Source organism: Diadema antillarum, unplaced genomic scaffold (assembly GCF_040938485.1).
Source record: "Diadema antillarum isolate AM-2024a unplaced genomic scaffold, OU_Dant_1.0 seq00000768_RagTag, whole genome shotgun sequence".
NCBI classification, from domain to species: Eukaryota; Metazoa; Echinodermata; class Echinoidea; order Diadematoida; family Diadematidae; genus Diadema; species Diadema antillarum.
The window spans coordinates 2,902,011-3,046,189 of NW_027271658.1; the positions used below are offsets into that span (position 1 = coordinate 2,902,011).

The window sequence follows — 144,179 nt, forward strand, 5'->3', positions numbered from 1 at the left end:
GGCTTTACCCTTCGTCAGGAATCTACGATGACAATATACGACGACAATGCATTATTATATGTAGGCCTGCTCAACCATGACTGACCACAATGTAAAATCAAACTTACTCAATTAGGTACGTATGGGCAGGTAGCCTTAATCATAAAAAGTCGGAGGTGTGTATACTTCAGTTTATCTTGACTCTTTTGTAAAGATCTTAACTTGAACGTGTTGTGGAGGTTCCCTTCTGTTCATCATTGGGAGCACTGGTTTAAAAAGTGTTCGAGTTATCAAATTTGAAGCATAGTGTGGGTCAGTTGTATAACAAAACATCCTATACCATATAAGAACTTCGCAATGAAGCCTAAAATATACGGAAATGTCTCAGTTTTTCTCAATAAACCATAACTGGAGACGGTTTATCTTGAAAAAAATTTATTGGTAGTATTGCATACATTCTGTATGTTTGACAATACTTAACATTGATTATACTGATGAACATTTTTATATTGGTTGTTTCTATCCCTAACTCACATTTTAGAACTATTTTGAAGCACTATATAAAAGCTTTATTTTTGTATCATCTGCAAATGGTAAATAATGCCTTTAAGGTCCGGCAGCCCGAATACAACAACTCTGTCAGAACACGTCCATTCGTAAATTGGTGGCAAAAAACAATGTAATGCTTCTTGACGTGCCAGTCACCTTGAAAAATATTTCGCGGATTTCCTTCCATTAATCAATTTCCGATACGACTAATGCTTTCACGCCCATCAGTTTTCCTGATTAATTGTTACGCTTTTTTTTCAACTCTGTAATTTCCATTGCAAACGCAAACAAATACAAGCTCCACACACATACGCACACACCCACATACAATCACTCACACAAACACACACACACACACACACACACACACACACACACACACACCAAAAAAAAAAAAAAAAAAACCAGACAGACACAGGCACATACTTGGTGCAATAGAGATGAGGAGACACAGTCAGCTGATGGAGATACGTCACAAAAATCATGTCTTTGTCGTGGTTTAAAAAAGGTAATTCATAGAATTAGACTATACCGAACTGGTGAGGTTCAAGCTATCATACTTTGTTACGCGTAATCCAGAATAAAATTCAATAAAGTTCCCACCTGTGGCCGGATGGGTTGTATGAGGTGTATCGTGACGATTTCTCCTGCATCATCCCCAATTTGAAATATTTCATTGTTTTCTTCTCATGATATTCTCCTGTATTTTTCTTTTCTATCTCAATCTGTAAGTCATGTGTAATCACACGAATGCGCTTTTACAGTACAATCTTTAACTCTGTCCCATTTAGATTGAATGTTTTTATAAGATATCCTTCAGGTATCATCTTTGCTCTAACAATATTTGCTTTACTATCTTTAGCTCGAGCAATAATTCTGTTAATTTATGTTGTTGTTTTTTGTTGTTACATGATATGATAATCAGTTATTGGTTATGAGGATACGGCCAACTACAGACCCTGCTATTTAGCATTCGCTTCCATTTTCAAGAATTTTGCCTCGGTATTTGTCGTAAAAGTCACATCTTTTGTATTTCAGTTCACGGTATTTTCCTTGATGACAATGTCGCACTGATTTGGTATAATAATAATAGTCGTTTTTATATAGCGCATTTCACACTTGTTAAGTATATATTTAATCTCAAGCGGCGCTTTACAGACTATCATTACCTGGTCACTGGGTACATGGATATACATTCTTTCCAACCACGGTGAGTAATTATGTGTTTTCGAATGTCTTATTGCGTTTGCATTTTTGTTGGAAATGGAATCTATGTATTGAATAAAATTCAATGAATGAATAACAAGACAGAAAGAGATACAAAATATTACAGAAATGAAGGAAGGGGGAAGGAGAGCAGGAATGAGGAAAGATGTGAAGAAGGAAAGAAGGAAAGAGACATATCTTCAGAGACCTGACAAAACATGGCCTATTTTAATATTTTCGTGGGATTTGTAACTAAATATTGAACTAACAAAATGATATAACAGTAACGTAATGTAATCGCTTGGCAAACACCTCAAATGATTTCCAACTTGAAAGCGGCCTTTTTAACCTTTACAAAGCTTTATTTCACCAGACAATTGTAATAGTGTGCGCAAAAGTAAAGATTGTTTTGTTTTTGTTTGTTATTTTTTATGCCTATAAACATGATGTGGTAAACACGGTTGACCACTCGGAATGGGATGTGTGCCATCGCGTGCTTCTTTCCCTCTCCACAGACGTCTTCGTGGCGATTTGTTACATTCAGTTCCCACTCGAGTCTTCCTGTGATTCAATGATATATACACCCAACTCAACGCCACAGGCGCAAATATGTGGAAGCTCTTCCCACTGCATAGGTGGGACTAAGGAGTGGGTTCTTTCTGCGAATTCCTGACGACACATGCCTAACCCTGTAAATGCGGGATATAAAACGGTTCCAAATATAGTTGTGTTTTGATGAGATTTCAGTTACGCTTCCTAGGATGTATGCCCTATACCCCATAACAAAGGTCACGTATATAGCAATAACACGGTATAGAACGAACTCTGAAAAAATGATAGAATCCTCATGAATCATAAAAACTCGACACAAATCAGAGGAAAAAGAAAAATTCAAGGTGAAGAAAGCAGAGGTATGATATAAGAAGAGTGTGTGTGTGATAATTTGAAGGATTTTGATGATGGAAAGATAGACAAAAGACACAGAAACACCATTAATGAGGGACAGTAACATTGTATGACCACGAGTGTTAATCTATATATGAACCTTTGAGGAATAGATAGACATGCAGGTGGTTTAAACAAATTAAATATATATTGATATAATGGGCAGACAGGAAATGAGTAAAAATTGACAAATAAATTGCTAATCAACGGAAAGAAAGAGAAAGGAGGGGAAAGGGAGAGCCAGACAGGGTGGGTAGAGGGAAAGGCCGATAACTCGTGATCTCGCATTGTCAAGGACTGATGTCTGACTTTTGTATGCATCCAATATAATGACGATGGAGCTATTATTAAACAACAATATCGATGACAACAAAACAAGATTAAAAACAGCACTAAACCGTGAATATCCTCAGCATTCCGATAGTCCAGTATTCTGAATAGACTGACAAAAAACACCCAAACAAACAGCTTCCTAAACTGATTTTCGAGACTGTGGTCATCACAAGAGAAAGTACTTTACATTACAGAAAGCTTAATTATTTGAATACCAATACAAGAAATATGCGCAACCCGTTTCAACTGACATTAATACATTACATTAATCATGTCGAATATATTTCTCTTCACTCTCGCAGGTTTCGTTAACGATGTGTCAGCGTGCACAAGTCCATCGTTCAAACTAAGTGTATATTCACCCAACCATGCTGACTAAGGAATTACGTGCTGCCAGGAGTATAGAAAGCTGTGAAATGGAGGTACACTTTGTTAAATGTATGGCTTCATATTTCTCTTTTCATGATTGTTTGCTGAATATCATGCCATTGTCATTCTGTGGGATTTGAATGTTCACTATCGGACACTTTTACAACCATTTAAATCTAATATCTTCTGGATAAAAATAGATACAACTCCAGAATCAAGGATAGTGCCGACAGCCTGTGATTGACTTTCTTTCGGGGAACCTACTACAAGTACTCTCACAAGCATCTGCTTCTATGTAGGTTCCCACCACGCACAATGTCATTTATCCGTCATGAATGTAATATACTTGAGAATGATCTCAATTGATTTTATGTCATGTAATTTTTTTGTTGTTGTAAATACTGAACTTATGTGTTGAATATTTCATATTATCATTATCATCATTATCATGATGAGTTACTTTACATTGTCATGGATGGATGCTGTAAATACAACACTGTATGATTTGCGTGGAAACTTAATAGATTAAATGGAATGAAAATGATGTGAAATTGTTTTATCATACAAATTTATTACGTTGGTAAACTTACTTTCTACCGTTTCACGCAAAGTTAATGCAGTTTCATTAATGATTACTGTACTTTTTTACAGTCCAGTGGCCTTGCTGTCCATACTTGTTTTTCTTATTGATCAGATGCAATCATGTTAGTTAGAATATGTTTCAGTATGTTTCAGTGATAACTTAGGTAACCTCATGTACAAGTCAACCCTGCATGTGATTTAAATAAAGACCATCATATCTATCTATCAATATGTCTGTCAAAAAGAGAGAAAAAAAAAGAATGAACGCATTCACTCAAATAATTTCATTGACTAAATTATCCACACCTTCAATCAACCTTCAGCCTTGGATAAAAGCAGCACTAATCTTGAAGTTCCCATTTTGAAGAGGATCATGACCCATCACTGACTGAATTTTAGAAAGTTATTTTAATGTCTGTTGTGCTGATTACACGACCGATGTAATTATAGTTGATATGAACTGAAGTGATTAACTTTGGGGTCCATTTCAGACTGTTTTGAAATGGTTACCGTAAAGAATGACGGTAATCAACAAATGTGTTCGATTAGTTGACATTGATCAGTAAAACACTTCAACTCGAAGTCTATCGTGTGTGTGTTTTTTTTTTTACATTAAGTTTACACGCGAACATTATGTAAACGGAGATATGTATTATCACCAGTTCCCATTGTTGTCATCTGACACACCCATCTTCGTTGAGCATCTTCTTTTATCAACGAAAATGCGTTTTGAATGTGATATTGCCGATCAAAAGGGTCAAACAACTGAAAGGAATAGTAATCATTTCTCCCGCAACACCTGAAATGTCAATTATGCCGTTACACCTGAAACTATCAAGACATGTTAGTTGTGACCCTTATTTGTCACTTTTTGCGTAGCCAACATCATTCAGGTGAAGTGCGTGGGTCTGTAGTGAGTATTTAAAGACCTTGAAATTCCAGACGGAATTCGGAAATTCGTGCACATCTCCAGCGCATGAATCATCACAGTACAATGAGGCACAACGTGTATCATCTGCAACTTTGTCAGTTTCCGTAATTCCGCTAAAAAAAAAAAAAAAAGAGTCAAGCGCATAGTATGACACCGTGGTCACAACAAATATTATACGGATGGTAGCGGGCACATCGCAGGTTGCCTTCCGTTTGATGCAGCTGGTCGCCTGATGGCGATTTGGTATTTTATCATCTGTGCTCTAGCAGAGCCAACCTCCCCAGGTCATATTGTCGAACTGCATTATATTCCGAATATAAAGTCAGCTTGAATGCAATCACATAAAGAACTACAACATATTGAATTCAATGTCAACCCTAGTTGATGATGGTGAAGTTTGCAATCAAATGTTTTTAACAATTAGATATGGCAATGGCGTTTCTAGTGTTTCCGTTTGATGGCTTGAGCGAGGTTGAGTATTGTTGTGCTGTTTAGAAGGGTTGGTAAATGGGGGACCATATAATCATAAAGGAAAAATCAACCTCAAGCTGCATGGAGTTTATATTATGCGATTATGACTACGTAGGCCTACATACAAATGATCACAAATCAACAGGCAGGTATGAAACCTTGCAGGACACTCTTGTACCAATTATGTGTGGCGTTATACGTACAGTTCTTTAGATACAGACGGATTTATATGTCGCTCTTTCGTATCTTATATAATGTTCTCCTAGTTTTTCAAGTTTTATTATGCCAGACAGGGCTGTGTACTATATGATTAACTTGGTTCGCTGAACACCCCCCCCCCACTACAAGAGTAAAAAGATAGTATGTATGTATATATATATATATATATATATATATATATATATATATAATGATATTATCATCATTATTATTATTATTATTATTATTATTATTATTATTATTATTATTATTATTATTATTATTATTATTATTATTATTATGTGTATTCTTCATAATGATCGTGCACGTCGGGAAACCCATTGGTCTGCCAGTAACTCCTCGTGAACGTCCCTAGACAATACCGCGGTCTCACACTCGCCTTCGCGCTTCGTCGTCTCTGATCCCGTTCTCGCCTGGTGTCCGAGGGCCCATACTGCACTGCAATGGCCTTACATCGACACTAGCCCCTCACTCATTAAAAGTGTATGACATTAATAAAGTATTAATTGGGAATTAATAATATCATCACACAATATCATGGCTTTTCATCTGGTCAATTTGAAACTTGATAAAAAAACACTACACTGTTTATACTATAATGAGAAATTACAGAGAATGTGTCACTTTATTCATATCACTATAATCTTCGTCATTTCAGTTTTGATTAGGATTATCATTAGATCATTGTTGTCACTGATATTATCGTTATCATTTTAATTACCATTTCACAAATTAAATTACAAGGTACTTGATTTCCATAGAAATAAAAAGAGATATATAGAAAAAAGTATACACGAAAAAAAGTAAAGACCTACAAGTTGTGAAGTATAGTAAGATGATAAATGACTGTAAATATAGCATAAGAGAAACAACGCATATTTGGTAAGAATTACATTAAGAAGCAAATAAAGCGATTGAAAAGAGTGACCCACTAACAAGCAGAGCTCGTAACACGTGGACCACTCGATAAACAATATGCAAATAATGCTTTTATCCAAAATTTACATGTATCTATATGTATAACATATATATTGTATAGCAAAAGCATTATTAGCTGTTATGATAAAAGCACATTGTCCAAACAGTACTTAAATAGTAGAGAAGAAATACAAACATAAAATAAGATGTCAATGTTGTAGCACAGGACACTATTAATTGTTATTGAACCGTTGTTATCATTATTGCAATTACTATTATCATTATTATTATTATCATTATTATTAGCAGTAGTAGTAGTAGTAGTATTATAGTATCATAAATATCATTAGTATTATTTAATTACTATTCTTATTATATTATCGTCATCATTATCACAATTGCTATTATTTTGTCCTTATTCTGTCTAATCAGTGATATTAAAATCATAATCTTTGTTATTATCTTTTTTATTATAGATTTCTCTTCTTTCATTGTGTTTGCATTTGCTGAACAGGGCTTCATGGAAGACCACCTTCATTCCGGCAGTTGGTATAGCCATATTTGAAGAATAAATATAATCAAATTGATGATTACATGAATGATTGAAAATGAATAGATAAAACTTCCAAGATTTGGTGAAATCATATTTAGTTATCGGTATGAGGTTTACGACAGAAGTTGGATGGCAGTATTCTCTTTCACCCTGCCGAAAATTCAGCAAGCCTGTATGCCGCGGTTACTTCTAGAGTCTGGAAACACGCTTGGCATTACTCAACATCCATGAATAGAGTGTCACATGACCACCTCTCATCCGCTACCCGATTAGACGACTCAAAATATCTCGTTTGGGATGGAATTTGAGAGGGTGAACTAAAAATTACAAAATTTTATTTTTTCCCTTCTTTTCATTTCTGCTCTCTGGGAGCAAGGATCTTATCAGCCTTCAAGTTTCCTCCCTGAAGGAAATCTCAGAGAGTTTCATTCACCTTGACAACCATGAAACTATTCTGAGAGAGAAAAACAAACAAACAAACAAGAAATCGGGATAAGAGGACATGCTATTGAATTCTGCATTCGTTAGACATTATAAGAATGAAAAAGGCTGAACAGACATAAAGTGTAATGAGTAATCATAGTGAGGGAAGTATGTATCGCGAAGAGTTCGCTGATGGAAATCGAAAAGAAAAGGGAGCAAGCAATAGACAGAGGGGTGATGTGGAGCTGAATTTTCGAATTCCTCATCATTCTCATACAATTATCAGACGAGGAATCAGTATTCGACTATAGCCACACTTCAATTCCGATTGGCTTATGAATAACACGTATGGAATGGTGAGGATAGAGAAGACTCGTCTTGTTTAAAGTTATTGGAGATATGGATATGTTCATCAAGGCATTTCTCAAATTAGATTATCGTGTCGCATGATGTAAACAACAACAACAACAGCAACATCAGTACAGATTGCTTGTCTTGTAAAGGCCGATAAAGAGTGAGACAGAAGTTATAAGATGAGGGAAGGAAGAAAAGCCACAGGAAACTTGTGTAATATCTTTTCATTTCGTTCATTTCATTTCCAACGAAAATGCAATAATTTCTTTTCATTTCGTTTATTTCATTTCCATCGAAAATGCAATTGCAATAAAGCATTGAATATGTTCTAATGACACAAAATCAGTACAACAACGTAATCAAGGAATATACTGTGAACTGAAATACATTTGTACGATAAATACCGAATCAAAGTTGTTGGAATGGAAGGGACAGCAAAAATGCAAGGCTTGTAGTTTGCAGTCGCCTCATTAAAAAAAAATGATATGCATAACGGAGTAGGATCTACTTGAATTCCACAGTATATTGTGTTTATAAGTAAAGCATTCAGACCGAACGAGATTAATGTGCTTGATGATATTTGGAGCAGCATTTCATGGCATTTTAGGCATATTGATAGGGCACATAAATGTGTCTTATGTTTTGTTTTACGTTGTAGTAGGCCTATATTTTTTTGAAAAATGTCCTGTGTAGATCTACAGCTTTATATCGGTCTACCAATGTTTGGTCGATTCCTGTTCATCGTGTATCCAGGTTGTTTGATTGTCTTGGCGAGGACTAGGTATTCAACTGCAACAATTACTTTAAATGTGTCACAAATAATGGCGAACCGCAAATAATGTGTGCTTGCTGTAGCCTTTGTGCACTCTACGGCAGCACTATTTATACTGAGTTGTAGCCGACTGGTCATTCATAAAAATTATTCGCTGACGACGTCATACATTGGCCGTTTCGCGGAAGAGCGGAGGGCGCGGCCTACTTTAAGCTCCGCCCACTGCGTGCTATTGCGTGCTGTGTGTGAGAGTTCATTCACATTCACGCGTGTGACTCATTTATTCAAAACAACGATCCCTCTGTCTCTCCTCCACATGTTCACGACATGCATGTATTCACTTTGATCGCAGCGCCTCGTAGCAAATCGTGTTTTCATGCTCGCGACGTACCGATAGCTATCCATCGTACTGTCTCTCTCCTAGCCCCAGCGGCAGTATATGCTGGCCAGTTTTCTGATGTCCTCGTATTTTGCTGGCTTTTATAAATCTTCGCATATCGCCTCCTACCCCTCATTCTTCGTGTAAATTTTTGGGGAAGCGCGTGAACTAGTAACCACAAATCGGTGCCTCACTTGCCACAACTAGTGAAGCCGCGTTCTCGTTGCAATTAACTGTTTTATTTTTGATCTCTCCAGTGCTCGCGAGTACATTCGAAGTGCTTTGCTCGGGCCTTTTCAACAACGTTCTCCTCTACCAAAACGTGTGGAACTTTGCCACCGCTTTGCGGTTTTGAGGTGTGGTTTCTGTACCCATTGAGCATCGCCTGGCCCAGTCGGGGCTTCCGACGAGAAGTCGCTCTCTTCTCAAATTGTTTTCCCGCCATTTTATCTTGGAACCAACCACCACTCGCGTGGTAGAAACCCCACTCCGCCTCAATGCATATTACTGAAGTTGATCATCTCCTCTCGTCTGCCGCTCCCTTGGCCAACTCGTTATCCAAGGACCAAGTACGGAGGAACAACATCCATACCAACCATTACAAGATGGCCGAAGGGGGCCAAAGGAACAAGTCCATGTTCAAAGGAGCAGAGCGGTCTCTTGTGGACGCTTTATCGGAGTATGACGGCGAACTGATCAAGACTGAGAGCCCAAATTTCGCGTGCTCTGTCCTGCCGTCGCACTGGCGGTGCAATAAGAGCCTACCCGTGGCTTTCAAAGTTGTGTCTTTGGGTGAAACGAAAGACGGGACATTGGTTACCATCGCAGCGGGAAATGACGAGAATTATTGCGCCGAATTGAAAAACAACACAGCGGTCATGAAGAACCAAGTGGCTCGATTCAATGACCTCCGTTTTGTTGGCAGGTCGGGTCGTGGTAAGTGACAAAATATTGTGTATATATTTGATCATCACACGACATACGATCAGCGTAGGTTTGTTGAACCTGTTCTACCACAGCATGTGCGGCGGCGTGAAAACTTGTGGCCGCACCGAAACCATCGCGATTGCATTCTTCTATTCCCGTACTCAGCTCATTCACCCGTCGTGGTTTGCCTACCCGGCATGTTTCCACTTCTGTTGTTTCTGTTAGTGTTATTGTTCTCCTCTCATACTCACTTTATTATTTGTGATATTTGTTTTCAATTATTTTGTTTCTTGCAGTAACAACGGTGATTACAAAGAAAGGCGTGGTATTTTAACACTGACTTAACAACAATAATAACGGGTGATAAAAAGGAATAGTTGCGATATCTAGCGTGGGCTGGCGCCTGTTCCGCCACATGAGAGGCGATAGGAGGCCGAGATCTCCGCGCACAGCTGCGCTGAAGTCTGTACGCGAACCAAATTTTTCGCCCACGCATTAAAAGTTTGCGAAAAGTTTACTCCAAATGTCATGCTCGATTAGTGACTCAAACACTATAGGTTGATAGAAGATGACATCATGCTTAGTCTGAGAAGGTACTAGATTTTCCATGAATCAAAATGTTGATTTTTAATGGAAGCAAAAGTGGAGGAGGGTGGTTTCGTCGCGTTCGTGGGCTCTTCGTTGTTTCCGCGGACCTCTACACGCCTAGAGTTCCGGGGCAGCATGCGTCGACTGTAGGCTGCCTGTTCCCACGCATGGTGCAATCCTATACACAGCCTGTCTTCATGTATCAGATCAACTTAGATACTAGCGTATTGATCAGTTTGTTGATGTTACGTATTTTCGAAAATTATATGATTTGTCAGTTTAAGTATGATCAGGGATACGCAGCTCAAATTCTATTGTAAGATATACCCAATTATTCAATAATGGTGAAAGAAAACAACTTCAGTTGCCTATTTCCACACTGATTCTATTTATGTTTCAGTTTTGTCTGTCTCTTTGTGTCTGGCTTTCTTCCTTCTGAATGTAGGCCTACATTGTATATCTTCTCACTACCTTGGTCTATCAGGACTCTATCTACCTAACCAAAAAAAAAAAAAAAAAAAAAAAATATATATATATATATATATATATGTATTATATATATATATTTATATATATATATATATATATATATATATATACATTTAATATATTATATGCATTATATATATATACATATACTGGCTTTAATATACCTTGAAATGTTTTTGATTTTCTGTAGGCCTAAATTTTCAGGATCTGTGTAGCCAGTAAGACAGTAACCTGTTTGTATTTTTATATCTGCCTGTAATGATTTGTACAAATTTTATATATGTACACTTTTGTATATCTCAAGCATTATTTTGATAGGCCTACATGTACTTCTTTGTTCTATTTGAAGACACTGTTTGAATATTGTTTTCAGCTTCTTTTGCAACAGCTGTATAAAGTCAATATGGCATAGCTTTCTCAGAAAAATGAGAAATTCAGATAATAATTAATCTAACTGCCTCACAGGGATGTTATATTACTATATATGCATAGAATATATATACAACATATATATTTTTACTTCTCTCCTTCTCTTTATTCATACTTGTAAGAGAAAATTCCTTGGAGGAAATTATTACTGTACTTCTGACTACAGTGGTAACAGGTACTATGTATTTGTTAATATTTGTAAAATTAATTTGCAAAGCATTTGCATAAGAGTAATGTTAGTTTCTATCAACTATCCTTAAGAGTTTATACAATAGATGTAGAGCTAATTGACAAGTTATGAACAGTTGGCTTTCTTGAATGTGAAAGAGCTAAGAGGGGATTGCTCTAGCAACATGAAAAAAGAAGAATAGTACAATATGATGCTTGGGTTATAGCATCAGAAGTTACAATGGTATGATGACATTATACAAATTTGAAACAGATTATACACTAGACACTTTTTATTGAAGAATAATCCGGCAAATTTAAATATTTTGAATTTTGATGAGAAATTTAATACAAAATGAATGTATACCCGAGCTGAAATTAGGAAAAACAGATGATAAAGAATTTCTTCAAAATTTTTATGTAGAATATATCTATGTACCTGGTACATGGTAATATACATTGGAGCATTATCATAAGCATAATGGCATTATCAGCGGGTTTTTGTTATTATACACTAAAGGGAAACTGGAGAAGGAATGACAATGTATTTGATATGATTTTAGGTTGAATTCTCTTCTTTTTCATAATAATCAGGATGCATGCAGCATAGTTTTTTTTATATCACCTTTCTTTCATCCCTGGAGGTTTGACTATGAGAAAGATGTGTGCATAGTGTACACTGTATGTGCTCCTGAGATAATGTAATCTTTTCTCATCATTTTGCTTGCTTTAACCAACCTGTGAATGTGCATAAGAAAACAATTTGTAAGAGGGAACTACAAATTGCAAAAATAATGTCTAGCCGGGCCTTGTCTTTTATTAAGATTATTCAGATATGCGAGTATTGTAAACCTGCACATATAAATTTGGACATCTACACTAATTGGTACTATAGTGTTGCAAAAGTTGCAGGCTTTTACTGCATGATCTCTTTTTAGTTGTTGTTGTGTTGTTGTTTTTTTGCAAAATATCGTAGACTAAATTATTCACCAGGAACATTTTTGTAATTTCCTTGACAATCTATCTGTTCACACTCATTAACCCCAGAGTGAACTCAGCAACCTTGAAAGAGAAAATGAGCAGTTCCACTAAAATTAGCCCATTTTAATGCAACTCAAAGAAACACAGGCATTAACGCCCAGACGAAGGGGATTAAGGTCCCACAATTTGTGCGCAGGTCTTGCGATGATACAATGATTATTGAACCTGACAGGTCTAAATCTCCTGGAGGGCTGAGCCTTCAACGGAGCATGGGAGCCAGGGCTGTGACAGACACTGGCTCTTGTCGACAATGCTTCAAGTAACAATAGATGCAGCTTAGTGTTAGATGAGTACAAGTAACCTTGATGGCGTGAGGGTTTGATGATACGATGTATGAACAAGAATGTCTAGTATACCTTTTGAAATGGATTACTAGTTTTTTGAGGGGATAAATCTTCCCTCTTAAAGTATTTTATAGAGGAGGTAGGTAAACTGCTGCATGTATAAGTAAGGCACTTGTTTCAAGTTGTCTGAATGCTCACATGATCAAGTCATTAACAATTTGCAAGCCCTTGACATACATGTATTTTTGGATACATAGGTACATACATCAGTTTCAAGACACATGTATAATTTCAACTCAGAGAACTGTGCAGTAGATATGCACTTCAGAAACTTGAAATGTCTGTTTAACACATCCTCATTCTTTCTCAGTGTTCATATCCTTCATGAAAGTGGAAATTCACTTCTACTTTGTACCTTCTCCATTAGTCTTTTTTTTACAGTTATACCATGCGCAAAAGAGTCACAGCATCAAAAGTCATTTCATGAACTCTCATTTCATTGAGCTGGTTCTGAACCTTACCATATCCTTCCACTTCCATTGTGGGTGTGAGATTCCGTATGATGATATATCATCCGTGGAGACATTGCGACACTGGCACATTTTAGCATCAATAAAAAAAGAATACAGTTGTTTGAATAAGGCATATGAAAGGATCGTTGAATTTGCTAACCGGACGTAAAAATTGAATAGGCTCACAAGGGCACAGTCCCGAAACGCACTGATGCCAGCAGAGTACAATGCCCTGTGTGCATTTTACGAAAGCATGACGCCATTGTTATGCAAGTAAGCGACAAAGAATGCATAAGCTGTGTGTATAGGGTTTCAAGAGAGACTGAAGTACTACAGCTGTACCAGAGAACAGTAGAATATATGAAAATATAAGATTGAAAATGCACTACTGGTAACTTTTACAATATCTTTAGGTCTGTAAATGGACAACAGTAGCAATATACACGTGTAGTGTCTCCAATTTCGTCACCCTTTGCCAATATGAACACTATTATTCTAGATGTACAACTGTGTTCTGTATGTTTTTGATGACATTAATATACATGGTAAATTCTCTCAGGAATGTTAGGTAGGAAGCACATATCTTTTCTTTGATGTACAAGAGGGAAATTGTGATTTCTCTGCAGATCATTTTCCAGATCAAAATTCAGAGTCTTGGTAGTAAATACTGATTTTAAAAAAGAACCAAAAAACTAACAGACATGTTTGTATAATGTATGTTAGCAATTTGCTTGAGACAAAGTCGGTATTTGCATTGGGTATATGTGTGTATGTCAGTTATGGGATTTAGTCATTCCAACACGTGTAATTTGGAAGAGGGAAAAGCTGATTTACGATGAATGAGTTGATTGAGAGGAAAGGTGTTAAGTAACTGTTAACAGTATCTTTTTGAAGACCTGCTCTAGAACTGCTGATGGATTATGACCTTGGCTTTCCCTCAGGAAGTTCTCGTTTCACACACTTTACATGTACGGCTTGTATGTACCAGACTGCTGAGCCCAGCATGCAACTGTTCATGTGACATGAATTGGCCAATAGAGCCAGGTTTGAGAAGCTATTGTGAGGAAATGTGTGCCACAGAAGGATGCATTAATGTTACAGATTTATGTGCATGCATGAACAGTGTGGTTTTCCATGTGAAAGCATTGTTGGGAACTTGAGACAACACATATTTTAAGCAAAGAAAGCACAGGGAAAGGACACAGGCACATTGGGTTAATGGTTGATGGACAGTTAACAGAGATTTATAAGCCTGTCAAAGTGACCACCATAAACTTGGTAGGAATGAAGACAGGCTTTGCTGTGCTGGATATTGAGAGAGTTATCAGTTAGGGACAAAAATAAAGAGAGTATGTCTCTGCTATCACATGCCTGTGAATGCTTCATATCCCCCCCCCCCCCCTTTTACACCAGTCCAATGTTGGCAACTTGGTTACCCAGTTGGCATAGGCCTGCGATTGATTACGGATGCACTAATCTCTTATTCCTGGAAAACAAAAGCATCACGAGTTCGAGAGGGGAAAAGTGCTGACTCCTGAATGCTTTTTCGTTTATAATATTGTAATGAAATAAAAAGAGATCATCAAGTTTGCAAGAGTAGCATGTACTTAAAGATGTTTTTATTTTGATATAAGTCTTAATGATTATATGGACTGGACTAATTTGGAAGTGGGAAGCATTTTCAGGCAAAGATACAAAGCATGCAAGTCTCATATTGATTCTTTATTCTAGCTGTTGGTGGTCCATCATTGAAAAAGGACACTGCTGTAGTCTTTGTCACAAAATGTTTTTTTTTACCAATTTACCTACCTCATGCACTCTGTGCTGTTTATATTGATCTTATCACTATTACAGCATATTTCTTAGTGATATAGAAGTGAGGTAATAACTATTGGGAGTAGTTGCCCTATCCAGGGTGGTATAACATGAGAAGCGGTATAATACATTTTACAGCACATCCTTATGATAGGACTGAAGAGTGCAGAACTTGAGTGATCAAGCTTGATGGGCAAAGAAACAAGCAGCTATTCATCCTGAAGAAGTTGGCCAAGGACAGACGGGACAAAAGGTGTTCTTACCAAGAAGCAGCCACCCACAAAGCTTAGCATTGGATTACGTCAGGCCCTTTCAAAGGATATTGATCATTGTCTGCCCTTGTAAAAAGGGCCTCGTTTCTGATCCCATTGTGCCTTTATTTTGATGTCTCCTTGGGCATCCTTTTGTCCCTCACCACCAGGTGACTACTCAGGTTAGGCTGTGTTCGATAGAGATGGAGAACATTGAAGTGTATATGATCTGAACTTCCAGTATCTTACTCAGGACTGTATCAATCCCTAATATCTTTTTACTGTTAATATAACCCTAAAACAATCCCTTCAGAATAAAAAAAAGGGGGATGCTGCCAAGGTGTCATGGCTGTAGGCTTACTTGTATGCACAAAGAGTGGTCATCTGCAGAACCGAAGCAGTCGTGTGACAGATATGATGATCAATTATGTATATAATTACTCAATGATGAATATTGTTTGAAAGTATGGAACACCGATAGATATTTTCTATTCTTTTCATCTTGAATTATGTAACTTTTAAAAAAGATTTACTTCTAGTTTATAGACAATATCACAGATAAGTATAAAGAGGGAGTATACAAGGTACAACTGTACATGGCATATCACATCACCAATATTGTTTGTTTGTTGTTTTTTTTTAATTTCTGATGACCAGTATAAAGGTATCCCTTTTCTATCAGGAGTTGTGGAAATGTGGAAACAACTCTGTAGACTTTCAGTGATTATCTTAGTCTAAATGGATTTAACAAGATATGTTGAATTGATAACAAAGTGATATCAGTATTTTGCCTGTTATGCAGGCTGCAATTTGAATATCAAAACAAATCAAACATTTTGTGAAACCTTTTGTGGGCCTGAATAATGGGCAGAGTGGGCTCAATTTCATTAAATATTGACACCTCCATTGATGTGAGCCACACCAAATATGGAGAAGGTTTCAAGGCCTGAAATATCTCTAGTCCTCCTGTGGTTTGTTTACAGTTTTCAACTCTAGTAACCAACCATAATGCAGTCATGGGCTACTTTTCTCTCCCACAACAACCCCAAAGCCACTACCACCACCACCAAGACCACCAACACCTCTTCAAATTGTAGTCATGACAACCACACCAACTCCTTAACAATCCTTGATTTGTGCTGCTATTATATCCAATCAATCTTTTTTTTTTTTCATATCATGAGCGGTAACACATTCTTGCTCTTGTACAATTTGACAAAAACCAGTACGTCAAATAGTCATGATTTTTGGTGAAGCTGCTTTAAACACGTTTGTTTGCTTTTTGAATAGAATTTAAATATCTAAACGTTGATTTATGAAATGCAGTATCCAAAGCGATGTTGGATGAATTTATAAACTAAACTTTGTTTTATTAACTGTAGTATCTGGGGTGATCATGTAGAACAAATGCCTGATGATGTGAATTCATTTTTAACAACTCTTCATGCATGTGATTTATGAGAGCGATTCACATTGTTCTAAGTTATGTCACAACGTCAACAAAGCTACACACCCTGAGTGCTTTTTTGCTTATTCTCAGTATCCATGCCAACAGCACTTTATTTCTCCCATTCCCCAGGAGCTGCATTTGACTAACTGATGCTTTCTCTGTATCCAACACTCCGGTGTACATTTCATGAGTCTGCACTTAGCACATTTCATGAGTCTGCACTTTGCATCAAGTGTTTCTGACCAAAGCAATGCAAACACTCAAACATCCGCTCTGTGATAACTGTTTTACTATTCTCTTTCATTTGCAGTGTCCCGAATTATATTCTCTCCACAGCATTTTTTAAAATGTTAAAACATGCCATCAACAGTGCAAAAGAAGTATTTTTGGATACCACAGAATATTTTAGGTGAAAAAAAGTCTTAAAAAAAAGAAGCTCATCATTCAGAGTTGTGTTATGCATCACATAAGTGGTAGCTATACATTGTAGGAAACACATTGATAATGCTTCATTTCATATACAAGATCAATAAAGATATACATGTAGGCCTATATCAAAGATGTGTGTACTTAAAGGGAGAGTTTCAGTGCTAAGAGGTAGGTTGACATGGACTTGGTCAGAATCAGAGTTACTGTATTAGGCAGCTTTTGTGCCTTGTCAGTTGTATTGCAACTTGTCGATTAGTAACAAACAGATATCAATGTTTATGAATGTAAAGAGCGCACACCATATACAGAAATAACTGCATTAGGCTGACACATGTTGATTCAAATTTAATTCTCATTTTGAAATGATTTGTCAGTGGTGGAGGGACCAGACTGTGGTATGAGTAATCTGGAAAGAACTGAAGAACTCCTGACAGACGGTGCACCCAAATTGCATCAGCTCATGGACTGCGGCTGTTTGCACAGACTTGCTGAACTGTTATCTTTTCCTCAGAGTGCTAATAGCGTGAAGTGATAAAGAACTGATATGAGTGTTAGTAATAACTCTCCCTACCCCAGCCCACGTCCATATCTAATAATGCAATATCCCTAGACCGTTTTGTGTTTATTGATTACTGTATGTCCCTCATGTGTATTTAATAAATGAGACAGATTTGTTTTCCCCCGAGGGAAGAGAGAAAGTGAGCCCATTTTGCTGGATACTTTTGCACTGGGACTAAAAGCCAGAGATAGTGGAGCGATTCTCTAATCATTTGAAACTGGAAGAAAAATCATTTGTCATTTTGCATGTATGATATTTTTCTTACATTTTTTTTTTCCATGGCTCAGGTGTTGTCAGGTTGTAAGTGTAGTGATCACCATGTGTTCTAAATTACAAAAGCATCATTAAATGTGACTGAGAGATGTATTTGCTACTTTTTCTCCCTAATTATCCTGCAGGAAAAAGTTTTACCCTCTCCATCTTCATCTACACAAATCCGCCTCAGATCGCCACCTACAACCGTGCAATAAAAGTGACTGTTGATGGACCTCGGGAGCCAAGGAGTAAGTATATCAAAGTAGCTTCCCACAAATATTGCAGTGGAATCAACTTTCTTGAATGTAGCATCTTTCTTAGCATGTCCGACAATATCACTGCTCTTTGTTGTAAAGTATTAATAGAGATGGTTACATTTCCACATTTCGATTCAAGAATGCAGATAACATCCTGGTGTGTTTCTGAAGGGTTGCCATAGGCTTTAATCAACAGAAGCGCTGACTTTTCTTTTAAGAGATACATGTACCAATATTGAAAGTCATCATGCGCATCCTGAAAGGAAGACAAAGTGTACACTAAAATTGCTCTTAAGCACTTCAAACTCATAACCAGTCACTTTAAATGTGAAAAGAGTCTGCAGTATTGACAGTGTGTCACATCTAACAGCAGCAGTGTAAACTTGAGAAGGCAAAAAAGTCAAACTTTTAGTGGTAACTAGGCTCAGTCGTAATGACTTTCACTTTCACAGCATTGTCTGCGTTACGTTTGTAGCTAAACAAATATACACTCTGTATCTTTTATTTTTTACAAGTCCTGCAGCTATGCTTGAGGCCATATGAAAGGGTTAACTTTCAGTTTTGGTAGCTGATAATGCCTTCTTTCTTTCTTTCTCTCTCTCCTTTCTCTGTACTCTTTTCTTTTTTCAGCCTTATTTCTCCTCTCTTTTTATCTTTTTGAGCCTGATCTCATATCTCATTACATCTTTTTATTTCTATTCTTGCCGTCTCATATTTCTTCAGTCACATATCACCAAGTGTAACAGAACTTGTAGTATCGTAGCAGTAGTGGTGTAGTCATCAGAGTGCTGGACAAGATTTCTTTGATTAGACCAGGAAGGGAAAAGTTTTTGTCCTTTAATATATAATTGGCATTTATAATCGTTATGTGTCGATAACACATTGAAGGTGTATAACAGCACAAGCAAATTATTAATGGTATCAAAATCAGCAGGGACTTATGTTTAATGGCTTTGAAATGAGCTTTATAGAAAGCTGTATGTCAGAATTCATCACTTTCTAGTTCTCTGTGTCTAATGAGCAATTTTGCTCTGTAGCATGTCCCAAAGTCTTGATGATTATCTGGTTCAAAAGGCCACTGACCATTACGGAATGCATGACTTGGAGGAGCAACCCCCCTTGCCCCCCTCCACGTTACAGTGAACCCACTGTACAGGTCCTGTTAAAACTTCAGCTGCCTATTCAGTCTTTTCATTCTGGAGTTCTCTGAATCTCTCAATTGACATGTTTCTACAATGAATCCATTGGGTTGGTAGGATTAGCCACTATTGACATGGTATGGATGAGTCAGTAGGTATGCTTGTCTGTTTTGAGGTGGTTCAAAGAGGATAACCTCGTGAGATACCAACTGGTATTGATTAAATAAAGACTGAGTTTTCTGGCAAGGTAATCTTCCGGAAAAGCTAATAATTGGTAAAGAGAAGACATCTCTTCTGAACATTTTTGTTATCTTTACTGGCTTTGTCAAACTTCACAGAACAGTATACAGTTGTAAATTCCAGGCATTCCTGACACATGGACAAATACATTGTACTATTTCAGATGTGCACGTTCCTTCCTTTGCCATTTTAGGTTTGCATGGGCGGAAGTTAGCAGCTCCATTAAAAGTCATCACTTATCTTATTCTCTTTTTGAAATTCTGTTTTCCTTTGTACATCAGCATGTTTGTGGCTGTTTTTGTCTTTTTTGTTTTTGCAATTTCAGCTACAGTTCTACCTCTTGAATTATTTTAAAGGGATGGTATAGTATTGGTAGAGATGAAAATTGGGCTTTAACTTTTTCGCGAGATACCAAGAAAACACTTATGAAATAGTACAGAGCATACCATTTTAAGAGGAATTCAAAGTTTATTTGATGAAAATCGGGTTTGGAATAGCTGAAACATCCAAAAACAAAGTAAAACAAAACGATCGTAATAAAATGCGGGTCCCACACTTTATTAGGATCACTCTGTTTTGGATATCTGGCCATTTCAAAATCAATTTTCATCAAATAAACGTTGAAATCCTCATGGAATTACATGCTCTTTCATATTTCATAAGAGGTTTCTCACTATCTCACCAAAAAATGATAAAAACCTGAAGTTAAGTCTCAACCAAAACTATACGATCCCTTTAAAAGTAACATTCTTTTGATGCCATGTGAATATTTTATCAAAATGATTCAGTGCATTGTGCAGGCTTAACTGAGCATACATGGTAGTAAGTGAAACTATAATTGTTATCTTCCCAATTTTACGAGTCAAAAAAGAGAAAATTTGCAACATTATCTTGTATTTCTTGAAACGAAAAAAAGAAAAGTTCCCATGACCAGGGTGAAAAGGTACAGGGAAGAAAGTTAGAGGATATGCATCAGACCGGCTTGCAAGAGGTGCAGAGAAACAGCATTACCGACACTCTCCCTTATTCTTCACTCAAAATTCATTGGTTTGCCGGAATTCTCCAAAGATTTCCAGATATGATCCCAAAGACGATTTGGAGCTGTCAGGGGGATTTGCAGGAATTATGGGATGCGGTGAAATGTGTCTAGCGTTACAGACAAAAGCGTCAAGAAATGGCGAGATTTGGTGCACGCTAACGCACCGCCGCGCTTTCCTCCCTGAAATAACACTCCATAAATGAATAAGTAGACGGTGGTGGTCGGATTCTGTGGTTTTCTGCAGGAGATAGTGTGGGGGTTGTCCCAGGGAGGTGTTTGTCCTGGTGTGGAATTTAGCTGGGGAGAAAATAACAAAGGAAAAAAAGAATAACCCTTCCAATGCAGACCAATACACTAGCTAAGTGAGAACTGTTGATACTTCATGCATTCATGCAAAGTATCATATGGAGGTATTGAAAATGAAAATTTTCACACAGGAACAATTATGTTAGCATCAAAATTACTTGCTGTGTTTAGCCAAATACGATGTGTTTGGGAGTTTCATACACACTTCCTCATTAATGCCTTATCTCTCAATAATGCTTTTATAGCCTTTTAATGGGGTAGCCATTTATTCAATGTCATTTGAAGTAATAAAATCAGCATCAATGTCACGCAACAGGTGAGTGAATGACTTCTTTTTAGTATTTTTCAGCACTTTAAACAGCAATATGATTACCTAGTGAAACTTGTTCTTGATTTCATGTATATCAGTGTGATATCTTCAAAGGACTCCTATTTACGTCAGTTCAGGACTAAATACTGAAGCAACTGATGAGTCTACCTGCTGAAATGTAATGACAGAATGTTAGATTTTGTTGTACTGTTGTTGACAGATTTGTTAGTGTAGCTCAATCATTTGACAGAACTTTGAATAATTTGGTGTTTTCATATAATTCTTTCAAAGAGCCATGTAATTAAGAGAAAAAAAGTTAAGGCAAGATCTGTTTGGCAATGACATCAGTATTGCATTAAATTATGTATGTAATCGTGATAAGGAATGAAAGCACTTTTTAATGATTTTATTATAAGAACAATGTGAGTCTTTAAACCATCATATTCATCATCGGTCCAATTTAATGGAAATGTCACTGCTCTGTTAAGACTTTACTCTTCGAAAAACAAGAAGTCAAAATGACTTTTAGCAGAGAGAATCAGAAATGGAAATTTAAAGACACAAACAGAAGCAGAAAATACTTACGTGGTGGAATAAGAAAGCGGTACTTAATTTTGCTCTGACCTAGAATGTATTGTAGACCTATTGAAGTAGAGATGGAGATGTGGTAACCAAGGAGACTGGCACTGGTGTCAGCATCCAGCCAGCATCCCAGAGGAGATGAGCGACTTCCTTGCTCCTGGTGGCTGGAGCTGTGCTCCGTATGACAGCCCTCCAGCTGCTCGCGCGCCATCAGGCTGCAGTCTGGCGGTTTTTCTCTAGGCGAGATGAGGATCGATGAGTCCTGCGACAAATTATCAGTAGGCCTTCTGGTCTCTCATCTGACCTCGCTTGTGGGTGTTGCAAGTTGGTACAGCATGACAAAAATGCACAGTCTTAGCTTCTCATATTCCAGATGTGTGTACATAAATATCCACATTTTTTTTTTTCAAAATATGTACCATTTGTGGATCATTATTATCATTATGCATATAGTAGTAGTAGTAGTAGTAGTAGTAGTAGTAGTAGTAGTAGTAGTAGTAGTAGTAGCAGCAGCAGTAGTAGTGATGCTATTATTAATATCATTATTATTGTTGTTGTTGTTGTCATTCTTTATTTTCAGTGGTCTTATCATTATTTTTATTATTGTTTTGTTATGGTAAAGCAGAGACAGGGAGAAATGTGAGACAATTTCTGCAAGAGAGTATAATTTGCATAAAGACCCTGATGCCCTCAACTGGACTGGCCTCAGGCAATACAAACTGTGCGTCCAACCATTCTTGTCTGTGTTTGTTTTTGGGCTTAAGTCTTACACTACCTCTTGTACTGTACCCACCCCAGTCAGTCTGGTCCAGTAGTGTGGAATATCTTAAATCTTAGCCCTTTAAATCCTGGCCTTTGTGAGATCCTACTGCTGGGGGGCAAAGAGGGATGAGCTGAGGAGTGAATTACTTGGTCATTATCAAATTAATGGCTTTCTTCACTCAGAGGTGGCGAGGTGAGAGCCTCAATTTTCTCTTCAGTCTTACCTAGTGATGTAGAACGATTGGCCAGTTTCATATTCCCCTTTTATAGCAAAGTTGATTGACATGAACAGGAGCTTTTTGTTACGGATCCAACACCTGTTCAAATAGACAGTCATTTTTGTCATTACACTCAGGTTTTATATGAATAAGATACAAAAAATAATACAACTTCTTTTCACTTCACAGAAATAAGAGAAATATAATTTACCAGTACTTCCACAGATGCGTGGGCAGTACTCTGTGTTTTAAAGAAGACGAAGATTATGTGAACCCACATAAATACTTATGATTCCATGTATTTGAAATGATTGCTACTTATACTAGTAGTAGGAAGAGAGAAAACTGCTGGTACTCCCTGGGTTGTTGTAGACTAGAATGACATCACAGTGTGAATGACCCTCTGGTTAAACAGCATGACATGAATGTGACCCTGCATTAAAGTACGTCAGAAGGAAGGTATCTGCCTTTTCATATTTATATGCTACTCATTTAATTTATTGTCAGGATTTTATTGTTCTGTTTTAGGGGTTACTCACCCCATCAGAATGAAAACACAATCTTATAAATGTCAAATTCCTGAAAATGACTTGTGCAGGCAGCAGTGTTTGTGTGTTTGCAATGTACTTCTGGGTAATGAAGGTGCTTGAAGTATCACCTGTCTTTACTGATTATTGCAAATATACAAAAACAACTATATATTGAAGTTCATGCTTTCAAAATGCCCCCCCCCCCCACACACACACACAAATAAAAGAACCGTGTGCAGTAGCATAATTGACTGCACCATTCAAGGTGCTTTTCATCTACATGTATATCAGAGCTCTATTAGTGTAAATGGTACTGATTATGTTTGGCTAATTAGGTTTTAAATAATATTTTTCAAATTCCATTTATTGTAGACATATGTAGGAGTCTAAGGAAGATTATCATAGCAGTTTACTGACAATAATTACTGTGACTACCAAGTAAAGTCAAATGAAAAAAAAATTGTCAAATGACAAATTATTTGTTCCCCTTCATAACTTACTGCTAGATAACAGGTGAACATGCTTTGGATATACAAGATAGCTTGACACTAAAATCATACTCATCCAGTGGCAAACTTATGTAACTGTCCTTCACTGAGAAGTTTTGCCTCAGAGGTACACTGTACAGCAGGAAATTGCTATCAATGATCACACTGCTTTTGGAAATAAGCGAGCACCAATGCTGAAGGAAACACGAAACAGGACAACATCTAGCATTGCACTATTGTCTGTACCCTTGGCGAGTGCATGGCATAACCTTGTTGTCTGTTATCACATCCTCTCGCAGGATTATCACCGAAAAGTCTCTAAATACCAGGATTTACGTATCAGATAGAGCTTAGGGCCCAAAAGTGCAATGCTAGGAGTCGCCTGTATACATGAAACAGCATACAGTAGTGAGCTTTTGGCTAGAAAGTGAGACAAAGGGAGCTACAGAACTTGGCATGAACTGGTCGTTTTTGTTTGTGTATCTCTCACTGCATTTTACTGCATAATTCAACTAAAAACATTTCCAATATGCTAGTCACTTTTTTGGTTTCTTTCCTGTGTTAGATAATGCTAACAATTAAGATGAAATACAAACTGTGACTCCTCTATTTGCTCTTTTATATTCGTAGTCGCTCGTATATTGATGCACTTATTGCCCTTTTTTGTTTGAATCATTTTGGACACCGTGGATCACAGTGAGGGTGTATGACATTTACCAGACATGTTAATGAGGACCCATGTGAAACAGGGTTGCTAGTATTGTAAGTACATGAATATGGGCTGCTTTTCAGGGCATTGTTGATATTATCTCCACGCTATGACTGATCAGTGATGGAGCTCGTTCCAGGGGTGGTACTGTAGCATGATCCTGAGGGGTGATAGTGTGAAAATTGCCCCAAATTAAGGCAGTGCTCATCTGTTTTCTACATGTATACCACATTGAATCAAAAGTAAGGGGGATAGGTTACTTAAATACATTTTAAGGTTCCGAAGTTTCAAGTTGGTTTTGTGGATTCAATTTTTTTCTTCGTCCATGGTTGACAATATGAACTCATGCTTGCCATGGATTCTTGACACTCTTTTGTTGAATTACCTCAGTCAATATTGTTCAATATCATGATCATGCACACCTGTGACAACTGACATTGCTTGTGTAACATGTATTGTAGGTCCTAAATGTGTAGGACAGTAGCACGAAGAAAATCTGTCTGCGTGGACTACTGGCAGTAGTTCACTACAAAGTTGGTTCCTGTACAGAGTGTGACAAACCTTGCACTAGGCCAAGGTTGACATTATGACTCTGGCACTCCTACCATGTGTAGAGCACCTTTTTTTTTTTTAGGGGGGGGGGGGGGGAAGGGTATTGGATGAGGGGAGAGGTAGACATAGTCTAATTTCCAGGCTTTAAAACTATGTTTTTCCACAAAGTTATTGTTGGATTGTGGCTGTTGGATGTTGGATGTAAAGCTTTAATGGCTGCAAACATGTATATTCCATCTCAGAAAGTGACAATTCTGTGCTGGAGTGACAGACAGTCTTGCAGGCCATCTCCCTGAAATTAGCCCCCTATTCAGACGCATGCCATTTTATACCAAAACTTGATAATGAAACGACGTATAAAGAATCATCGTATAGCCAACAGACCGTTCAGACACTAATTACGACCGTTCTGGGAAACGTCATATAGATGTGCAGTTTCCCACTGCGCATGCTGTTATAGTAATGAGTGACAGCTGTGGGGTCACCATTCATGCGCGCTTCCATTAAGCCCCGCCCAGTTATACCGTTCTATGGTCGCCATACGTCCAGACGCACACGGAATGCTGATTCGTTATTGAGTTCTAGTTCGAAACGATGCTTTGACCGTCATTTTGCTATACATCATTTTGTTAGTCAGGTTCAGATGTATAAATTCATCGTATACATGTAGCTATACCGTTTTGGTATAGCTAAACCGTTCTTGCCTAAATTTTTTGCATCTGAATGCCCTGTAGACCTTTTTTATTTTGCAGGAAAAAAATAATGAATTGCTCTGTATGCCATATTAAGAAAGTCTAATATTTCACGCATTAGGACTTCACGACAATGTCATGAATTGAATTTGGGAATAGCACCCAACTTGTGAAATTCACAAAAATATAAACCCTGCAAAACATATGCTGTTTAGATTTCTATAAGTATAGTAAAAAAAACCCACAAACAAGTATATGCAGTGGTGCTATTACATCTAATTGCACATGTATTAGAAATACGTACATTCAGGAAGTAAAAAAATAGCGACAAATACTGCATTGGGAGTTCAGTAATACTGACATGACTAGTGTTGGCTCAAGAATTCCAGGTTGACCTGAACTTCATTGACAGTCTGGCTTTATAGCCCAGTCAGGCCAGTTTATGGTGCCGTCTGGAGTCCCTTTACAATGAGCTGAGATACAAGTCAAATTTGTCTTGAAAATTAAAAAAAAGTGTGAAGTGCAAATCAGATGAACTACAGTGTAAACACAGTGGTGATGACAGATTTATCAAGTACATCCTTGCGGCCAAATGTTGCTGTGCTTTATAAATCCAATGCCCTTCTGACGCAGCTGGAATATCAGCAAAAAGTGGACATCTCTCACTTTGTAAACAGTCCAATGATGTAAATTGTTAATCCAAGTTTTGGTTGATGTAGTTTTATACAAAGAATTACAAAATCAGAATGGTTTTGCAGAAGCTAATGCTGTATAGAAGAAGCCAAACACTGCGACCATGTTGAGTTACTGGATTCCAATATACTTTGACATAAACTTGTGTGTGAGGGTCAAATCTAAACATTCAGGCCTGAATTCACAAAGGTAGTACAAATGAAACCATGGTTTAAACCATGGACAAAAACCATGGAGCGCCCAGTGTTGCATGGAATATTTCCTTACGAAATCAGTCATTTTGCCGATGAAATGATTATTTTGTAACGAAATGACAACATTTTGTAGCTAAATGAACATTTCATCCACGACATGATAATTTCGTTTTTTCAATAATGAAACGGTAATTTTGTCGATGAAATAACCAATTTCGTAACGAAATATTCCGTGTGACACCTGGTGCTCCATGATTTTTGTCCATGTTTAAACCATAGTTTCATTTGTACCACCTTCGTGAATTTGGGCCTTTGTGGATTCAAGACTTGTTTTTCATAAAGCAAACAGCAAACCAAGTAAGCCAATGATGTCTGTGCTGATATTGCCACATTCTGTAGAAATTGGTATTTCTCTTTCTACTTTTCCAGGATATTGCCACATTCTGTAGAAATTGGTATTTCTCTTTCTACTTTTCTAGGATATTGCTTCTTTAACCGAAGAGATATAGATATGTTTGATGAGTATTGAGTTTCCTGAAAGACAGCCTCAACAGACATTACACTGTTCTAAAACTTGCATGGCCTCAACTTTTTCAGTATTTATGTATAGGCGTACAGTTGGTGCTCCTCATCTGGAATGTACATTTCTTGGTATATCTGTACTATTTGGTCATAAATGCGCTAAGATCATGTAAATTTGGGTGCCAAACATTTTGAACTTGTAGTTCTGCTTCAAAAGAATTTTGCGTTTATGCATCTGTTGACTTTGAATCAATATGACGTTGCTGTCATGACAGCTACAAGGAATTTGCAGTGTCATCTAAATGAACATATTTTTGATAAACTGTGTTAAGAAAGTTATCATCAGATCAGGTGCAAATACTCTTGACAAAGATTAGAAAAGACAACCACATTAGATATGATTTCGGAGAAAAACTAAATACTCTTTGTTCATGATTTAGGCCTAACTCTAACTCCAAACAGTCGTCCTTTTTTGTAGTGTCCACACACACACACACACACACACACACACACGTGCACACACACACACACACACACACACACACACACACACTCAAAAAAAGTAACTCAGATACTAAATTACAGCTGTTGTGAGTTTGTCCTTCTTTCCATTTCTGCCATGGTACACATAAACCCCCGCACACAATTACATACCACAAGAGAAAATAGCAACGTTTTAAGAGTAACACTAGTTATCACTACTTCCAAACTTCAATGTACCTGCCACAGTTCACCCTCACACAATATCCTGACTCATCATCAATCCGGGTTGGGACATCCTTCTTACCCAGAAGTAAAATCAAGGGGTACAAAGCTAATAACACCTTTTCCTTCCTTCCTTCCTCCATTGGTCTTCAGTTCACTTCCTCTGCGACTGCTACACTTCCCTACCAAAAAGAAAGAGAGAAAGAGATCTAAAAAGCCCACTAACTCTGCTCTCACTCTTTATTTTTCCTTCTGTAACCTTATTTTTCCTTCTGTAACCTCATAATGACGTTATCCGTCATTCCATGAATCTGTGAGGGGCTGCAGTTACAGTCAGTGCTGGAAGTGAACAGTGTGTGGGTGGACGACGTGGGGTGTAGCCTCGTGTCCAGGTTGTGTTCTCTTCTCAATCCCTGTGACTGGTCAGCAAGTAGTCAATATAGGCCTAGTCCTTGAAATAAGGCTTTACCCTCCTCAAGTTATCCTTTACAGGTGTTAGCTGCCTTGATAGCGCCATTAGTTTCTACCAAACTGATGCATACATTGATCTTGACTCTGTACCAGTAAGGAAATAATGGTACCCGGTCTGGGACCCAAACTACCGGCGAGACAGGGGGCAGTTTTTATGTTTGTTTGCAGTTGACTCTATCACAGGACGTCATATGTAATGCAGTATGTGAGAAGCCTACCGTGTCGCTGTCTACAAAGTATTACATTTCTATTAGTACAGGAAGCATTGTAACATACGCTAACATACATGGGCTTGGATACACCCACACACAATCTAGAGCCCTCTCCTAGGATACTGTACATCTCATTACACTTCTCCGCCTTTATTGGCTGCCATTCCGTGAAAAGAACTGACTTTCATCGAAATACAGTGTTCTGGAAAATGAAAGTGCTCACACTCATGGTGGAAAATAACAAACATGTTTAAGACCCTGGAATGAAGTGTTTTACTATGAGTACTGAGTACCAGCTATGAAAGAGGAGAGAGGGAAAATGTGTGAGTAGGCCTACATGATGGCTTTGTGTTATAAGCTGAGATTATTCTCCTGCTTGCACATTTTTTGGCTCAATTACTGCTGACTTTCAAACAAAAGAGAAGACAAGCATGCATTTACGTTGATAATCTTTCTCGAAGTCGGTGGACTTGAAACGTTTGTCCAGATTTTTGTTTGACTTTCTCATGAATATATTAATGAATGCTTTATTTCTTTCAGCAGCATTTCCAAATTGCAAGAGCTACTCATAGAGCTCTGTGATAACTTTGTCATTGATTAATTCATATTTGTACTCAACATCACCAAGAGAGAGAAAAAAAAGATCATGAAAGATATAACTGTACACATTGTACCTGGTATGTTCTTAGCTGCTGTATCACCAGATTTGTTTGACTTCCATGATAGTACACAAACAGTGCATGTGTGTTCTTGTGTGGCAGCAGTGATATGCATAATTACTATGATAGCTATGGTTAGTGATTAGATTTTACTGTAGAAGGATTGAGGTCCCATGGGGAATTGCCCATCTGCTGTGGGCCAGTCTCAGTCAGGTTACTGCACCTGTACCCATGGTCAGATGTATTCCTGTGGTCATACATAGCCTTGTCACCAAGAACCTTGTGGTTGTTGGATTCCAGGTAACTGATGTGCTTAAACTGGTATATTTATGATGAGAAGAGTGTGCAGAGTCAGGCCCTCATTTATTTTGATACAGTTTAATATCTAATCATGTATGGCATCGGACATCAGACTTGTATTATTAAGATATGTGTCAGTCATACACATAAACATCGCATTATTCTGCGAAATTTCTCCTAAGAGATGGAATATGGTGATGTGATTCCTTCTGGACAAGGATGAAATGCATATGGCTATTGGTTATTTATGTTGGTCTTGAGTGACTGCTTTTTGCTATGAAGGGGGAAAAATGAAGTTTATCCCTTTGTAGAAAATATGCATCATTGCTGAAGTAAACATGCTTTTAAGGGTTGTTTGCACTCCTTAATGCAGGAGGGTCTGCTTGGCAAACTCTGGTAAACATGCATGACTCAGATGTAATGGTAGGTACTGGAGGACATCTCATTTTAAAAATGCAACTTTTTTTTTACATAAACAAACCCCTTGTCTTGAATTATGCATACTGTTTCATTCACAAAGGGTATGGTAAGAACACTCTGGTAAACATGCTTCAAAACAAGCTAGGTGTAGTCAACCCTGGAACACTCTCCGCCGGCAAAGGGCAGTTTACTAAATAATAAACTCTTTGGCCACTATTCACACAGCAGGAAATAATATCTTTGAGAAAGGTGATTCCCCTTTCGCTGTCCTCAAACTCTGCTTACTGCCAGGGGTAAGACAGGCGTGCTGAACACATTTATTTTTTTTTTCATATATATCTGAGTAAACACTCCAATAGCTTGCATTCATAGAGTGTCATTGACAGGGGTTTAGAAAACCCATACACAGAAGGGGCTTCTCGTAGAAAGCTCAAGCTGGAGACTTAATGGAACAAACCCTGCATACAAAGAACCTGTTGTCGCTAGTAAGACTATTGTCTGTGCATCATGCAGCTTAAGAGAGCCTTTTCTGCCGGTTCACGTTTTGGCGAAAGTCCCTCATTGCGTGCGCTCCCGTTGAATGTCTCAATAGCTGCCGTGAGGGCCGCTAGTCAGGTGTGTATGCGCGTCCAAGCGGCGATCTCAAGTGGATCCGCCGCGCCAGCAAGAGGTCACCGGCGGTCAACAGAACGGCGCTGTTTGATTCCTTTTCTCCCAGTGTTGATCCCTCCGACCTCATGAATAATCATGCAGGGAACGTGTTGTCAGTTTTTGCAGTCCCAGCCCCTATTCGCTGGATTGTTTTCTTGGAGCTGTTCCGAAGCAAACATCTCTCTCTCTCTTTCTCTCATTTTTGATTGTCCTGTGTTTTGAGATGAGAGTCAAATCAAGAGGTTGCTTATAATAGCAAGAGGCACTGCAATGGGGATTTCTCTCTGCTGTTGCACATGACTTTCAAAACTAAATTTTGAATCTACAGCTTAATCTCATGTTGCTCACACTTCAATGTTAAAGCAGTTTAACAAGAAAAAATAATTGCTCTTCTGAATAGATCAGCATTTGCGCACATCATTAGACCAAACCGAGGATGCAAATTGAAACTGCTATGTCCATGGCTGGTAAATTAGCAAACATCTACGATTATGTCCATGATCATGATGTGCATTTATCTTCATTGACCGTCATATGGAATATTGTGTTGTTTGTCAAAAGACTCATGCAATGTGGAGACGGAGCTGCAGGTTTAACGTTGATGTTACCCTTTCCAATCCAGATGCCAGTCATTCTTTGCCACATTTGATTGAGCATAGGTGGGGCTGTGTGTTGTAGAGACCCCTCACTTCCAATCAGTGTTGAAATCTCACATATAGCCAATGATATTTCAGTGTATGAATATATATTGATGTCAAGGGTAGCTACTGTAGGTATCCTAAAAATGATTGGGTTGGATACAGGTATTCAAATTCTTCATTCAGACAGTTCTTTTTAATAATTTCTGTGAGGTGTGGTCATTATATTGTGGTGCTACACTGCTGCGGGTGATATGTAACAGCAGCTTCAATTTCGGTGTAATATAACTGGTACCCCAGGAAGCTTTGCAGAAGACCCAGTCCAATTACCAGGGTAGTTCTACAAATATTTTTGTATATAGTGATGAACAGAAACCTTTTTTTTTTTACCTGAGTGAATGTTTTTCAAAGTGTTCTATCAAATTCAACCAGAGGTATCTCTAAATATTATGCACACCTGCCATGGCATGTATTCTGCCAGATAGTTGTTACAAGCCATGCCATATGACGTTGTTGTTTTAACTACATTGTATGTCTCATGATGTGGTGGTTAGTAATGGGGCCTATGATTGGGACTGTGCAGTTTGTCCAATGTGTGAAATATGCACACTATTGGTTGAACTTCCTAAGTCATACTCACTGGGAATTGCATTGTCACCCATGAGAGGACTGAGAACTGGACCAACTGTCACTGCACATAGCATCTTGTTGGCTTTGTATGTGACAAAAATTCTTAATCTCAAAGGTATTATTTACCATTTGCCGATGAAACAAATACCCAGCTTTAGTACTTCAAGATAGTGCTAAAATGTGAGGTAGGCATAGAAACAACCAATGTAAAAATGTTACCAAGTAGGCCTATAACCAATGTTAAATAATTGTTAGATATGCAGAATATAAACAATAGTTATGACAAAATTGTTTCTAGAATAGATATTGTTAAAATTAAAATTGAACATTTCTAGAATACCAGTTCTGCAAAGATCTGACAGTTTGTCTTCCAGACATATTGCCTATATGTATTGTCCTTATGTGATCTCTTCCTATCTTATTACATCCATTCTCTCTTTCTCTCTCTACTTTGTTTTTATTGTTGTCATCTTTCCTGCTTTACATCTCTATCCAGGAAGCTCCTTCCCGTCCCTTCTCTGTCCATTATGTCTTGACTTTGTCTTGTCAAGGAATATTTTTGTTCTTTATTTCCCTCGACTTTCTGGCTGTCCCAAAAGTGCATGCCCCATGTAGCTTAATCCCTAGCTGAAACCAAGCCAGAACATGCTTATTGTTGGCGGGTCAGTACTGGCACATGGCACACTTCCTGTGAGATGCAGACATACACATAAGGTCATATGAGTGAGATGTCTGTCCAAAGACTTCAGATTATTCAATTTGATTAATCCTAACTTATGCAACCCTTGTTTGTGTCTCTTGAAAATGAACCAAATTGAAAGGTAAAGTGATAATGTTTACTGTAGCAGGGATTGCCAAAACTTGCTTGAAAATTAGACAAAAACCAAAAGAAAAAGCCAGTGAGCCTTTGTGCAGGTGAACTCGGGCTGCCAAGCAGTTGTCTGCTGGGGCATTTGCTCTTCCTTTCAAGCAAGCCCTCTCCCAGGTGGCCCAGTAAACTAGCCTGACTCTTATATCTGTCTCTGTTTGGAAGCCAGTGCATTCATTGTCTTAGCTTTTTGATGACGTTCAGGCTGTGCAGTGACTGTTGTGGGGTTGCCAGGGTCGACAAGTTTCTCTGGCGCTTGGAAAATCCCCTGACTCATAAGGAACATAAAGACAGACTTCCACACCCTACAGACAGTGTCACTTCTCAGCTCAAACACTCTGTGTCACCCATGGACAGTACTCTAGTGAGAAGCACTGAGAGTCTAGTCTAGATCAGACATAAGAGAGGGAACTCGTACGGCTTGACAAGTGCTGAAAAGTTCAGTCAAGAGTGATGAGAAGTGCTCTTCATCATTTCATGAGTGCATGAATGAGTGCCAAAGTTATTGTGGATGATTTGTGGTTAATAAAACAAAGACACCTGCCCCTCTGCATGTTGCAAAGGCTTTTAAACATGAACTGCCAGGAATTTTTACTCAGAATTCATTAATTTTTGTACTTCCACACAAAAAAGTACAACACAACAAAGAACCCAAACAAGCCCAAGGGGTTTAATTAATAAGTACACTTATGACCCCCCCCCCCCTTTTTTTTACCTTTTTCATCATTAGTGAAGAGATAGAAGCAAGCAAGAGATTCCCTTGTAGCCAGTTGATCAAAATCAAGCATCTTGCTGTCAGCCATTCCCACTGACACCTCATGACAGTGAAGTAACTTTTGGGTGAAGGAGAGGTGGCTCTTATTGATTTTTTATTAAGCCCTCTTGGCCCAGTTAGCATCCTGACACCCACAAGATGCCGATATTGGTCGGCTGGTGGTGTGCAGCCTGCCATGGATGCCCAGCTCTGTGGTCACTCACTTTGCCTTGGCCGCTGCCTGCTGTTCTGACATGGAATCCTTCTCTCATTATTTTCGTCTCTGTCTTTTTCTAAATAGCTCTGCCTCTTCAGCAACCTCAAATGCTTGCATTGAAAAGATGGAGAGAGGAGAGGAGTAGTGGTTGCAGGGGTAAACACCTGTTCCAAATTCATGTCTTGAACACCCTGAATATCATGGGACAACCAAGTTCTACTTTGAATGACAATTGGTTTGGGTTTTTTTCCAATTTGTGAGATAGTATTTTATTGTTACTGAAAATGAGCAAATTAACTTCATGCTTTGATCTGCAAAGAAATGTTGATAATCTTCAATAAAGCATCTAGTTTTCTCAGTCAATAATTTTAACAAGCGGTACAAATGTGAGTGTTTCATGGGCAAATGGGTTCCTTTCATATAACTAGACTTTTGTAATGAGTATTAGATGATTCAGCTAAAAAAACAGAACAAACAAAAATGAAGCAAGTAAAAAGAATTTAGCCTAATGAATGATAATCATCTTCGGATATGCCTGTTTTATCAGTGCCATTTTATAACGAAAATCAATTTTATTTGAAACCATACCATAATTGACAAAAATGAAGAGGACCAGACCATTTTAACTATGAAAAATTTTGTGCAACATTGACAACAAGAAGCATATGTCGATAATCAGTATGATAAGTTCAGCTACTTGAAAGAAACCATGGCAAAGTAGAATCCACACAGAATTTACAGTCATATGATTGTTTTTCCAATTACTTTTTTTTTCCTTGTAGAAAATTTATTGTCTTGGTAGACAATGTATCGTGAATGTATACATCTGTGAGCAATTCTGTTTCCAAGATTTAATAGAAATACACCAATAGGAGAAGTAACAGTTGCAATTACTGTGTTGTATTTTTAAAGCAAAATTAATGTGGAAAGAGATGTAGTTGGCATCATACCACTGGGGGCTATTGGCAACAAAAGAACAGTGACCCCTGTAAACCCCAATCTAGTGGTGAGCAAATAGATACCTTAGCTAACTCCAAATCCTGAGCCATGACTTTACATGAAAGTTCTACTTTTTTTTGGGGGGGGGGGGGATGGGGTATGTAGTGGAAAAGGAGTGTAATTCTACCACCTCCCCTGAATAATTCATTTTCATCCAACAAAGAGGTGTCTGCCAGTTCCAGAGCTATACTAAATCTTGTGCACTTCTTATGCAGGATTAGTGATAATCTGCCATGGTATCTCACAGGCTTTCTGGCCAAGGGGAAGAAGGCTTAGAGCAGATTAGACCATCATGCCACTGTTGATCTTCAAATTCTCAAATGTGCTATCTTTCCTTCTGTCTCTCATTTTGGGCAAAAGAGGTGCAAAGAAAGTAGAACGATGATAGAATGTCATGTATTTATATGAAAGCTGTATGTGTTTGTAGTGAGGGTTGCTTTGAGTTTGATGCATATATGCTTGCTTACTTTACCGTGCCTGTGGTACTGGTAGTGATAATGATATGTAGGCCATACTGTAGGCTGAACTGGTACTTGGTAAACTGATTCACATATCACTAATAAATGTTTGTGATACTGAGAGGCAACTTCACTTTGTGAAAGATTGTTTTAATGTGAGTCCAGTGCTGGAGACTGTTTGTGTGTGGGTGTGTGTGTGTGGGGGGTGGGAGTGGGAGTGTATTATGGATTGGTATTGCAGCTACTGCTTGTACTGGTGTGAAAGAAAAATTCGTGATTTTGCTGCCCAAGATTATGATGAAGAAAAGTGAGAGAAAATAGGGACTTTCATATGTTGATGCAGACATTTTGTGTGTATGATTATGAGGGATACAGTGAGGGATATTACAGTTCTTTACATGTGTCTTCTACTGTGATAGGGAAATATGAACTATTCATCAACAAATACCAACTCTACAAAAGTTGAAGCAACGTCCTAGTTGTTGATTAACGCTGGAATAGTTTTGAGCGGCTGGTCAACAAATCATAGATATGGGAGATCACTTGCTTATGAATGCGGCGATGACATATTCGTTGGCAGATTAACATCATCAAGAAAGACTGGGAGCTTCTGGTTGGCAGTGTACGCTGGTGCCTCCATCACGATCTCACATCAGAAGCTGTGTTAACCATTAACACTCGCAGAGAGGGAGGAGCTGGGTAGAACCCTCTGGTCCTGGCCTTCTAATCTTCTTTCCAAATATCTTACCTGTCCAAAATACTCAGTGCTGGTTAATTTTAGACATGGGGGAGTGTATGGGCAGTCTTTCATCAAACACTGGATGAATAGTGGTGTCAATAGGGTTCAAGTTTGAGTAAGGGAATGGGGTGATAACATTAGCAGATTTTATCCCTGTGAAGGTTTCCTTCAAGAGATGACTCCACAGGAGCTTGCACTATACAGTCATTGTCTCCTCCATCCCCTTCTCTCCCCTTGCCCCCCCCCCCCCCCCCCCCCCCCTCCGCCTTTTTCTCCCATATTTTAAGTCATTCATGGCAGGAAGAAAAGAACTTTGGAATTCCCTGAAAATGGAAGTTTGTTTTTTGACTTAGTATCCCTTATTCAAACATAGAGGAGGTTGACCTACAGTAAACAGTAACCGGCTCCTGTGATATGTTCATGGGAGGGAAGTACACACTGGTTACAATATCCCCCACCAGTGTGCTTTATTATATGCCCAGATCTTGGTAAAAGTTTGTGTGTGGAAACAAGATTATTGTATGCCTAAATGGGAGTAAAAGGTGGCTGCATGCAAAATAAAAGCAGTGGATGAATTTTGAGCTTGATGTGGTAATAGTATTTGACAGATGTAATGATTTAAGGAAAGAGGGAAGTGTGTGCAACACTGACTAAACCTACTTTTATCTCTTTCCTCTCTCTGTTTCTGATTGTACAGGACCAAAACCAAAGATGGATGACCACTCCCGCATTATTCCTCCGCCCATCCCAAACCCAGGCCATCCCTTCACTGACAGGCTGACTGAGTTCACTCACAACTTTCCAGGCAGCCGCTCATCATCCTGTGCCATCCGTGGAATGCGACCCAACCCCCTGAATTCCTCTACCAATACCTACATGCAGCAAGGTAGGTTTAATCTCAAGGCAGATTCACACACAAGCGTTTTAGGATCGCAGTGCAAATATCAGTTTTATTTGGAGCTATTCACACATGGCAGAAAGCAAAGAACTGTGCATAAGCAATGACTGGAGCGTGACCTAAGACACTCTCACCCCAGGTCTAGTGCAGCAAATTCCATCATTGGATTTAACATACTGGATTCCCTTTTTATTTGAGGACCATTCTTACAAACTGATATATGCACTGTAAAGATGGATATTTTCACATGAGTATTTTTTTTTTGTTGTTCTCTGCCAGCTAAGATATTTTCGTGTGAGTTTGATTTTGCATAATTAAGATTATCAAGACTTAATCACATGTGGTGTTCTTTTTCACTAGTTTCTGGTCATGCAAAATGTGCAAAAATGTCTACCTTTCCGGTATCATGTTGAGGGGGTTCCCAAAATATGGAAGTAGACTGTTTTGTTTTTTTTTTTTTGTCCATACATCTGGAATTATCAGTTTTTGCATCATGTTGCAAATATCATTTTTAAGTGTTTAATTCTGTTATGTTTGTGAAGAGGGTTTCTTCCTAATTTTCGCAACACTAAACGTAGTCTGTTTTCATGTGGTTTATAAACTTAGATGTGAGCATCCTAAATTCAATTATTTTTCAAGTGAAGAAACCTCCAAGGGCCAATGTTTTGGAAATACAGGAAGGACTGCCATGGTTAATGCAATTGCAGTAACCATAGAAATAGCTAAGGTACTCATAATCGATAGAGTACACCCAAGCTGACACCGTAGTTACTGCAGTTACTGTTAGCTGTAAGGTGCGATAATGCTGCCTTTTATTGTAAACAATTGACTGTGCGAGATTCATGGTACAACAGTCAGTTCAGCAATATTAAGGAGTGTTACAATACTTCTCATACATCATTGTACTCTAAAGCAAGTAGTATTTGCAGCATGAAATTTTTCATGAATTGGAGCTGACAGCATTTTTCGTGGCATGTGATTGTTGGAAATAGTCTCTTGCATTCAGTGCATCCAGTGTAAACAAGGACTTTTGTTAGAATTCACATGAAAATTACTTGTTTTACAGTATTGTAAATGGGTGTAGGGTTATACTGGAGGAAAGCTTTGTCTTAACAATCTTACGGTGCATTTATTCCCTTGTTTTAAATTTATTCCCTCATTGCATGGATTTTGTTTTTAAAGCATATCAAGTCGTACTCGGAACCATGTGTAAGCAGATATGTGTATGAACAAACACTTGTGTAAAGGGCAATGAGAAAAGACAGCATAGAATAACTTGTTTTCTGACAGCTAGTCTTTTGTGATGAAGATGGAAACATTAACAAGGTACTGTCTGCCTGCCGAGGGAAGACAATTCCACCGATGAGACACAGAGTACCGTAATAGCTTCGAGCAGTGTTCTTGCAAGAGTGCGGCAACTGTGTGATGATAAGGGGGAGAGAGAAAAAAAAAGGGGGGGGGGGGTTGCTCAGAGAGCCTGGCTATCCAGCAACATGAATCCATACACTCATGTGCTCATTATGCAAGAGAGAGTCACTCTGAACGGCCGGTCATTGACACAAGAGAAAGGGAACCGTCCCGGTATCTTATTTGTTAAGGTTAAGAGGGACGGGGGAATGTTGGCTAGAGGTGTCTGTTGCATGGCAGAACACAGAGGTAGCTATTTGTACGTAAAAAGAGTCAGGAAGCCTCTAAACTCTATGTGTGGTAGCAAGAGAGAAATGACAGTTATTTCTTCAAAGAAGCTTGTGGTGAAGGAATCAATGACAATATTGCACCAATGGCAAACACAATTCTACCAAAACGATTGCAATATCTTTTATACCTGCCAACTTTTTGTTTAATGGTTTAAATTAAGCATGAATAGAATGGGTTTGCAGGGGGGGGGGGGAGAAACAGTTCATCTATAACTTACATTCTATTTATTTTGGATGTTCAAAATCTATGGCACAATGATGAGTATTACTATGAGATGAAACAAAAATAAGGCTTTACACAAAATACTGAAACAAAACGATTGTTGATCAAAGTAAACACATGGCAGACCAGAAATCAATATGAGTACTGGTATGTGAAAGGAGGACAGTGAAAATAAGACAATGACGTTGCAAAGGCAAATGCTGATTAAAGTAAAGTATTGTATTTCAAGAAAGCTACAATGTGATTCCAAGAGTATTGGACAAGGCTGACTAATAGTTTGAATTGCCTGGATAAAAACAAAACATAAAGTTTTTTTGTTTTGTTTTTCATACTAGAGTCTGTTTTGTATGTATATTGCCAATAGCGAAAATCAATGGCAATCGTTAGACACAAGCTTGGGAAAGTTAGCGCAAGCTGCATTTCCGCTTTACAGCTTCCACGCTGGGCTTTCTTACTTGCGGTTGCTGGGGAGCTAGTAGCTATCTTGTCCTCCTCCAATCTTGTGTAGGGATAGAACTTTGCAGTTTGTATTATCCCAGTGGCTGGAGTTTGAACCAATTACACGAAACAAAGGTGTCATGCTGTCTACCTGGTTTCCAGTAACACCGTTTGTTATCCCTCCCCCCCCCCCACACCCCCCCCCCCCAACTAATTCAAACTGAATTGGTGTGGCTTTCATTTTGACTGGCTACCTTACATGATCCAGCTCAGTCAAAGTTTCCTTTTGAACAAGAATATATAAGACAAACAAACACAAATTGGACATGAGAAGACGAGACAAGAAAAACACAACTTGAAATCAAATACAGTGAACCTCACGGTGCTGGGGAATGAAGTACTGCTATTACTGTGCATCCAGTGGTTTTGTTGTTGTTTTTTGTGCGTGTGTTTGTTTGTATTTTTCCTTCCGCAAAATATGTGGGAAAAACTTGAGGTACACTGAATTAAGAAATAAGAGTGAGAAATGCACTGTCTGGAAAGAGATGAAAAATTTTTTGAAGCAATGACAAAGCCATTGGGATCACAGTACAACTAATCAAGAGGGATGAAAAAACGATTCAAATCACTGTATAGATTCTTTTGTATACCGCCCAACCGCTACAGTATGATTTGGGCGGCGGAGTTTAACTACATGACCGCCGATAAATCGCGTACCACACATGTACTATAGATAGTTTGTACTGTGGGTGGATGCATAGCTACCACTGCACTCTGTAACTCAAGACTTTTGACTGACGTGGCACAGAGGATTTGGATGCACCTCCTTTCAAGAATTTACATTCAAATCATGGTTTTCGATGTGTCATGTGAACAGTTCACTCATTCTTATAACCAATTATAATCATCTTTCTGATCTTAATTCCAATTCATAACAATTTTTCCCTTGTGTGTAACCACTGCTAGTGTCGTGTGATAATGAAATACAAAGTTCAATGCCTAGCTCACAGTCATCACATCATCCTTGTATGTCTGGAAGTGATAGCTATTTGTAGCATTTGATTTATACCATGATGAGAAAGAGCATTATGATTTATTTAGACATATGATCTCTTTGTTTGTCTTTTTTTCCACTGAGAGGGAGAAGAGGGGGTTTTCAAAAATAAACTTTGCAAAAGTTTTCATGCGCATCTGGTTACTGTAATCCATGTTCCCTAACATTTGAAATTTGCCTCATCTCTGACCTTTTCATGCACCCAACATGATCTTGGCACCCACCTCCCAGAAAGAGGAACAGGGGTTTTTCCAATGTCAGAGCCTGTTAGGATAACGTGGGTTAAATTCTTCTGTGCTACGTTTGCTTCAGCTGACTTCAAGCCATGCATGAATGGATGTAAATGACACGATGTTAGCAACAACATTATGGGCCCTGCAAGTGTGTAATTCCATGCATTGCTTTAAACGGGGGTGAATTGTCTTAGAAATTGGCATGTGGCCAAACTAGATCTTCGGACTTTTTTGTTAGCGTCCCAACGTACTGGCATGCTTCCAGGCTTGCACGTTTACAGTAAGTCTAGTTCTGCACCATGAAGTTTATCCTTGTTACTATCATTATGAGATAAAGTGCAAAATGGAGTTTTCGAAAAAATGTTGATGATTTCCTCTGCCAGTACTTTGATATGATGATCTCCAGTCCTCTCTGATCGTGCTTTCATTTTTTCATCTCACCCATCCTCCAGTGAAAATAAAAAGACAGTGTGGTCTATACCCTTCTGATTTGTTTGTTACAGTAGGTCATGAAAAGAAAGCAAGTTGTTGGGGGGTTTCATCTTATAGAGTTGTATGTCATTAATAGATTGGGCATCTTGTAAAGTTTTGTTGCTCCCAATGTATTGGAATCCTCCCCCTCCATTTTTCCTGTATTTTCATGAGTCCCTTGTGGGGGTTTGTGTTTCTTTTTCAAACTGATATGCCATGGTGATTCTTCTTTGGGCATAAATCACCAAGTGAAGATGGAAGTTGCTTCTCCTCCTCTGGCCACTATCTTCTGTCCCTTCGGCCGCTCTCACAAGAGGGCCGTACATCTTCCGCAAGAGACAGTGAGCGTCAGAACATATTGTCTCCGCAGGGCAATTTGCCGGGCGCTTGCCTACCCTTTGGCCCGACCCTGGCAGTGGCAACAAGCGAGTAATTTTCGTCTTTTGTGTCAGGCATGGCCCCTCTCATCGTCGCGGCTGAGGAGACAGGCAGGAGATTAGCCCCAAACTCCTGGACCCATGCCTTTATTCCTTTCTTTCTCTTACTCCTTCTCTTGCAGAATTGCATACTTGACTGCACAATCACATACTAAGGCCTGACGATTTCTCACCCTACCCTCCAACGGCCATCTCTTCCCCTCTTCTCGAATCTCCACCAACTGCCCCCCCCCCCCCCCATCTCAAACACAAAAGCGACCGGAAATGGACTCCAGTGCCATTCATGCCATAGCCGTCCATTCTCCAAAAAATCCTTTATGGCTGTTTGATTGTGTTTTATTGTATATGTGTTTATGAGTGTGAATGCATCATTCCGAGGGAAATAATTGTGATATTTGCATTGCTTTGAATTTTGTGCCAAGCTACTTTTAAACCCATTAGACATCTGGAGTAGGCTGTATTAGAATGAAGAGGAGCCAAAGGTATTGTTTAGTACACAGGATGTCTTGACAATCCAGACAGGAAAATATTCATCATTTCAGTTTTTTGAGAGAAAGGGTAAATCAGGGAGGAGAAAAACACCCAGGGAAAGAGGAAATAATTAACTGAAAGCATACAAGTGCTGAAATGGGCTATTTTATCTGATTAATAGTCTTATTTGTAGGCTGAATTTATGTGAAAAGTGCCTTTGACAATACTTTTTGGACAAACACTTCCTGTTGACAAAAATGTTGGTGCTCATTTAAACCAGTACCCAGGATTAAATGCAAGAGAGAGAGAGAGAGGGAGAGAATGCAATGGCCTGTAGTTTTGACACTCTGATTAATGACAAGTGAGCTGGATACATGTATCTGGGATATCTTGTGAAGTGGGATTTAAAAAAAGACTGTAGTTACATAACTTGACATTTAATTGCTGACAGTGGTTTTGAAGTGGTGTGTAGGCTACAAACAATTAGATCTTAATCTGGTATAAGTGATGGTGAGGTGTGATGAGAAATGTGCAGTGCAATTCTCCTGACACTACTGACGAAGAAAACCACAAGTAAAAAGTGCATCGCTTTTTATAGATTTCAGTCTCCTATGTAGTGGTAATGATTTCTTTATCCTGTTAGTTCTCATTACGTGATGCTCAGTCTTTTGCTCTGTACTTTCCAGGTCCAATCTACGATTTGCTGCCTTTCTCGAAACAATAATCTTTCTGAACAACATAGTGCAATGACTTGTGTGTGTCTCTTCCCTAATCTTTCTCCCTCATTCTCCTCCTCCTCCTCCTCCCACACACACACACACACACACACACATACACACACACACACACACACACACACACACACACAAATGCACACTTTTTTCGTCAAAATTCTGGTAACAATTACAGGGCCCTTGCCATGCAAAGGCAAATGAAGCATGGACAAGTGCGAAGAGGGATAAACTTGGCGTGCTTATTTCAGCGGTCATTAATGACAAGCCTAGTTGAGGCAGAAGTGATGGAAATGGATTTTAAATGCTAGGCAAGTAAAGTAGGAGAGAAAGTCTATACCAGAACATGCAAAAAGGCATGACTAGACTTGAGCAGGACACATTAGGTCATTATAGCACATTGGGGTATGGCACAGCATCCTATTCTGGGATAACCTTTGCCAGTTGATCTTGTGAAAGACATCCATTTTACCATTATTTTTACTACGGTATGTCTATGCGCATCTGGATTGTACTTTTCATGGTGCATTCAACTTGTAATTGCTTTAGCTCTTGTAGATTTGATTGTTGTGTTAAGTGATGACTTTGGAATATTGAAGGAGAAGAGAAGTGACTGACTGACAAGAGACCTGGCATCAAACCATTTTAACTCCTGGATGACTTTTCTTTAAACAGGTCCTACCTTACACGAACAGGTAAAGACAACACCGGTGGTGGTACAGGGTCAGTTGTATCACAAAACGTCCTACCATATAAGATTTTTGCAATAAAGCCTAAAATATAAGGAGATATCATTATTTTTCTCATTAAACCATAACTGTAGACGGTTTAGTCTGGAAACATTCTTATTATAACTACTGTTCACATTTTGTATAATTAACAATTCTAAACATCGACTATACTGGTTCAAATTTTTACATTGGTTGTTTCTATATTAGGCGGGTTGTTTTGTTTTTTCCAAACTGAAGTCATATTTTCATTTAATGCTGTCTGTTTAATAAGTCTTTAAAAAAACTGATACCAGTGCACTGATGTCATGTCATGAAACATGTATTTCCCAGAATTGCTTACTTGGCTCAGATATCATAATGTTAAAATGTGCACACACATTTTATGTTATATGCTGATATGAAACACACAAAAGACTATCAAAGACAGAGATAAAGTCATATATTAAGTAGCCTTTGTTGATTCTGTGGACAGTGACATTGAAGATGAAGGGTGGAGTCCAGTAGGGGTCTCCTGTAAGGGGTCAAGGACACTCTCTTCTAGCTTTGAGGGAGTACAAAGACCCTAACCTTCTGCCCCTAATCCATTCATTTGTTTGACAGAGAATCATTAAGTGCTTCCAGATCAAGGTAGTTCTCTGGGGTATGTGCAGAAAAAAAAAAATTCAAATTAGCACCAGGAGTTCTATTAATTTGTTTTTCTTTGAAAGACCCTGCTGCCTGAATTTATGAAAGTTCTTGAGTGTTACCAAGGAGGTTCGAGAAATGGAGTCACAACAGTCTTATTCGCTTTGATCCCGTGCTCGAAGCTGCCACTCAAAAATATTTGATGTATGTGTCAAACTGGATCTGCTGCTCAGATGCGAAGACAATTGACTCGTGTCTCATTGCATAATCACCAGCCACTTTCCATGGAAGATATGTCTTTGTGATGGTAATTACTTTTCGCTATCCCTACTTACAAACCATGGGCGGTAGACAATGGTAAAGGCACAGGGGTGCGCGAATAGAAATTGCTCAAATATTGCTGAAATAGATACATGTATCAAAATTATTACACTGTACGTGTCTGTATGCTAATCTGACATATTAATTTATAAAGAACTATACTTGAAGATGATACCTTATTAGTTTCATTTGGTGGAAATAAGGAGAAAAGTGATAAAACTGGCTTTCCATGAGGGTACTTTCACAAAATACAGCTCAGATTTACACTTTTGCACATATTTTCGAACAGAATTGACTGTTGTTTTATATGCTTTATCATTAGGTGAAATTACATTGCATTTGATAAATAAATGAGCAGCACTTACCCGATATTATGTTAGCATTAAAAATGAATCTTCAGATTGCTCAGAAAGATGGCGGCTTCAAGCATCGAACATCAAAGGCACAAATGCACGTGTGGAATTCTTTTGTCCGTCCATAGAAAACTGACAGCTGATTGAATAATTATAGTCAGGTGTAACTCCATTTCTTGAACCTCCTTGGTATTACATTAGAGTTGTGGTATCTCTGAGATGTATAAGATATATGTTCCTTATTCCACAGCACATTAGACTTTGTATAATCCACTATTCTGAAGGAAATAAAAACAATTCATCTTCTTTTCGTTCCATTGTGTGTGATATCACTCAAGCTATCCATGCATGCTAAAAGTAATAATTTTGCAGTGAAAATCGATGAAAACTTTAAACAGACAACCCTGAACTCTTGAGTAGATCACTGATTGTCCCCTCCAGGGCCAAGCTTACTGGCTGTCAATAACTCTCTCCTTCCATGTAACAAACCCAGCTGATGACTGCAGGAGCTAGTCTCTGTCTCAGTCCTCTTTACTCCCAGCAAACGTCCAATTACCACATTTACCACATTTTCAGTAATAGCACCATTTCTGTCTCTTCGATGGATTATAGAGTGAGAAGTCGTCAACAAAGTTTTAAACAGGGATAGTTCTAAGAAATTACAAAGGGGTTAAGGAGTGGTATTAATTCTGACTGTAGATGCACTTAGCTACCCTGACCATGACCAAGTCTACCATGTTGTCAGCACCTTTTGAGGCAGCAGTGCCCTGCATCCCAGAATCCAGTGTGATGATGAGTAGGACAGGTCCACTGCTCCTCCATCAGATGGGAATTTCATGTGAATTTTATTTATGGTAGGCAGCAAGTATCAAGCAAAATTCTTGGAACATGGCAATGCAAGTACATATACCAAATACTGGTAAAAAGTGTCCAGAAGATGAAGGATAAAATGTTGGTTTGAAGCTGTGGCCCTGACATTTATTGCACTTGTCCTCTCAGGTAGCATGCTTGCTGACATTTAGCAGTGCTGTTTAACATGCCTTTTGTGAGCATGTACACTTGGATCTTTGTGGCTTGAAGTGGGGGGGGGGGGATACCATGTCAGAATGGAGCAATGCATTATTAGTGTGCTTGTCTGGTGTCTGTGTGATACGTATTGAAAGCTGAAATATATCTGAAAGCTATGATGCCTAGACCTGTCTAATGTAGGCTATAAGTTTTTCTTTTAATACTTTGCAAACTCTATCTGGATATTCAAGAACAGTGTATAGGCCTAATTTGTTGTTACATTTGATCTCAGGTACACGTTATGATATCACCTGAGGAAGAAATTTGCTAAACTACCGAGTATATTCTTTGTGGTGTCTTTTGGTCAGTTAATTCAAGCAAGATTAATTCCTTATGGAATTCTAAGTGATGGTTTACATACTAATGTCAGATTTTAACCAAATATTACGTGGTGTAAATTTGCATATTTTGAGAAGGGGGAGGGGATAGGAGAGAGAGACAGATAGAGCATGCTCAGTCCTGCCTTCCTAAAGCTTCAGTAGCTCATGGCAAAGCATTTCAATCTGTGCATGAAGAAAGAGTTTGTATACATGTATGGTAAAATGTGTTAATGAAGCAGTGCCCACAAACGTCTGGTTTCCTGGTAAGACTACCCCCAACCTTGCAGAGATACTTGGTAGTGGCTTTCACTGGCATGGCTGTTAACCTTATGAAGGTATTAAAGTGAAGAGAGGGTGGGGATTTTATAAGATATGACTAAATTACTGTCTTCTCCCTTTAAAGAGCAAATCAGGTCCAGACCAAAGTACTGGTGTCCATGAGGTGTGTTAAAGCAAGATTAACAAAGAAAAAGAAGATATGATTGAACTACTGGTGTCCATGAGGTGTGTTAAAGCAAGATTAACAAAGAAAAAGAAGATATGATTGAACAAGATATATTGATACAATTGTTAAACCATTGCTGCGAGGAATTGGGTGGTCCCTGCACTAAGTCTATTGGACATTACCATCTCTGAGAGTCAGCCAGTTTAAGAGAAGCAGTCTTTCATGAGAGAAAATCAAAGATGCCGTCATCTTCCCAGGTAATTTTGTTCTCTTTAACACCAATCGGTGACTCTGGGAAATTGAACAAATTTCAACTCCACTAGAGAGTTGAACATTTGTTGTGAGAGAAACAAACATGTTGGAGATGGCTAGGGTTTGTTGAAAACAACAAATAAAAATATCTCACATTGATTGTAGTGATCCCTGTTAACTCACATTCATTCTCTGCTAAGGTTTATTGAGTCTCATTCTCCTTCTTTCTCTCTCTACATAATGTGAGGCAATGAAGATCTGAGTGCCATTTTTAGATTGAGGAATGATTAATGAGTGTGTATTAATGGCGGCTTTCGTCTCGTTCTGTTGTGTTCCAGGGAATGCTATTTCAATAATCGAGGAATTTGGTCATGCCTCATTTGAGCTGAATAAATCAGTCCAAGGCAAGAGAAATGAATGGAAGTATCTAAGAGAAAATAATGGGGGAAGAAACAAATCCATACAGTGTGGATGCTATTAGTCCGCTGAACTTGATAGCTAGAGGCTTCTCCTACGACTGAAAAACTGCAAACAGCTGGTCCTAGAATGATTCGTGCAATTGAGGGCAATGCCCTGGTAGGTGGTGTCAGGGAACACGTGGGAAGAACAAGGAATGCTGGGAAGGGGACTGTTGTTTGAAAGCACAGACTAGGGAATCTGTTGTGTGGTGAGATAGAAGAGCAGAAAACATTCAATGTACATGTAGCTTGTTTTATCTCAAAAATCCTATGGCTGTGGATGAGAACATGTGTACATCTTTACGACTTGCATGATAGGTAAACATTCCTACTAGAGATTTCAAAGTATATATATATTTACTGGATGTACACGTTGTAGAATGTATGCTCATCAACGGTACAAATAATCAAATGAGTCATATTTCATATCTTATGCAAGAGATATGATGTTCATGTGATTTTGTCTTCAGTGGATAAGAGCCATCCATTTTTTCATTTCTGCAGCTGTCAGACTGCTGGAGAATGAACATACCCATCACAGCGGATCATGTTATCTGTGGGGGGAAAATGAGAAGCTGCCTCCACAAGTGTTGACTTGTAATACTAGGCAGCTGTGTAGTAATTGTTTCTGGTGTACCATGTCTCTCCAGTATGTGTGGACTCTAGCAAAACATTGTTTTTCCTGCTGCTGGAGTGATGTCATTGTACCTGTATGGAGGCTTGGTTGGAAAACATCAAAATATGTATCATGCTGCGTAAACAAGACAAAGCTGTGTACTGCTTCACTATCAACTACTCTGCAAATGGATTTCATGAGCAAACGTGCTAGTGCCTTTGGTTGTTCAAACAAACTTTTGTTAGATAGCTTTTGTGGTAAAGCTGGGGGGAGGATTGAATTTAGAATTTGTCATTGTTTTTGTAATCCATTGCATGAAAAAAAAAGAGCATAAAGAGATACATGTTGTATTGACAAACAAACCAATGAAGGTGGCAAAATCAGAGTTGCATTTTTCTCTGCGCAGCTTCTCGTTTTTCTGCTCGTCCTCTGGTGAGCGTGGTGCGACCATCCTCTTGGCCAACGAGGGCTATCGAATGTCGTTCCATTTTAATGGCTTATTCAATAAGATGAATAATGCAGTGTAATTGGAGGTAGACAACCTACCATCACAAATGTGAAAATGTCATCTCTCCGGGATCAAATTTCACTCCCAACTTGAATTTTAACTTTCCGGAGATTTTTACATCTCTCCCACTCTCTCTTGTCTCTCTGGTCTAATTGTCAAGGTTTGCCTTACTCCAGACACTGCCATCCAGCAGAGAGAATAAGGGATTGAATTTCAGTCGAACTGCAAATTGTGTAACATTCTGTTCTGGCATGGTAAAATGATTTGCATGTCGTGTGTTACTGGCTGAAGCTATTTGTGTCGAGGAGAATTTCAGCATCAAATTTGCAATGTGAAGACTGCATGTAATCATTGGTGTCCATGTTCGCTCTGTTATTTTTGCCATACCCCCTTCACTTGGAAATACAAAGATAGAGAGAAGGAAAAATAGAATAGCATAAGGCATTTTCTTTGGTTTCCTTTCAAACTCCTGTGTTTCTCACGCAATTAATTTGTGATAATTAATGACACACACACAAAATAATTTCTCTGGCATTGCTAACACCTTCATCAGATCTTTTGCATCTTGCACATAAGATACATGGTGGTTATCAGTAGTACGTACATGCCAGAATTATGACAGAAAGCCTGACGAAGAAAAGAGAAGACATACATTGTATTGACATCTCGCCTATCCATGATAAAATGCGAAAACCACAATTTCAATTTTACAATAATTGGAAAGGAATCACCTGAGAGTATTCATTGGGACAAAAGGACTGAAATGTTTGCTGTTGGGATTAACAAGACTGGGTATAATTTTGTTTTTGTAATGAATGCCTTTGCCTGTGTTTCCTCCTTGAATCTCACTTATGAAATATTTTAATGATTGGTTTTCTCTTAAAGCTCTTCTGAGTTGTGTTTGAGGTTTGACTTTGTAAGATTAGAAAGGCCTTTTCAGGTAGATCTTCCAAACTTGGAGAATTGTCAAGTGATTGATATTTGACAAGTCGTTATGGTGCTCACATTGCCCACTTAAATTTGTTCAAAGCAACCAATAAATTTCATTTTCAGCTGTCAGCAGAAAATAGTCACTTTTGTTACATGAATGCAAAGCAATTATTTATTTATTTTTTGCGTGTTGACAAAACAACATTTTTTCCCATTTTATTTCATTGAGAATGGAAGTGATGATACTGAATGCTGTTTTACTGCTCCGCTAATTGCTGGGCGAGTAAAATGATGACAGGTTACTTATTTCATGCAAACTCACCAATTGGTTGGTGTTGTCAGGATACGTGGGAGCTCCAGCTTGTCAGCCATTATTGAACAGGTGTTTTATTATTATCATTTTGTTTAAAGTAGAACTGTAGTTATACCCTGTTGACACCAAAGGCCTGGGCCAAGCCTTGGCTGCCCGCCCCCCCCCCCCCCCCCCCCAATTTTGTGAGCTTCTTCCAAGAAATTGGGAGGCAGGCAAGTCTTACTATCTCAATCCTGGCATGTTTTCAAAACAACAGTCATATATGCATGCATGTTATCAGTACGCAAGCAACTGATAAAAAAGGTGATAATGGCGTAATGAACTTGAATTATGGTACTGAGCCATGGCTGATCCCCTGTGATGGTATACCAACAAATTGAAAAATTGTGTGACTCAGTCTTAGCCGAGCTGTGGCCAAAACTACAATATACCTCCAGAAATGGTCCCAAATTTGGCTGCAGCTTGGCCTCGCAATACTATTTACACCATATTTGAGCCATGCAGCCTGAACTTGGACCGTGTAAACAGGGTTTTATTGTTGTTGTTTTTTTCTGTATGATCCCAAGTGATATAATTCTCATAACAGCAAGTCCAACATGGGTTTGGACATGGCAAGAAGTACAAGAGACTTCAAAGAATGAGCAAATGTAAATGAAGCATGTCTATCTGTAGTGCTTCAATCAATTAGGACTGATCATCCACAGTCTAGGAGCAAACCTCTGAGTTACAATGCAGGGAGACATAGGGGAGAAGCAGTTATCGACTTGTGAGCACAATTAGTCTTCCCTTCAGCTGTCCTTTCATAATTATTGATTTTTGAAAATGTAGCCATAGAAAATGCTCCAGTCCATACAGTAACCATAGTAAGATGAAATTAGGAAAGAAGGGTGGGGGGGGGGGGGGGGGGGATGCAATGTCTTTGAGGAGAAGGAAAGAATTGAGGAGATGCAAACAACCGAGGGACATACGTTGGTGGGAGATTGTGGTGGGTTCTATTGATTCTGGAAGGTCATTGACACATTGTTAACAGCACACATTTCTCCTCTCCATTTCTCTATTGGATACATTAGCTTCCTTCCCCAGCCCAACACCCACACCCACTTTTGCAGGCTGTCATTCTTGGCCTGGATGTTTGCCAGTCAAGTTGCACAAATGACACAATGGTATTTGATTTTCCCCAAGTGAGAGATGGTGTTTGGACAGAATGCAGATTAATTCTCATTTTTAGACTTTTTTTGAGTTTAATGAAATTGATGATCAATCATGCTTTGAGAAAAGCTTTTTGTTGTGTGAGTTTTTCTTCTTTAAGAAGGTTCAGTCATACAACTTGAACTCTTTGTCTCTTGTTTCTTTCTCCCCCCCCCCCCCCCCCAAAAAAAAAAAAGAATAGGCCCTACATATTATACTGACAGAATGGTGGGTATCACTATTTACAATTTGGTGATTTGTTCCAATGAACAGGTTAAGAAATCAGGAGAAGTGCTAGCTTGTGTGATCAGGCAAGCAAAGTTCACAGTCTACATGGTGAACTGGCTATTAGCAGATATCAGCCATGGTAAAAAAAAAGTTTTGATCATCATTTTCATGTGGAAATCACATTTAAGAACTATCTAGTTTTGAGGAAGCACATTTCTTTATATTCATTAAGTATCATCTGTCCCAGAGGACTTGTGTTCATGTGAACATGGCCATCCAATGTGTGCTCACCTAAAACCCTACGAAGAGATTTTCTCTATCTACAAGTGACTTGCAGTTGGTGTGAGGCGAAAGCTGACAGTCTGGAAGGTAGACTATTTTGTCCCCTCTCCCCATGACCTGATGAGGACACTTTTGTCCACAGGATGGCCAGTGACAAGAGGGGTGGGATAAGACTTTCTTCTTTAACCCCCCTCCCCCCTCCCCCACCCAGCTGGTGTGAAAATAGGTACGGCAATGAATGGAAGTTTTTCTCCCCAGGATGGGTGTTTTAATTGCAAATTGCAGGGTCAGCCAGAAAGTGGTAACAGTTTGACCCACATAGGTGCTAGTCTACCTCCAAATAGGCCTGGTTTCACTGCTCTTTGTAATTTTCCCCTTTATTGAATTAATTTTAATGTTTGAAACACATTTTTCAGATATCAAATGTGGCTATGGAGTTTTGATTATCAAGCACATGTGTGAATTGCTGGTAAATGAGAGGTCACTGTTGTAAAAACTGTACATACAGCAAAATGATATAGATGTGTTAAATTTGTGTGCTTACCTACAGGTAAAGACTATTCTTTGTAGTTCCGAAACCTGACAAGGTTGTTTCTTCTAATCAACAATGGCCTTGTACAGTAAATACACAATTGCTCTTGATATAAGATAGGTTCACACAACAGTTCTAATCTTACAGATTAACTCAAAGTTTTAAATTTTGATGATTAGCTTGCAGTTTAGCACCATGAGGAGGCACTCTAGGGTTTAGAAATATTTGAGATTGGTTGATGAATAGAACCACGAGACATCTTGGGTTTTACGCTCTATCCACGAGCTGCGGGGGATCCCCACTTATTGGTTCATATTGTGTGGACATGATAATCGACTAACTTGAAAACTTGCGTGACCCATGTGAATGCTATTCCTCCTTAACTTCCGGGTCAACCTCCAGTGCGTGTTGTACAAATACTGTATTGTCACACAATATAGGGTTATTGCTAATGCTGCATGTGTGTATTCTTCTGGTCCTGTGTTTTAATCATTGAGCAGGACTCTTGTTAAAATTCAGTCTTATAGATGAGGTTCTTGTGGATGTGCATTGTAGTTTAAATCTACAAGCAAATCATCAAAGTCAAAAACTTTGAGTTAATCTGAAGACTAGAAATTTAGTGTGAACCTAAGTATACTGTAAAGGAATAAATATTCACGGCACTAAATTTTCACAAATTGGAGCCGACCGGCCTTTTGCGACATGAAATTTTTGCAAATTGCCACTGGCGTTCAATGCATACAGTGTAGACAAACAATTTTGCATGCTTTTCAATTTTATGAATCATGACTCTCGCAAAATTCACAAAATTGAAAAATGCAAGCGAAAATTTCTCGTTTTACAGGAGTCTTCTGATGAGATAGATATGAGAAATTTCTCTAATTTTACACAAATTGTTTTTCCTTAACAGTTGATGTTTCACCCCTTTTCATATACCAGTAGATGGAATTAAGATATCTACATTAATTCCCAAATAATTCCCCCAATAAAAAGACAATGTTGAATATCTCAAGTAGTTATTACAGTGGGATTTAGAAATATACACTAAAATGTGAGGTAAGGATTATAGTGTACTCTTCATGAAGAATATTAGACATATGCCTGTAGCATCTTTGAGAAAGATGTGTGGGAGGCTATTAATCAATTGTTCAAGTGGAACCACACACTTCTTCCATTCAAACTGAGGAATGAAGTAGCTATTAAGAAGCTTATCTGGACTCAAGGAGGCCATTTTATCCTTTCTGGCCAAAGTGCATTTGAAATAATTCTGAAACCCATGGGGAGAGAAGTACACTGCACTACTGCCACGATGGAGGCCTTCTGAGAAAGCATGTGTATACAGCTCGTGCCTGTGTGTGTGTGTGTGCGCGCGTGTGTGTGTGTGTGTGTGTCACTCAATGAAAAAATGAATTATTCATGAGTTGCCTGGCTGGGCATGTGATATTTGCATAATGATTGGCAGTGGACCTTCCACTTCCGCCCCTTCTGAGGGGAAGTGACGGCTCAAAGAAGTGTGTGATATTTGTATGGGTGGGTGTAAGGCTTCAGCAGGACTAAAACGGAGTTACGGGAACATGCCTGTGTTGTAGTTGGCACTATGGGGGTGTTATTTATCTTGAGAATGTCTTGTTGGCAGTCACAGGACAGCGACATCCTATTGTCTCCTGGGTTTTACCTTGTCCCACTTCCTTCCTATTACCCCTCCGGATGTGAGTGATAATGGATCGATCCATGCGTGACTGGCTGTCACAGGCTGTGTGTCTAACACACACACATGCTATGTGCCTTACAAGCTTGCTCCATTGTATTATTTGCACTCTCTTTCTCCCTCTCTCTCTCTCTCCTTTGATGTGGCAATACTGGTGTTTTCTTGGAAAGGTGATGAAGTCACTTGGCTGGTATGTTGGGTCAGAGTGAATTGCAGGAAGGAAGACATGGGGAGGACAGTATCAGCTGTGCTTTCCTTTTTATCTCCTGGCCCAGTGACTTGTGCTCAAAGTATGTCCCCTACATGGTGATATGCATTACAATGTAGATATGTGTTATGCTCTGCTGCACTCACAATTTGATCTATTTGTTGAACCATGGACTATGCAGTAGGGTCCATGATTGAACGCTCACGAGGATAACAATCATCAGAACAGACTAAGTTTCTCGATATGCCCAATTCTAATATGTGGAAGAAAGTGAATGCTTACTTGTAATGCATTGTACAAGTGCTTGTTAGAGTTTCCTTGTTCCAGTTTAATTTCCCAAAGATTTGTGTATTTACCCACCTTTCTTCCCTCACTACACTTTTGCATTAGTGGCATCAAGGAAATGTGTAGGGCTGTGAGATGTTAAGATTGGCTAGTATGGAGCAGCATAATAATTCATCATGTTAACTGCACACCAGTGAGCTGAATAATTGGCTTTAAAGCCTGAATATTTTGTTTAGAAGTCACTAGAAGAAAGATATTACAACAAAATAGTGTATCTTTAACATATTCATTTAAGCATACATGATCCTATGAGTATGAATTTTCACCTGCCATATATGCATGAATTGTGTACTCAACTCCTTGTGACTACAGTTTCTCTTTTTAGGGTGGTGGTGGTGAGGGGGGCAACATGATGGAATCATAAAACATTACTCTGGCTATGTGTGGTATGTGTATGTGCATGTAGGCCTACCTATATGTGTGGTGGTGGTGGTGTTGGTGGGGGGAGTTTGTATTTGAGGTAGGCCTACTTAAAGATGTCTTCTGAAAGAAATTGAGGATGCAAGGGCAAAAATCTCTTGGCTCTCCCCTACCCCCAAACTGCTTTTGCAGCAATATGATACAGTATTCAACAAGGATGTGAAATGGATCTCTGTCAGGCCATTAAGCTAGAAGATTCCTATCTTCTGGGAATTTACTGTTTCATGTTGGCTCACATCCAGCAGATTACACACAGCCACCAGCCCCAGCCAGGCCCACAGAAACATGGAGAGACAGGAGATTGTTGTTTTATACAACTGTATCTCTTTCTGTCCCAGAAGTTGTTCTTACATTGTTCACCCAAAAATCTATAGACTATAAGTTATGGTGTATCAGCACTCTTTTTTTTATATGTGGTTTAAGGTAAAGTATTGATATAGGCCTAATTGTATTATCCAGGTAGGATTTCTCACTGCAGAATTAAACCATGGCATTTGTGTGTCCATCTATTCCTCCACGTGCTGATGAGGAACCTGAGTGTAGGGAAAATCCCTTATTAAAGTTTCAATCAGATCCTGAACCAAATGGCAGGAGTGCAATATCCTGAGATGTGATACCAGGTATCTCTCTGCCCACATGCCAAGGAAATTCACTCTGAGATTTCCTTTAAAGGCAATAGCCCTCTTTTAAATTCCTTAGTCAGATCTCATCAGCATCATATTGATGCTACAGGTAAAAGTTGGCATGCATCCATCCTGCCTCTAGACACCTCCTTATGCTGTAAAATAGCAGTAACTTCATTAGCTACTCAAGACAGTTGCTGGACAGCTTTGATGAAACCCTCAAAATCTTCACATGTTTCTTTTGTGTTTATACAATTACTCAACTACTGACCTATGTCAACATCATAATGACAAGGGGTCCTTAACAAGATGTAATCATCTTTTATTTTCAGATTGTTGATGATAGAAGAAGTGCTGTACAGGGGAATCCCAATATAACGAGGTTTTTCGGGTCCGGCTAATTTTTTCTTGTTATATCTGGACACACCCATAAATGCACACTGTAGGAACATGTCCCACTACGGTAGGGTTGCATATGTAGTACAGCGTGCTACGGATGTATGGGAAAATGGAAAATATGACGCTTGTTGTCAAATATCATAGAATTGACAGTTATGTTGCATTCAGGACCTGCCTTTCGTTAAAGCATTTTAATTATTCTCCACATCGTCTACCCATAGTCTGTGTGTCATGTCAAGTGCAGTATACGACATAGTGTTGTAGGGTGCATAGTATTGATAATTTAAGAAAATAATGTCTTTAGCAAATTTATTGGAGGGATAATCTAGATTGATAATGTGTTCAATGAAAGAAATAAAAATGAATTACCCTCATTTGATACATCTTATGCACAGCAGCAAGACACGCATTGCGGGATCCATATGTTCATGAGAATCATGCATCACTTTTCTGAGTTTATGATGCAATGATGCCACCAAAGTTTCAAATTAACGTATGTAATGGTTGATAGTTGGGACCCAATGATTGACCTCATTACAGTGCACTCTCACTGTATCCAACATTACTTTGACAGGTCTTCCCTGCATTGGTTATAAAGTCCAATTGACTCAGTTTCCTTGTTACTTGTGAACATGTAATGAAAATGCAAAACATATTAATTGAGTCATTTATGGGGTAGCAATATGCAAACGTGTGCAAAGGCTTGGTAGAATGCCTGTCGCAAGACTTATGGCTGCCAAAGCAGTTTACTTTGCCTTGCCATCCCAAGACCTTTCTGTTTGCCCAGTCCCAACTTTTGGCAGCTGTTGGAATACTATTGGCAGTGACCAGAGCTAAAGAGAAACGTGCCAGTCACAGATTGAGTCGGGTAAAACCATTTGACGTTAGTGTGAAATTACCCACGGATATCCACGCAGTTGAGATTTCTGATGAAATGAAATGTAGTCTCTGCCAAAGGCCATGCTGAACTATGTACTAGTCACTAACTTTCTGTATGTGCAAAGGCAAACAAAATGGAATTAAAAAAAATGAAAACAGCAGCCGAGACAGCTCCATGTTGATTGCAGCGAAGCAGATGTCTACCTTGCAAAATTTACCTGCTGTTGCTGAGTATGGCTTTCAGTTTTAAGGGGTGAAGGTCTAGCCATGGCTTTGCAGATTGAGTGATTGATGAATTCTCGGTGAATCCAGTGCAGTAGATATATATTCATGTAAAGCAGTAAAAAGAATAAAATTTAAGTTTGTTTTTTTTAACCAGTTGTTACAATATAGTTCTTCATATTATTTTAAGAACTATCTGACAAAAAATAATGTACATATTTGTACATTGGATTTTTTGTGGTCCATATATATGCAACAATCAAAACAAATCAAGGATTTAGAGTAAATACTCTTTGTTTCCGTATGTAAATAATGCAATGGCAAAGAAAAACAACATAGAGATTTACCAATTTCTTTCTCTTCATTTTTTTCTCTCTGCAGATAACATTCACCATGGCCAACACCAGATGTCCCCCACCAAGCCCTGGTCTTACTACCAGCCCAGCAGTTTCTACCCTTCCCAGATGTCCAGCAACTCTGTGACAACCACCGTGCCACAGTCTACCACGGACAGCTCCATTATCACTCCAGTCATCAAGATGGAGCCTGGTCTCGCCCCCCATGGACAGTCTGCCCAAAACAGCGCCCTCAACCAGTCATACGGGAAAAGTGATGCCATCTTTCCGGCTTCCAACTCAAGAGGCAGCGAGGTGGCCGACTCGCGTTTTGTGTATCCCGTTGCTACAACATCGTCCATGTCCTTCCCTTCAACATCCATGTCGGTGCTCTCGCCTGGAATAGACTCGAATCGTACATTCTTGCCAATGACCCCAAACCCCTTCCCACTGTCGTCACCAGACCTATTTTCGACCACCCCCAGCACTCCAGTGACCCTCACATCCCCACCCTACCTGCCAAATTCACCCCCCTACCAACTCTACCCTCACCTCTACATGTCGTCGGGCTCATCACAGACATACTACGAGGGCTCGCATCTTCCCATGCTCCCATCCTCAAGATCTGACGACAAGCAAGACTTGAAACCAGACAACAGGCCCAGGGACACGCCCTCAGAGACCATCACACACCTCCCTCAGCCCACGGCCGACTTGTCTGTGACTGTAGCACTGAACTATGGCACCCATCCTCAGGCCAGCATGGAGCTTAACACAGCCCGCACCATGGGACAGAGCATGGCCATGCCCAACACCGGTAGTGGCCTCATGCAGCAACCTCAGCAGCATCGTAACAACAGTCCTGTCACAAATCTCTCCCCCATGCAGCAGAGTTTGGGGCAGATGAACATCAGCACCACAGTAGGTCACATACCATCCATCGATGATACGAGGAAAGAGGACGTGTGGAGACCGTACTGAATGCAAGTCTACCATTGATATGAGACTGTTACTGTTATGAAGTGCTGGTATTTAAAACTGTGGTGTTTTCGTTGACACAACACTGGCTGCTTGCTTTGAACACTTACACCAGAGTATGTACACTCTAGATCAGCGGCTCTAGATGAACAAGTGATGTGCTCACCATTGTGCTCACCTTGTCTGGACCCACAAACTGTTCTATAGGGAGCTGTGGGACAGACTGCTGCTGTTATACATAACACCACCACCAATGTGTAATACTCCAGATTTCATCATTGTCATTCCATTCCATGTAGTCCCACGCATTTACTTGTGTGTGAGCTGTAAGATACTGCTTTTGATGTAGTCATTTTCATTGTCTGGAAATGTAAAGAGAGGATATATCAGATGTTACAATGTGCTTGTGTGGATTATTTTGTACCATTTACTGCAGGTTTAATGATCATTTTACAAGTTGTAGGGCCTGTGAAGTGTTTATACCCTAGACACACATTAAACTTCATAAACACACATTTCACTCATAGAATTCGTAGAGTCACATTACTGCATGATGATAAAGCACTGGGTACATAATAAGTTTATTTGTTCCCTCTGTGTGCACCTGTGACAAAATTCCATAATGGACTTGCAACGCAAATTCTGTGAGAGCATATTCGTCAACTGTCTCATAGTTTAGTTTAGGTAACGGCATCATGCACTTTCAAACTGTCAACATGCATCTTGACTTTAGATTGTTGTTTCTCACTTGTATATCGTACAGTGCATGTCACATAGTTTGTTGATACTGATACATTAATGCCACTCTTGAACGATAGCCATACCTGCTTGCAAGTTACAATCTAATGACCACAGAGATATTCTGTCTGTTTCAATAAGTATTATGTAGCCACACAACCACTGTCACATGTATATTAATACATCAAGTTTCAATATGGCATGCGGAGCAAATTGTATGCTTGTTACACGATCAATGTCTTACTGCCTTCATATTTCTCACTCTCAAAAGCATAGTAGCAGTTTTAAGATAAACTTTGTTTCTGTACATAGATGAATTGGATTCAGTTTCTTTTTGTTTAAGAGTGTAAGAGAACACTACTTAAATACTTCAGTGTTTCTTTTACAGCTTAAGAGATAGCAATGTGACTAAACATACTCTGTGCAATGAATGGCATATTTTTTTTAAAGATGTCTGTCACTACCATAATATATCTATTAATTATTTGTGTGATTATCTCAGTTTGGCTTGTTTGTCATTTGTCATATATTCATTGACAGATGTATTATATCACTCTGTTTTCATAACTTAAAGCATTTTCTCTGACGGAAGATATCTGGTTATCACTTTAGTGGATACAGAAAGAAACAGACAGGAATAAGATATCTATATGGTTGCTTTGACCATGAAAAATAAGTTTTGATTTTTTTCTGTCAGTAATAGTGACTTGGGGCATATTCAGCATCTTGAAAAAGGCCCCCATCATTTTTTTTTTCAAAGTGATAGCTGGTGGTTTGAAGATCAGAGTTGTGCTGGGTATGTGTGTAAATATTTCATATGTTGTACCATTGTTGAAGATTCACAAAATTCAGGTTGAAGTGTGGGAGATTTTTTATGAGATATGAAATATTTTGTGTGAAATAAGTGAATATTATGTATATGCAGAGGTAACTCCATCGTCATTGCTGTACGAAAGCAGTGATAATGTGTTTTTTTCCCCCTTTCTTTCTCTAAGACATCTGAAATTTTATTTACCACTTTGTATCATGCCAGTATATCAGTTATTGGTTCCTGCACTATCCATTGTATTAGTGTGATTTGACAATGTTGGTCTAATTGGACCCAATGTAGATAGTTTGCGAGTTGAAAACTCGATATCTTTCATTTTCTTTCTTATTTTGACAGCTTTCATGTGGAAAGCAAATTGAATGCGTAATGTTTGTTAACGTGCTGACATCCTCAGAAAAATATGCAATGCAGGAAGTCAACAATGCAAAAGCATGATGCAACCTTTATAACAAAAACTCCTGGCAGTTTCTGTTCTTCATCATATATTCAGTTTGGTCAGAGTTGCAGTGAATTGTTGAGGCCAAGGCTTTTGAGTGAGTGCAGTACAATGCCGTGTGGGACGCAAGTTATTGTCATTTTTTAACAAATGAATATAATGGTTGGGCTACTTCAAATCAAATATATCATAAGGATATTCACGAAATTCATAATTCAGAGGGGTTTTATTTATAATGGGCTGGGGCATATAAAGATTGGTCACACTGAGTTTATTCTTATTAGTAACCCATTTATCCCCTATTTATTGCAGTGCATATAATGCATTGAAAAAGGTGTAGTGAATTCGAAAAAACAGTGAAAATAGATATCATGCGATTCTTTGCTTGTATGGCTCCAAACCTGAAATGATTATGCCCCATTTTGGAAAGATGGTATTTATTGAGATTAACTTCTCTGCAGCTATGTATGCTAAGCCTAACTAAGAAATGCCTCCTTCGCCTGTAGTGATTCAAATGTTATAGAAGGATATGTACTTGTGCATTTGTGTCTTTTACAAACATTCCACTTAATGTATGAGACCCCTATTTTAAGTTGTGCCATTTCCTAAGATGACTGGAAAAAGTAGAAGAATCCTTTAAATGAGCAACAAATGCATCTGTTTCAGCATCAAATGTTTTTGACAATGTAGTGTCAACAATTCAAATGTGAAGAAAATATGAAGTTATTTGTGAAAGTATAATTCTTTTGAACTGTGATCTTGTTCTCAAGTATCTTGTTGTGTTTATATTTATTAAAGGTTGTGCAACTTCAAACATACAGTCCATTGTAAGAATGTATTCCTTATCGGTCGAACATTGTTGACAGTGAAGTTACAAAATAAAGATGCAAAAATATATTGTGTATTGTGACAGACACACTTTGTTTCATCAGAATAATGAATTGTTGTGGATGTGCATTGTGAGGTTGAATTTTATGTAATGTATGCATGGTTATATACACAGATCTTACAGATCTATTTCAGGGACTATATATTTGGTAGTGTCAGGAGAGAGAAACAGAGAGATAAAATGAGAGATACAATATAGGTAGAGGGAGAGAGAGAGAATGTTTTTTGTTGTTGTTGAAGGGTGTGTATCTACTCTGCATGGGATGGAAAATATTTCCAGCAAGCAAGTGATACTAGAAGAATCTGTATAACTGGCTCACTGTCGAGTATCAACTAATGCAATGTTGGGGGTATGAGCAGAAGAAAAGTCACAATTATGGTATGAGAGCATTGGTATCCTGCAAAATATGTGTGTGTCTGCTCATGCTCTTTTATGTATACAACACTGCAAGTACCATAGGTTATATTTGAAATAGATGCACAGGATATTGTTGCAACATTTCTATTTTCTAATAAAAAATGATAGTGATCATGATACTACTTCTATTACTACTAATAATAATAATGATGATGATGATGATTATAATGATAATAATAATAATAATAATGATAATGAAATAAAATAATTATTTATTGTTATTATCATTATTATTATTATTATTATTATTTTATCGTAATGATAACGACAACAACAACAACAATTATAATGATATTAATAGCTAATTTTATACAGCGCATTTCAGACTTGAAAAAAAAATTCAATGTGTTAAACAAAACAAATCTCAGTAAGTACTGGAAATAGCTTAATATACAGAATAAATGGAGCCATTTCACAATCAAAATAGCCATAACTGAATTTGGACAAAACTATTTTCAATGAAATACATATATGGATTTTTTTTTCTTTAATAGGGAATAGACACCACTCTCAAAGTCTTCTATATCTATAGTGTATTTCTTTTCTGTCAGAATACTATTATTGGAAGAATTTTGCCGAGTTTTTATTCAGGTATCCTGTTGGATCAGTGTTGATTGTGAAAGCAGTCACTGGGAAGTTGTTTTGATAGTTGCACGTCTGTTCTGTATGTGTGTTTGTTTGTGTGTGTGTGTGTATGCGTGCGTGTCTGTTTGTTTGTATGTGTGTATGGGGGGGGGGGGGGAGCAGGGCTACTGGGACTTGTGATCAACATATCTATCCATGCAGGTAGCCGAGTTTTTCTTGATAGTGAAGAGTGTTCATGAACTTTTAGTGACCAATAATATTTACAAAGTTAAAAGCTGGTTATTCATTGCAGCGATTGTAAAAGCTCATGCAAATAGAAATGATTACATTAAATTGATCAAGATCATCAATACAGTGTGCTTCTCTTTAAATGTATGAAGGGAAAGTATGACATGTATGACTGCTGCTTTAAAAAAGTTGTATAGTTACTAAAAAGCAATTGCATTGATGACATTTTAAGCCACATTGAAACCAATTGGATTGCTACTACTGTTTGCTTATCAGTTCGTCAAGTATAATCTAGCATTTTGGGGGACCATAAAGGGGCTGTCATGACCACGCGACGGTAACGTCGCTCGAGCATGATGTAATATTCCGAAAATGGAAGGTTCTTAATTTATCATTTTTAGAGGGAAACATGTTCTACTCAAGGCATACCACAGACATAACGTCTTGTGGATGTCATCCGAAGAAGAGCAAGTGGTTTTACGTCTTATACAGATTGTAGGTTCTTTTTTTTTTTAACAGATCAAGTATAGCATGGAGAGACATCATATCCGCGTGATCAAGACGGCTAATTTTAGGTGTCCATATGAGGTGACTATACCGACATTCAGACGGCCATAACTTTCTTATCATCTGTCGGAATATGTTCAAATGCACGTACTTAAATGAACTGTTCCTTTTAAGTCACACCCCCCCCCCCCCCTTTTTTTTTTTTTCTGAAAGATAGTTTTCTCCTTTGAGCAAATTCTCGTTAAGGGTATGAGTCCAAAGAAATTAAAAACATCGCCCTCCTGCTGACAGTGCAGCAATCTTTAATCAAGCCACCCTCTTCCCTCAACACCAGATCAAGATTATACCTGGGAGCTTCTTAAAGGCCGTCGCGAATCCGATCACACTGTTGTGTGTATTATTATCAAATAGAGAAGATGAAGAAAATTATGCTAACACTAAAGTGACTCAAAGAAGTATAACGCAAAGGCGAAAATCGTGTGGAGTGGAAGCAATGATATATAAAATAACAATTCGATGCAATCTATGACTTGTAGAACATTGTAATCCTCCCATTACCGGATCGAAGTTGGTCGTTCAAAGTGACCATTTTTGTTACGTGACATTTACGTCACTAACGTATTCCTCCTCGCTTGCTGTGGGCGCAGGACGACCAAAATATCGTACATGACTACATTCTTTGATTTGCAGTGAGCTCCTTCACTTTCTCTGATCTCAGAAAGAGAGAAAATTTTGCAGCGTCATGGATTAATAATTTTCGTCTGCAACAAGAGGGAACTGTTGTAAAATTGCCAACATTTCATGCACTGGATATTCCAGCTGGAGCAAGTATAGCGTATCTTACCGGAATTTTTATTTTGCTGCTGTTTCTGTTTCTCTTGTTATTTTTATGATTTTTTTTTTCTAACGGGTAATACCCATCGACAAAACGGTTGTTACACAATAGCAGCAAATAATTACTGCCAAGAAATGAGAGTAAAGAAGTCTGTTTTTACATTCAAACTTCTCACATATGAAGAGTTCGAATGCAGAAACAAATGAACACCAATTTCAAAGTTTCCAAAGTATTTTCATAGACAAATACATGTAGGCCTACATGTACATGCAGAGAAAAATAAAATCTTTTCCATGATACTGCACCCGTTACATATAAACCAAAAACCCTTTTTAAGATATTATTAAAATCATTACAAACGTGTCAACCATTTCCTTTTTTTTCAGCATATTCAATCTCAAATGTCTGAAGTTGATAAAGATGGATAGGCCTACATATATCAGTTTTTGCATTTAAATTCTTCATACACATAAATATATATGCATATTCATTATGTGTGTGGTTGTTTTTTTTTTTGTGTGTATGCTTGGCCTATGTAGAAATCCAGTTATTTTATGTTCTACTTTTTTCAGCACATGAGTGGCTAATGTTCCTCAAAACTCATTAATCACAACGTTATAACTGTATAAAGAAGGGGAAGACAGCAACATATCCGAGCCTGAACTTTTGAACCGGGAGCACAAACGGCTGCGTAGCCACAGCTTAACTAATTTATTGCAGCCTTATCGCAAATATTAACCAGAAAGTTATGATGCAGTTTAGTAAGGAGGTAACACCTGATTTACCTTGTGGCTAGCGTCTCCTTAGAAAATAAGCCCCGCGGAAGGGAAGGCAGCACGAAACGTGATCGTAGTTGTCTGCACATCGAGTCACAGCATAATGTGGCCTGCGCCTAAAATCACTTCAAAACTCCCCTTATGTATCATGAAATTAGTTCCTTCTTGCTCTTTGTGTTCCCGTACAAACTCGACGAGAACAGAATGATTTTGAAACAATAGAATGCATGTATAATACCCCCCCCCCCCTCCCCTTCACTCAGACTGTCATCTGTACCTCAACATGCGCGTTCCCGATTTTTCGGGAAAAGGGGAATTCAGTGTAGTTTAGGTGCTCAACTAGACATGCAGGTGTCCGACTTCAGACTGGAGGTTTTCGGACATTCGAATGTTAGAGTTTTTGTGTCTGTGCATCTCTCGCGTGCGTGATCCACTGATGGGTGTCCGCTCCACACGATTGTCTCTCATTAGCATAGCAGCTGAAGAGTTGAACCGTTGAATATCGATTAGACACCATACGTGTTTTCCGGAAGTGCATTTCAAGGTACTGTAGAGTTTTCAAAGGAAGATGAGTCAAAACAGTAGGCGGAATATCAAAATTATCACGGTTTTATAAACAAGCTGATGCATGGCTGCTTCTGTGCTGAAGATATTGATACGTTCTTTCTTGTTTTTGTCGTACTGTTCAGTCGGCTATCTAAAATTACATTGACATTGAGGAATTCTTTGCAATTAAAATTGTACATTTAAAAGTGTAGTTACGATAATTGATAAGCATACTTGCGTCATATTGTAGAGTGTCTGTAATCGGTCGCGTCGGGCACGTTGCTCATGAATGTGTCGCATATTTTGCAGTGAGGTGATTGCATCATTATGTATGCACGTCGAGCCAACAATGTTGAACCTCATGACAAACCAGGCGTGCGGGAAACCTTCCTGATATCACAGTTTTGTCGATGACTTTGTTTTTTGTTTTTCTTTTAAATTTCTAAGCGTTAGAATAAAGTCGACCTCTGAGGAACAAAAAACAATCTATCAAACAAACAAACACAGAAAAAAGGGGTGGGCATAATAACAGCATAATCAGACCATTATTATGAAAGACGTTAACATTCGAAGTATCATGTGGTGAAACTCGGCTGATGGCATTCTATAGACAAAAAAAAAAATCGCTTTATTCAACAAAATATTGGTAGTAGCCACTGCTTTTAAAGCTATGTTTGAATGTCCTTTTCCAAACAACATACAATCTCTTGTCATGTTAAGAGAGAGTGGCTCCAAAGGGACTGAAGGGTGCAGGATGGGATATTGAGGGTACAGTGGGGTGTGGAGGATGGAGGAGGGATGTTATAGGGGTGTGGGATGGGGACTTAAGAGTCGAGGATGGGATGTTAAAAGTAATAGGACAGAGATGTGAACGGGAGGTTATAGACGATGGTATGTTGAGAGTAGGAATGGCACCTGGAAATTGATAACCGAGGATGAATTAATTATCATAATTCTTTTTTCCCCTATAGAAACCTGGACGGTGGCAATTTAAGATACAGATAGAAGTATGGAAGAAAAACTGGTAAAATGCCTAAATTGGAAGCAAGTGGTAGAATATGGAGCGGGAATAATGTGACTATGAGTGGGCGTGTAGAATATTGTTTAATTGGAATTGTGTAATGTATAAATTTGTTTCGAATTTTGTGACCGAATGGAAATAAATCTCAATTGAACTGAACTAGAAGGGAAGATGGGAAGGAGATGAGGGTTACGTCTAGAGGTTGGAAAATCGGAGATGTAGAGATGCGAAAGAATTGGAGAATTAAACGAGAGACACTGAAGGACGGAATGAAAGGTGAAAATAACAAACCAGGGACCCAGAGAGTGAGAAAGCAGAGGGTGATAATGAATGACATGAGTTTCTCAAGTTTATTCTTGTATTGTCTAAAATTTTAAGAATAAACACAAAACCTTGAAGTGACTTACTAATGAAATTTGTGTGTCACTTCAAGAAGAAGAAGAAGAATTAAACAACAATCATATGAACTTATGATTCAAAACTTCATCGGATGAATTCTACGATAATTGTTACACCAAAACAATGCAAGTGATCTCACAATTTGACAGATGAAAAGAAAAAGGTGCGCAGGGGCCAGTGATCATAGTTACAGGCTGACGAGGATAGTGTGACCTCGAAACAATTGAGCTTTTTCCAGAAATTTAGAAATAATAAACCAGTTTTGTTCTCTGAACCTTGAGCTGTCTTTCATAACGATGCAACGGTACAGCAGAATCCTCTCACCTCCCTCGTCAGGACACATGACCTCTTCCGTGCAGGCAATGATAGTTCTAAGGAAAGTGTCTGAAGGGCGCCCTCTTGTGCTTATATCTTCCACTATTCTTCCAGTGTCTGCCTCGATTTACCCCCCTCTCATGCGCTCAACCCTTCCCCATCTCCACCTCCCCCCCCCCCCACACACAGACACTCCTCCATTCCATCTCTCTCCAATTGTATAATATGATTATGTATGATAGTCGCTTTCTCTTTCAACTCTCTGTTCGTCCCCAAACGGTGTTATCTTTCTCGGTTTGCCAAGAGGTTCATGCTCGGGGGTAAACGAGGATTGACCTCACGAGTATACCTCGTATACATACACTCTAAATAGAATAATAACGACAAACACAACGACAATGAGCTATCAAGTCAAAATCTCCCTACCGGAGTGTCTGACCAACTGCGTGACATCCACACCTTTTAGGTTCCTTCGCTCTAATCCATCTCTCTTCCCTTCTTATTTCGTTCTTTACCCTTCACCTCTTCCTCTCCACGCCATTCCTTTCAAAAGTATTTTCATCTCGACTCTGTGAAATCAACTTTCATACCTCAACTAAAACCATAATTGATTCGTCAAACTACAATTTCCCCTTCAAGCCTCTACGAATGAGCTTAGAAGACTGTCCTCTGAAGGTTCCTCCTCCTTTTCTTTCATCCGAGACGTGTATGTATTAGCAATTTGTTATGAAAATTCTTGCCCCACGGTTCTCCCTTGGGAACCGTATTCTTTTCTAGCTCCGCCCCTTTTTTGTTTCATCACGGCTGTTATTCAATTACAATATCAATCTATTTGCGTGGGTCATTATCACTTGCTGTACAGAGCCGGTTTTTTTTTTTTTTTTTTTTTTTTTTTGGTCGGAACCGAGGGATTATATATCACGGTAATGTTTATTGCGAGGGGGAGGGAAGTTGCAGATTGTAGAAAATTGAATGAGCTCACTTTTCCGGTCATTAAAAAACGTTTCGTGTCGAGACATCACTGACTTGATTTCAAAATTGGAATAACTTGATAATTAATAAAGTGGGTTACGGTGAGCCAGGAGAAAAGTAAGCATACCTCAACTTGATCCCCCATCACTTTATTGGCCGTCCAGGGACGGAGAAGGCTTTAAAATTCTATCACGGAGTTGAGATAACCTCTGAGTAACGACCACAATTTCGCAAAAAGAAAAGTAAAAGAAAATACCGCAGATGCCATTAAAGCATGCTGCCGATATGACAGTGTTCTAGTGAGCAAATTTTCAACCTTGCAATGTCAGCTAATGCAAATGCTTGTAATTATTGTTTTTGTTTATTTTGCTCTGAAGTAGGTCCTACACTGGTTATAAAGGATCAATGCTTCAATCGATCCATTAAACATCAATATCAATCCATTATCATTATGACAGTCCCAAGAATTACTTTGTGATATTTTGTAATATGTTTGAAATGTCACTCAGCTAGCAAACAATAACTGAATGTTCAACTGAAATCAAGGATGAATGATGGAATCGCAATAAAACATGTTTGAAACAAAAAAGAGATTTTTCTTGACCCCTTATCAATAATTGATTCCATTATTTGCTAATTATTGCTGTGACAAGTATATGAACACAATTGATGGATATCATATTTTGGGGTATTATATTTTTGTATTGTATATTGTACATGTATATTGGTTTTGTTGACCCATTATCAAGAATAATATTGATTCTATTATTTAATCATTATGGCGGAGAAGAGTATGAACAGGGAGGCGACTCCTTACCTCCCTGGTATGAACGCAATTATGTCGTATCATTTGTGCAGTGTATAGTAATTTGAAATATAACAAAATGACAGTCCCAAGAATTATTTTGTAATACATGTATTTTGTAATATGTTTGAAATGTCACGCAGCTGGCAAACAATAACTGAATGTTCAATTGTAATCAAGGACGGATGATGGAATCGAAATGAAATATTGTTTGAAACAAACACACACACAAAAAAGAGGTCTTGACCCGAATTGTTCCATTGCTGTATGGCGCGATAACTCCTAGTAGCTATAAACATATCGCATAATCTTGTTTTAATCATCATGAAACATGAATCAAAACATGAATAGGAAGATATTTTCTCTCCCTCTCACACAAGCTAGGATACAATATTACGTACTGATGAGAACAAGCTTAATGAAGAAACAGTTCACTTCAGACCACGTGTAAGCTGGGAAGAAACCTGATATGAATTTGGATAAGCTCTCCTGTCGCAAAATACTATCAATATTAAGGGGGGGGGGGGGGGACAGATTTACTAAGAAGGCTTTTTTAGAAGGAGATTAAAGTTCCTTTAAATAGGTCGTCCATTGTCGTAAAATGTCATTAAATTTGTCACCTGCGAGTTAAATGGACCATTCCACAAGCAATCTTAAATTCGTGTCAAAGATACCGTAATGTATTAAAATTAACCCTTCGTTCACCAATTGGCACACGTCATGTCTGGAGAGCTCTCGGTGAAGATGTCTGTAGACGAATTTTCAATGAACAGAAATTAACTAATCACCCTATATGTCCTCCCAGTTGGACTCAGGCATATTACCACAGTTGAGTGGGCTTACTGACTCTCACACGTCAAGTGTCTCAGGCCAAGTTGGGATGGATTATACTAATGCTGATAAAAAATTATTAAAAAAAAACACAGCTTGACAAGTGCAATATAGGCTATGTGCTTGGGAACATAAAGGGTTGAATGCTGAATGTCCTATCAAAGTTAGCCATAAAGGTCGTGAAATTTTAAAAATTCTAAATGTTTCCATCAAAATAGCGGCAATGGTCACAATCAAATCATGCAAATTAGCTGATGCACGGTTGTGAGGGGATGTAACCACTCACCCACAAAAACAGAGTAAAACAGTGTTATAGTAAATAAATTAACAACTTTTATGATTTCCCACTAAAATCATCAATTCAAGGTTTTGGAAGTTGAAGGAAAATGTGTGTGCATAGGTCAGTGGGAGACTTATATTAGGCCTCGAGATTATTACCTTATCTCAACTGTGTCTATGTGTTTGTTACTTTAGTACCACTGTTTCGTGAGAAGATGTGAACTGTAGTTTCTACCTGATTTCATTATTTTGTCCCCGATGAATCATTATTGACAAGGAAAATCACAAATGAAAGCTGAAAGAAAGGACCAACTTAATCAGTGGAATAAAATTTGAATTGATTTTTGTGTTAAATGTGGATACCCCTCAACTTAATGATGAGCACAAGCAGCGTTTTCTGGTATGGCAGGGGTGGTTTTGTATCGTTGGTTACTATCAATTTTCCAAATGAGAGAGGTATATTAACTATGAGAGAAATTTGCTTTGCTTGATCTTTTTTAATTGATTTTTGTTGTTGCTTTGTTTTTGCGTTTTTAGACCCCCCACGAAGAAGTGGATTTGAGGCGGTTTGTGTCATTTACAGCATTCCGGTCAACGCAAAACAGGATACCCGCTTGACCCTCGCCTCATATCACAATCTGCTACCTGACATGTCCCCTGAAGAGCCCGTTTCAAGAGAGAAAAAAGGTTTTCTTTCGTTCCGCAAAGGTGTCGAATTTCGCGGGCACGGGGGCGTCGTAATTAAGACATTGGCCGGCGTCACTGTCAATTGTCTTTGGAATAAATCATCCCATTAGAAACTAATCGAACTTATTCCTCTTTCAGTAAGAGAGAAGAGACGATGACGATGATATTGCCTCGATCACGAGGTCTCCCTTAAAGTGATGATATAGTTTTGGTTGATAGGGGGATTTAGATGTTAAATTTTTGCGAGATAATTAGAAACCACCTATGGAAATATTAAAGAGCATTCAATTCTAAGAGGAATTCAGAGTTTTTTGATGAGAATTGGTTTTGAATGGATGAGATATAAAAGAAGAAGAAAAACAAAGCGATCCTTAAATAAGGTGGGTCCCACATTTTTCTATTATTTTACATTTATTATTTTGGATATCTCAGCCATTTCAAAACCAAGTTTCATCAAATAAATATTGAATTCCTCTTAAAATTATATGCTCTTTAATATTTCATAAAAGATTGCTCATTATCTCAAAAAAATCATAGTAAAATAAAAAACAAACACTGGAAACCCCATCTCATTACAAGCCCCATCTCAACCAAAACTATACCATCCCTTTAACCACTTCTTGACCCATATTGATTTATCACAATCAAAATGTAAAAAATAAAGAAAAAAAAAACAATTCACATACATATTTTTTTTCTTTAAGTCGATGGAATCATTTCCATAAATTGGTCTTTGTTAGATTAGGCCCTATTTGTGGCTTTCTCCGATCTATTTCGTAAGGCCGTACGATCAATCGAACGCAACATCATCCACACTTATTTTGCAACATGATCTGACTTCATTCGGATTGTTGTTTTTCAAATCATCGGAAAGATACTTCTTGTAAATAAGCAGTCGTTTCACAGTATCCTAATGTACAAAAACTAAAACAAACAAACAAATAACGATGCAATTTTCCTTCACGATTGATTTTTTTTTTTCTCTGGCAATATGACTGTATTTTTTCAAAGTTGATCTATCTATTCATGTTAAAAACTACGTGCCTTATGAATACCAGTATAAACTTTTTTGGGAAGAGCTATCAGCCCAGAGTCAGCATCGCTCTGTAAGAAGGTCTTGCCATTACTATCAAAACCCTAGCATTGCAAGTTACATTTTTTTCTTTTACACCTAATAGGTCAAGAGAGCCTATATGAGAAAATTATAAGCCTCTTGTCCAAGGACGTAATCATTTGACATGATTCGAACTCGGAACCTCTGTTTGAAAGCCAAGAACCCTGTCCTCTATACCACAGTGCTTCTACTGAAACAAGTACACTGCAACGATTTCTTCGTTCAAGAGACATACGATACATATAACAAAATCCAATTTGCTTTGCTTACGTATACTGGGGGGCGTTTCATAAAGCTGTTCGTAAAGTTACGAACGTCTTACGAGCGACTGGTGATCAGTTGTGATGTGCTATACATATCAGAATTGCCATAATTCAGCACAAGAACTGATCACCAGTCGCTCGTAAGATGTTCGTAACTTTACGAACAGCTTTATGAAACACCCCCCCCCCCCCCTGGTATGTCCGTATCATAGGTCCACATGACATACGCGGTTATATAGTAACTGTATCATGATTTCGAAATTTGTTTTATTGATGTCGTACTGCATGGAACAGAACTAAACTGAGATGAATTGAACGAAATGCTCGTGACAAATTGCATTCATTGTTCGAGACGTTTCTCAAGGTATGTATACATGTTAAAATGTCCTCACAAACCAAAAACAACTATACACTACCTGATGCTCTGTTCGTGTCGCTGTCGTTTCGTTTGGCAAATTCAGGCGAGAGAACGCGACTATAATAACACTGTGATACAATACACTGGCTGCTTACCCTTTGATGAGATTCATGTGGAAAAGGCATACTCTATGTTGCAGCCCGATAGTATACCTGCTGTACTGTGAGGTGAGAGAACCCATGATAAACATCCTCACACAGTATCATCAAGTCACTGTATTTCATGTTACCTTTTTTTCTTCACGAGAGAAATTGACTAGCATTTGATCTGTTTCGCATGTCTGCTTATAAAGATACGTAGATGTGCTGATTACAGCTGAATAACCACGCTGAACATACACATAAATGGGTAATTTTATGATAGTGATAACTTAAATCTAAAATTGCCCATTTGCGTATGGGCTATGTTCAGTCATTTTACGAAAGGAGAAAAAACTGATGCAGCCTTCGTAAACGCAAGCATGTTTAAGCCCGCATGATCCCTGTATTACATGTTGTTAAAAAAGTATACGTACATTTTTACCTGAGCAAGTTATGAGAAACAAGGGGAGACAAAGAATAGACGTAAAAATGTAATTAGGTTACATGCACGCAATGCACGGAAACTACAGTTGTTGTAGCAATCACGTTTCTACAAATTGAATAATTTGAGCAATGTCTCCGCGCTCCAGCATATTAATGGTGTTATGCTTGGCTCGACGAGACCCAGAAGAGTGTCGCAAGAAATGGTGACTGGACTATTGATATCGATATCATTTGTCTGCTGCTTTAAAGTGTTCGTACTTTTTGTACGTCTATATCATCTTGGCTTCTGTTCCCGCTTAATAATGGCAAAATAACGTTGGGCGCAACAGCTTGCAAATGGAATGCTTTATTACGTCAAGTACATTAGTAACGGCGATGTTGCTGATTCTTCGATTCATTAGGTCCTTCGGAATCTAATGGCATAGAGAGGGAGAGAGAGAGGGGGGGGGGGGAGGGAGAGAGAAAGAGGGAAAAAGAGAATGGGAGAGAGATAGATTGAAAGAAAAAAAGAGGGGGAGAGAGGGAAAGACAGAAAGAGAAAAAAAGAGAGGGAGAGAGGGGAATAACTTTTGAGGACAACGAACTCTTGGCATTTTTCCTGTGATATGCAGCAGACGACAAGATCGGTGAGTGCTCTCCTTTTAGCGGGAAACCAGCTCTTTGCCGCAAGATAAAAGATATCTACATAATCCGTTCAGGTATGAATACCGAATGCGATGTTCCCGCAGAAACCATTATATTTGTGCCAGGGGAGGGGGTATTTGCTTTACATCATGACTTCCAGAGTAGAGAAATTTTCCAAATTGATAAAGACAGACGGGGAAAACGCAGCAGGTGGAAAAAAAATCATGTCTAACGTGAAAATACTAGTTGTCTTGACCAAAGTCCATCTAACTAACCCTTCTTGCTTTCTTTCTTTGCCCTTAGATTTATTTCTAGCTGTCTTGGATGTGATGTGACATTCATGTAGATTAGACAGATTATGCAATGATTGACCAATCCGACTTCTCCTCTCTATAGACCCCCTATTTTGATACTAAAAACTAGACTGTTAATGACTGATCAACCTGACTGTCCTAACGTTACAGAAAATGAGTTTCCAGAAAAATAAAACACGAAGAGCAAGAAACCAGTAGCAATGGAAGAAGTAGGAGAAAAAGAAATGAATACAAGGGATGAAATGAAAACAGAGAAAGAATAGATTACTACTACACCGGATACTTATAATTCTATTGTAACAGTATAGCCGTAGTAGTAATATTGTCACTTATTCTTATAATCTTCTAGTATAAAATATACTATTAACAAGACTACTACTACTTTTTTCTACTACTACTACTACTACTACTACTACTACTACTACTACTACTACTACAACTACTACTATACTACTACTACAACTACTATACTACTACTACTTCTACGATTGATGATGCCGATACTAATACCATACTAGTGATAGCACTATTACTTTTCATCATAATACTTATACTGATGATAATACTAATACTAATCCCAATAATAATGTTAGTGCTAATGTTAAATATAATACTATGACTTTATAGCAATGCCAATGCTAAATACTGCAGGCGATATTTACAAGTGATACTGTGAGTTTCACAACTGATATGACTCTGTGATAGAGGAATAGAGCTAACCATAGAGTTAATGTAAACTAGAGTTTGTAATAATTTGTATTAAAGAAAAGAAAGATGAAGAATAAAAAGATAATGTCACAAAACAGCTTGAAGGAGGAAAAGAGAAGAAAATGGATAAATCCATTAAAGTAAAAAAGGAGGAAAGTCAAAGAGAGAGAAAGAAATATCAAATCTATAAAAAGAGGAAAAAATCTGGTGCATTGCAATCGAGAACTTAGTCAGTCTCGACCGGTTTCTTTTTAAAAAGTGCTTATTTTTCTTGGAATACATGGAAGGGTATAGACATTGAAAGAAACAACAAAAAAAGATTGAAATGTGCCTTTTGGAGTACGAAGTATATTTAAGATATAGGGCCTCATCCACGTCAAGCTCTGCTTATGATGACGGTCCTCTGTATTGATTTCTCCTTTGTTCATATGTAAATACAGTATGCCTTAACATGTTGCTTTGATTCATTATGTTATTACAGACTGATGTTGTTATGAAATTGACATTTCTTACATTGATTTGTATGTTATACTCTCCTTTTTTTTGCATCCTCTGTATCACTTTGTTTTCATTTGTAATTGTATTTGGAGAAAGAAAATGCAGAAATAGACCAAACCAAATCAAACCAAACCAACGTATATGTTAGCAACGTAGATTTATATGTGAATTCAACGTGTTATAGAGACACTCAGAGAATTATTATACACTCAAATTGTGATATCAATTAAGAATTTTCTGTGCGACTTTAAATTCACGATGCATTAATTGGTATAGTTTTTCTCCAACTAAAGTGTCAAACACTAACTCCTTGTCAAATGTCTACAGACAATGGTGTTATGCGAAATACGAGTGATCATCGAATACCAGCCGCGTGTCCGTTCAACACAGGGCGCAGTGAAGTTTTTCAATCAATTCAATCATAGTTTATTTCCAGTCAACGAAAATCAAAAACATAGTACAAAGTAAACATGTCATGAAATAATATTGTTCAAACGTTTGCAAAAGATTCATGTAGTATACGAGATAAATTATAGAACAACATATATGTACAATAATTAGGAGGAACAATGTATAGATACTTCGTGGGCGAGTGGAAAATAAATTCGATTATGGAAAATAGTGATCCACTAAAAAGCAAAGCTTGTCGGACGTGGATCGCTAGTTGTATGTAGTAATGTTATTTTATTGGCATAGGTATGTGCGATATAGCAACAATAACAATGGCAATTCGCGGAAATCTGAAAGCAGTAACTTGATATAATTAGGTCTTTCAAGCATCATAATGCAATAGAGATTGTACGAGTAGGTCCTACTTGTTACATGTTTTTAAGGAGACAGAGGGAAAAAAGAGGAAGATAAAGTACGGTGATATTGGAAAGACTGTTTGAATGGTTCGCTTGCTACTTGTTGAATCTATCTTTTGACGAGGCTTGAGGAGGACCTTCTGCTAGACTTTAACACATTCACTGGCTTGTTCAAAGTTGTCGAATTCGTGCATTCTTCGCCATGGTCGTTGATGGTGACTCCGCCTAGAAACGCAAACAAATAAAACAAATCAATGTTGTCGAGAGACGCCTCTCCACCTAGTACACATAGGCCAGTGTAAAAGACGATGTAGATTAACTACAGTTGCTCATCGATTTTGAGACATTAAGATTAAATTTAAGACAAAATAGTGAATTTATTGACATTGTCTGAGGAAAAGGGGGGGGGGGAAGGGAGTGGGGGAGCTAGCGGCATCCAGAGGGAGTTTGAACCGGACAGGCATGCTCCTAGTTTAACTAGCCGTCATCTTCAGACATGCATCCAGGTCTCCTTCTTCATTCTCCTCATGAATCTTTGAGGAGAGACGCTTCTGCTAAAGTGTCGACACGGGAAATCCTCTTCGCCAGCACCCAACCGACCGTTAAACCGACACGTCTTCAAACCATCCATCAAGAAACCTATGAGGGCTTTCTCTCCTGCCTCCCCCCCCCCCCCTCCACCCAGGAGCTCCCCCGACACGCCCCCTAATCAGGACTTCCCCGAATTTTGTTTACTGTTTCTTGCATCTATTTCTTTATTTTTATACAATGTATGTAAGACATTAAATCCAGCATAGCACAACACAATTCCTATCGCAGCGAAACGACATTATAATCCACGCGGAAACATCGAACATAATGTGGAACATTCGATACAATAATCACTTAATTCTTCTTTAGTATATTGCCATTGCTGTTCAAGGAATTTCGAATCGGTCTTACTCATGATGTATGCTGATGTAAAAATGTTGTTGCATTTACAACGTAACGTTGTCTTGTCAGAAGAAGTACTGTCATTAGATTGTCAATGCTATTACTATACTACCATTGTCGCTGTTATCGCTACTATAATCACGATAACTATCATTAGAATTATTATGAAAAACCATTAAAGGAATCATTTACCATTTGCAGAAAAAAACACCTCCCCCCCCAAAAAAAAAAAACCACACACAAAAAAACCACCCAGCTTTAGTGCATCAAAATGTAGTTCTAAAATGTGAGTGATGAATAGAAACAACCAGTATTAAAAACAAAGTTAATCAGTATTATCAGTGCTTTGTATTGTTAAATATAAAAAATGTGAACAGTAGCTATAATAAGATTGTTTCTAGACTAAAGTGTCTATATACAGTCATATTTATATTTATATATATATTTTCTTATATTCTAAACTTTATTGCAAATTTTTTTATATGGTAGGATGTTTTGTGGTACAACTGACCTATACTGATACATATGCATCAAATTTGAAAATTTTTGAAATCACTGCTTCCACTGGCAAACAGTACCTGTAATTAAGACTAAACTGTCATAGTATGAATACAATAATGTATGCAATAAGATGGCTATCAAAATGAATATTATTGGTGTCCTTTATCATATGAGATGCTTGTCAAAGATAAACAGTATACTTTGATTGTGTTGTAGTATGCTATAAACGTTTGACATAACAAGGGTTAATGTTTGATGTATGATGATTATTGTGTATGGACAAATTTATTTCTACTTCAGAAAAAAAAAGTCAAGTAAGCGATGTTAGACTCAGGCTTAAAGGGATAGTACAGTTTTGGTGGAGATGAGAATTGGGTTTTTAACTTTTTGCGAGATACCAAGAAAACACTTATGATATAGTACAGAACATACCATTTTAAGAGGAATTCAAAGTTTATTTGACGAAGATCGGGTTTGGAATGACTGAAACATCCAAAAACAAAGTAAAACAAAGCGATCGTAATGAAGTGTGGGTCCCACACTTTATTAGAATCGCTCTTTTTTGATATCTCAGCCATTTCAAAACCAATTTTCATCAAATAAACGTTGAATTCCTCATAGAATTACATGCTCTTTCACATTTTATAAGAGGTTTCTCATTATCTCACCAACAAATGTTAGAAACCTGAAATTAGGTCTCAACCATAACTGTACAATCCCTTTAATGGCTACGACAAACATGTTTTCTTTCATTCGAAGCTTTCCGATGACACAATTATATTCTAAACTATAAGCCTGCTATTTCAGTGTTTCTAGGGTCAAAATATTTTGTTAAACTCATATAATGCATCGAGTATTTTCGTTTATTGAATTAAAAGCATATATAGAACCACAACTCTCCAAGGGCAGTTCAGAATTTAATCTTTAGAATTGAAAAAAAAAATACCTGAGAAGCCTTTTTTTTAGGTTAACATTGAGAGTGATCAGTTTGATAATGAAAATCAGCCATTTTAAAATATGTCCATTAAATGGAAAAATGTGGTAAATTTTACATTTATGAATTTAGTGATTTAAATCATACTTGGACCTTTCACCTCAACTTAACCTATTCTTTCCCTCCTCTCATCTGTATACCTTATTAACAGTTTTCATGTGCGTGAGTAAATGATAGGGGTCAATACTAGTATTTGATACGTCTCGATGCTCTTTTCCGTTGCCTCCTATTCCTTCCTATATCATAGCTTATGTTCTATCCCTTTATTTGCAAGTGTTTCTCTTTTCTTGAACGCATTTAATGTCATGTTTGACAGCAACAACAAAACAAACAAGCCAAAGACACTAGAAAGCGCCACTAGTCCTATTAATGAAATTTATGACAACTTTGCAACTTTTAGAAATCTCAAGGCAATGGCAAGCAACACTACTCTTTACATCATTATTGCAACTGCTGCTGTTTAAATCACGTTACCTGCGGATTCTTTTTTTTTTTTTCTTCCTCTTCTTTTAATTGGAGTTCAAAGTTGTTAGTCTCAGGGGCCTGCCAAACTATAAAAATTATTCAGGATATCGACAAGATAAACGAAGTCTTCGTTAGGTCCATAAACTTGGATTGTGGGGCATAAGGTGAAAGACATCAATTCCAAGTCTATAATTTGGCGAGGGGACATTGCCATAGATACTGTACAATCTTGACTGTGATAGTGGTATTTCAATTTAGAAGAATTCAAATTCAAAGATGCACAAAAAAGATTCACATTGGTCAGTGTTTATCCACAGACATTAACCTAAATTAACCTGAATATACAGAGAGGGGTGAAGGATTAAATCAAAACAAAACGTTTGCCGTCCATTTCTCATGGTAAACTGTATGCATGATCACTTCATTTCTAGATCGGGTTGACAGGTTGCGGTAATACATTTCTCTCAACACTGCGCTTGTATATGCTCGTATTCCGCCATGACACGCGGAAATCAACCAGTCGCGGCCATTTCACTTGACTCCCTCCGCTCTTGTATCGTCTGCGCGAAAACATTTAGTTTAGATAAGGACGCATAGATATCTCCAGGCGCCATAGAAACGGAACATTCAATTTTTCGACAATGGAATTCTTGTATTGGGTTCATGTTTTGACTCCCAGTGGCCCCAAACACGGACGTGTCTGACAGAAATCTTGACTGAAATTGACGTTTTTTCGACAAGTCAATTTCAGAGCAGCAGAAAGGCGTGACCCAAACAATTAAGACAAATTTGAACTCTCGGTCATTTTATTTAAATCATGTATGAATCAGAGCGGGTTGTTGGTTTTGTTGCTGTGATTGTTGCATTACACTTTGTGCTCCTTCAGAAATCGTCTGGATTGTTCTACGGAATCTCTGAATTCACCTAATGTGGAATGGGGACAATAATCGCAAAGCAACATGCAAAAAAAAAAAAAGTGTCCTTTAGATTCTTGAATCTGTGTCCTTTACGTTTCCCCTGCTCTCTCTTATGTCGCTGATGCCGTATATCTGGCATTTTGTTTCTTTTGTCGACTTTTACTGTTGTACAAGGTACTTTTAGTTTGAGTTAGAATTGTTCCAGTATTCATATGTATTTCTGTGTTTCAGTTAGGCTGTCTTTCTTTCTGATAGCGTCAGTTTTTATAGACACGTACAGGGCGTGTCCATTCTGTCAGCGCTCAAGGTCTGCTTTGTTTGGCTTTCGCAAATTTTCTCTCAGTGTTAGCGTTGCAGAGTCTGTTAACAGCTTACCACATCAACCCTATAATCGCATATCGACGTGCATTGTCCGTATATAAAGAAAAGAAAAACAAATTGACTTTAGCGAGAAAATGGAAGAAGGAAAAGAAGGTGATTACCCACGGGTTTTCCCTTTTTACTCTTGATCATCGCCGAGTCTTCCTCTTGCCGGTGTCGCTTTCACTTTTGGCTCTCATACGATCAGTGTGCACTTTTGGCACATCCAGTACCGCGTGTCCCGGAAGCTTTTCAGGGGGACGTTGTGTCATTCCTGACCTCTGCGATATTCTGCGATCTTCCTGTCAAAACCACGTTTTTTTTACACGCCACATCTTCTACAACAACAACAGCAACAACAACAACAGCAACAGCAACAGCAACAACAACAAAAACAACAACAACAACAACAACAACAAGCGAATACAAAGATCATGTCGAGTTGCAATTCCAAAGGAAGTACACATTTCCTACAGAAAATGTGGCAACTTCACAAGTTATTTGCTAACAACGATGTGAAAGCATTTTTTCCTTCATCTGATCTTATGAAATTTACTTTATTCCCCTTACATCTTCCCGACATAACCAGTGTGGCAGAAATGGTCCAGGAGAAATAAGGGATTCATTCGTGACAAAATTATGAAGAATAAAAGGTGACATCGGAATCACTATAGTTGTCTATTTTCCACTGAAGAATGAATTAACAACTTTTTAAAGCTTTATATACTGTGGCCTACATAAATTCATTCCTCGTCCCTGAATGTCTGAGGAAAAAATACCCAAGATAAATATTTAGGCATCTCCAGGAATTTTGATTTAAGCTGACTCAGAAAATTTCCAGAGGACTCCATCCTTTGCTGCTGAGTTGATCAGTGAAGACTAAATTGTATCCTTCATATTTCCAGCCTTCCACTAATTCTGGTAATGATTATTTTGTGAAATAATGGGGATATAGTTGCATAATTGTACTGACAAAAGAGATAATTTGATGTTATACATGTATAGGGCCTATTAACAATTGGGAGAGTTATGAGGCAATTACATGTAAGCCTACACCTGTGTGCTATACAAAGGTGATTGTGTCTAATATCACTATTTTGCAAAAGTATGATCAACTTTAACAATTGATAACTCTTATCCTCTGTCCAATCTTATTGCAAGTGTTATTCTCTTTGTTCATCTGCACTCATCATATGACACTCAACTTGGGCATAGACTGGATTTCTCCTTTCACTTCCTTTTTCAAAATGTTACGTCTCTCTCTTTAAACTTCACACAAAATGTAACTCCCTTCCCTCTCTTCTACAAACAGAGTTCTCTCTTACCTAACTCTCCTTGTTGAACACCAATGTTTCCTCCACCCTACCCCTCTCCTCTTCTCTTACTTCCCTACATTTCCCCAAACATCTTTTTTTTACTACTTCCTTCTCACTCTCATCATCCTTCTTTCATCATCAGGTCACATACTTTCACTTTAAACAGGGCACACTGGGCTGATCAATGAGATTTAACTTTTATTAAGTACTCTTACTTACTTTAAAATCTAAGCACTCATTTGACATTGGATCATATCTATGATATTGCAAATATATTTACTTATAAAACACCAAGATCCATAATTCTTCTACATACACACACACATACACACACACACACAACTAAAATGTACTCATATCATTGTGTGATAAGTTCCATATGTTTGGCTCAATATATCATCATACATCATCCTATGTGAGCCAAACTACCAATTCTGCATTAGATGGACCTCATAGCAGCCACTATTAAACTGATTAGTTAAAAAAAAATACACATGTGCATAGTTTCATATCAACAGTGTCTACTTAATGTGTAATCATATCTGCTGTTAAGTCATCATTGTAGTGTTATCTGTACTGTCAACTGGATTGTGCTGGACAACAGACCCGCTATACAGAAAGCACTGACACACAGGAAATCTGGAGCTAATAGCCTGACATAATAATGGCATGACATGATATATTTCTCACGAACAATCTTCTTGATGGCTTTGATAGAAACAAGAACCAACTGAAACAACTGATAAAATACAGTTCATAAGAATATAGACACCACTGGGTTCAAATCAATGGATTGTATCTTGTTGCTGGAAACCACCATTGCAAAGAACTGGACATTACTACGAGGCAAGGTGACATATACCACTTACTTTGCCTAAAATGGATCCATATTTTTTCCCATTAGCTTAAAGGACAAGTTCACCTTCATAAACATAAGGATTGAGAGAATGTAGCAATATTAGTAGAACACATCATTGAAAGTTTGAGGAAAATTGGACAATCCGTTCAAAAGTTATGAATTTTTGAAGTTTTTGTTCAGTAACCGCTGGATGAGAAGACTACTGCAGTGTGTGAATAACTTAGATGTCACATGCGTACAACAATATAAGGAAAATATAAAGAGAATTTCACAAAATTTCATCTTTTGCAAAAAGTACACATTCCCTCGACTCGTTACCGACAAATGTTATGGGTAATATTATTCCCCCTGCCTTTAGAAAGAGTCAAGTCAAGTGCTTTTTTATTATGCGAAAAAAGTGAAAATATGTTGAATTTTCTTTACATTTTCTTTATACTGTTGTACGCATATGACTCACAAGCTGTAGTAGTCTCCTCATCCAGCGGTTCCAACACAAAAATTTTAAAAATTCATAACTTTTGCATCGATTGTCCAATTTTCCTCAAACTTTCACTGATGTGTTCTACTAATAATGCTACATTCTCTCAATCCTTATGTTTATGAAGGTGAACTTGTCCTTTAAAGTCAAACTAACTTGATTTTCCAGTGATGAAAACACCCCCAGTGATGACATACATGACAAACCATTGATATGAAAATAGGACATATTATCTGATAAACTCCTATTCATGGTGGATTGTACAAGTTATTAAACTGAGGTGGGCCAGCTGAAGGCTAAAGGTTGTAAAGACACCTAAAGACCATTGAACAGGTCCAAACCAGCAGTGGGCCATGTCTACCTTTAATTTTTTTTAATACATTTGATACAATATTGTCCATATCATGTGAAATGTTCTTTACTTGCTATCAAATCATATGTCTACTCTAAAGATTGAACAGTGGGGACAAAATAAATTTTAATTCAAACGAGTCTCTATAACTTGAAACAGGCCTAGTTTCAGCAGTGGGAGATGATTGTTACAACTGTATTTTAGTAACAACACATCTGCATCCATCTTGCTCCTTGATTTTTATCCGGTCATTTTAACTTGTCTGATCTTGGTGTATTTGCTTATTCATCATTATCATCTATATTATTACACATCTTCTCTTTTTCCACACTTTGCCAACAGTTTATAATGAGTCCACGGACAGTACCCCATCTTCTCAGGCAGTAATCGCAACATCACTGGTGATTGCTGTTTATCTTTGAAATGATCAAGTTTTTATGAATTTGTAAAAAATGTTCCTCAATTATGCTAATGAATAATGCATGCTTAGAATGTGACCTTACCTTGCAAGGCTCTTAATTGTTTCAGATGCAAAAATTTATGAATAAGCAGCTCTGTTACAGTTTACATTCAATGATACGTATCAAAGCAAAAACAGTCCTCAGACTTCTGCCCCTAACTTGGCAAAATTGTGAAAAAGGGCATTGAAACTAGAACACTGACTTTTATACCTAGTGTATAAAAAAAAATAAAAATAGCTAATGGCCAAGTCTTCAACAGTACATTGCAATTAAACACTTCAATCATTGCAGAAAATGTTCATGTTTAGACTTTGATTTTCACATATGACCTTCAATCATTTGACATCCAAGCAGTTAGAGTCCATTTTTGTGTGACCACACAAGCAGATATGAATTTTCAATGAAGTACATTTGTCACTTGGGTGACAAGACCTGGTATCTCGAATTTTGGTGAAAATGATTTTTTTCAATGAATGGTCAAATAATCAGTTAAAGTGATGTCATGTCCAAATCTTAGCAGTCTTACCACCAAAATGAAGCCACCATGACATGTCAAAGGAAAGACTATCCCATTTGATTCAGTGCTTTGGCTGCCATGTTTTTTTGCTTTCCAGAACATTTGACATTTTGTAGATATGAGGTCACAGCACCAAAACGTAACACAGAGACAGACAAACTGAGAACACAAAAACGAACAGAAATGCTTTAAAAACTTCATTCTCAATGAATAACTGCCCAATAGAATGAATCATGTGTATGCTTGACTTTGCACTGAACCACACAGGTACAAAATACAAGACTACATCAGAATTGATAACTCTTGTGATGAGAATGGCTGATATTCTTAATACTGCGTTCACACCATGTTCCCAGTGGCCACAGCAGTCACATTTCAGGCTACTGTGGACAAAACGAAATGGACGCGAGACAACGCGGAGAGACAGCATGGGCAAACGTGACAGGTCGTGATTGCCGTGGATGCCGTGTGAGTTCTTTAAACTGTCAAAAAATTTGCAATGGCAGTCCTGGTGCTAACGAGAAACCTTGAAGGCCATAATAAAACGGGTTGAAACAACAAAGTGTGACAGCACAAAATAGGTCGTAACAAAACTTGGAGGTGGTCTGTACTAGGGGGTGCGACAAAAAATATTGTGTAGTCTAGCCTGACCAGACGCCCTCAGAACGGCATTTGAAGGTTACATGCTCATTGGAGAGAGTACTGGAATGAACAAGACTAGAATATGGAGGTGAAAAAACATGAGAATATCTCATCTATCCACGGTGCGCAAATGGGGCTGCCATGACCACTGGGAACATGGTATAGCATTAGCTTGTCAATGCTGTTCTGCTTTGGTGTGTGCTTACAGTCTCTTTGGATGTAACTAAATATGTGATGGCTACTGTTGAGGCAAGTTATTGCAAACAATGTTGAAGACCTACTATGACCAGCTCCATTACACATTGAAATTTTTTAATTGAAGCTCACACTGTAGCAGACAAAATGTCTCATGACGTATAAACCTGTGTCTTTTTTTCTCATGGTAAGTGGAAACCGAGTACGACATGTATTAAGTCTATGAGGAACTACTCTAGCTCAGAGTCAATAGGTTAATGGTGCAGCATTCTGCAGAGTTTGCATTACGGTGGCTCCCACGTTTCAGATATACATTCAAAAAGTCAGGGTTACATCAGAAAGGAGCACGAAAGAGTGAAAGACAAATGGCTGACAAACACGATGCAATGTCAAATGTCAAGAACATGTACAGCTGATGAAACACATCACTAGCTTAGCCATGCCAAAGGAAATAAAAACTATCAAACTGTATTGGAAGAAATACCACATTATAAAGTACACATAACTTGCTCATTATGAGTACACACGAGTCATCTTATCTATTTTTAAAAATTATTATCATTATTATTATTATTATCGTTATTATTATTATTATTATTATCATTATTATTATTATTATTATTATTATATTATTATTATTATCATTATTATTATTATTATTATTATTATTATTATTATTATCATTATTATTATTATTATTATTATTATTATTATTATTATTATTATTATTATTATTATTATTATTATTATTATTATTTGGTGTGCATGGGGGTGGGGGTTGATGGGGATTCTGAGTACAGTACTAGGATGTATACAGTCATTTATATAAACTTATAAAGATCCTCATAAATTGATTTTGGCAACCATCTCCTGCTGTAATACAATGTTATGTGAAGTGTCTACTATTTTTGGAACACCTCTATCAGATATATTTGTCATATACACACTTGAAGTACTGAGTCTGAAATATCCACACTTGCTGATACCCTACTCAATGATGTGAATAAATGCCACGCTCTATGGCTATCTCCGTATATGTCCAAGTTGTTCTTTTTTTTTTCATATATGATTTGCCTGACATCACCTATACTTTTCAGTACTTATTGACACATCTTGTGATTAAACTGATGCATATATTCTTTGCATATTTTCTTCAAATGATGTAACAAAGCATGTGCACAATAAGGCTCATGGGGTTATTACAGTACTCATAAGAAAGCTGCAATACACGCATAGAACAGTCTTCCACATTGCCTCAACCAGAATTTTGAAGCTGCCTTTGATTGAAAACTCTTGATTCTCATTAACTATAACTACATACCATTTTGTGCGTCATGTGCCAAGAGTGTCGTCTTTAACATCTGTGCTAACTCCATGAATACATAAACATTATCACAACTGTTATCACTTACACACATATCCTCTCTGTTTAGATAAACAATCAAATTATTCAGCCTAAGGATAAGCTTGTCTCATCTGATATAGCAAGCCTTTGGTATGTCTTGGGAAGACCATTTGGATTTCAAACCTGTAAAATGAAATGGATATTTATCAATCTGCATCAACAGAGATACCTCAAAACAAACCATTCAAAGACAAGTGAGAGGGTACACAGACCGCTAATTTCATTTACTGTAAAAACTTTTGCAGGGTTGAAATTTTTGAGCATCTCGTGTGACCAACCACTTGCACGAAAATAAAAGCACACAAATATTTTTGCTTCATATATGTACCACTACATGAGGGGTTACACAGAATCAAAAACATGCAAAACTCATCTTACTCGCCAGAGGATGAAAAGTTACTCAAGCAAAAATAGCCACTTTTACAAGTACTACTGAACAAAAATGGTCATTCCTCAACAAAACAGTTCCTAAGGCTGGTGCCACACTGTCCCAAAATTGACACATGATGGCCATATGAATATGGACTTTTCAATTCATCAAAGAAGCTGGCCCCAAGCCTTGTTAAAAGCTGATCAACAGCCAAAGCAAGTACGACCTTTTGTAAGCAGCCTCGGAAACCCCACCTGCAGTAACACGATGGCTTTAACCCACTGAAGACTAGTCCTGAGTATACTCGGGCAGGCGTCTATGGAAAATGAGTGTTATAGCAAAATTCCTCAACAGGTTAAGATGTTGTCACAAATGACCCAATGTTTATGTATATGATCAGAGTCAAATTGGAATATTTCCTTTATCATGTACCCATCTTTGCTCAACTTAAGGACAGTGTGACGCCTGCATAAAGAAAGGATTAAAGTGTTTTCTGACATATATCGGATTATTCTCAGATATATTGGGATTATGCTTTTTTCGGTGTTGAGGGCAAAGCAGGGGAAATGAAAAATCTGATCCCTCCACAAAAAGAAAGAAAGAACGGAAAAGCTTTACCAGAAAGTCTAATCTGAAACACCTAAAAATTTCAAGCTCACATCAGAAAATCTCAAGCCTGACGCAAAAGCCAACCAAGTGCAACAGAGAAACAAGGGAAGCATTTCACTGCGAAAAAGTCAAATAAACCTTGAATAGTACGCATCACATCCACTGTGAACTCAATTCCACCTCTGACAGTGGAAACTGAGGATATCTCAGCGCTGCCGTAAACACAACCTTAACATAAATGAAGGAAAATAACTGACAACTCACAACATATGGTTGTAATCCTGTACACCAATAAACCTCAGAGACAGACTGCATTTACAGAGATACATACTTCCTGGCAAAGGGTTTGATGACAGCCGTACTTTCAACTGTTAACCTTCACACACATGGACCAAGTTGTCAATATTGTGACCTACAACACACTGAAAAATGAAATAAACAACAGAAAAGCCTTCCTGCCTAACCTGTAAGTCCAATGTTTTGTATGCATTGTTGGCAACACAGCGTGACACTGTCCAATATTGGCAAGCACCCAGCAGCATTCATGTCAGTGTATATGGAACACTTGGGAGTGTGACTTGGACAAGTTCTTGTCTGCACTCTATACACAGCAGACTAGCAGTCTACAGGTCAACCTTATAGATTGTTCCTGCTCTGTGTATTGTCAGAAACTGCTGTTTTCTCTTTATGTTGTCCTCAGCAGATAAATATGACAATATCCAATATACAGAAGTTGACTCTCTTCAGCAAGACTTCATACAGCTAAAACACAGGGAGCATCAATAAAGGAAAGGCAAAGGGGTGAAGCTGTCAAAGAAATATTCCTTTCCAACATCTCCAAGACTTCAACATGTTTGTTTGTTTGTTTGTTTTTTCTTCAACTTCAGTATTTAGCCTGAGAATCCATGCAACTCCCTCATATCACCCACATGAAATAAAATCCATTTACAGAGACAAAGAATGCACCATGTCTCAGACCTGTCAATCAAATTGTGTAATCACAATAATGATAGCCAAGAAATATCCCCAATTTTTATATCAGAACTGCCATGTTTACACTGGCAAGCCTCAGGAAACTTAGACATGCCAGATAGGATGTACCAGGTACTTCCATATACCTGATTCTACAACACACATAATGGTATATGCATTTCACAATATCTTCATAGCTTCACAAGCTTGGGACTATTTGAACACAGAATGAGTATCTCTAGAACCATAGTGGATCAGTGATAGTTTTTATGTGTCAATATCTATTAAATCATGAATATCATTAGAGGGCATGGTAAACAGTTCTACGCTTATTTTCATGTACATGTATTCTCTTCATTCTAACATCTATGTTTATTTATGTTTTCATTTTCACGCCAAAGATCCTCTTTAATGCACTGATGACAAACACATTAAAAAAAAAGATTGTTGCCCTTGTCATACTTGCCAGATCATGAGTGACAACTTAATGTGCCACCCATGGTCATCAGCTAACATCGAATGAGACAGGATATGGAAATTGCCAAAAAGTGTTGTTTTGCGGGAAGGGGGGGGGGGTCAAGATTCTTGGAATCCGCATCCAGTGTTTCACTTGATTGGCACAAAAGAGTAATGACTCATGAGCTATGATGAACTTGAAGTGTACAGGTGGTAGGAAACCTCCTTCAAGGTTATCGGTTTGACAGTTGGTGTCACAATTACCCATCAACAAAGTCAAGCTGATATGCATCGTTTTTAAAGGTGAGAATTATTCACTCAATATCCACTTTTCCTCTTTTAAACCTTCTACTATCTTCACTTTGTTGCCAAGGTTAGAATAAGTTGATTTTTTAAACATAATAATAATGATAATATCATAACACTGTATTCTTTATCCACGATAGCCTCTTCAGTATTAGCACTGCTCTACTAGGGGGCCTTGCCATTATTATTACCCTAGCATTGCCAGGTACTCATTTATACACCTGGGTCGAGAGGGACATGGTGGGTAAAACATCTTGTCCATGAGGACATACAGCACAGATAGGAATCAAACTCGGGTCCTCCGATTGATAGTCAAGAGTCTTTTCCACTATGCGACAGTGCCCCCACTAATGTGACTATCGATACAATACTCTAGCACTTCTGACTCATAATTGCCATTTGAAGCAGAAGTTGGCCATTTTTGATGGTGACATCTTTATTTACACACTCTTTCCATGGGTAAGTTTTGGTAAGTTATCTCCCTACATCCAAGACTTTAAATGTACTGCTACATTACATAGAGCATGAGCAGCATGCTAGAAAGTCAGAGTACAAACTCTCAAGAAGCCCTGTATGATGGCGCAACTGAGGGAGGGAGCAACCTTGTGTTTCACTTCATACGTTATCAACTTGACTTCCAATATATCTGAAGTACACTTGAGTGAGTGGGCAACAGTTTTTTTTTTTTTTTTTTTTTTTCATGTCAGTGGATGTCAGAATTTCTTCATTCTTCTTCTGGAACAAAGCTATTGATGACAGTATGTCATTCTGATAAATGTTCAAAAAATTTGGTATAGTTCTGGATATCATGTGTATGTAACTGAGTGCAAAATATCAGACAAGAAGCTCTGTAATGAAGTGTGATAAAGCTTTGGGCTGGGCTACATTTGGGTTCACAAAAACATTGAACATGAAGATCATACAGAATAATTTCATTACATTAAAAAAAAGTGTTCTCGTAAAGAGTCATATTGCACGGAGGTGACAACTTTGAGCAAAAAAGACAGTAGATACATGCACTAGAAACAGCTGCTATTAAAGTCAGTGATAAACTAAGATTCTGTGTGCACTGAAGTAGCCATCTGCCCTCTTTGCACACACACTACAGTGGAATGTGCACTTGACATCAGAAAGGAAAAAGAAACCCAGTATGAAGAAGTTGACAGTATGTGTGGGAGAAGAATAATACCATAGTGATGGACAAAGTCTACACACAGTTATCAATACTCAGCTGTCCAGCAGGTTCTCTGATATCTTTGTTATATTGTAACAATTTTGATATGATTGATGTAGAACAATAAACCTTATACTAAGTCTAACAGGATGAAATTCTGTGTATCAGGGGAGCATACACGCAATCCCTCTCTGTTACCATGGCTACCAGCCTCTCAGTGTCTGTATAAAAGCATCTTCTCAACACATTTCTTTCCAGCGAGCCGCGCATACTCCTCCACTTCATCTGAGTCCTTGGCGTTGGGACGGTACTGCTTGTAAACGTTGTATGTCATAGCTACATGCTTGTGCAAGACCAGGATGTCTCTCAGCGAATATGGTACATCAACTGCAAAGATTAATATTGATTTAGATATCAAATTACTTCCTGCATCTGGTAAGTCAAATATCACAGCGTTGAAATCTGAACTGACTTTTGAACCCTGTGAGGAATGAAAACAGCTATAAAACATCATAGGAATGAAACAGTTTACAAAAATGCCTTGAATAGGTTTATGTTCTGAGCTATTTCCATTTCCCAATAGCCACATGCATACAAGAAACTTAAATGTGTATCAGTTGAAATTGATTCAAGGAAAACTAATGTGAGCAATGCATTATAATGCTAAGCTTCATGAACTTTTCTACACAGGGTTTGTGCAGGCATCTCAGTAATGGCAAGACATACAAAGAAGGCATCATCGATCAGTATTGTGCAAGTTATTTCATTTAATCCCTTCATATCACTTTTGATATAAGATCAGTCTACAAGAGTTGACATTAGCTGCTATTATGATTCCTTTATGGCCTGGATAAATCCATGAATGTTTCCATACTAACAGGTAAAGCGTAAAGGTGTGATGTTTCAGCTGTATCTATGACAGCTTGATTTGGAAGCAGATTTTGTAAGCTACCTGTGGTTGGGGGGCTGAAGCGGGAGTACTTGTTGGCATCCAGAAGGGGTCTGCATTCCTCCATGGGGTGCCAGGTGTACCCCTCGGGGCACAAAAGGTAAGAGGGGTAGTACTGACCCTTCAGGTTGAGGAGTGAAACAACAGACATTGATTACAGGGAGGAAACAGAACAAGATTCAATTGACTCATCTAATGTTTGAATTATTTTACTCTAGCATGTAATCATGCTGATACAGCATTAATAACAAAAAATATGACCTTTAAAACTAGAGCAGAACACCAATTGACAAGCAGTGAGTTGGACATGTGATGTGTTAGGCTTTTTTTCATATCATGGCATGTAATGAGCAGCACAGACCAGCATGAAGTTTGGCATTTATTGATATTAAGAAAATCAATACCTATTGAATGAATGTCCAGGAAGATGACATCTCCCATTCAGAGTAAATCAGCATTTACTAAAATAGACACAAGTGTAATTATGGTGAATTTAATTTTTTTTTCCAAAAAGAAAATCTCAGGGGTAAAAAAGATACATAACTGTCCATAATATAACATCTAAGCGTCACTTTTCCATTTTTTTTTCCAAATCAAAAAACACAACAGTTACCAAAATCATTTTTTTCTTTTTTGGGGGGCTATTACTACTGTAAACTAAAGTGAAAGAACTAATGACCACTGAAGTTTCTTGCATGAACCTCACTTCACTGTTCAGGGTTTTGCTGACATAGGTTTCTATTGGAAATCATGCAAGTTTGTTGTTTCATCTCATTAAAGAAATGTGGTTATACCGTTCGAAGAAATCTGTGGTTTTCTTTTGCAAGTGTGCTTTGACAGCTGCTGTTGTTTCCATATTTTTTGGGGAGGTGGTGACAATCATCTGTAAGACTTTAAGGGAAATTCCCATCCAATCAATCTGAAATGGTGCACACATGACCAGGAAAGACCATATTGACTCTAGATTAAAGGAAAAAACTGGTTGTGCCAGTGACATTTCTCCTGCTCTAAAATTAACAATTTGAGATAACAAAAAGATAGAATCAAAACACTATCAGATGGCAATGTACATCATTTCAAATTTCAAAGGGTAAGTTAGCTGAAATAAAACAAACTTACATGCTCTCAACTTTAATTTCCTTTGCTGATTAATCTGCAATAGATTTTGTGTTTGTTGGAGCACTGAAGATTTCAGCAGAATATTGCACTGGATTATGATTTTGCTTCATCATTATGACTATGCTATCATGATTTCATGACCCATATATTTGCAACTTCCCCAAAACTCCTATTCATCTTTGAATTCTTTTGATTCAGTCACACTAAACTGCACAGAGGACCTGACATTAAGTGTTGATGAGGAGAGCTAGTTTTTACGACCAGTTACTCAAAGGGCCGATTTCCTTCAAAACAAACATAAAGTAGAAACACAAAGAAAATCTAAAACTTTGACAACATACCTCCCAAAATTTTTACTCAGAAAGTGAAACCTTTCACACGCCCAAGAGTGGCAACATGACATAAAACTTAGACAGGCAGGGGCTAAACTAACACTTTAATGAGCAAAACACAAAGCCACTGATTAATGACTTTCTATTTCAAAATAATTAAGCGAAGGTTCACATCTCTGGAATTTAGGGGAAAAAAATAATCTCTCAGAGTTTCAGGGTCATTTTAAGCTTATATAAAATTATGGAAACTGTGGATTTGAATGAGATGCCCAGAACATATGTCTTGCTTTGAATAGTTGGTACCAAAGCAGAGAATTTGCAAGAGAGAAAGAGAGGAAAAAACAAACAAACAAACAAACAAACAAAAAAACCTCTTACTGATTGTTGATTACACACAGTAAAGAACAGATTGACTCTGGGCACTACAATAACTCTACTTTTATTTTCATTTTGTGCACTGTCTCCATTTCAGGGATGCATTCCTCGCTGATAGGTGTCTAGATTGAAAATGTCCACAATTCATCATTGCACCATGATGCTGCTGTATTTCATGTATATATCATACAGAATTACACACAGGAAGATCCCCCCCCCCCCCCCCTCAATCAAATGCACAACCCATTTTATATCCAAACGAGAGGAAATATAAAGTGATGCATCATGAAATACATGGTATACCAAGATCACAGCCATGGTATTTCATTTCTTCCTAGAAGTGGTATCTTAATCACAAAGGAAACTGGTTGGTGCTGTACAGAGTCTATGGGGAGCCAGATATCATACAATGTAGTAAATGACGTAATTCAATGCATTCCCCTCCTAATAGATTTGGTGAATTAATGCCTGGTAATGACCACAATGTCTTACCTTGTATCTCATTTTTCGGCAGGAGTGAACATAGAAACCCATGTAGTAGTACTCTATGGAGGGTGCTGTAACCTGTAGAAGTCTTGTGAAAGCTATTTCCCTGGAAGTCACATGGTGATAAAGGACACAAAGAGATTTGATAAAGAAAATGTTTTATTCTGAGATGAAAAAATCTGAGTAGCGTTGCATAAAAGTTACAATTATGGTAACTTTGCCATCCAATGGTAACTACCATGGTAACAATACTCAACAGCCAATCAAAATCAAGAATTCCATGGAAGTTACCATTTGATGGGAAAGTTACCATAATTGTAACTTTTATGCAACGGGCCCCAGAATTCATGCATGTTTCGGAAAACTAAATCAAATAGGCACAGAGCAAAACATGTCGTTATTGAATGAGAAAGGAAAATGTTATTTTCTCACAAGTGAGTACATTCATCGCATTATGCTGGCAAGCAGAATTGAAAGAAAATAGTCAAAGCTCGCTGGATCCCACTAAAATTAGGAAGTTGAAGAAGGAATATTGGTATTGGGACAAATACGCCTGAAGGCTTTAATGAAAATATCAATGCTAATGATGTTGCAGTGATATGGTGTATATGCATATTGAGAATTATATTTCAACACTGTGTACACACACAATGCAACTGGCATAGACTCATCTACCAGTCTGTATATTGGAGGAAATGTTCACAATGATCCACTATGAAAAAATGGCATAAAAATGTAGAATGATATGGCAATTGGGACTGTACAGGGATTCTAAAAGGCACTTAACCAGATGTATGGCTTAGTAAACAAATCATGCAGTCTTTTATTGACTTTTTGAAAGCAAGAAAAAGAAGTTGTTCATGATTTCTGCTAGAGGGTCTTAAGTTCATTCTCAAAGGATTACACTATAAAGATGTAGTAGGCTATCATCCACACACTTGCATTTGTATGTTACATGATAAGTGACTTAATCGACTACATTTGCTCTAGAATTGGGCGTGATTCTACTCTTTCCATCTACATTGTCATTTACAAATAAAATTTCATGGAGCTTGTAGGTTAATGCTAAACATGGCTGCTGCCCTATTTCACGGTCGCTCCTTTTATTTTTAACTTCACATACAACCTGTATCTATTTTGTACAAGGCACTCAAAATGAAGTGAGGCATAGACAAAAGAGTCGTCCCTCTTGGGCTAAAATGAATAAAAGTACCAGGCAACTGAAGCCACACCCTTTAGATGCCTTGCCTATGTATGTTGGTTTCTCATCTTGGTGCACCATAAAGAATGGTAGTCCACGTATTATGTGTCTATGGATGGTGCAGTTGCACCACTGGTGAGAGGACACTGAAGGTGGAATGTACCTGAGAGCAGAGAAGGTACCGAGAGAGAGGAACCGGTAGTCTGGGTCATAGTAGAAGTACACCGATGAGAGGCAAGTGGGCAGGATGTCAACAACGCCAACAGCAATAATCTTGCCATCCAGGACGTAGTGCTGATGGAAAGATCCGTAGCCACACTCTGGGGTCTCTTCTGAATGGTACTCCAGCAGTGGGGAGTCTACCAGGAATCGCTTGTACTAACAAAGGGAGGCAAAAAAAGGGTGGATGCACTGGATGATATAATGCCAGCTGTAGACTGATTGTCACAGTCTTAATGAGAGGTAGCCAATGCTACTTTCACTCAGAATGTGAGGATAGTGACTTGTCATCACTGAACACATTACATTTAATGCTTGAATATAAGAAATGAAATTTTGATGTCCTTGCCTGTGTGTTGTCTACGTGAGTTTAGAAGCTCTACATACACAGATTATTTCAACGCCAACGAGATTTAAAACTCGTCACGGTATTTTTTGAAACGCTTAGAATTGTCTGAAACTTCAAGAAAACCTATTGGGATGTCGATTTGAGCACTTTAAAATTTTGGCGCGCACGTATGCGCACGTCATGGTGACCTGGGTAATTAGCATAGTACAGGACGATCAGACGTGACTTGAACTTTATGTCTGCCGATAATGGTAAAGAAATGGCATTTAGTTATGAAGTTATGATCGATTACTGAAAATCAAAAAATGGCGCCTAGATGACGTCACAGATAAGTTATCGTCATGAAAATGTTATGGTACTGAGATATTGTCATGAGATATGATGTGAATTGGTCAAGTCATTATTGAGATAGTTTGTTCACAAAATTCGTCAGAAAGAAATTGAAATTTCGAGCAAACACAATAGGTGATACGCCTCGTTAGCGTATCACCTAAAAATCACATTGCTGAGATAGGGAATCTACAATGTACAGTAAGTTCATTTGGCCAGGAGTAATTCTGAACTGATTACAGGCAACCAAAAAATGATTTGATTTCATGCATGTAAAATCAAGCTGATCAACTTTAGAATCACTTTGCACACAAACACACAAACACACACACACACACACTCTTTCTCCATAAGTCTACATGTTTCTCTCACTCCTATTACAGGTAATGAATGCTATGCAACACTGATGGTTCATTTAACTCACATCTTGCAAGGCGCATTCCTCCAGGGGGTCATTGTGGACATAGGTCTGATATTTGACATACACCCTGTGGCTCTCCTCCTCTGTGGCAAGGTATTCACGACTGGGTGGGTTTGTCCGGATCAATCTGACCTATAGGTCAGAGGACAAAGGTCAGGCCAACTGGGAAGACATTGACTTGTATTGTATTTCACTCCAACAAGAAAGTTGGAAAATGTTGGCAGAAAATTTTGATCATGGCAAATAATGGAGATGATAAAAAGATTCCATAACATCTTTTGCATGGAGCTTTGATCCATATCCTACAATTCAACCAATAAGTTTACTATCTTCAAATGAATATTTGCATGTATATTAGATATACACCCTGTGATATAAGTAATCAGAACAGAAGTAGAATAGAACATGTGGCAGGATACAGGTCTTTGTATGGCAGGACAGTTTGTATTACTGGTTTCTTCTCCCTGAAGCTGATTACATGTATGCAGGCATAAACATGATATTTACTGCAAAGGATAATGATATCTTGCTTCAGAAATTCAAAGATAAACGTTTTTATAGTATTTCAAGGAAAATCTAACTTTGCATGAATGCAGTGAATCAGGCAAAGATCATATGACACCTGAAACCATTCAGCCATCATTCGCTAATGTCAAATACAATTCAATGGGTACCTTGACCTACATGGTAGCTGTATGGTAATGTCACTGTGATGTCACTCATTTTAATACCGGTACATTTCTGAAGGCTTTACTGTACATACAACTGACAGCAAACACAATTCTGTGGTTTTCTCATGCCTATCTTATTTTGTTTTCATGTTCTTCAAACTCTCACAATGTACCTCAGACAAGTCTTTACAATCCTAGTGCATGAACTATAGGCACTATTAGTATTTTCCTGTTTATGATCAGGTATGATTTTTATATATCTTGCCATGTCAAGGACTATGGAGGACTGATACAAATACTGACGTACTTATCTTAACCCTACTCTCCCCGTGCACTGCCACATAAAATTTTGAAAATATGAGTGTTGAACAGTGTAGCAATATGACTTTGTACCAAGCTGTGACTTTATTTCCTTCACAGAATGTTTGGAGTAAAGTTAGAGGTCATCATCTCTGCTTTCAAGTGATATGTTCAACAAGAGGATTGTAAACCACAAATCCAACTACATGTGTGAATTGTACACTTTAATACTTCTGAAATACAGGCGATTCTAGTTATAATGAAGCCCTCTGCTCATTATATCAAAGAAGTTATTATATATACATATATACTGTACGAGCTGAAATTTTTGCGGTGGTTTTATTTTCGCGAATTTCGCGAATCGCCTTTGAACCGCGAAATAACAACTCGCGAATAACTAAGTTCAGTTAGACCCTCGCAACCACAAAAATTAACAACATGCGAAAATGTCATCCAAGTTGCAATTCACGAAAATATCTGTATGCGAAAATTTTAGCTCGTACAGTATATATAATTTGAAACCTGAAATTTTACTTCTTTGTAATGAGAATTTTGTAATAACCATGTTCATGATAATGGAAGTGCACTGTATCATACTTTGTTTGAGCAGACAATTCTACATGAAATCAAAACCCAACTGCATGCCAAACAAGGTCAAGAAAATTCACCTTATCTGCCTATTTACTATCAATCTTTGAAAGACCTGTTATTTCTGATAAGCAATAATGCATTTGCCTCAGTAATATCATGAACAGTCTCGAGATGAGATGTATTTGCATTTTTGTTTGAAGATGGACTTGGCAACAAGAAGAGTATTTCACTCCATTCAATCATCTTTTGCTGTTATTTTACCAGTGTTGTTCCACACAACAATCTTTGTGTGTGTTTTCTTTTAAAGTATCGTATACGCCGAATATCTCGCGAGGTTTTTATTTCCGCGAATTTTGTGAGTTGAGTGCTATTCGCGAAATTAAAGACATGCAAATATATTGATGCTGATCCCGATGTGAATGTGACACACGTGTTTACACTTCTCTGATCAGTGCAGGACTCCACGATCGTGAATTTAACCACTAGCGACATTGTCGGGAATACTGATTCGCGAAAATCTAGACTCACAAAATATATGGCGTATACAGTAGCATTTAGGAGGAGAGGAGAGCCACAGACACATTTCTAGCCACGATTCCAAACATCCACTAAAATACAACACAACATGATGTTTTCACAGAGCATCACAGTTCCATCAATGTGACAAGACGAATACATACTTCTTGCGCACACAACTTGTATGATTATCACACACCACTTCATGCCATTCATGCATCATAAGGTGCATTCAAGCGCTCTCCTAAAGAGTACCATACATTACCCGTACCAGAGGAGCACTCAAACACTCCTAAAGTGAACCTTACCCTACCATACCGAGCCAAAAGTGGACCACTTATCAATGTGCTCCTACCATAACCGAACCAGAAGTTGGTATGAGAAGAATGCGCCTTACACACACACATATGTCATAATGCAGAGTTCATTCCTTTGTTTGGGACACCAAAGCTCAGCGCCAGGTGAATGACCCTGTCGCTACGTAACGTCTGACCCCCTCTGAAAGTAACTCATGAAGTATGCCTTCTCCACAGAGTGCTTGAACGCTCCAAATCTGGCATAGTATGGTATGGTAGGCATTGGATCAGTTTGCTTAAGTTCAGTTTTGGGAGCTCAAATGTGGCTCAACTGTCATCACAATATAATTGACGAAATTGACAACAAACGAGGCTAATTTGTTGATATCTGCACACACACACACGCCACTCTGATGCAACTCAAAATCCACACAAACACTGAGTTATAAGTCTTCACCTTGAACTTTAAGAGTCATTATTCCTAACACAACAGAGACACACATTCTACATATTTATGTTATGGCAATAAAAATCTATGCCCACAGAAACATCAACATTTAACACAGAAGTTCTTAATAACAGTGTGGGGCTATGAAGCACTTAAATGTGTGAAATTATGTGAGATCTTGTAAAAACTTGCATTGTGAAAATGGCTTCCTCAAACCATAAGCATACTTGTTTAGCAGAAAATGCTCGCCATTAAAGCTATAAATGATAATGCCTTGTCTATCTGTATTCAAATGATCACTTCACAGAATTGAAAAGGGCACAAGATGACTGAAGTTCGAAATTTCTTTTTTCTTAAATCAATACACTCAAGTCAATGGTACACATACAAAGAACTTTAAATGAAAATATAACATCATCCTAAAAACAAAAAAGGAAAGAAAGGAATGAAAAAAATATTCATCAGCACGAGATACTGAGAAGAAACCAGTAACACAGCTAGCCATACTGCCATATACCTGTTTCACAGTGCACTTGGTTTCCGGGTCATTATGTATGGTCATCTGGTATTTCTTGTACACAGCGTAACTCTCTTCAAATGTCCGTCTGAATTCATCTGACATTGGGCTGGATCTTACTAGATTGGTCTTCCACAGAAAGAGACAAACTTACAAAGACTTCACAAAAGATTGAGAAATTTTCAGATTCTACGAATCCACTATGGTAGTATAAAGACAGAAATGTTGACTAAGGAGGCTCATAATTTCAAAAGGAATTGGACAAAAATGGCTTTGTAACCTAAAAAGTTGAATTCCTAAAAAACAAAACAAAACAACACCAAGCAACTACTAGGTGTTTCAAAAAACATTTCCCACTTTTGATCATAAAATTTCAAAAACTATTCATTCGATAAAACTGTCATTGATATGAGTAATAGCTGGATAGTGTACAATTTGGTTGGAGGTAATTTGCACGTGAAAGCATAAATCAGTTTCATTAAATCTAAGATTGATTTTGAAGTAAGGTTTCAGATTTTGGTCAAATTTTAACCCTTTGTACAAAAATTGAACTTCGCACAGGAACCAATGATGTGTATGTGAGTGTGTGCTGACAATGGCCCTGAACAATGGACATGCCTGAACCACCTGTTGACTAGGCGTCAGTCTGGCGCTCCCTGTCACATGAATGCTTAATCAATAATTCATGTGGATTGCCCTGGGCACTGCTAGTCTGAATTCATGCACGGTAAAGTGCTTGCAAACACCACATTTCATTCCAGCTGACAATCATTTTCTAATTTTGCTTCACATATCACTAAATTTGGGATATAAATAAGCATAAATGATCTAAAGTTCCTCATTTTAATACAACTGTCTACTAATTAAATAGTCTAACAAATTTTTCGCTTTTTCGATAAAAAGAGATCATTTTTGGTAAAGAGTTCGGCAGCATTTATCATTGGGGCGATTTGTTTCAGAGTAGATTTATTTAAGGCTCCATATACACAAGTGTATATATACTCTAATTGATTTTCTTTACTTCCTGTCACCACGTTTACGATAGAACAGAAGGTATTCATTGTAATTTTGTTTTTCAGAAGTAGGGAGAGCACTGACGCGACTCAACGACAGTATCGACAGGCGTTTGACTTTACACAGATACTGCCAGAGGCTGAATAAAGACTAGCTGTGATAGTGGAATTTCTAATGAATGAATAATGAAGCATTCAAACCCTGGCCATTGTTCAGGACCATTGTCAGGGTGTTAACCACACACTCCCATACATACCCATTGACCCCTGTGCAAAGTGAAATTTTGTACAGAGGGTTGAAAATAGAGCAAAGTCTGGAACCTAACTGTGAAATTAATCATGGATTTCATGAAACTTATTTATGCTTTCAAATTTAAACCAGCTTCAACCAAATTGTACACTATTCAGCTATCACTCATATCAATGACAGTGTTATCTGATATATAGTTTTTGAATTATCAAGAATCAAAAGTGGGAAATGTTTTTTGAAACACCTAGTGCAATGGAATGTACTTGTAAGTCCTACTAATGAAAGGTTGACTGCTAAGCTTTATTTGCCATTCAATTTCAAATACATTCTTCATATAACATGGTCTTTGGAAGAGAACTTTTTTGGGAATATGCACATTCATTGATGACATCAGACTTAACTTATTTTTGTACACCAACTTGGATTGATCACAATTTTGCCAATGGCAACTTCACTTGTAGTGTAGTACAACTGTGATATTCTTGCATAAAATAGGAATTCATTAGTGTTTACTGCAGTGTGCTAAACTTTTGTTTTTCTCAATTTGTCCTGACTCTGAAATATCAAATCTTATATCAAAGGCAGCAGACTAACCCAGTGTTTCTGCTGGTCCAACCTGTCTGTCAGACCAGTAGGTATCCAGTTTTTTCCATTTTTTACTGGTCCATTCCTGAAAAGTTACTGGTCCAAAAGTAATTTTTTACTGGTCAGGGACCGTCAGACAAGTGCCAGTGTGCAGTGCTGTTCTACATGTATCATCTCTCATTTTACATAATCTCATCCTTTGTCATGTCTGTAACCAAAGAATTCTGAAGAGGGTTGAGAAATTGCAAACTTTGTGTGTAATAGTTGCTGCAGACACATGTTAAAGGTATACTTTGGATTTTATTGACACATCCTTCTAAAATTTAGTTTCCTTTGGCAGCATTTTATTTGGGCTACAGCATTAAACAAATAAAAAAATAAAAAGACTGGGCATGCTGATCATCTCAAAGTTAAGCTCTAAAATCAACACCTGTCAACTGGCATTATAACATGAAATATCTCATGAATGAAAAATCTTGTGAGATTGAAATGAAAAGTCAGTACTACATCACGACCAACAGAGTCTGCAAGATTAAACGTATAATGTACATACGTAGCTGTTGTAGTTTCAACAGGTCAGTATAAAGCAATTAAGATCATAATAGTTTGTGACTTACCTCTAGTTTATGCTTTGAAGGTTGATTTGATGGCATGTCCATAATGAGTTCTTCCAGGGTTTTAGGGCCCTCAACTGCTTTGCTCTGGTGGTCTGTCTGCTCCAGTCCCTTAGCTAGTTTTTGCTGCTTCTTCTCTAAACGTCTTAACTTGGCTTTCTTGCACTGTGGCTTTGTTGGATCTGCACCTAAGCCTGTATTTATCAGTGTGCACAGGAGTGAAGAACATTAAAGGCATCCTGTAAAATGTGTGCTTTCTATGCACATTCTGCAACACAGTCTGATTTAAAGATATCTTGAACAAATGGACTTCACTGCTTTTTCCCCCCTTTCTTTGATACTTTTTTTTTTCTTCCATTCCCTTAATCTATTTTACCTCAAGTCTTTTCAATGGTTACATTAGAAAATGCTGCATGTGCACTTAGTTTTCCTATGTATCCAGCACATTCAGTTACAAACGTAGTGAAAATGTGAGGAAAGTGTCATACTGTTTGGCTTAAATTTATGCTAAATTTGAATTTCTGTGTGTTATCAATATTGGATCAGTTTCTTGAGTCTTTCATGATCAAAGTTGAAGAGGATAGAACTGAAAAATCTATTGCTGAGATAGTTGCACAACATAAAACCTTGCTCTTGGATACACAGATATGATAACTCAAGCTTTTTGCCAGATGCAAAGTTAAAGTGGAATGTTGATGTAAAGGCTACACACACTGTACCTGGTTTAGCTGGCTTCTTTTTACACCCTGTTGAGGTTTTCTCTTGCTGGTTCTCCGGTAACCCTGCCTCACCAGCCATTGACGCATCCCCATCTGGGCGTGGCACTCGGCTCTCATTGATCTCAGTAATACCAGACCCTACTGCCACCTTGACCTTCCCTGCCTCTACACACCCCAGTTCTTCCCCAGACATCTGTGGGAGTCTGCTGGGGGCAGGGGGCTCCTGGTGACTAGGGGTAGAGGTGTCCTCACTCTGTTTGGGAGCATCAGACGGCAGTCCATCTCCTTGCTCTTTTTCTTGCCCTCCTCCACTCTTTTCCCCTGTTGCAAAGTATTTTGCTGCCTTCTTGAGGACTTTCTTCTGAGATTTTGAGATCTTGAAGGTAGGGGCATGGCAGCGGATGGTATACAGAGGGCAGCACATCTTGTCCATGGTTGGCTTGTACACATACTTGCCACTCCTGTTCATTTACAAATCAAAGGTTTGTGACAAAAATATTCGTTGAAAAGTATTTCAAAAGAGCATTGCATGAACTTTACATAATGTTCTCCATGTACCTTGTATGCATTTTGAGCCCTGCACTGTAACTTACAAGAAAACAACATCAGGAGTAGTTCATCTAATATGACCAAGACTATACCACAAATCGCCAGCAGTATTACCAAAATCAATACACCTACACTGCATGTTAAAGCGGGTCAGACTTAAAATTTATACAAACCCTCTTAATAATATTCTGAAAATATGTGAGTTTACTACATGCACATGTACATCCCAGCTGTTCAAGCTTTAAAAGAGTCTACAAAAATCACATCAAAGCCCCTCCTCAAACTCTCCCACCCCCCCCCCCCCAGCACAAAGCAATTCAAGTTGTGAGAAAGATGAATGTAAAGAGGATTATCGAACATTTGTTTACTAACCTTCTCCAGCCCCTGTCAATCAAATCCAAGTAGTCCTGGCATGTCATTGCATGGGCCCACATACCTGCAATATCAGGATACACACACATAGAAATCCCTGTAAATAATCAAAGAACCTCCTGCCAAAATTCTTCATAGCGGGGGGAGGGGGTGTGTGGGAAATTGATCATTTCCAAATTCAATGTATCAATTGCAGTGGCGGATCCAGCATCAACTGACGTAGGTTACTGAGACACCTATGCTCTGGCGCTGCTCTGTTGGACGAGTTTCGCTGTCCCAATGTTGACATTTGTGTGGATGGATACTGTAAAACATGATATATTCGCGGCACAAAATTTTCGCGAATTGGAGCCGACGGCCTTTTTCGTGGCAAGAAATTTTCGCGAATTACCTCTTGCGTTCAATGCATATAGTGTAGATAAGAGGTTTCGCGTGCATTTTAATTTCGCGAATCTTGGCGCTCGCGAAATTCGCGAAATTAAAATGCACGCGAACATTTCTCGTTTTACAGTAGCTTTCTCAATACTCCATCTGTGGTAACCACACACACAAAGTGCTTCCCGGAGATGTTTCTGCTCTTTCTCCTTTCCCTCCTCAGTAGACGAAATGTAGGACACCCTGTGAAAGAGTGTTCTTACATGTACCACTCCCAATTTGTGAATGAGAGGGTGGTGTGAATCAAACAGGAGGTATTGGTCTGTATTTCCTGTAGAGCAAGGAAAGAAGCATTCCGTCGTCTTTGATGGTGATGAGACAATCTAGCATGCTAGTTGTTTGTCTTTTGCTGTCTCAACTGTGAACTTGATACATGGGTTGCAGTTATTGATGTGCGCAAAGAAGGCTTCTAGTTCTGCAAGGGGGTGTTTCATCAACGCTTGTCAGCGCCGACAACTGTCGGCGCTGACCAATTTCAGCAAAATCCTTGGTTTTGATTGGCTGAGATGCTCTGGTCACTGACTGTTACTATGGTAATTCAAGTTGTCAGGGCTGATAAACGTTGATGAAACACCCCCCGATCTTAACCCAGGTGTCATCTATACATCTAAACCAATGAGAGGGTAATTGGCCGGAGAATGAACTCAGAGCCCTATCTCCGAAGTCTTCCGTGTATAAGTTGGCAAGAACTGGCAATATGGGAGATCCCATAGCACAATCATGTTTCTGTTTGTAAAAGTGCCATCAAAGCTGAAATAGGTTATGGATAAGCAGAGTTCTAGTAGTTGACAAATTTCATCAGGATCAAGTTCGGTTCTTGAGTTGAGGCTAGGTAAGAGTCTTGAACAAGGTGTGTGCGAACTGTTTCTAGAGTAAGTGTCCCGGGCCCTGTTTCATAAAGCTGTTTGTAACTTTACGAACGGCTTTACGAACAGCTTTATGAAACAGGGCCCCAGTTTGCGGCCGCATAAGGGTTTTTCCACTCTGAAACACAAACTTGCAAATTGCTTTACCCAGGTTATATCATAGAGGTTGACCACTTACCAATTCACGTTATTGTCACCATTGCAAGACCAATGTCCATCGCGATTGTAAAAAAAGATATGGCCGCGACCCGGTACAGCGTCCGCTGGTTCGCGACAGTGATAGCTCGGTTCGAGGCCTGATGTACAATTCCTATGCGATACGCGCGTGCTCCACGACCTTCTGCTGAACGCCTTCATTTGGCTTCGAACGTTGCGTAAGCGCCAAGTCCCATTGCGAAAGCATGTGAAAAGGGCTGGCACGCGTGCACTGACTGCGAACAGGGATTGCAGTTGTGGCAGTGTTACTGTTGCCTTTCTCATGTTTTTTGTATTTTCCGATTGTAACATCCACTTCCGGAAAAAAATGGCGGCCAATATCGCCTTGCGAAAGTTCTATTTCTATGCAAGGACATGTATTCAAAATCCATGAACATCGGGAAAATGACAACAAATCCAGTTTCTTAGACCCCTTGTTCCATAACTGTGATATTAAAAAGTAACGAAAATGAAATTTTGGATGCGAGATGTCGTCATTTAGGTGAGAATATTCACTTTGGTTGGAGATTTTGCCCATGTCATCGGTTGATTTTTGTAGATAAGCAGTGTGTTAGTGAATGTGTGGTATTAAACGTATAGAGTGAGTCGCTGCGTTCAGTGTTATATTACCGAATATGCTGTAGTGGCCGCGAACAGGCGCCTGTGAAAAGGGCAGACGCATCCAGGGAAACAACACATTAATCGTCTTCGATCTTGAATTCCAGCACCTTTTCAATGAAGTCTCTGGTGCCGATCACCGTTAGCTTGATACGAAGATTGCCGAAGTTGAGCTGTTATCAAAAGTAAAGCGCTTAGGTGTTGCTAGATAAAATTGCCTTTGTTGTCTTCTCTGCGCGTCATGCAGTCCGTAGTGATGCCAGGAAGCGTGCTTATGTGCTTCTTTGTATGAAATCACAAAGTTTGCTAAAGCTGCCATCCCCCTCAGCTGAATCATGAGCTGAATTGTGATCGGACCACTGACTACAGTGGATCGGACTTCTTCTGACTCGGGGAAATGGGCAAAAGCATAAGCGCTAAAGAGGAGTCGACAGCGTAGGTCTCTATAGGAAACTTGCGCCGTGCGCCCACGTAATCATTTGACTAAAACACCAGGACCATGTGCCTTTAATACGTTACGCTCTGATGAGCCTTCAAGCAGGATGAGAATTGATGTGAGGAACTTGACAATGGATACGCGACACTGTTGATTGCTACTACAACGTAACACTAACAGGTCTCAGTGACACATTCTCCTTGTGGATTTTGGGAAGCCTGGAGCCCTCCCTTAATGGTGGCAATGGTGACTGTGACACAACCTCTCTTGGGTGAACAGCTCTGGCAGTGTCATCTGGAGAATTCCTCAACGACTGACTCCGAACAATGACGTCGGTAGTGCATCTGCGCTGAGCCAATTGGCAACAACACCTTCTTGCCATCAAATCAGACGAAGCTGATGTCACTTATCAGTGATGATGAAGCGTCCAGGATCAGGATCAGGCGTGACCATTCTCGGGATGAAAAACAGGAGAAGTTCCTAGAACTAAGCCCAGATGAATTGACTTAATTTTGTACATTTACTGTTTCTTTACACTACTAACGTGTTAGTGTAAAGAAACAGTAGAACTCTAAATCAAATGTACAAAATTCAGTCAATTCATCTGGGCTTAGTTCTAGGAACTTCTATTTAATAGTCTAATTTTACTAGACCTAGTTCTAACCAGGTAGATAAAGATTATGTGAATACACAATGTCAATTACAAAAAAATAATAGACTGGGGGCCTTCTACTGACTAATTGGTAAATCAGTACCAGTAGTTATGAAATGTCCAATTAATGTCGCAATGAAATGAAATAAACAAAGGAAAATGTAAACTTTACTTATCAATCTAGAATTGTAGAAATGTTCTTACTAGAAAAAGAATGTTCAGAGTTAACTTCAGTATTACCTTATTTGTGCACAAGGAAAAACCACCGACTATATATTTGCACATAAGAATTAAAAAGAAAATTAAGTTTTAAAATTACGACGACTCTAGTCTAATTTACTTCCTGGAGGAGTGACGTGAACATTGCATTGAGAGGTTTGTGAGCAATAGTCCCACACAAAATCTTAGTAGTGGGACTGAATGATTTTTTACCGTGCGAGAAGTTGGAATCGGACGCCCCACAATATCCACATCTATAGCCGTTGTTTTCGGCAAGATATTCGACGATGGTGTGTTCCATGTTCATCAACAATTATTTCGCAGCATCAAGGAATACAAAATGGACGATAACATGTAGATAGTGACGAAGTCAAGGATTGTTTCTGCGTCAGGCACGGGGATTTCCCAGCTCTCCGTCTACGCCGCACGAATTTGGCTAGCTAGTTTGCCATGACGTCAACCTACGCTTGCGCTTAGCGCTTCCCTTGTGCATGCAGGGCTTGTTTATTAGACTTTAGAGGGTTGTGATCCTGTTCGCTGTTGAGCTTGATAATCTATCGCTTTAGTTTTTATTTTTTTCAGGGCGTAGGGCCTGATTATACTTGTTCCATTGCTTTTGACAGAAAATATGAAGAAGAAACACAAAGGGAGGAAGCAAGCCGTGACTGCGCTCAATTTCAAGAGGTGAATGAGTAAAACGAGTTTATTAACCAGTCCCATCCTTATCATTTTGTGTTACTTGTTACTTGTTACTTGTTGAAATAATCCCAAAACTGCAGCTCCGTTGAAGCTCATGAGCTATACCGGGATGAACAATCCCTGCCGTGTGTCAACAAGGGTGCAGAGGTGCCATAATCATAACCCACATATTTACAATAAAAGTGGTTGAACCCGTGCAAGTAAAAATAAGGTTGGCTCCTTACAGGACACTGGAACCAGAAGAAGGCTGCATTATGATGATATGTTGGAGTGCAGCCTCTCTGAATTCTGTTGGGTTGGTGAGTTGAACAGCTGCGCCTGGCAAACTGTTCCACAGTCTTGTTGCTCTTGGAAATAGTGAAAACTTGTAGGGGTCGATGGTTGCTGTGGGTACTGTGTACTTGAGTTGGTGGTCGGGTCTTCCAATATAAGTTGCAGGTGTGATGACTTGTGGGTGTGGGATGCAAACCAGTTGATAATGAATTTTATGGAATAGGACACACTGTGCTAGAAGTCGACGGTTATGAAGGGTGTGCCAGCCTAGGGCAGAAACTAGGGCTGAGGAAGATGTTGTTCTTCTATAGTCCCCATGCACGAAACGGGCCGCTGCTTTCTGGACTAGTTCAAGTGCATTTATGGCTGTAACAGTGTGTGGATTCCATGCTTCAGCTGCGTATTCCAGTTGTGGGCGGATTAACGCAGCATAAGCTCTGGTCTTGACCTCCATAGAACATGGTGACAGTGTTCGCCGGATAAGACCGAGAGTACGGCTTGCTTTGTGTCTGGTATTCTGACAGTGCGTATTCCATCTCAGATCTGGTGTAACCGTAACTCCTAGGTATTTGTACTCAGTGGACCTTGGTATTACATCGTTGTGTAGACTGTAGTTGAAGATTGTGTTCGCTAAATCTAATTGTAAATTACACGTGCTGTTTAATGTTGCAGACGCCGTGCGGAGCTACCAGTAACACGGGCACGGGTAAATAATTCCCCATAGAGACGTGTGTTAGAATTCAAATTTCAAAAAATTCTGTAAAATAGCTGGGAGAAATGAGGTAAATTTATTTCAGCTCTGCACTCTGTGAGCTGTACCTAGACAGAAAGATCCGTCTGTCCGGAGGACTCTTTTATATTTTGCCATTAACGCTGTCCTCCGTATACGGAGGGGATCCGTGAAGCCAGACGTAGTCTCCGCGGAACATTCCCCGACGGACAGATACAGACCGATCTTTCGGTCAAAGCTGTACCCTGTCATCAAATTCATCAAATTTCATTTCCAAGGCAGTGGCAGTAAAATACATAATCCCAACCGCGACCATGGCATTGATGTGTTTAAATTATCCTTTTTTCCCCGAGCTGTTGAGTGTTACTATGTTAGAACCTGGAACTATCTGCCAGGACCTGTGGTCACAATTACCAACCCATTAACATTCAGAGAGGCTGCTCTTCCAGTCATCCGAGTGATGCAGCCTCCAGTTGGGTCACACATCAGTCCGGGAAACCCGCTCATGAGGACCGCTCCCGCGTACGAGGACTGCCCCGCCTCATGAGGACCGCCCCCACGCCTCATGAGGCCCGGGGGGAACGCCTCATGAGGCCCCCTATTCACTTCTTATTCATCTCACATCTGACGTATAAATTGTCGCAACTTTGCACGTGATTTTTTGTTACACACACATGTCCACTATCCATGATGAAAAGAAGAAAAAATCCTGTCTGTTCTTTTTTTCAAAAATCGAGTTTTAATCAACCGATGCAGAGCGCCCATCAAAACATGGGCACCAGCGTGTTCGCACAATGCAAGACTGCCGCACCTAGCGGCCTGATCCGACTAGTCGACTATGATGTAAACAAATGGCTTCTATTTTGGGAAATTTTATTGCATGCTTGTAAGGGTGGAAATGAGTTGCTGGCTTGCCGGAGGTCTGTGCTCTCCGAGTGCTTTTCTAGTTTATAGTTCATAGTCGGGCTTGGCCTTACATTGATTACTAACTAGATTTCATTGCATTTTCCTTTGCAAGTGAGAAGAAACAGAAGAAGCAGCAAAAGAAGATGCTCATATCCAGACTTCATGTCATTCTCAAAGAATTGGAGAAAGCCAAGGCTAAGCAGGATGACAAACAACAAGTTCCAGAGAAGACTCTTAAAGTCCAGCAGCTACAGCGAGAAATTGAAGAGGTATTTCATTTCTCAGTTCATTGTAACATGCTAAATATCTGGCAGTTTCATTAAGTGACTTTGGAAATGATCTGCCATTTGATATAGTGCACATTTGTTTTTATCTACATTACAAAGCACCAGGATGAGGTTTGGATGTACTTAATATTTCATTTTAAATCTGTTTTGCATTAATTAATCAATATTGAAAGTGGAATGTCAATGTCAATAGATAAAAGTTGCATTTGTTACCTCCGCCAAGGGGGGAGGTTATGTTTTCGTTACCGTTGGTTTGTTTGTTAGTTGGTTCGTTCGATCGTTCGTTCATTTGTTTGTCCGTGTGCAAAATAACTCAAAAAATAGTTAACGGATTGAGATGAAACTTGCAGGAAAGGTTTAGAATGACACAAGTAACAAACGATTAACTTTTGTCAGTGATCCAAGAATTGTTGATATTTTGGCAGGAGGTCAATGAACTTGGGAGTTAAGGTTGTGCGTATTTGAGGTTTGCATGCGCGCACTAAAGTGCGTGCTCTAGTTTCTGCCAGGGCGAGGCGCAGCTGAGGGTTTATGATGTAACAAAGGCTGCTATATTGGGAAATTGGGCGGCTTTCAGCACACAATGCATTACGTATGGGTGGAAATCAAAGACATAAAGATGCTTGCTACTGTCTTTGGCGGAAATCACTGATCTCTGTGGAAGACCAAGATCAGTGCGGGTGGAAATGGGCTGCATGCTTGGCGGAGATCTGCGCTCTCAGAGTGCTTCTCTAGTTTGTTCTGTCATGAGATTGCTTGAATATCAAATATGATAAAAATGGCATGTAGCAGATCAGAATCAATATCTTTATCATTATAACATTGCTCCCTGACAATGTAAACATGCTTTGTATGGGCTGCAGACACCATTGTACTTACCGGTAGCTTCTGTAGATATAATAAAATTTGTAGTCGCCAGTTCACTTGCTTTTTACCTAAATTCAAGCAAGTTCATAGAGGCCAAGGCGATGGCCAAGTATATTCATTTCCAGCAAGACAAAGATCTTACGGACATGGTTTACAATTATGTACATTGTGTAAGTCTTCAAAGGGCTGTAGAGTTAAGAATTTTAAAGAGCTGTTTGTTTTCTTGATATTTGAAATGATGCCAAATCAGATTTTATTGTTTTGTCTATACCTTCAGCTTGGAGGCTTAGACAGGTATCAGCAAAGTTCACTCCATGGTGAACAACTCCATGGCAATGTGAACACATCCAAGTGGGTTTTGGACAAACTGAAGGAAAACAATGTCAGAGCCAAAAAGGTATTTATAAGTCACTCTCTATACAGTAATTTCTTCCTGAAAAAAAGTATTCAATAACATGTTTCTTTTCATTCAGAGTAAGTGCAGCAATTCTGCTCTGTTTCATTCACCGTCTACTGGCACACAGGGATTTATAGAAACTCACCGAATGACACAAATACAGCTGTAGATATAGCCATATTCATTGTAATCTCACCACCATATAACATGACTTTTCTTCATAAAAACACGTTAAAAAATTTCTGTTCAAGTCAGACCTTGAAAGAGCAGATTCCCTGCCTTGAAATTATCTATGAGATATCAATAATTTGTCAATTTTAGACATCCCTACCTAGCTGAACCTTGTGCAAGGTCACATGAAATTTCAAGCAATGACTAGTTCATTTTTTTAAAAGAATAGGGATGAAAATTGAATCCTGTATTTTCCAACCAAAACATCTTTGCACCAGAACATTTGAAGAATGTTGGTTTTTCTGGAATTATAAAACAAATTGTCGGCACAGTCCACTACTGTAAAAGTGGATATTTTCGTGTGACTAATTTTTCGCGCTTGGCCGGGTCGGAAGAGTTTCGCATGTTTTTAATTCTGCGGAATCAAGACATCACGCACAGGCACATATGGCAAGCAAAAATATTTGTGTGCTTTTTATTTTCGCGCTAGATTCTGGTTGCGCGAAATGCGCGAAAATTTGAACACCACGAAAATTTCCACTTTTACAGTAGTTTGAGTCATTATGTGCCCATTATTATTATTATTATTATTTATTCGGCAATTCAATATACAATATTCAATACAAGCTGACATAAAATACAAACAGAAAATCCCATACAGTGAATTAATTATGCCTGACTTTTTTTCTTTTTTTGAAATAAATATAACTATCCTTAAAATTTGACCTTACATGTATCATAACATATCCAGAATTTTGAGTGATATCTCAACTTTCAGTGTTCCCAAAGTATCACCCATTCAAAATAAAACTATCACAGATACTGGAAAAAGCACTTTCTTTGACAAATAAGATTGCAGTGAGCTTTCTTGAGTTAATACTAAACTGGTTACGGTATGTACATATGTGTGCATACTGACAAAGCTGCACACGAGGAAATTGCACAATTTTATAAGGAATGTCACATGTACACCCAAGTTTGTATTATCATTCTATTTATTTGTATCATAACCTCCGCCAAGGGAGGAGGTTATGTTTTCGTTACTGTTGGTTTGTTAGTTAGTTTGTTTGTTTGTCTGTGTGCAAAATAACTCAAAAAGTTGTGCACGGATTTGGATGAAACTTGCAGGAAAGGTTGAAAATGACACAAGGAACAGATGATTAAATTTTGGTAGTGATCCGGAAATTTTTATGAGTTTTATGAAGGATTTTTGATATTTTGCTGCATAGGGTCAATGAACTTGGGAGTTCAAGCTGTGCATTTTTGAAGTTTTCATGCGTGCACTAAAGTGCGTGCTCTAGTTTCAGCTGGGGCGAGGCGTGCCGCGCATCTGAGGGTTTATGACATAACGAAGGCTTCTATATTGGGAAATCGGCGATTTTTCAGTGGGTGGAAATCACTGATCTCTATGGAAGAGCAAGATCATCGGTGGAAAGTAACTGCTTGGCGAAGGTCTGCACTCTCGGAGTGCTTTTCTAGTTATTATTATTATTAGATATTTATTTATTAAGTTTTGTTTTTTTGTTTTTTTGTCAAGGGGTCAAAATTGAAGCTGCTAGATGTTGGAGCTGTGAGACTGAACTACACCAAGCAACAGAAATGGTTAGAAGCAGAGGCTATAGACCTCAATCCACAGGCACAAGGCATTAAGAAAGCAAACTTCTTTGAATTCAAGGTATTGCTGGAGATGTGTGTCTCTGTTGTGCATGTATGTGTGTGTATGCTTAGGGAATCTGTCCATTTGAAAATGTGTAATTGTAAGAACTCTAAGATTTTTAAAAACAGTGTTTCATTTCTACATTGACCTAGAAATGTTCCCAGAAGAAGGACTTCTCTAAATATTAGCATTTATCAAAAGCTGGTATAAGCTCTTAGAAAGGATTTTTCATCAGAAAAGTTGCCTTGATAGTCCAAATAGATTTCTCTTACTCAAATTCTCTCATTTAATCATGCTTGTGGAATGCGTGTCAACAACAGAAGTAGCTACTTTGTGTGATTTCTTTGGTAACAATGAACATTTTTTTCCCCAAAAAGAAATGCATTGTGATTGTGTCTACTGAGATTATTTATTCGTCACCTTGCTTTCCTTGTCCCTTGCATATCTGGGGCGAAACATGCACTTCTAATGTAGGACATAAAAAGAAAATAAGTAGAAAATCTTGTTAGAGTTGTAACAGTTGCATGCAGTATGCTTTGCTTTTGCCGTGAAGTCGAAAAATCCTACTGAGTAGGCCTATATTCTGTAACTCTCAATGATCATTGTTAAGATCACATTGGTATTTGTGTCTCTGTAGAAGTTTTATGAAATTGTGGTGTTGTGGCAGGAAAGTGTGAGGATTGCTAAGCTTTTCATGCATAGGGACCAAGGATACAGCATGTGCTGATTGACCCCTGGGGGAGGAAATTGAAAGGTCGCAGAAGAGGAAATGTAACTCAATGCTCCATAGTAGATCAGAACATTTAATACAAAGGCTCTTATCTTCAAATCAATGAAATGCACTCTCCTGGTATCCGATTTGCCCTATATGTTTTTTTTTTTAATCTTCTTTCTGTAGATATCTTAAAAAGAGAAATCATGGGTTCTCCTTAGTGTAAGAAGACATTTGATGAATTATAGTTAGAACATGCTGCCTTTTGTTTATCTTTCTCCGTCTCACATTGTCTAGGTCGGCGAGAGAGGCATCTATGACATCATCGTCCTCAGTCTTGTCCTGAACTTTGTCAGTTCACCAGCACAGCGTGGAGATATGCTGAGAAGATGTAGAAGTCTTTGTGCTGATGATGGCCATCTCTTTGTAAGTTTGTACTTGTTTCTACTTCTTGTTTGTTCTCCTATTTGTATTGTGTAATTTTCAAAGAATTAAGGCCAGCCACAGTCAAGGTGCTTTTCTCTCAATTTGATCTTATATAGTGCACTCCCATTATAATAGATGCAGTTATAACAAAATTCCGGTGACAACAATATAGAAATTCAGGCTGCAACATTATCTGCTGTGTTTTTAATCGTTCGTTTGTTTGTTTAGTTATAACCAAATTTTGATGTAACAAAAGAAAATTGCTGGTCCCAAGGACTTCATTATAACAGCAGTCCATTGTACATCCTTTTTATCCTTCTGTAACTTACACTTTCACACCCAAAAGCATGATTGTAAACTTGGAATTGAACCAAGGTTACTAATACATGTAACATGTAAACCCAATGATCACTTGTAAATACCTAGTTAAAAGAAAGAAATTTGCCACGAAACTTTACAGTGGATTCCCATTATAATGAAGTCCTTGTTACCGACAGTTTTCTTTCATTGTATCGAAATTTCGTATAACTTGAACAAATAAACAATAAAAATACATAGAGTGGATAATGTTGTGGCCTGAATTTTTACTTCATTGTAACTGGAATTTCATTAAACCATGTTTATTTATAACAAAAGTGCACCATATAAGACTGCTGATGTATTATGTGATGTTGGTGTGGCTAAAAGAAAGGTTTCCTCTGTTTGCTTGTATTTCACCCAGTTTTTTACTTTATTCTCTAAAGTTTATTAGTTGGTTGCTCATTACTGCAAGTCTTTACCACCGCATTCAAAATTGTTACTAATTTCTTTATTAAATGTATGATATCTAATTCATATTCTAAGTAAACATACATGCATATCTTTTGATGGAAAACTGAAGATAACAAATACACACTCACTGTTGGATGATTGTGAAAGAGTTGTTAATGTGTTTTTAAGTGTAGTACAACCCACTATGTTTCTGTCATAATTTCGGAGGAATGTTGTGTATCTGTTTACAGGTTGTCCTTCCTCGGGCTTGTCTGGAGAATGCGCGCTATCTGGACCATGACCTCTTCCACAAAATGATGGCTAGCTTGAACTTTGACCTCGTGACCCACCATGACAGCAAGAAACTGAGCTACAAGATGTTCAGGAAGTTCGAGAGGAGGAAAGAGACTGGCCTCTCCAAGAAAAGTGCGTTTCCAAAGCATGAAGTTAGAAATGGAAAGAACTGCAATAATTTTTGCATCGTTCTGAAATGACATTGGAATAACACGCTTTGATAGGTTTAACAAAGGTTGAATGAATAGAGAGTGATGTAGGAGGTGTAAGGAAGATGGCTCTCCTGGCCTTGCTCACTTTGAAGTCTAGACACAAAGGCAAACAAATGGTAATTGTGGCTAACTCAGTGTAAGTCTTCCATGGTTTTCATGTTGTTGGAACAGAGAGACTAGACAAGGCATGTAAATTCAATCTTGAAACCTTCTTTAGCATCTTGTAGTGAACAAAGAAATCCAACCACAACAATGTACACTCTTAAATATAGTTTTCAGTTCAATAGAGTGTGCATGAAATAAAACTCTAGGTCTGTGTTCCTCAAGCAGTCCTTGAATGACAGTCTTTCAATTCGCAGTATTAGAAATTTGATGTCCTTTCATCTTCTGGGACACAAGCACACTTGCCCCCCCCCCCCCAAAAAAAAAAAAATAAAAAAATAAAAAAAAATAATGAAATGGATTCTTTCTCAAGGTCCATAGCAAATTTGCCAATGATATATTTTGTTACGATCATTTTGAGTCACTTTCAATCATCTTGCCCAGATGTTTCCTTAGGAAGGATGAGTTTTGTTATTTTTTTTTTCAACGCGTCATCCATGGATTTGACGATGGGATGACTGTTCATGAGCCCCAATATCTGTTCAAACGCTGTTTTCCACTCGACAAATGTCGGTCAGATCTGACAAGATGTCACATCCCTTTCTTTACCTCTTGAACCATGACTTCTTGATGGTTGGGTCCTCAAAGGAGGCTTAAATCTCCATCCTATGCTTTGTATTAGGCAGCACTCTCTCATAGGATCATGGACCCCGTTTACGGTGCGGGGCCGGGCTCGCGGCTGAGCCCGGCCTCAATTGCGCGGCCGAGCCCCGCAATTTTGTCCGTTTACACTGCTGGGCTCTGCTGCGCTTTTAATTCAAACCTTTCAATATTTTGTCGTAGTGGCGCTCTGCTTGTAAACAAATGCAATTTGGTATTGTCTGGTTTTCAGACCCTTTGCCGACTGAATACCGTGGCAACGAAGTCGCCGTTCGGGCAATGGCCTTTGTCGAAGGAAAAAATCCCTTGCAGGACAAGACCATCTTAAACTATGCTAGTTTTTGACGTTGAGGGGGTTAATATCCTGATTAGCGAAAAAGTACGGGCAGAGGGTTTGGAAGCCAGACTAAAATTGGGCGCGCATTTGGCCCAGTTTGCGTTTACACTGAGAAAAGGCCGGGCTCGGCCGCGGCTGAGACCACCTCCAGAGCGAGGCCAAATGCGAGGCCAATTTTGGCCTCGCATTTGGCCTTTTGCGCGTTTACACTGAAGCGGGGCCTCGCACTGTAAACGGGGTCATGGTCTAACTGCAGGTTCACAGGGTTTATGGCATTGTCAGCTTCCTGAAGCAAGTCGCATTACAGCTTATCAGCATTGATCAAGCCCCTTTCATACTCACAAAATGTTTTAGGGCTTGTAAGAAAGACACTAGGTGATGAGTCTGGTATGCAGATCAGTTGAACAGCTCTGGTCACTGTACACATGGAGACTGCACAATAGCCTAAGTTGATGGTAGTATTTCAATTCAGCCTGATGTTCAGTGGTCCCAGATATAATCAACTAAGGTGGTGTAGAGTGGAGATGAACAATGACTGACCCGGCCACAAGTCATGAAGGTCTGATATCTTCTGCTAAACCAGGTTGCCTCCTTCTCTCCTGCAGACAAAAGTTTTTTTTTTCTTTAATTGGTAACACAAAGTACATAAACAATCTATAATTGGGATGATGTATACAAATACATCTGGGCCATATCTTCTAATAGTAACATTATTGGTAACTTTGGCAGTTAGGCAGATTTCTTCCCTTCTTTGCAAACATCACTCCTGGAGTTTCATCAGTGTCACAAATGTGTGATGAAGATTTTGTAGCACTTGAAAGATCTAGTATCGTTCTCTTTGATCGCACAAGTAGAGTGTGACTTGTATCTGTGCGTGTATATACCTGCATCAGTCAGTACTTGTTTCAGCCAGCGAGAGATTGTTTGTGACGACGCACGGCGATGTGGCTTTCTGAAAGTCAACAAGAGGAATTGTTCTGTGCCTCTAAACTTTTGCGTCCTGTTGAGGTACTAGACGTGGAATTTGTCAACACTGACAAATTAGGTGATCCGATCTTTTCGAAAATCAATGATATGAGTCCTGATCCCAATATAGGCATGACCAGTAGGGTACGGTATGAACCTTTCTACTGACCCGGGAGTTTTGGCGGCGATAGTAGTATCACTCAGTTTGGTGAACCCTCGCAAAATTGTGCGAGAATTTTTTGTTGTTGTGATAACTCTGTTAAAGTAGGGACAAAGGTCAAGGGTCAAAGGCCAGGTTGAAATGCTAACAATTTCCTATTTAATACAGAAATTATGCTTTTTCTCCATACCTTAAAGATTACTCAATGCATATAAAACTTATGAAAGAGTCAAAGTCAAGTAAACATCCTCAAATTCCCAATACATGCTCTCCTGAATAGAAAATATATTCATTCAGCCAATTAAACCTAGTTCAAGGAAAGTGAACATTCAACATTTGTGACAATCATGTCATTTTAAAATTTTGCTCCTTATGTCAAACTGTCATCACACATTGTAAAAACGTGTAGTCCTATTAGGAGAATCATGCATGATGGCGGAGGCATACCAGTCGCCATAGCGACATTTCTTTTTTTTTCTTTTTTTTTTCCAGATGCTTGTCTTGGAGTTAAAGGCAAGTATATTGAGCAGTTACAGTTGAACAATATGATTATACAATCCACTCCTTTATAATGAAGCAGTCTAATATCTTTATCACAGGATAAGCAAAAAACATAGATTGAGGCTATCATAAATCACAATCATATTTCTACATGCTTAATTTTACCTGAATATGTTTGATTCTTTTGAGGAATGATCAAGTCTTCAGGAGGAAGTGTCACCCCCCACCAAATCACAAGATGTGCCCAAATGAGCGGACCCTTCGGAAGGGAACTTGACACTATCTTTGCAGATTCCGGACTTGTTGACATGGGGGAGAACACAAGAAGAAAGAGAACAGATATGTACGATAAGGATATTGAGCATTTCACAGGAGAATTCCAACCTGACGCCCTATTTGACTATATTCTGGGCAGATGGCACTTGGCTTTTGGTGCATTTGAAGTGAATCCACTAGTGCAAAACCCTAAGAAGTTGGGTCAGAAGTTGCAAAATCTGTCACAGACTTTTGACATGTGGAAAAACATTTCTTGCTCCAATGAAATTAAATAGACTGACAACTTTAGCAACCAGTACATTCCAAAACATATATTTGGGTGATGTTTGATAATGATTCAGTTTGAAAGAGTGTATTAAGAAGGAGCAATCCATCTGAGTCAAATGACATTGATCAGTAACTGACATGAATGATGGAGGAAAGAAACACATTTGAAATTGCAAAATGTTTTGAGCTTAGAAAACTTTTAAATGGTTGAGAATAAGGGATAATCAGAAACTGATGTACTCGATTTCAGTTGCACCAATGCAATACAAATTACTTGATACAGACTAATTTAGGATAATGAGTTTGGAGAAATCAAATGTCATGTCTTCTGGATGTTCTTCCGTGAGAGAGCTGAGGTTACACTGATTCATCGCAAACAATGCAGCAATCTGAATTTTGGTGTGAGATGGCACTCATCTCCTTCAGAGAAAGGAATGTCAAAATTCCCTCTCTGAAACATCTTGTTCTTCTGAGAACGTCATGGAGGAGCTCCATCAGTGCCTTGTCAACTCTCCTCGAGTCCAGAGCCAAAGGGTACAGGTACATCTTTGCTTTTGCCTTCCTCCCATCTCTTCCAGCTCTTCCGACCTCTTGCCAGTATGCCATTATGTCTGTTGGCGCTCCCCAGTGGATGACATATGAGATGTCGGGAGTGTCTATCCCTAAGCCAAAAGTGATGGTAGCGACAACACAGTGAAGTTTGCTGTCTCTTTCAGGCATGGATTCCGTTATTTGTCTCTGCGAATGGGAATCCATACTCCCATGGTACATTTCACATAGTCTTTCGGCTGGAGGCATATTGTCTAATTCTGTGTGGATCCATCCCCAAATCTGAGTCACATGATCTATGTTGCTGATGGATCAAAGAGTATAGAAAGGACATTTTCAGGCAGATGAGTTTTATGAAGACTTAAATCTGCATGTGAACTATCGTGTATTTCTTTGCAGTGACATTGCCATGCTTTCTTTTGTATCTTCCAGGAATAAGAAGCTATTCCTTTTTTCTTCTCGGTGATACAATAGTAGTAATACTTGTTAAACCCTATAGAGCCCAGCTGGTGTGGAGGCAGGGTGCACTCCGGTGCTTAGTTGGGATCAACCTTGTGACAACAGAGTTTTTGGTTCCTCGGTACATACTTTTTTAATATGGGTTGTGGGTATCTGTGTCATTCAAGATATATGCTATTATATTCCCTGTGCAGTATCAATTTTAACAGAAAATCTAAAGAATATCTACCTCCACTGCCCCCCCTCCCAAATAGTATATGACTATGTAATATCATTACCTGGCATAGATTATGGCCTTGGGAGTTCTCTCCTAGTGCACCTTGAGCAATGCCACATATCACTTCAGGGACTCTTGAAATTCCCTGGTGTCTGTTCTTTGTACAGACAAGTGGATGTTTGGTCTGAAAGAAAGAAAATATGTGTGTAACCATTTGAATCAAGAAAGCTGTCTTCCCATGCTGTATAGCATATCTTGATTCTAATGAATATTTCAATCATGAAATAAGCTTAAAGGTAGTACTTAATGATGTATGGTTTACATCATGTCTCAAATAGTGCCCATTATATCCTTTTCTGTCTTCAGATGTTGGATTGTGAAAAACTATAGAAGAATAAGATACCAAGAGGAGAGAAAAAATAATTTCTAGAAGGAAGAAAGAAAATATCATTTGCCATGAAATAATAACAGCCTCATTCCTTGTCTTTCAACATTCACTTTATCAGGATTGCGTAGTATGATGTTATAATTATGTATTTTGCAAGTTTACATGCCAAAGTTCTGATGTCAGAGATGATTATGACAATGTGTCAAATCATTTCATTAAAATAAGCAAATATATAACCAGGGCTCAACATTAATACATATCACTTACCCAGGGCAGGTACAGCACCGAGAATGCCACCAAAACATAAAAGAAAGCAGCAAAATTGTGCAGCAGCAACAGTGTGAACAAGAACAAGTGAACGAATTAGATATTAAAGAAACGTATGTATACTATAAAAGTAAGTTTTTTTCTGGTGATATTTGTAACTTATCGAACCGCAAAGATCTGTGACAGACTGTGTTTCTTTTTCAAGCTTACTGATAAAGCACTCTTTTGACTTAGGGCGCTCCCACAGTATTACTGTGTACAAGGAGCGCCCCGCGGTTAGTAGAGACGTAACGTTAGTTATGGTAGTACTACTACTAATAGAGGTCTAGACCATCTAACGTTAGTAGATTTCTAACGGTTAGTAGATTTGACTGATACTTATCTTTTACAGTCAACTACTCTAGATCGGGGTGTGACTGGAGAGAGAGCTAATCTACACAAAATTAGGTAGAGAGAGTTATATTAGGTGAAAAATTTGAACATTCACAGTTCATTCAAACTTGTAGTTTGCATATAATGGAGTTTTTTGTGCAGCACACTGCACTGGTTGCAAAAAAAAATATTAAGTGTAACAAAAACTTGGAGGCTGGCTGGAAGTTCATGATTTCCCTTTTGTTTCATGACTGAGACTTGGCTCCAGCATTCAACGAGCCTCATGCAACCTTCCCTAGTAAATCTATATTTTCTTGTGTTGTCGCCATTGTGTATTTCTAACGGTTGCGACCGATCCCTGAAAACCAGTCTCTTTCTTGTTTCTGCCTCAGCAGCTAGCATGAGCATGGCAGCCATGATGAAATAAAGTTGCCAATTGCATAGCAACCAATACTTGCGATTGATTTTCATAACTTGTGATTGATTCAGAATCAATCGAAAGTTATGATCAATTTAGGTCAAAAGTTGCCATTAATTTTATTCATAATTTTTTTATAAGATGGATTTGCATTCAATCGTAATGTTGCGATTGATTTGAATCAATCACAAGTCTTTATAAGATGGGGCCCTGGTCTTCGCCTGGATACATCAGCATTTTTTTTTTTTTGGGGGGGGAAGTTCTCAACAGCTGCCTTTTCAATTTGAATCAAGAGATTGTTCTTTAACATCTTCAAACTCAATTTGGGGGCGTCATCTGTACTTGTCAGACAATGCGAGATGTAAGCATTTGCCTGGCAAATCTCCAAGAGCCTTGGGAAGATGCATTTCCACCACTTGACCGTTTTGCAATTGAACTGTCCATAGTATGATACAGCTTGATTCATGCGATCACATCCATTCATTGACATGTTATAGTCCTGTATGACTTACGGGATGTCAAATGAATCACCCAATTTTCTTGTGATGAATTTGGTTTTGACCGAGGCTTGTGTTGACACAATAATAACTGGCTTCTTCTCCTTCTTTGCCTTTCCCGTCATATCTTTCCACATTACACAGAGTATTTTATCATCATCATTTCTGTACCACTGGGGCTCTCGATGGCTCAGTTTCAGCATTAAAATGTGTCCTCGCATTTCTTAAGCATGCATGTTCACAGATTCTACATTCTTGAGTATACTCAATTTTTATTCAAATGGCCATTCATGATAACAATGAAAGTTAAGGAAAATGTCAAAACAAACCTGTTTATTCAAAAAGGTAACTGGCATTTAAGAGAATCTACAGATGCTTCTTTTCACTGAAAAAGTAGCATCTGTGTCTGCTCGTAAATATAACCATGTGTGTCATCTTACAAAGAAGACAGGTTTTGATAGAACTCCAACTGTTTTCAAGAATGAGCAATACTCAAGAAACTTACTACCAATACTCAATACACATTAACCAGTGGCGTTACAATGTTTTCAAGTATATATGATGTGATTTTCATTAAAGAGAGAGAAGTAAGAAAGATGGAGAAGGGATAGGGAGATATTAAGAGAATTAAGATTATAGTCAACACTTGCAATGAGATTCAACATGAAATACTGATACGGTCATTACCCGCATCATGCACTCCATTGTCTTCCTATGATCGTTTTTACGTAGCATTTTACCGTAGCTGTAAATATGTACATGTGTGGATGTAGCTTCATATCAAAGATCTTAACTGGGGCATTCATTTCCCTCACTTGACCATGATTCACGAGGCGGCTGAGTCTATCACCAAAAGTGCACTCATCAGTAGCATCAAGACTGTATGCCAAAGAAAAGCTCATGTATACAGTATCACATGTACAATAAAAAATAATGTACAACTTCATTTACGGTCCACATAATGCATTCATATTTATAGGAGCTATAGTGATATATAGGGAGTGACCAAAAAAAAAAAAAAAAAATTAATGACCACTCTCTTTTGCCACAGGACTGTTCTTCCTTGGGGCCCTGCACAAACAGCCATAACAGATAACAAAACAATGACATTTACACTAAGTACAGCATACGTACAATTCTTCTACTGAACATGAATACATACAATCACACAATAACTACCCCGGTATACACTGACTTCTATAAATATACTAACCAAAGAAACAATAATACCATGGTGGGCCTACTTATCTTTTTTAACCAAAAACATTCAAAAAACTTTTGAACAAAAAAATTGTCTCTTAATGTGATCAGTATCTCACCCACTACTAAAGGAGCCAGCACAATCCGCAACAATTGTTCAAATTTCCTATTGAAAAAAATGCTGCCTCTATGGCAACGGGCTACTCACCATTGGCAAGATGTTTATGATATATATATATATATATATATATATATATATATATACACACACATATATTATATCAGGTTGATTTTATGTAATGACCACAATATTTTACAGAAACTAAGATCAAATGCTCAAAGACTTAATATGTGGGCCAAATTAGCTAATAATTTTCATAATTTCCATTAAGAAGGAAACTGTCACTATGATTAAAACAAAAGAATGTTTGACCTCAAAAAAGATTAAGTCTGCACATACATGTACATACAATGTTGCAGTCACACCTTTCAGACAATTATTAAATATTAATTTAGGGAGTGAACTCAATAATTTTTTTTTTATGCATACTTTTCATTGGCAAAATAATTCTGGTCACCATGGCAATGCACCATTTCAAAATTGTCTCAAAATTACCGCGGTCACCTGCATAAGCCACAACATTTTATGAGAAGTTCATCTAAAATGTTACCATGGCAACACATGATCTGACTATAAAAAAAAGAAGTCTGCACAACTTCATAGTGTAAAAATCATACCTCCCAAATTTCCAATTAAAAGTTCTGAATCTGATAAATTAACTAAACCTCAATTTTGATATCATTTTCATACATGATATACTCTCACCATGGCAACAAACTATCCGGCTATGACAAAAAAAAAGAGTAAAAATTGCACATTTACCTACTACATCTGTCACATGTGCAAAATTTCAAATCAATGTAGAGTGACTGGAATTATACTCTGATGGTAGAGTTACTTCTACTCACCAAAAATGTAGTTGTAGAAATGATGTCAAAATATCAGGTATATGGTGTATGGTCACCCAACTCCTCACCTATCAGTAACTTATTCAGCCTAATTTCCTAATTTTAATAACTTATTCAGCCGTTTCTGCTTGGAGATCGACATCCAGCAGATGAGTTCTGTCTTTAACTTGGTATATGGTTTGTCCTCGGGGTGGTGGCTAAACAATCAAATCCCTGACTTCCATCGCCCCATCCGGCTGGAGAGATGAAATCACATAGGAAAATCTTGTCTTCTCCCTGAGAATATGTTAAGTGTCAAAGGTGACCTTGACTTGTGCAAACCATATCGCAGGGTCGCTTGCCGAGAATGGCGGCAACTTCAAAAGTCTGGTGACTTCATCTCCGGCATCTGTGCCAGTGCCAGTGTTAGTGGCATCTGCCAATGAATTATCTCCTCCTTCATGTCTGTTTGATCCTGATGACTCATAATAGCAAGTGAAAATCAGGGTCACCAATTGTTGCCAATTTTCGGGTACGTTTATCGATGTCTTCTGACTTGTCTTATGATCCCTTTCCCACTTTTGCTCCTCTCATGAGCCTTTCAAACTGTTGTCACTGTACTGTTCCCAGACAAAATCCACACAGTAAGTATATTGCATCTGATGCTGTACATATGGCCAGAACACATTTAATGCATATTCTTTGAAGGTCTTAGCAGTAATATGTTTAAGAATGTTCACTGAGCTGCCACGTCTCCATCTAGGGTGATCACATCAATCTTTCGGTAGTCGCCTCTTGATTCAGCACACTTCTGTAATGGTGCAATGAGGTCAAATTTGCGTCCTTGTCTTTAGTTGCTGCAGTAGCAAGTGCAAAGCACTTGCAGAAACTCCAGTGTCATGCGGTAGGCCGCTGGCTCTAGGTGTACAGCTCTTGTGTTGAGGCAGGTTATGTTTTGCTGTCTTATTTCTGCCAACTCAAACATTGAATGAACCGGTGCGAGCCTTGCTGGTTTAACTGTTTGGCCTGATGAAGGCGTCAATCTGACCCTGGGTCTTTACATAAGTAAAGTGTAGTACCGGTCGTCAGGCCTCTCCACTGAGGTTCCTCACAATGGTTGAAAATTGGAGAGAGGGCAGAGTATGGTTGGTGGAGAAGAAATACTCCATATTCCTTATCCAATCCTCCTGCTGGGTGAACAAATCGATGGTGGCGCCGATGTGCTCTACGTCGGCTTGAATAGCTTTTTAGCTCTCCTGAGCCAAAGGCTCAAGTGAGCTATGGCGATCGCTCTTCGTCCGTTGTCCGTCGTGCATCGTCCGTTGTGCGTAAACTTTTTACATTTTCATCTTCTTCTTGAGAACCCCACGACCGATTTTCACCAAACTTGGCAGGTAGCATCCCTAGGGGATAGGATCTCAATTTGTTCAAATGGGCACCATGGCCCACCTGGGGGGCCCCAAGGGGGCCCAAACCCCCTAAAATTAAGGAATCTTTAAAAACCCATTTCTCTAGAACCAGAAGTGGTAGGGCTTAGTTAATACTATGAGTTAGTACATTGATGACTGTAGTTTCAAGTTTGTTCATGGGGGAATCAGGGGTGCCCCCCTTGGGACCCAGGGGAGGGGGGTGGGAGGGGTCCTTAATCATAATGGGGCCTAAATTGTACATTTTCATCTTCTCTTTGAGATCCCCATGTCTGATTTTCACCAAACTTGGTAGGTAGCATCCCGAGGGGGATAGGATCTCAATTTGTTCAAATGAGCACCATGGCCCACCTGAGGGGCCCCCCGGGGGGGGGGGGGGGGGGGGGGGGGGGCCCAAACCCCCTACAATTAAGGAATCTTTAAAAATCTTCTCCAGAAGTGATAGGGCTAAGATAATACTATGAGTTATTACATTGATGACTGTAGTTTCAAGTTTGTTCATGGGATTGGCGGAATCAGGGGTGCCCCCCCCCCCCCTTGGGACCCAGGAGAGGGGATGGGGATGGGTCCTAATGGGGCCTGAATTGTACATGTTCATCTTCCTTTTGAAAACCTCATGATGAATTTTGACCAAACTTAGCAGGTAGCATCCCTAGGGGGATAGAATCTCAATTCCTTCAAATGGGCACCATGTCCCTCTTGGGGGGGAGGGGGGGGGGGGGGTCCTAGGGCCCCCCCCCCCCACATTAGAGAATATATTTAAAAACTCCTACTCTAGAACCAGAAATGATAAAACAAAGTTAATACCATGAGTTTGTACATTGATGGCTTTAGTTCCAACTTTGTTCATTGCAGATCCAGGGCTGCCTGCCCCCCCCCCTTCCACCCTGAAGTTGGGGGGAGGGGGGGGGGGATCCATATGTAACCCGTCTTTGTTACGAGAAGACTGGCTACGAGAGTAACTCTGTAAAACAGGAGGCAAGAGACAAGGAATGATTAAGGTGATATCGACATCGGACGAACTGCGATAAGTCGCCGAGTGGTGTTCTTGACTTCCGGTGGGGGATATTTGCATATTTTAAACAATTTGATACCAGACCAATTACCATAAAATAAGGGCTTCATAAAGGTGGTTCACGACGACGTGTGGTCACGTGACCGGTGAAAGGGAAGGTTCTAGAATCCCGTTCACACATGATTCAAAATGCGGGAAGGGGAACATGTTATACATTTAACATTCTATTCTCGTTACCAGCTGCCTGGTTACACTCTCCCCCTCTTTGAAACTATTAATACCAACGGAACACCAGCTCTGGTCAACGCCAAATCCTTAAATTTAATTATTATCAATGGTTAATTACAATTCCAAGTCTGGCTCGCTCGGCAGCCATGGCCGGACTCATCCAACGCGCCCACAATCGTCGACCAGCTTCCAGCTTTCGTTGGTAGACAGACACTACATTTATGCGGCCAAGTGCAGTGTATTGTAGCCAGTCAATGGGTTTTGGGTGCCGGGTGCTACATCGTGGCTGGGGTGTGTCTTCAGTCCCTTCATCCTGGCAGGCCGTTGTCCTGTCTTCCGGAGGAGTTTCCTGCCCCGCGGGCTGGCGATCTTCTGGGAGGGAAGGTGTGTCCGATCTAGAGGCTTCAACGTGTGGCATGGTAGGGTCTGATTCGGTGACAGCTTCTGTGGGATTGAGGTCGTCGTGATCTTGGTCTGGTGCGCTTGGAGGTCCGTCAGGGCTGTCGAGGGTCTGTGGGATGTTATCCCGATTTTCAGGAGGCTTGTGAAGGTTGTCGCTGTGTGAGGAAACATGTCTATGTCTCATTACTGCCAAGTCATCTCCAAGGCTTGCGTGATCTGGAGCGACAGACAGAGGTCCTTCAGCCTGCGAAATACCTGATTCCTCCTCTGGGACGTTTCGGTCAGGATCCAGGTCTTCTTCAACCGGGAGGAACATGCACGGCGTTAGTAGGTTCCTGTGGACAGTCCTCTCACGACTACCATCCACCTTCTCTATACGGTAGATCGGTAGGTCTGGGTGCTTATTTCTTATGACATATGGGATGGGCTCCCATTTGTCTGCAAGCTTACGCCCGCCTACCGTTTTGTCCATGACCAGCACCCGGTCACCTGGGAGCAAGGGTGATAACTTCGCCCTCTTGTCATGCTGGGCCTTTCGGTGGAGCTTGGAGGAGGCTGACGCCGCCGTGGCAACTTCGTATAGCCTTTGCAGCTCATCACGGAAGTTAGAAACATACTCCTCGTGGGTTTACTCTTCTTGAGTTTCTTGTAGGCCGAACATCACATCGACAGGGAGGTTTGGATGTCTTCCAAACATCAAGTGGAAGGGTGCATATCCCGTCGATTCATGCCGTGTTGCATTATAGGCATGGGTAAGAAGACCAAGGTGCTCCTTCCAGTCAGCCTTATCCTCTGGTGACAGAGTGCCCAGCATGTCGATCAAGGTTCTGTTGAACCTTTCGGTAGTTCCGTTGCCCTGGGGATGGTAGGCTGTGGTCCTACTTCTTTGCACACCGGCAACTTTACAGAGTTCCGCCATAAGCTTGCTCTGAAAGTTGCATCCCTGATCTGGATGGATCCGCCGGGGGAATCCGTAGTGCACAAAGAAATTTTTCCACAGAGTTCGTGCAACCGTAGTGGCGTGCTGGTCTCTGGTCGGGTAGGCTTGTGCGCAGCGGGTAAAATGGTCAGTGACTACGAGCACATTTTCCACTCCACCCTTCGACTTCTCCAACTTTAGGTAGTCAATGCAGACTAATTCCAAGGGCTCCGAGGTGTGGATGCTGTTCAAGGGGGCACGATTGTTGGCAGTTGGCGTCTTCCGGAGGCAACACTGCCTACATGTGATGCACCACACCCTAACATCCCTCGCCATCTTCACCCAGAAGAAACGCTGCCGCACCGAGTCCAGAGTCGTCTCGAATCCTGGATGACCAATGTCATCATGGAGGTGTCCGAGTACCAACCTATGGTAACAGTGTGGTAGGACGAGCTGGAAGCACGTTTTTTCCCTGCCTGATCCTGATATCGGCGGTAGAGTACGTCATCCCTGAAAACTAGACGTTTTACTTGGTGGAGCAGTGTCCGAGCGTGTGGGGTCATCTTACTCAAGTCGGACCTCCGGGGTTTAGCCCCTCGCTCGAGCAGTCTGATGATCTCAGATAGGTCAGGATCTGCTAACACTTCCACAAGAAAGGTCTCGTTGAAGTCTGGGAAGCCAAGAATTGGTGGTGAGGTTAACCGATCCTTTATGGTCCTAAAGGCCTCCTCCTGCGCCGGGGTCCATTCAAAGGGAGGTGGTGGTTTCCTGGACTTCCTCTTCTTGCCTCCTCCTTCCATCAGTTCGTACAGGGGCTTCGCTATTGTGGAGTAATCTTTAACAAACTGCCTGTAATATCCCGTAAATCCCAGAAAGCGGCGAACATCTCGACTGGTCTGGGGGCGTGGCCAGTCTGCAACCGCCTGGGTTTTCTCCGGGTCTGTCGCGATTCCATCTTGGCTGATGACATGACCAAGGTAGTGTACCTCTCTCTGCAAGAGGTGGCACTTTCGCAGCTTCAGTTTTAGTCCATGTTGTCTCAGTCGGTCGAAAACAAGTCTCAGTCGGGCTATGTGTTCGTCAAATGTCGCCAAAAACACAATGACATCGTCAAGGTAGATGAGGACTGACTCAAAGTTTTGGGCACCCAAGCAGTTGGTCATCAGCCTCTGAAAGGTCGCTGGGGCGTCCTGTAGCCCAAAGGGCATACGAATGCATTCGTAGAGGCCCATTGGGGTGGTGAAGGCTGTCTTCGGTCGATCCTGGTCTGCTACCCGGACCTGCCAGTATCCGCTTGTCAAGTGAAGGGTAGAAAAATATCTTGCTTTGCCAAGGGAGTAAAAGGCTTTGTCAATCCGGGGCATTGGGAAGGCGTCTCTGCGGGTCTTACTATTGAGGCGTCGGTAGTCGATGCACAGTCGAATGGTACCATCCTTCTTATGCACGACTACAATGGGGGATGCATAGGGACTGGTGCTCTTCTGGATAACGCCGGCCTCCTCCATCTCTTGGATGTGTTTCCGGACGTCCTGATATTGTGCGGGAGGGATTCGATGGTAGGGTAGCCGGAAGTGTTCATTGTCGACAAGAGGGATTTTATGTTTGACTCCCGTTGCACATCCGTAATCAAAATCGTGTTGGGAGATGACATCTGCATATTGTTGAAGGAGGGAGGCCATCTCTACTTCCTCTTCTGGGTTGGTGAAGAGGGCATTAGACAAATCTAACATAGGGGTTGCATTCATTGGGCCACGTGAAGAAGGGAAATCCGCTGCTAAACTGTTCAGCCTAGCAGACTTACAGTCCTGGAGATGACGGGGATCTTCGTAGGCATGGGCGACGTATAGTTGTGCTATTTGTGTTTTCGGGTTTACTCTGAGGGGCTGGTCAGAAAAGTTGAGTACCCTAACTGGAACACTCTTACCTGACGAGACGTCGACCATAGTCCGTCCTACAGCCATATGGAGACCAGGTCGAGGCGGGTGGAGTGGTTCGACCAGAGCGGTGCACGCTTGCCAAGGTCCCATCGGTGGATGGCAGGGAAGGTCAACCTCTTCACCCGGTTGGATCACTCTTGGGGCTCCCAAGTAGGCGAGGGTTCCAAGACTTCCCTGGTCGTCACCAGGCATCGCGTCGTCCATAGCGGCACAGGCAAGGTACCACGCGGTGCTGACCTCCCTCACATGAGAAAGGTACCACGCGATGCTGACCTCCCTCACATGAGAAAGGTACGCTGCTCCGGCCCGCATGCACCGCTGCTCATTCCGAAAAGCCCGGATCAGATTCGTCCCGATCAGAGCTTCGACGCCATGCCCGTAGCTGTCTGGAGGGACAACCAATGCTGGCACATCCGGGTAGTGATGTCCGTGTAGAGCAACATCAATGGGGATAACGCCGAAGTGAGGAAGGGTGTGGCCACCGGCGCCTTTAATTTCTATTGTAGAGTGGGAAAGGGGTATTTTTGAGAGAACTGGATGGGATTGAACAAAGGAAGAAGACACAGTCGTTACCTGGGATCCGGAGTCAATAAGGGCTGTACACAGGGTGTATTTATGGACAGGGAATCTACATTGCTGGGCCCCAGCACTGAAATTTTGTTGCCCACACTCAGCCTGTCTACTGCCGGTGTGGGCCTTACCCGTTTAACTGCTGGGCCTGATGAAGGGCGTCCCTCCGGCCCTGGAGTGCCGCACTCTCCCCTGGCGCCATCCGTGTCGGACAATTCCTCCGCCAGTGTCCTGTTTGGCCGCACTCCCAGCACTCCTGGCGTTGACCAACGGACCCCTTGGGGCTGCTCGACGCCAGTTCCAGGGCCTCAAGCCTCCCCTCAAGCGCCGCCACCCTCTCCGTGGTCCTTCTCTGTGTGGCAACCACCTCTTTCAGCAGGGACAGCGTGTCTTCCGATGACTTGCTGATTTGGAGGAGTCTGGCCCTGGTGTCCTCGGTGTGGTCAGGAGTTGCGGTAGCATGGGCGAAGCTAGCAGCGGGCCGGCGCGTCTTTCCCTGTCGCCCCCACGTGAACCTCCTAACCTCCTCGCGCAGACCCCAGAATGACATGGTGTGAGGTCTCATGGGGGCAAGCCGAAGTCGGAGCTCCTCGTCCCTCAAGCCGCGCATAAATTGGTTAACGAGGAAACACTCCCCTTGCCCTTGCGGATAATCATCAGCGATACGCGTAAAGAGGGACTGGAGAGCGATTGCGTAGGACTGGGCACTTTCTCCAGTCCTCTGCATTCGCTCGTAGAAGGCGGCGAACGGATCGTCCGTAGGGGCGTCTCCGTATTCCGCCCTCAGCTCATTTAAGGCCGCTTTCGGGGTCTGCTCCTCGTAGGCCAGATTTAACACCAGACGGTGGGCCTCTCCACTGAGATTTCTAACAATTGTAGAGAATTGAAGAGAGGGCGGGGTACGGCTGGAAGAGAAAAAGTATTCCAGGTCCCTAATCCAGTCATCGATGCCCATTTTTGATTCCCTTCCGCTAAAAATAGGGACCCCCCTAACCTGGGTGAAAGCTGGGCCCGCCAGCGTGGGAACCTCCTGCTGAGTCGACAGATTGATTGGGGCATCGATGAGCAATTCCGCTTCTGCTCGAGTAGCCATTTCTTAATGTCTAACTTTGAACTTAACAATTAATAATAAAGGGAAATCTGCTGGGGGGGGGGAGCAAAGGAAGGAACAAAGAACCTCAAAGAAAGGGAAGGAAGTGAAAATGCAAATTGAGCCTAGTCAAACTAGCATTGAACAAGCAAAATGAATATGGATTAAGCACTAATATCCGCCCAATCACAAACAAGCATATACAATTTCGCCGATAAAAATACAAATCATTAAACCATCGACAAAGATCTCGAGGGATAAAACAAATTCTGCTTTCAACTTCTATGCTCCCAAGTAGAGTGCTCCTTCATTCCTCTGCTCGTCCGGTGGCGTCCCTCAGGGATATAGCGTTGACTTTGATGCTGCATAGTCCCTCACCGTTGACTTCGATGTCGTGTAGTCCCCCAGTGTTGACTTCGATGTCGTGCAGTACCTCAGTGTTGACCCTCAGTCCCCGTTGGTGCAAGCAAGATCCAGCCCAAGACAGCCTGGTCAATGTTGGGACACGGTCGTGTGTCCTCCCCCTCGCAATTGTGTGCCAACCTGCTTAACAGAGAGACAGCTTGTCCGAATCCTGCCGACTACGCCGAAATGTAACCCGTCTTTGTTGCGAGAAGACTGGCTACGAGAGTAACTCTGTAAAACAGAAGGCAAGAGACGAGGAATGGTTAAGGTGATATCGACGTCGGACGAACTGCGATAAGTCGCCGAGTGGTGTTCTTGACTTCCGGCGGGGGATATTTGCATATTTTAAACAATTTTATACCAGACCAATTACCATAAAATAAGGGCTTCATAAAGGCGGTTCACGACGACGTGTGGTCACGTGACCAGCGAAAGGGAAGGTTCCAGAATCCCATTCACATGTGATTCAAAATGCAGGAAGGGAAACATGTCATACATTTAACATTCTATTCTCGTTACCAGCCGCCTGGTTACACATATATGCAGACCTAAGTTTCCAATGTTCTCAGGTAAGAGTGTGCAAGAATGCATGGAAGGTGAAATTGCGATACTCGGGTGAGCGTGTGACCCCCAGGTCTCTTGTTTCAATTTTGCATCTTTGAGTCTTATAAACCTAACAATAAAGAGAAACTTTGCTTCCTATGTGTATTGAGGTTGTGGTCGAGTATACCAAGCTAAGTGTGGCCCTGCATGGTAAAGAAGTCAAAGGCGTGTCACTTGAGGCAATACTTCAATATTGCACTTTAGAAGACCTCAAGCTTACCAGTGTGGCAAGCTTTTGTCATGGAGGTAGATGTCCTTCTGAATACACGTATGCCTCAAAAAGATGACTTCATTAAGGGCTTCATAAGACAGACTTCCACTCTGCAGCCATGCCTTTGAGACTCAATCATCTTCTAATTCTCGAAGCAGATAATGATGGATCTGTTGACCAGTCTCCCATTCATGTTGCCCTGTGATGTAAAATTTAAAGGTCCACTTTTCCACCAGACGATTGGCACCACCTCTGTATGAGTTGCACACCAATATAGATGACTGAACATTGGTTGTATCCAGGGTACAAGTACCTCACATGACTTCTATTTGGGAGCATCAAGAAGCTTCTTTTTTTTTCGATGGATTTGGCAAGATGACACATATCAAATTGGTGAACTACATATGGATGTTCTTTCTTTATCAAAGCACAAAATACCCTCATGCTGGTCTGAAGCCACAAGTGATAGCCTCACTTGATCTCTTGCAAGGCTCTAAAACCGAAGCAATAATTTCATTGGTGTGGTGATCCATCATTGAGTGAGTGCAATATTTTGCCAAAAATCCTGAAGAATCGCATTGTCCATCCCCACATAGGTCCTATTATACCTCTACTTGTGTGTTGCTGCAGGCCCTGGGAAGAGGGGCAATGTGACTGAGATAGTATTCATTAATCACTGGAAGTAGAAGATGACTCTGATAATTATAGAAAGCCAATTTGCCAATATACTCTAACCCCAGTATGAGTGCAAATGTCCATATCTACTTCTCATGATCACCATGTATAAAGAAAACAGTGGTATAAAGAATGTTACCTACACTTGTTGGATTTATGATGAGTTGTGATGCTTGGTTGAGCATCACACGCCCTGATTCTAGATGACTGACCGAGTGCCTGATGTTGACTCCTGTGTCTTGTCTATAAGGCACTGGCAGAACTCACACTGTGGACTATCAAACAGCATGTCAAGATTCTCCTGGAATACCATGTATTGGCCTTCTCTACTCAGGCAGCATGTAGCAGTGCCTCATACTCCTCCTTGTGTTCACTCTGATGGTCATTGAGGATGTAGCTTGATTCTGATGCTGCCATGGGATCACTTGGGATGGAACTGTCGTCTGAAGACAACTTTGTCCTGCTACGGTGAGAAGGCTGTCATGTACAGTAGACAGAAGCAAAAAATTGTGATTATACTTCACCTATTCTGGCCAAACAAGATAACATCTAGGTTTGCCATAGTGAACAAATAAAAGGAATGAAAACTTTATTTGGTTCTGTCATTAACACATCACAGTTTTTTTTTTCTTCAAAATAATATGTCTTTGATAGGATCAAATCTAATGCTGTGCTGTTCCAACTGTCCTAGCACAGAAATCTTGCTGCCCACATTTGGCCTGTTTACAGCTAGTGCAGGCCTTGTCCGTTTAACTGTTTGGCCTGATGAAGGGCATCAATCTAATCCTGGTTACTGCACTGTTCCCTAGTCCCCTTCTTGCCAGACAATCCCTCCACCAGTGTTCAGGTTGGCCACATTCCCAGCACTCCTGGTGTTGAGTAATTGGCCCTCTGGGGTTGTACAAGGCCACTTCCAGTGCTTCCAGTCTTCCCTCAAGCACTGTTTCCTTCTCAGTGGTTTGTCTTTTCTGCAGCTGTGATGTCTTTAGCAAGGTCAATGTGTCCTCCCACGTCTTGCTGATGTGGAGGAATCTCTCTTTGGTCTCATCAGTATGATCTGGAGTGGTAGCAGTGTGGGAGCAAGTTGCTGCTGCCTTTCCTTGCTGCTTCCCCATGAACCTCCTAACCTCATGGAAACTCCTGAAGGACATGGTGCAGGGTTTCATTAGTGCGAGTCATAGTCTGAATTGAGAATTGGAGAGAATTGGAGAAAGTTGGGCTTGTTGTTGATGGTACCTCCTGCTGAGTCGACAGATTGATGAGAGCGCTGATGAGCTCTGTGTCTGCTCGAGTAGCCATTTTGAAAATTGCATCCTTAGGTGCTATACACCTATTACAATAAAGAGAAGCCTGCTTCCTATGTGTATTGAGGTTGTGGTCGAGTATAGCAAGCTGAGTGTGGCCCTGCATGGTGAAGAAGTCAAAGGCGTGTCACTTGAGGCAATACTTCAATATTGCACTTTAGAAGACCTCAAGCTTACCAGTGTGAGCGCTGATGAGCTCTGTGTCTGCTCGAGTAGCCATTTTGAAAATTGCACCCTTAGGTGCTATACACCTATTACAATAAAGAGAAGCCTGCTTCCTATGTGTATTGAGGTTGTGGTCGAGTATAGCAAGCTGAGTGTGGCCCTGCATGGTTAAGAAGATAAAGGCTTGTCACTATGGACAATACTTCAACATCGCACTATAGAAGTCCTGAAGAGACAGATGTCCTCCAGAATATGCCTTAAAAAGATGATATCATTGAGGGCTTCATGAGACGGCCTTCTGTGCAGCCAAGCCTTGAAGTCTTAATCTTCTAATTCGTCAAGGGAGCAATGATGGATTTGCTGACCAGTCTCCCATTCATGTTAGTATGTGTTGTAGAACATAAGGGAGGTCCAGTTCTCCACCAGAAGATCGGCACCACCTCCGCATGAGTCCGGACACCACCATAGATATATATTGATTGTATCTAGTGTGCTAGTGCTTCACATGACTACTTCTTGGCAGCCTCAAGGAGCTTCTTTTTGACGGACTTGGCAAGATGCCACACATTAAACTGGTGAACAACCTTTGGATACCCCTTCTTTATCAAAGCATGAATACCCACATGCTGGTCTGTAGCCACAAGTAATGGCATCACTTGATCTCTTGCAAGGCTCCTCACGCAGTGCTGAAAGCCTGGCTTCTCCATTGCCACAGAGCCTGTTGTCTCAGACACCTGTACTAAAGCTGAAGCAAAAAAATTCATTGGTGTAGCAACTCACTGAGTAAGTGCAATATTTCGCCAAATAGCCTGAAGAATTACATCTTCCTTCCCCACGTGCCTCTACCTGTGTGTTGGTGCAGGGACTGCGAATATGGCAGTGTGACTGAGATAGTATTCATTAACTACAGGAAGTAGAAAATGACTCTGATAGTCATAAAAGCCAATTTGCCAATATACTTCAACCCCAGTACAGCTGCAAAGGTCCATATCCACTTCTCAGTAGCACCATTTAAAAGAATAGCAGTGGTACAAAGAATATTACCTGCACCTGTCTGATTTATGATGGGTTGAGATGCCCAGTTGAGCATCACATGTCCAGATAAGCATATTAGTTTAACTCAAAGGAGAGTATACTTGGTGTTGATTTCTGCTTCTCGTCTACTTTGCACTGGCAGAACTCACAGCGTAGACTATGAAATAGCATGCCAAGATTCTCCACAAATATCATGTATTTGGCCTGCTCTACACAGTAGTGGTGCCTCAATATCATGCTCCTCCTTGAGTTCATTCTGATGGTCACTAGATATGTAGCTTGATATCAGTGCTGTCATAAGATAACTTGGGATGGAACTTTCATTTGAAGATAACTTTATCCTGCTACAATAAGGAGGCTGCCATGTGCAGTAGAAAGAAGCACAAAATTGTAATTATACTTTACTACTTATTTTGGCCAAAAGGTAACATCCAGGTTTGCCTAGTGAACAAATTAAATAGAATGAAAACTTATTGGGTCTTGTCACCAATACACTATGATTTTTTTTTTCTTCAAATGATACCCGATGTCTTTGATAAGATCAGATTCAGTCTTATCTCATGAATGGGGGAGGAGAGGATGGACTAATTTTTGCTTGTTTCTGATTGTAACACGTTAGTTTCATAGACATTTCTGTTATCTTCAGATCTGATACTGCCTCGTGTCCAATGATTATGGCTGGTCTGGCTAGTTTCTGACCAATTTGATGACCCTTGTTCCTTGAGTTTTAAGCACTTTGAGTGCCCCTCGTAGGCATGCTTCTAGTAGCTTGAACCTTTGTAGAAGTCCCGCATATGGCTTGTACCCTCCCGTGAACAACGCTGAGAATAGAAGGGCCCTTGAATTGGCAGGATCCCATAGAGAAGGTGGTTTTGAATGCATTAGGATGGGAAGATGGCAGTGTATCTCTTGAATGTTCCCGCAGCCAGATGCAGTCTTTGAGGTACACTATCGATAACATAAATATTGGACCTTAACTCATACTTTTGACCTCTGACAAAGTCCTTAACTATAACCCTAACTATAACCCTAACTCTAATGCTAACTTAGGTACTAGCTGTAGTCATTTCACCATGGCAAACTCTCCCTGATCGTAAATCTATTGGCTGTCATTTTTTCTTGGCCTGAAGTTTCGTCTTAATTCATGTGTACACGCCCTTCTGCTTTATTCTTCCATTCAGATATTTCAAAGTATCCTCTACTCCAGATGATGTGAACTGATTATGTCACATGACAAAGGTGTCCAATGACTCTTGCCTTCTCTAAGTCATGCGTGATGGAGTAGGGCAAAAGCATGTTAGCAAAATAGCTTGACCTTTTGTAACATCCTTTAATCTTCTGCTTTGAAACATCTTTGAGCACAATGAGGGGTGCAGGTAGGAGGGTATGTGGTGAATCCCTTGATATCCTTTGTGGAAAGAGAGACAAGGGTCTAGGTCCGAATGAGGTATGTCTCCTCACTGTTGAATGCATCCTCTCTTCTGATGACACCACTTGGATTACCTGCTCCTCCTGATCCCAGCCGTCACCATCAATCATGCACACAGAGGGCAACTGGTAATGGCTTGATAGACAGCTTTCACTGCTACACCAGCAAAGGCCTCCTCAGAGCACAGTGCCATAAACATGTCCAGGGGACTTCTTGAGAGGGTGTCGGCACCTGTGTTGGAGCATCATGGGCGGTTCTTCATTATGAAATGGAAGTTGACCAGGGGGGTGTTTCATAAAGCTGTTCGTAAAGTTACGAACAACTTACGAGTGACTGGTGATCAGTTGTGATGTGCTACACTTACTAAAATTTCAATAATTCACCACAAGATCTGATCACCAGTCGCTCGTAAGTCGTTCGTAACTTTACGAACCACTTTATGAAACGGGGCCCAGTTCTGCCACCCAGAGTGCCTTACACAGTTTCTTCTTGGCAGCATCAGGAAGCTTCTTTTTGATGGATTTGGCAAGATGCCAGACATTAAATTGTTGAACTACATTTAGATAATCTTTCTAAATCAAAGCATTAATACCTACATGCCAGTCTGTAGCCACAAGTAATGGCATCGCTTGATCTGTCACAAGGCTGTCCATGTACCACTGAAATCCAAGCTTCATTGTCTTTGAGCTTTTCTTGGACACCTGTACTATATAAAAGCTGAAGCAATAATTTCATTGGTGTGGCGATCCATCATTGAGTAAGTACATTATTTTGCAGAATAGCCTGAAGAATCGAACTGTCCATCCCCACATACCTCTACTTGTGTGTTGTTGCGGGCATTGCAAAGAGGGGCAATGTGACTAAGACTGTATTCATTTAAACTACAGGAAGTAGAAAATGACTCTTATAGTCATAAAAAGCCAATTTGCTAACATACTTCATCCCCATGCAGTGTGGCTACAAAAGTTTGTATCTGTTTCTTCCCAAGTAGTCCCATTATTAAAGAATATCAAAGGTACAAAGAGTGTTACCCACACCTCTCCTCTGATTCATGATGGGTTGTGATGCCCAGTTGAGCATCACTGTATATGTCCAGAAAAGCAGATTAGTTTGACTCAAAGGAGAATACATGATGTTGATTTCTGCTTCTCATTTACTTTCTCCTCATGTTCACTGTGATGGTCACTAGAGATGTAGCATGATTCCGATGCTGTCATGGGATCACTTTGGATGGAACTTTCATTTGAAGATGACTTTATGCTGCTGCAATGAGGGGGCTATCATGTACAGTATAGTACAATAGAAAGAAGCAAGAAATTGTAATAATTTATCATACTTTAGCGGTACCCATTTTGGCCAAACAAGGTTTGCATAGTGAACAAATAAGATAGAACAAAAACGTATTTGGTCCTGTCATTACCACACCACAGTTTGATTATGGTTACCTATGATACATAGTGCTGGTATAAACAACCAACATGTTCAACTTATGCCAGCCACCGCTACCAATTACACAACATTGATAGCTGACACTTAACCCGTTGAGGACGAGTCCCGAGTATACTCGGGCAAGCGTCTATGGGAAATGCGTGTTGTAGCAAAATCAAACTGTCCTCAACAGGTTAAAAACCCCTACACCTGATATATGTGAACAGCTAAGATAACCAATAGGTGCATGAAAGTTGCACCATTTTCACACCATTTTATACCAACAACATACCATATATGAGCAAAACATAAAATCTTAGCATGCAAAACTGAGTCCATTGCAATACTTAACATCCAATGTTTATAACTCATCAGCAAAGCGTCCATCATAAGCCTGCTCATCTTGGCTTTCATCCTGTCATTCATTTATTGTCCGTACGTTCAAACTAAATTTGTTAAAGCCCATAAACAAAGCAGGCATGCCAACTTGGCATCACTTTTTCATGCATGTCCAAAATGTTTTAAAATATAAACCAAAAAGACCACTGATTGCTCTGTTAGACTGGTTCCCTTCTGCTCAGTCCTCGGCCACGGTATTGGTCAGCACTTCCAACCACTCCCCTGTCGCAGTAACGTACCGCTTGATGCGCCTCGTCCAGACACGCCCTGGCCGCAACACCTGCCTGGTGGTGTGGTCGATACTGTCTGTCAGTCTGTTAGCCTGCTCCCGCTGGTGCAGCTGCGACAGTCTGCTCCTGATGACACTCCTGTCGAGATCTGCTGGGCTCACCTGCATCTGTGCGTCAGCCATCCTGATTTCAGGCTCTCTAGATGTGAGGGCAACCGGGGACCTTGAAACCTCCCTCCTCTTCCTACTAATCGTACCTGTCAGGTCCAGCAACTTGAACTCACTGTCTGACTCCGGATCTGCCTCGTCCATTAGAGGCGTCTCGCTCCGTGCTGGTGAATTGCGACGAGCGGGTGACTTGTTGCGAGGTGGAGTCTTCTTTCGTTCCATTGCTACTGGTGACCGGCTTCGGCTTCTGCTTTTGCTGGATGTGCTTGGGGCCTTACTCGGCTTGATTGGTGCGGTGACCTGGGTCTTGCTGTGGACCCTGGTCGGAGTGCAGCTAGATGTGTGTTCCCCATAATGTCTCTCCAGTTCTTTCTGGTGTACAGTCTTAGATGAACAGCGGTCACAGTAATATTTCAGGGAGTGAACATCCTGTTCATGCCGTTTTACCAAAGCTTGTGAGGCGTAACAGCGTGAACATACCTGACAGCGGTATGTTTTCTTGTCAGAGTCCTTTTCATATCGTCTCTCGTCAGTGGACATTGTCTTTAAAAGATGATAACAAAATAAAGGGGCAACAGTAAATTGTCTGATTTGGCACTTCAACAATGTTTAATTGATTCAGTCATCCCACACACAATCACTGTTCCGGTACTGGTATTATTTGCACAACCTAAAGCACCAACAATCTGTGGAGACAATACTTTTGGAGAAAAAAATTATCTTTTTAATACATTGTTTAACACTGGAACAATGGTTTGTTCTGAAAATTCCAGATCTTATCTCAAGCAACAATGTGATTAAATAATGTGATCCTTGGAAGTTGAGAATATTGTCAGGTTTACAGAACTCAGTTTTATGTTGAATTATGAAAAGATGTGGAGCGGACAGGACTTGTGATGTTTGGTCCGTCCCTCGAGGGCAAGCTACAAAAACCATCAAGGCCACAGGTCAGTGCCAAAACAAGGGGCACATTATGAGTTGTCCACTCATAACATTCCTTCCACTCATAACATTCCTTCCAAAGGAATGTCGAAAAGTAGTGCTTTATTTCAGGGGCATGATGCTGGCCATTTGTCAACATCTCTGGCACAGGAATTCCATCCCTGCCACTGTTCAGATTTTTCATGACTAGTGCACAGTAAAGCACTGCCTTCCTTAGCCTTTTGTCAAGGCCCTCTCACTGTATGGTGAAGAGAGTCCAGCTGAGTGGGGTTGCGCGAGGGCCTTTTGAGATCTGCTTCACATCCTTTTCAGAGCTACCAAGTCTCACGCATTCTGAGTGAGACTCAAGCATTTAGGGGTCATCTCACGATCTCACGCATGGCACCCAATTTTCTCACGCATGCGGCAAAGTCTGCAATTTGGGCCCATAATAAGGAGCATAGCTCAAAGGATTAAAGTGATAGTTACAATTGAAGGTATATTTTCCTTTTGTCTTTCAAAATAAGTAAAAATAGTCACTTAAGTATGCACCTGATCGCACCATTAAGAGCCAAAATTTGAAAAAGCTCCCTACCGTGGGAGGCCACAGGGGGAGGGGGGGGGGGGGAAACCCCTCCCACACCCTCGCTTGCGCACACATTCGCTCGCCGAGATGCCGAGTCATGAAAATCTCACTCATAAAAATTTTTTGAACTTGGCATCCCTGCCTTTTGTAAGCTCTTTGAATTACTGCCTTTTGCTCCCCGATTTCGGGAGCAAAATTCAACTAATCAGCGTGTCTGTCTGCTCGAACCCGATTTGAATACAGTGAACGCTCACCACAGATTTCCACGGGCAATTAGTGATGTACATGTATGTGAACAGGCAAGACAACGTCAAGGCTGAGGATGTGGGGAGCGCGCCATTCTATTGGTAGACCGGAATCCGTTAATATGAATATTCAGTAGGGTTCACGTGTCATGAATAATAATGTGTGAAGCAGATCTCAAAAGGCCCTCGCGCTGTCGCGCTCGACTGGGCTCGCTTCGCTCGCCCATTATAGCAAGATGGCCTTGGCAAAAGGCTATGCCTTCCTTTGACCCGGGATTTTCTTGATGTTTGCCCTCGTGGCATCTGAATGTAAAGCTGGTTTTTTTTTTTTGGCCTCTGCAATAGAGTTCAGTTGGTTTGTTGATGATTAGACATACCTTAAATGGGTAACTGCTAAAGTATGGACAAACCCTCCTTTGGTGTAATCTCCGAGTTAGCAGCGTGGGATGGATCCCAACACCGTGAGCTGGCACTGATTTTTATCTCTCTCTCTCCTGCTTGTGTCCCTGCAAATCAATCTCATGGGTACTAGTACACTATTAAAAGCATGCAGTGTACTCTCTCTTTTGTCCCCTGGCAGTTGGAGATAACCACTATGGGTGCACTGTGTAGTGTACAGAGGCCTTTTTAAAATTGTATTCCAATGTTTCACACGTAATGTACATGTATTTGCCACTGAAGAGGAGATTCAGATACTTGGATCTATCTATCACTTGCTTGAGCTTATTTGTAGTTCCTCTTCTGAACACCAAATCTATACCGGTAATATTCTGGGTAGATGCTAGTACCTGATGACTTTGATACTTCAGCGAGAAGATGTGTTTGTTGTGTAAATGTGCATTGTCATTTCATGAAGCCGGGGCGTCGTTGGCAGAAATGTGGAGAAGGAAGGGGCGTACCAGCATAGATATTGACAGTGTTGTGCCCGCTCTCCGTACTTTGCATGATACATTGTACCAACAGACGTCCGTGCTAGTGTTTGCTGGTGTAGGGCCTGGGTTGGGGTCCCGCCTCTGTCCAGGTTCGCATTCTCGATTTTGACAGCGCTCCTACACTGGTCCTGGCGTTTTGACAAAGTTGTTGAAGATCGTATCGGCTACTGTCTGGCCTGTCTTGTTCCTAGTGTTGTAAGCTTGAGCATATCTGATGAAGTGGTCGACTACCACCAAGTTATACTCAAATCCTCCTTTGCTAGTTTCAAGGTGCAGAAAGTCAATGTAAATGAGTTCGAGGGGTTCAGATGTTATGATTGGTACCATTGGGGCCTTCGTAGGTCGATTTGGTTTCTGCTGAATGAAACAGCGGCACTCATTATGAACAAAATGTTTCACTATTCGCTGCATATTGGCCAATAGAACCGTTGTCTTGCCAAATCCATCACTCCAAGGTGGCCCACTTCAACATATGAATGTTGTGAAGAGCACACCTATTGTATTTGGCAGGTGGGACCAAGTGGCGCCTTGTTGGTGTATTCTCGTAGAGGATGTCATCCTTGCCCAACTCCAACCTTTTCCATTCTTGCAACAGTGCTTTAATCTCTTTGGATGCTTTTCTCCAGCAGGCCGCCTTAGAAAACTCTTCCTGCTGTTTCATCTGTTCAATCTTTCCCAGGAGGGGGTCTTCTTGCTGAGCTCTAGCTAACTCTGACTTGCTGACTTCCTGGATAGGTGTTGCCAATTCTTGCTCTGCATCTCCATCGCTCAGATTGGCATTGAGACCCATAACCAGGGGCAGGGGTGGGATTTGGGTTCAGTGTACCTTAGAGACTGCAGTACAAATGACACCCAGTAGAGTCTCCTCAGTGCAGCCCCTGATGTTTGCTTCCATTTCTAGTGGGATTCTAAAGAGGGTGTCTGTGTCGGCATTGGTATGTCCGGGTCTTTATCTGATCCAGAAGTTAAAGTCTGCGAGTTCCACAACCTAACGCTGGCCCGTTGCATTCAGTTTGGCTGCATGTAGTACATATTATGTCAAAGGGTTGTTGTCTGTATAGACCAGGAAGGAAGGTGCATAGTATAGGTAGTCATGAAACTTGTCACATATGGACCACTTACATGCCAGAAACTCCAACTTGCCCAAATGCAGATGATAGTTGCGTTCAGCCGGTGTCAGAAATTTTGCGACTTATGAGATAATAATTCGGGTGCGACGAGTGTTCCATAGGGTGAATTTTGTAAGCTCATTGATCCATGTCAACAAAGATACAGCTTTCACATTGGGCAGGCACGCACACACACACACGCACACACACACACTGTTTTTTCCTGGCCTGTGCCCAATGTGAAAGCTGTATCTTTTGTCGACATGGATCACCGAGCTTACACAATATTCACCGTATGGATCGCGTATCGGGCTCAAATTATTATCTCATGAGTCACAAGAATCCGGCGAAATTTGAAAATGACTGCATTTACAGAAATTGGCATAGAATAAAAAGTACTGAACTGAATTTAATGATTATGGTATCATTGTCTTCTGCGGAGGATGCTCTTTCTAATGATGTCAAAAATATATCACTTTTAGAATGCAAGGTACTGAAAATCCACCGTTCCGCTTTTTTTGGGACACCTGGTATAGTTACAAACTTTGATCATTCATGCATAAAGAGATATGGTCCAGTGAGCACATTTTTATGGTCATTTTCAGTCCTTTTTGTGATCACTGAAGCGTAAAGTGAAATGCTTCGTTGAACATGGTTTGTTCACTCAATGTTTTGATAGGTGACTCAATATGACTGAATTTGACGTAGGATTCTTAATATTTCAATTGGTACTTTTCATTGTACAAAAATATTTAAATGAACTAATTTCTAGTGAAAGTTGCCACCATAGAGTTTGTACAGAGGTTTAGCCATGATATTAATGATTCAAAGTTTAAGTCATGTCAAAATGAATATAACCCATTGAAATGCTAAGAGTTGTGTATAGAATGGTAAAGATATTATTTAAAATTCCATAAAAACAAAACAAATTAATCGTGATCATCAGACCATAACGAGTCATGCTTCAGTGATCACAGCTTAAAGGTCTGAAATGACCATAATGTGCTCACTGGACCGTATCTCTTCATGCATGAATGATCAAAGTTTCTAAATGTATGCAAATTAAAGACTATTGATCGGGTAAGCATTAGTGATACCCTATCTGTTCACCACTTGTATGATTTAGTAATATTGTAATGTTATTCAATTTGCCAGAGTGTCCATAATGCAAGGGGGTTGAATAATTCTGCTGCCAACTGTATCCCCATACACACTATGTGTGGGTGGGGGTATAATGATTCTCACACACAATAGGTGGCCAGTATTTACACAGTATCAGGTCATTTAAAACAAGGGAGTGCTTTTGTCATAAGAAACAGGGAAAAAAGTGAAAAAACACAAATCACTGGTCGCTGCTGACAGTGACCAAAGCACTTGAGGGTTATGTACAGTGCGTATCAAAAAAAAGGTAATCCAACTT

The 144,179-nt window shown here is 39.5% G+C and overlaps 5 protein-coding genes across 5 annotated transcripts; 2 read left to right on the top strand and 3 right to left on the bottom strand.

Annotated features, from left to right (window-relative positions):
• The first annotated feature begins 9,453 nt into the window (after nucleotides 1-9,453).
• Nucleotides 9,454-60,981, top strand: LOC139738795 (uncharacterized). The gene is made up of 5 exons (XM_071649434.1): nucleotides 9,454-9,919; nucleotides 18,324-18,428; nucleotides 36,832-37,124; nucleotides 51,188-51,281; nucleotides 57,142-60,981. The coding sequence occupies exons 1-5, from the start codon at nucleotides 9,481-9,483 to the stop codon at nucleotides 58,074-58,076; spliced, it is 1,866 nt and encodes a 621-aa protein (XP_071505535.1). The 5' UTR covers nucleotides 9,454-9,480; the 3' UTR covers nucleotides 58,077-60,981.
• A 24,296-nt stretch (nucleotides 60,982-85,277) lies between these two features.
• Nucleotides 85,278-106,665, bottom strand: LOC139738784 (arginyl-tRNA--protein transferase 1-like). Its single transcript, XM_071649422.1, has 9 exons — nucleotides 106,576-106,665; nucleotides 102,942-103,005; nucleotides 102,021-102,481; nucleotides 101,305-101,495; nucleotides 98,840-98,968; nucleotides 94,345-94,559; nucleotides 92,987-93,086; nucleotides 90,672-90,789; nucleotides 85,278-90,106 (listed from the first exon to the last, which is right to left on the bottom strand). The coding sequence occupies exons 1-9, from the start codon at nucleotides 106,661-106,663 to the stop codon at nucleotides 89,934-89,936; spliced, it is 1,539 nt and encodes a 512-aa protein (XP_071505523.1). The 5' UTR covers nucleotides 106,664-106,665; the 3' UTR covers nucleotides 85,278-89,933.
• A 235-nt stretch (nucleotides 106,666-106,900) lies between these two features.
• On the top strand, nucleotides 106,901-115,147 carry LOC139738813 (uncharacterized). Its single transcript, XM_071649450.1, has 6 exons — nucleotides 106,901-107,046; nucleotides 109,083-109,239; nucleotides 110,402-110,521; nucleotides 112,230-112,367; nucleotides 113,359-113,487; nucleotides 114,489-115,147. Exons 1-6 carry the CDS (start codon nucleotides 106,991-106,993, stop codon nucleotides 114,729-114,731), a joined length of 843 nt encoding a protein of 280 aa, XP_071505551.1. The 5' UTR covers nucleotides 106,901-106,990; the 3' UTR covers nucleotides 114,732-115,147.
• Nucleotides 115,148-118,369: 3,222 nt separating this feature from the next.
• On the bottom strand, nucleotides 118,370-118,810 carry LOC139738797 (ATP-dependent DNA helicase RecQ-like). The gene has a single exon (XM_071649435.1). The coding sequence runs from the start codon at nucleotides 118,808-118,810 to the stop codon at nucleotides 118,370-118,372; it is 441 nt and encodes a 146-aa protein (XP_071505536.1).
• An 11,142-nt stretch (nucleotides 118,811-129,952) lies between these two features.
• LOC139738798 (uncharacterized) lies at nucleotides 129,953-130,918 on the bottom strand. The gene has a single exon (XM_071649436.1). The coding sequence runs from the start codon at nucleotides 130,916-130,918 to the stop codon at nucleotides 129,953-129,955; it is 966 nt and encodes a 321-aa protein (XP_071505537.1).
• Between the last annotated feature and the right edge of the window lie 13,261 nt (nucleotides 130,919-144,179).

Excerpts from the sequence above, each read along its gene's own strand:
- LOC139738784 (XM_071649422.1), bottom strand. The coding sequence starts at position 106,663 with ATGGAACACACCATCGTCGAATATCTTGCCGAAAACAACGGCTATAGA. Across the intron at positions 102,482-102,941 it reads ATTGACAGGGGCTGGAGAAG|GAGTGGCAAGTATGTGTACA; the intron begins GTTAGTAAACAA and ends GTAAATGAACAG. Across the intron at positions 101,496-102,020 it reads AAAGAAGCCAGCTAAACCAG|GCTTAGGTGCAGATCCAACA; the intron begins GTACAGTGTGTG and ends TGATAAATACAG.
- LOC139738798 (XM_071649436.1), bottom strand. The coding sequence starts at position 130,918 with ATGGCTACTCGAGCAGAAGCGGAATTGCTCATCGATGCCCCAATCAAT.
- LOC139738813 (XM_071649450.1), top strand. The coding sequence starts at position 106,991 with ATGAAGAAGAAACACAAAGGGAGGAAGCAAGCCGTGACTGCGCTCAAT. Across the intron at positions 109,240-110,401 it reads TACAGCGAGAAATTGAAGAG|CTTGGAGGCTTAGACAGGTA; the intron begins GTATTTCATTTC and ends CTATACCTTCAG. Across the intron at positions 112,368-113,358 it reads CAAACTTCTTTGAATTCAAG|GTCGGCGAGAGAGGCATCTA; the intron begins GTATTGCTGGAG and ends CACATTGTCTAG.
- LOC139738795 (XM_071649434.1), top strand. The coding sequence starts at position 9,481 with ATGCATATTACTGAAGTTGATCATCTCCTCTCGTCTGCCGCTCCCTTG. Across the intron at positions 9,920-18,323 it reads TGTTGGCAGGTCGGGTCGTG|GAAAAAGTTTTACCCTCTCC; the intron begins GTAAGTGACAAA and ends ATTATCCTGCAG. Across the intron at positions 51,282-57,141 it reads ATTAGCAGATATCAGCCATG|ATAACATTCACCATGGCCAA; the intron begins GTAAAAAAAAAG and ends TTCTCTCTGCAG.
- LOC139738797 (XM_071649435.1), bottom strand. The coding sequence starts at position 118,810 with ATGCCTCCAGCCGAAAGACTATGTGAAATGTACCATGGGAGTATGGAT.